Raw genomic sequence first — 128,099 nt, 5'->3', positions numbered from 1 at the left:
AATAGATGGTTGCGGTGGCAGAGGAAGCACCGAGAAAAAAATGCAACAATTATTGAATAACCAACAAAACCACAAATCATAATCCCCAATGGACTAAAGTTTCGTCATAGGCATAAATCGCAAAGAGAACTCATGCTAGTAAAGACTGTGAAAGTAAACAAGAATAAGTAAAGGAAACTTTGCTTATACAATTTCTCAGTGGATACGGTAAAAACAAAACTCGTGCTTGTTGATATATATATATATATATATATATATATATATATATATATATATATATATATATATATATATATATGCGCATGTCGTATACTACGTATGAGAGAGGAGAGAGAGAGAGAGATGAGAGAGGAGAGAGCGAGAGAGAGAGAGAGGAGACTGGAGAGAGAGAGAGAGAGAGACGAGACTGAGAAGAGAGAGAGATAGAGAGAGAGAGAGAGAGAGAGAGAGAGAGAGAGAGGAGAGAGTAGAAAAGATGTAAAAAACATGAAAAGGGAAAATGGGAGAGACAAAGATGCAGCGTAATTAACGTATGAACACACACCAACATGCCCATGTTGTGTATGTGTGAATATTCTTTACTTTTTTGTAGAATAGAAATCGAGACTGACTAAAGGCAGTCTAATTATAGATTGGCACCGTAAGAGAAACGGCGTCAATGGACTTTCCCTCTCGGATGAGTGTAGGCCTGCATCTCGGGCAGAGAAAGTGGAAACAGCTCATGAGACCCGTTGGCAAAATCGTTCGGACAAAAACACCTAACTTCACCACTATCGTTCGGACAAAAACACGCAACTTTACCAATATCGTTCGGACAAAAACACCTAATTTACCAAGGTCGTTCCTGTCAAAATGAAAAAAGAAATCTCCCAGTAATAAATTCAAACTTTTGCCAAAATCCCCACAACTTTTCCCAACACCGCCCTCTTCAAAGATCTGTCCGACTTTTGCCAAATTCGACCAACTATAAAGAAAAAGTTATCCAAATTCTGCTGATATTGATCGCCCCTATCAAAAAAAAAAAAAAAAAAACGCCCTAGCTTTTACCTAAAAAACTGACGTTTATCAGCAGTGGACCTGTCAATAAACCCAGACTTTGCCATACACTCCCCAACTTTACCATCATTGCAACTGTCAAAAGCTACCAAAATCACCATAACTTTTAAAAAAAGAAAGAAAAGGCAGACTGGCACTTTTAGTCCAACAAATAGACTGGTTTTAGTATGGTGTTTTTACGTTGCATGGAACCAGTGGTTATTCAGCAACGGAACCAATGGCTTTATGTGACTTCCGAACCACTTCGAGAGTGAATTTCTATCAGCAGAAATACACATCTCTCACTCCTCAATGGAATGGCAGAGAATCGAACCAGCGACCACCAAGGTGGGACGCAAACACCATACCAACCATGCCACTGAAGCGCTTACAAATAGTGCTAAGCTGTCAAGAAAATGGAATGATGTTGCAAAGAAGCCAGAATTAATAATAAATAGAAGGTGAATTATTCAGGTACACTGATCAGACAGACTTCATTTGATTCAACGCCAAACAGTGGAAAGTAAACATCGTCGGACACTAAATGAACTCTGCAGAGTTGAATTAAAGAAGATTAATACCAAGCCTTGGTACTCCCAAGATTCCCCGCGATTGGTAACATGAATTTTGGGTACTTGTAAGACAATATGGACTAGTCGTGAAAATCAAAACAAAAGAATTTTTTTGGGCCCAGTACCAACAATCAAATAATTAAATTGATGTGAGCGTGCGTTTAAAAGAAACTGAGTTTTTAGTACTACCTATACTCAGCGGAAACTCATATTGTAGAGAAGTGAAAATGTGGCTGCTAGTGTAACTACAACCCGTTAGTTGATAAGAAAGATAGGAAAAATTGGATGAAAAATGGACTAGGATTAAATACATGGAAAATGAAGGAGTAGGTAAACCCGAAGAATTAAGGCAGACTCAGTGGCGGATCTAGAAATCTTTCCTGGGAGCCACTTAGGATTATCAATGTGTGTGAGTGTGTGTGTAACATGTAGACACACACACCACACACACACACACACATACATTATATTTTTATATAGTATATATATATATATATATAAGTATATAAGATACGCACACACACAACAACAACAAATATACATATATATATATATATATATATATATATATATATATCTATATAATATATATATACACACACACACACACACACACACACTATATATATATATATATATATATATATATATATATATATATATATATATACACACACACACACACACACAACAGTAGTTGCTGTACAGTTGTTGTTGCTGAAATAATCATTAAATAGGCAAATTCTTGCTACTAATAATGATATACTGAAAGAAAACTACGTTCCATTATTGACATCCATGGGGTTGGGGGCACGGGGGCACGAGACAATTCCCGCACCCCACTGAAATCTGCCACTGGCTCAAAGACCATAGAGAGCGAAACATTTTTGGTTTTAAGGACTTATAGTGGCATGAGGAAATGAAAAGTTTAGCAGGGACTATAGTGTACAGGAATTTATAGTCTAGAGGAAAGTGATACAGAAAAACAAAGGAAGTAAATTTGGAGAGAACGGTTACAGAGCAACTGGTTCTTTCGCATAAAAGCTACAAAACAGCTGACCTAACTGTCTAAGAGAGTCTCAGCGCAGGCACTCATTATGTTGGTTATTGAAATTACGTCTGGTCATCCAATGGACCTTTCTGTTGTTGTGAAGATGCATATGAACTTGTTGCATGGAAGTAGGAATCCCATTAGGCTGATGTGGAGATGCCTGAACTGTTGTGGGGGAGGGGGCGGTGGCAATTTGCTAAAAGCCTGATCTTGTGGGAGAAGTATTTTACTCTTTTGGCTCTTGATGCCCTGTTTTGTCCATGTTTTAATGTTTCATTTTGCTTCATGCCATAAAAATCTTTGACCGTTGTTCTGCTGAATGGATGGGCTCGTCCACAAATGAGATCAAACACTTTTTTTCTGAAGGGTACCAGCAGTCTGTCCAAGTACTGCAGAAGATAGTCCCATATTATGCTTGTGGTGATGATGCAGTCTCTTGTTCTACGAACTTGTAGTGGGGTATTCGGAGTTCATAACGTATAATTTGTTCCCAGCTGGACCCCTAGATAGCTGCTTGGGAATAGGTCACACGGTATACCCGAATTTGGTGATGGCTGACAATTTCTAACAGGCAGAGGATACATCCTGTTTTTTAGGTGTGGACAAGTGGTGGTTGATGGTCTGACAGGAGGATGAAGATCATACCTTCAAGTTGACACAGGAAATGGCTATTGTGAATTTCCCTGCCAAAGATGCTGTAACTTTTCCCTTCTGATGTTACTTTTTTTTTTATTTTTACTCTAGGAACAGAGGAGTTTAGTTTTACTACTGATGGTACCCATGGTGAGCTTCTTGTTGGATAGGGCACCCCTGAAGAATCACGAAGTTTCTACTGAGGGTGTGATAGAGGGGTGTTATGGTTTGTGGTAGTATGTTACTATTCCCATGAATTTTTGGAGTTCTTTTAATAATTGTCAATTCTTGAGTTAAATACCACTTTAGTTATGAATGTAAAGCCAAACTACCTGCGCTGTGTAACTGTATAGACTATTTTACGATCTGTGTGCTGTTTGGCACAAAACTGCTGTCCTACATAAATTTTTGTATTACAGGGAACAGGTTATAGTTAGGAACCAGTCAGAGACGAAAGAAAAATGTTGAGAACTAGTTATTGAAGTGAACAATTAGGAGTAAGATGCTTGCTTTCACAATGTATCCAGCTACTGTAAAACACTACTCAAGATACCTTGACACTAATAAGCATTAAAGCAAGAGCGGGTGTCAGATTCCATTCCTCAACCTTCTCAGGATGAAAATTCGTCCGTCTTTGACCTCAAGTACCAGTTCCAGCTAAGAATAGGTCTAAGATTATATTGTACACTTTTATTAGCTTAGGCCAAGACCAGAAATGATACATGTTATCTTAATTGTCCTAAAGTGAATGGTAGCCTCCGAATGTAAAGCAGAACAATTGACATAATCAATATAGGTACAGTACAGTACCCACAAGTAATATTATTATATCTCTACACCATGATTTGGCTTTACACGTGGCTACATTTATACATCCTTTTGACTCTATAACAATATAGCAGGAAGACAACTAACTTTGTACGACGTCACTCACAGTTAACGAGTCTTCCATTAATAATATGGCAGAAGTTTTCTGTATTAATATTACATTTTCTATAGTTAATTTATGGTATACTATGGAGTTTCGGGTCTCGACGCATCAGATTTCGTCGAATGCTATGGCTATCTATTCATCTATTCCCAACGGTTGTTACACAAACAGCCTATTGTGTGTGTGTATTAAGTCAGTAATTATTTAGTTCTACCTAATTCGGGAAAATAAAAGAAGATATAGCCTACAGTATGACAAAAAAAGAAAGGAAAAAAAAGCTACAAGAGGGTGCTTGTACTTTACTATGTATTTACAACAGGTAAAAGTTTCCACAGAGGTCTTTCTAATAGTTTACCGAGAAAGTTATTGGATTTAATTAATGGGCCAGTGAAACAATAATGAATATGTTTCCATGCAATAGGACCATGTCCATACTACTTAATCTTTAATGGCTTTTAAAAGCAATGAAAGACATCAATGAAAATTTCACGACACCAAAAACAGAATGTTCAAGAAAACTATAAAAAGTACCTGACTAATACGTGGTGCTCTTCTGATTAACCATATATGCAATAAACAGAGATGATAATGATGAACCCGTGTAAAATCTCACTTACGACGCCGATTCTACTCGGCTAAGAAATTTAATCATCCAAAGGAACGCCCATACTCCCCTTCAGTCCAACTTATCTTCACACAGGACACTCACGGAAAGAAAATCGCAGAGCCCATTCCATACGGATAAGGATAAAAAAATTCCTGTGTGATTCCTTACAAGGCACCTTGTTCATGAATCTGTTGAACTTGACTTCTTCGTACAGCAATTAAAAGTTATTTCATACTATAAGACAACCATTACTGCAATGAGCACCAAAAAATGCAGCAGAAATTCTCTAAAGAGGGAAGTAGTCGATTGGCATGCACTTTTACCTTGGCTACCCAAAGATACTACGTAACCTGCCATACCAACTTGTTTTTAGTCATCATGAGTGTTATCCTAAAACTCACAGATAATTTGCATGTGTCTCCTGGGTGTGATTTTGAATTCCATCAGTCTTTTGAAGGGTTACGGGATGGGACGTTTTCAAAGAAATAAACCCGTCCAGGCTAATCGATATATTTCTACAGTGAAGTTCCATTCTGGAAATAAAAATAAACCTCTTCTGAAATTTAATTATTAAATATATACATGGATGAATTTTAGTGACAGTTTCGTAGCATCAAGTAAATGTGTCAACTATACCACACCAAAAACAATTACGATTCAAAATTCAATTTAATAGTAAATAATATTTTCAGAAAGGGAAAAAGGTTATACTTAACCCATGAGAAATTTCCTTTGACGTTTAACCTAAAATTTACCATTACCTCCACGATGGTATATGCAAAAGAGCTACAAGGAGTTACAAGGATTAGGTCCATATTAGGATGTCTCAAAGACTTGTTAGTCCATCCGAGGAGACATCGTGTGCTCACTTATCTCTTAGAGCAAGTTTTAGTGTTCATTCACAGTGTCATAATGATTTTGTCTAACTTTCTTTTAAACTCTTCCACACTGTTGCTGTTTACAACTTCTGGTGGCAGTCTATTCCATGTATCACATATCTTGTATGTAAAGTTCCCACAATGGAAAGTGTTGTATCTCTTCAGTTCTCTTTCCCTCCATTATTTCTTGTCTGGTTTTCGTTTAACGTAAATAGGTTACTATCTACTTTAGTTATGCCTTTCAGTATTTCGAATGTTTCTATTTGTTGTCATCGCAATCGTTGTGTTTCTAAGTCATACATGGTCAGGCTCTCTAGTCATCTTTGGCAGCCTATTTGCCTGATGGATGGAATTAACTTTGTGGCTCTTGCTTGTACCCCTTCTAATATAATTGTCCTTTCTTAGTGTTGGTGACCAAAACTGTACTGCATATTCATGATGAGGTCTAACTATTGATGTATAGAGCTGCAGCACCGTTTCCTTGTTTCTGTATTTGAACTGTCTCTCTATGTATCCACTAGTTTTTGTGCCTTCTTTTCAGCTTTTATACATTGCTTTGTGGATTTCGTTCTACACCATTCTTCTTGTTCTACACTACTTATGTCATTTCCAAGCAGCATGTAGTTGTCACGAGGGTTGTTCCTATTTGTAACACTTTACTTTTATCAGAGTTAAAAGGCATTTGCCATCTTTTTGACAACTCTCCTATTTTCTTTAGACAATTTCTTAAACTTTCCACTGTATCTGGGTCTGCTGCATTCACACCTTCGTTTGGTGTCATCTGCAAATTTGGCTGGCCTGCTAGTTAATCCTACATCTGTGTCATTAATGTAAATAAAAAACAAGAGAGGGCCAAGGACAGAACCCCGAGGAACCCCGTTTGTCACATCTGCCCATTGTTATCCTTCACCATTTATTACAACTCTCTGTTTTCTGTAAGTTAAACAGTCTTCGATCTAGTCGGCTATTTCTCCAACAATTCCTAAAGCTGTAACTCTTGTCATTAGTTTCTTGTGTGGAACTTTGTCAAAGGCCTTTTGGAAATCTTAGTAGAGTATATCTATTGCTCCACTACTGTCGTAAATACCAAGCATGTTATGAAAAAACTCCAAGCGGTTTGATAGGCAGGATTTGTTTTGTCTGAAACCGTGTTGGCTGTTTAGTTTCTATCAATGTGATCCACAATTTGATCTGAAATTATGGACTCAAAAATCTTACAAACTACCGACGTTAGACCTTTTTTGAAAACTGGAGGCACATTACCTAGTTTCAATCCATTTGGTGCCTTTCGTTGTTCTGCACTTTTTTCTGCAGAGTTTATATAGGTGAGGAACTATCTCATCTTTTAGCTCTTTAATTTCTCTTGGATGGATCCCATCCGGGCCAGGAGATTTGAACTCGTTGAGTTTGTCGATTTTATTTTTAATGTCCTCTTCTGTATATATTATTTTGTCCAAAGGTTCTGCCGATTCATATTTAGTAGCAGGTTTCGGTATTGAGGTTGTGTTTTCAATTGTGGAAAAAGTAGTAAAAAACTTATTTAATAAATCTGTTTTTTCCATTTCTGAGTTCACCAGGTTTCCTCTATTGCCCCTTGGGGACCTATGCTATTTCTTATGGGTTTTCAACTATAAACATGCGGAAAGAATTCCTTTGGGTTTTCTTTACAAACTGATGCAATTCTCTTATCCTCATGAGGCAATGGCATACAGATTATGTTATGTCCAATAGCGTGGAATCATGGCGGAGTTCCTAGAAAATTACTGAGAAAAAACCCTTTCATAAAGCTTGGCGCTAACATCCTCAGGGTGTTTTGAACTGTCAAATAATCTTGGTCACGGTTAAGTTGCAAAGAATATAGTACGGATCAAATTTCATCACGCACCTTCACTTCAACATTATGGGCCTCACGATGAAGGAATCGGAAAAGGATGGTACTCACTTCTTGTACAATAGTAAATACTCATTCAATGGATAAATGGAGTTAGCTTAATAAAAAAAAAACTCAAACTGATTAAATCTTACCGAGCCCCCAAACAGTGTTGATTAATCACTGTAAAAATAATCTAGTGACACATCAGTAGTGATCAAGGAAGGTAACCTCAAATTGTCTTTGCATATTATCTACGAATCGAAGTGAACGAAAGAAAGCGCACTTATTACTGTCGAACTAATTCACTTTCAGCCATATTTTTAAGTGTCTGGTGAAGCGATAAACGGTAACCTGTCCACTCGTCGTGCCCGTGTAAGGTTGGTATTTGCACACCGAACGTACTATACTATCGGCGGGATTTCCAAGAGCCCTCCCTTATACGATTTCCTTTCTTATCTAAGCTTCAACAGGCCATTATAATAACAGTCCAGTGTAACTTGCAAAGTTTCTTTTCACCAAAGTTTAACATCTCATATCCTAAAGGTTGTTAGATAAAATTATTATAATAAGCATACTACTGATACCAACGAAATACAGTGCTACTACTCTTGCTAATAGTAATAGTAAAACACAGATGTTTTAATGACGACTTTGAATCAATACAATTGCTATGGGTCTAGTTATGTTCTGATTATAACTTTCACAATGTATCAAGATATCTTGACACTATTAAGCATTCACGTACCAGTTCCAGCTAAGAATAGGTCTAAGATTATATTGTACACTTTTATTAGCTTAGGCCAAATGCTGGATAATTGTATGCAACACTGGTTGGAACTATCGTTAAGTCACTGACTTATAATCAACCTGTTTGTGATGTGTGTGCCATAAGTTGCTAAACTATTTCTGAAAAGTTTTACTAGTGTGGATGCACCCTCAGATGGCTACCAATTTGGAAAGCAGTGCACAGTCATCAACCATCTCACATTCCTGCATATTTGGAAAAGATGCTAAGAGCTTGGATTCCCTTGTGTACAGGTAGTCTAGAAGATCATAAGGACTGGTCATGTAGTAAAGAAACCATATCTCTTATATAGTTGTAGCCAAGGTCCAGAGAGTATACTCTCTAGATCTTAGTTGTAGCCACACCATGGGACATAAGAGTTCAGGTCAAAGGAAGATGAGATAGAAAAGTACCAAGATAAGGAGAATATGGACAGTTGACGTGAAAGTAGTACCTTGATTCCTGGGGGTACTGGGAATAATCCCAGAGGACATTTGGAGGAACCTGGCAATTAATGGGCTTGCTTCAGCCTAAGAAAACAGGGTAGTGGGGATCAGTTCTCGGGAGTCAGGTTGCAGCCCCGATAAATCTACGAAGTTACCGACATTGCAAGGCTGCAACGAAAAAATAATAATCATAGCTAAAGCCATGACACAAAGTTACAATTAATTTACCATTACGTTAAGTCCCCTGTCTCCTCTATATTCTATATCATTAATCAACAAGTTGCTTGATAATTCCATTATGAAAGGTTTATGGTTTTAAATAAATTGTACAAAACCGCTTAATTTGAGAGAGTAGAACTGACATATGCTGTATATCCACTCATATCATGTCATTATGTGTATGAATGAGGCGGGTTCCGTTCACATTTACCATGGTTCTAAAAATGGGGGACAATCTGTGGAGGAGCTTTAATTAGCATATCTACGTAGTATGATTTTAACTACGTCAGCTACATCACATATGTAATAAATGGCCTAATCTCTCCTATTATTTATTTGGCGCTGTTTGTTATAGAGAGAGATATCAGAAAGAGAGAAAGAGAGAGAGAGACCGGAGGTATTTCTAAAATCTTGTGAGTTCCGGTGGCGCTCTTATCATTCCTTCTTAAAAGTTTCAATTCTCGGCTCTCTCGTCATGTGCCCTAAAGATGTTATTTCAGAATATCTATCAAAAGTTTGATTGTGACAAAGCAGAGTCCGGCGCAGCTGTCGTAGCCATCCGCCCTTATTACGAGACAAATCCTGAAAGAAACAGTACGTTCACCGTAACCCCGAAAAAAAGGACCATCCAGACGACCCTTCCAGTCAGCCCAAACATTTCTCCTTCTTCATCTTCCTCTTTCCTGGACCTCAGTAAAAACTTCAGCAACCATGAGTGGAGTAAGTGATTTTTTTTTTCTTGTTTTCTAGTACTTTCTGAAATAAGGCTCTCTGAATTTTTTCTCAGAGATAACAGTGATCAAACAGTGTTAATGTAATACTATCTGAAGATAACATCAATAATCAAATAAAACCTCGATGACAAACCATTTTTAAGATAGCGAGGAAGATAAGACGGGACTGATTGTAAAGGCTGGGTGATTGTTCTGGTAGCCACGGTCTAGACCGTGCTGGTAGCTACATAGGCGTGGCATATCGTGGGGGCCTTTTAGTTATGGGTCGTACACTTTGCTCCACACTCTGACTACAAGCTGCTCATAAGAACAAGAGCTGTTGACGGCATAAGGCCAGCGTAATTTGATATCACAGTTCCAGACCTTTACGATAGAGCAAGTCACCGAGTCTTAAAAACTGTTCCTCGTCTAAGGTTCAGCCCTTATGGTGGAATGTGGCGAAGACAATTTAGGATTCCAACTCCGTTTCAAAGCAAAGTAACCTTGAAGAAAATCACCCACTTCAAATAAATTACTTTGATAGTAAAGTCATTAAGGACATGCCATAAACGCTTTGCACGTTATTTTAAAATACTGCCAATACATCAATGTATCTTGAAAATATTGATTTAGTCTGAACGACTATACAAGGCTTAAAAATAAAAACTGCAAATTTAAAAAGTTGACCAGTTACATAAAAGAATAAGCGTATACTTAAATGCATCCATTAAAAAATATGTCTGAGACAGTTACCTTTTACTTATAGTACCTTGTACAAATATAATAATTACTTGACGAAATCGAATAAGATGTAACCTTTGGTGGAAAACAGTTCTCCATGGAAAACTGGAAGTAATTTAGTCTATATACTTTTGCTAATTCCCTCAATAATTCCTTAGAAAGGTTTATTAGTATGAATTAATGTTTTGTAATGCAGGGTGTGCATGTATCTATGCATTCACTCTTATTTTCATTATTATTGTGGGAAACTGGTATGGGAATTTTTTTCGATGAACGGATGATGCAAGTGATTTTATGTATTCTATGACACACATTATATATAATGCAATTATGACAGCTATAAATTTTGAATATTAAAAAAAAATATTATTACAATGCTACTGAATTTTTATGAAAAAAATTGCTCCATTAAATTTTAGGCTATACCTAATCAAAACAAATTATAAGTAATATTCACACCATTAAACCAAAGTACGACTTTAGGGTCGTTACGTAATGTCCCAGACACCGGACTAAGGTAACCTCAGTACACCTAGTACTCTTATAGGACCAAAAATTAATGGATATGGATACGCACCGAGTTTCATTGTATAGAAACTAGAGACTAAGAGAAGCAATGATACTGATCATTATGAAAAACCGCATTAAGTCTTAAATAACGGCATTAACGTAGAACTGTACGCTGGAAAATGTGTATTGAGCCATTATAGCCAAGTGAGGATAGTAAATGTGGTTGGTATGGATGATAACACATTAATAATAAGCGAATGCCGATGCATTGTCATTAAGATTAGAAACATATCTCTGCCACGTCATTTTTATCTCCACATGAGGTTAATAGATAGAGCCGTTGGTGATATTGGAATCACAATTGTCGTACATTTGGAGTTAGTTTTCAAAATGAACATCGGTGTGGTGTCAAGGCATTGCTTCGCGAACTTGTCACTGAGCTGAATATCTATCCTTCTGGGCGTGTCTGCCACAATTTCGCAATAGAGCGAGAAAAGTCTGAGGACCTTCCACGCACAATTCTACGAGGGCGACTTTTACAAAATACAGTGTGACCGGAAGAGTTCGTGCTGCCAATTCGCGACTACAGAGGGCGTTATCGCCGTGTTATCGTATCAGCCGGTTGACGAATCTTTTAAAACACCTGCGTTCTCCGTCGGTCTGTTAACCCCTCAATGGGAGTGATGATGTGTCCCGAGAATTGGTACTAGCATGTACAGTGTAACACAGCCAATACTAATATATCAATGTTGGATTTGTACGGTTGTTCGTCTTTCCACAAATTATTATTATTATATTATTATTATATTGGGGAACCAAATTCAGTTGTGTATGTGTATGTATATTTAAAAGATAAATATGTACAGATTTATCTTTAAATATATATACATATAAATAACTGTGGATTTGTCTATCAACTTTATGACTATTTTTTTTAACTATCATTTGTTTCACAACAGCTATTTATTCACTATAAGGGGCAAGTCATATAAGCTGAAACAAGTACTACAGCTCAGAATAAGCAGTTCGTCAGTAATAACAACCATTGACATTTGTAACATATGACTGGCAGACATCGACTTCCTTAACAACACCGCAAATGCTAATGTATCCACGGAATTCTGTGATTTTATTCATTCGCGCAGTCGTTCTAGTAAAGTACGCAACGAGACAAAGAACATGAGCTTCTAAAGGCCAAATAATACAGATAAGGCAGGATGAGATCACTCTCGAGACATCTGAATGAGGGTCACACTTCATGCTCTTTACACTTATCGGGACTGCTAGTTTAGTCTCCTTGTTACTAACAGTACTACAAGGGAAAAATTGATCGCACATTACACACACACACACACACACACACACACACACACACACATATATATATATATATATATATATATATATATATATATATATATATATACGTATAAGCAGGCATACACATAAATACACACACACACACACACACATATATATATATATATATATATGCATGTATGTATGAATGTATGTATGCATATATATACACGTACATATATACTATATATATATAATAAGACGGAGAGAGAGAGAGAGCCTCACATCTCACATTGAAAAGGTTCCAAAAACGTCTGCTGAGAACTGGAAGCATATTCCTTATGGTATACACAGTATATATAATATGAGATATATATATATATATAGATAATATATATAATATATTATATAAAGATAAACAAACACAATTATGGGGCTTATGAAGTAACTGGTAGCATTCTTGCCTGCCATAATGTGGAACTAAGCAGTGCATTGTGTACCTAGTAGTTAAACGGCTGTGGTGGACGCTACTAAGGTTAGAAAAGAATGGGAGACTATAGCAGCTTCATCATAGTTGGGACTGCAGCAGGGGACAGTTACGACCCTGGGCGCCAGGCTTGTGGATGCGTATGTAACCACCAATAATAATTATAATACAGTAAAAATAGTTCCCATACATGTGAATTTTAACCTCCAAATGAACCACACACAAATGCATATTTTTCGAATAAAAAGCGGGGAGGGATTCCCATCAGCCAGTAACCTATCTTATCAACACGAAAGAGAGAGAGAGAGAAAAATGATAAGAGGCAGCATGATTCACCAACAAGTGGGCGAAATGGAATCTCAGTGGGAGCTTCACCAACCTCATAGACAGACCTTCATTTCTCGCTACTACCTCATCGGATTGCCGGACGGGGCGCTGTGTCGTATATTAAGGGCATAAGGACAGGGCTAACACTCGATCAAGGTAAATAAAAAATGTCTTCAGGATAAGTGGTGTGAGTGCGTGTGCTAGAACGAGAGAGAAAGAGAAAGCTTATGTGGCAGAAAGTGGCTGGGGATTCTGGTCAGTGAACGTGGCTTTTATACAGGCGTTTGATGAAACAAGGTAGTATTGTAATAAGAAAAGGACTGGGTGAAAGAACTTCACTATAATGGGGCAGATTGCTTGAACTGGGACAGAAGTTAACGTGACGGGCATTATGTGCGTACATGCCTCCACTATCAGAGGCATGAGCGTATTGAGAAAGCATGTACGTTAACCAAATGATGATATGGTTTTACAGAAAGTGATGGTAACTATGAAACACCATAGCAGCTATTGACGTCATTGACCACAAAATAAGAAAAGCCAGATAAAAGAAACACTAACATTTCAAAAATACACTAATAACTAACTATGAGTGTATTTCGAATTTTGTCAAGTGTATTAACTGTATAAGATAAAGAGACCAAGAAAATGGATATTGGGTGAAGTCGAGAACTTTCAAAGCCTGGAATGTGGAAATAAAGTAGCCTTAAATAATGACCATGAAAGTAAAGGTTAATGTCTTCAACTTTGTCAGTTGAAAAGAAACATTGTAGACGGGAGGATGATAAAAGAGAAAAGTGAAAATGACAAGTGCCCATTGAAAGATGATCAGACTCAAACTGAGGATTTAAGTAGTAAACTGTATGATCCATGTCTATTTGAAATGTGTACGTGGAAAACAAGAAACTAAGGCATTTCATTAAAAATATCCTAATTTGTATCGTGAACTGTTCGCTGCTCAGCAACAAAACGGTGCCAGAGAAATCCATGGTTTTGAAATTTGGTCTATAATGTGTTTGGCTTGATTTCAATGGCCACCTTAAAGCAACCGGTTATTTCTATGAAGACCTAGTTACGAGGCATCGGTAAGGCTAAAACGTATATATCTCTCTCGCGCGCCAGCAAACACACACATTCAACAATTAAGGTGTTGCTCTAAACACCTGTGCTACGGTGAGTCATATATATTTCTAACGAACTAGGTGTATCGTCCGAGTGTATTCAAGAGCGAAATTTACTTTATATTTCCGTTCTATGTTTTTCTAGTCCTAAGGATTACCAAATATCCAGTTGACCCAAGGTTATCTATCAATTACTGTTGTTGGTAACGGAAGAACAGCGAAGTTGGCTTTGTTCAAAAACTTCACAAACTAAAAATATCGAAGTACAACGTACAATTCATTTCCAACCGACTTTTTTAGCAATTTCAGTTGCACACACAAACATCAGGTATAATTCCCCTTGGGTGTAAGTTATTCCAGAGGTATAGTGCATGGATACTGAAAGATATCTTGATTTAATACTCATGAATACCAACAAGTCTCGCACGCCTAAATGACAAATATTCATAATTAGCCCTAAGTTACAAACATACCAAGGAACTATCATTGCGAAGGTGGGCTGATACCTATTTAAGATCAGAACCTGAATTTGAAAGGTATATGTACTGCAGAGTCCATATCAACTCATACCTCTCTTGACGGCTCAGTGTTCAGCCATTGTATATCGTTGTTTCTCAACCAAGCTACGGTTCGAATCCCGCCGATGAAGATGTAGTGTATTGGATATTAAACGATATTTGCAACGTAACATTTCTGAGTATAAAAGAAAAAACTCACGCATGTATATGATGAATACACACACACACACACACACACATATATATATATATATATATATATATATATATATATATATATATATATATGTGTGTGTGTGTGTGTGTGTGTGTGTGTGTAACGTGCCTGCAGAAAGCTGTAGAGTAGCAAACCTACATTCACTCTTAAGAAAATATCAAAGTTACCAATGACTTCACTGTTAGGTATAAAAGTAGCAGGCCTGTCTTTGCTCTTAAGAAAGTATAAAAGTGGCACAGCACGTAAGTTCAATTACACATCCTGTCCTTGCTCTCTCTTGAACAGTCATCAGAGGGAGTAGGAGGGAGAAGGCCCGGGAGGGCTGGGAGTGGCGGGGGATGGTAGGGGGAGGGAGGAGGCGCAAGGCGCCGCCAAGCTTCGTAGCGGGAGACAGGGAGTGACTGAACCGGACACACGCCACCGATAAGACAGATAGGTCGAGCGTCATTCTGACTGACACTGACTCTGTTGGCACGTTCAGATTTAGCCAGCCTTATGCCAGCACCGACACTTGCCTCAAAGCGGCCCCTGGGTGCGCTGAAATGCTGGAAGGGAGAAGAGGCTTGAAGCAGGCTTCTGAACTCTGTCCAACAACAGAGAAAAACACTGACTTCAAACAGGGGCTTATGTAATGATCACAGGTTAGGAGTATACAACCGAACCTTTGAATTTCATGGCTTCAATTCCGTTTTCTCCAAGAAATGGACGATCTATTCTCTGGTGGCTTACACTGTAAGTTATACCCTTCTTGACTTAGGCTTGAAATATTAATTTCCTACCAAAATTTAATCAATTGTCTCCATTGGAGGGGTGGACAAAGTGATATATATCTATATATATATATTATATATATATATATATATATATATATATATATATATATATATATAGTACATACATACATACATATATGCGTGTGAACTGTAATAATAGTAGCCTCTTAACTTCTCGAATTCTTCACACTTTTTGGGTACACTTGTCACTGCAAAGTCTTAGATCTGAAAGCAAGAATATGAAGTACTTCTGATGTCTGTCGCAGGTTACGAACCCGCATCCAGAGTATCAGAATGAGGTCACTTGACAAAGTCCTGTAAGCAGGTTGAGACATACTCGGGACCGGTTATTCCTTTAATGTACAAGAGTTGATTACAGATCAAGGGATGAGCGGGAACTGCTTGCTTGGTCTTTTCCCGAACCCCGTGCAAAGAGATACACATAACAGGGAAACATATCGTACCTCAAATGGAACATTCCTACACCTCCCCTTTAAGATCAAAGCTCCCCATTCAAAGCAAACACTAGTATATTTAAAACATAAGTATAGATTTCTCCTTTCAGTTGCAAAAATAATAAAACTGGTAAAGGTAGTAACATATGAAGCAAAGGGAATTCAGCTATAATAAAGATAGTCCTTCGGACACAGCGCTGGAACATACATAAATGGTAAACATGACAAGAGGAACACTTATTAAACCCAAAATAATCAGGATTAAAGTATATGCACAAAACTTGACATGTTTAGGGGATATTTATAAACACAACTAAAATGAAATTACTCTGTAATATAATCATCGTGCCATTGCGGGGGACGACGTACCCTAGTGCTACTTCTCCCCTGGGTGGGTACTGGGCCAGCCTCCCCCGAGGCGGTGGGAGTAGGTTCTCCCTCAGGTGGTGTGGGTGGTAGGGATCTCAAATGCTTGCGATTTCTTGTCGAAATTCTTCCGCTCCCGTCTAAAACCTAAAATGCGATATTGGCGGTATCTATTCTTTTCAATAACCACCCCGCTTCTATTCCAGGCTCGTGTAGTCCACATCCTGGATAGCTACCCTCTCCCCTATTTGTAGGGGGGAAAGATCCTTGGCTTTCTCATTATACTTGGATGATATTCGTTGCTCAACAACGCTTCTTTCCCTCTCTCTTGCGGACAAGGTTTCCGACCAATGCTCGGTGACGAAATGATAACTTTTTAACATTGGCACCGAATCTCGAAGTTGGCGACCCATGGCCAGCTGTGCAGGAGACTTATCTATACCACGTAATGGTGTATTTCTATACTGCAATATTGCCTGAGCTACCTTGTCATTGTCTAGCCCTCCATCAGGTAGAGTATTGCCCATTAATGTTCGTTTGGCGGTGCGCACAGCAGCTTCTGCCCGCCCGTTGGACTGGGGGTAGTGAGCAGACGATACTCTCATAGATACCCCCCACTTACCAAAGAAATGTCTCATTTCCATGCTCGTTAGATTCGTGCCCTCGTCCACTGATATTTCTTCAGGTGCTCCCCACTGCATAAAATATCTTCTAAAAACTGGGATCCAATCTCTCGCGGATGTAGTTCCGTTAGCGAAGAAATAAATTTCCATCCATCCAGTCAGTCGATCGGCGTAGACCATATACTGCCTCCCTGCTACTTGAAATAAATCTGCAACAGTTCTCTGAAACGGATATTCGGGAGGGGGAGTGTATATAATACTTTCCCTTTGTTGCGAAGGTGCCGCAACGTTGCAATCATGACACTGTGCCCTATAATTTGCCGAAGTCCCACCCTCAATCCCAGGCCAATAAACTGCCTGTCGTGCTCTTCTGATCATGGAGTCAGTTGATTGATGACCTGAATGTAAATTGGTTGCAATGCGTAAACGTAGTGCCTCCGGAACTACCAGACGAACATGCCCCTCGTCATATGCATATGTGACTAATCCTTCAATGACACTCAGTCCTATCACGTACATTGAAAAAAGGTTTTAGGCAGGGCTCCACTTGAGACCTTGACGACGGCCAACCCTCTTCGCTGACACGTCGCTGCAATAGTAAATAATCAGGATCCTTCTCTGCTTCCCCCCTCATGGTAGCCCAGTCCATAGTAATGACGTCATCCGCCAGCGATGACGTCATGGAGGCAATACAAACTTCGTTCATAAGTTCCTCCTCTTCTTCGTCTTTGACGGTAGTTTCACTGCGAATCACTGGGTATCTTGATAACGTATCGGCTGCCGAATTCTTCTTCCCCGGCAAATATCTTATGGTAAAACACTATTGCATAGTTTTCTCCTTCAACCTTAGTAGTCTTGGGTTTGCAATGTCTTTTAGGCTCCTATCCCCAAAGAGTTTACCAAAGGTCTATGGTCCGTGATTAAAATGAAATTCGGGCATCCCAATAAAAACAATCTCGATTTCCTAAGGCACCATACTACTGCAGCCGCTTCCCCCTCAATGACGGCATAGCCGGCCTCCGCCTCCGTCAGGTGCCTGCTGCCACATAATGCCAGTTTCCATCCCCCCTTACAACAAAAAGGGGCATTGAGATCCTCGCAATTGCAATATTGTTGCAATATAACAAATCCCATTCCTTCTCTGCACCAATCGGTAACAACAGCAGTGCGCCTTGTCTTATCATAATATGTCAGTCCGTCGCCCAACATCTTGCAAATGCTGTCCCGGGCTGCAACAAAACTGTTTTGAAGGCGTTGGTCCCAATAAACTTTCCGATGGGGGGATTTCTTGAGAAGATCCCTGAATGGTTCCATTACCGGTGCTACAGCCACGAAAGGTTGCAATTTGGTTCACAAGTCCAAACCAAGATCTTATATCCGTGATAGTTGGGCTTGCAGGCATGGGGAAGTTCTTAATGGCACTCATACGCTCATTAGAAGGTCTATAATTATCCCAATCAAGTTCGTACCCCACAAACTCTACCTGTCTTTGACAAAATCGGAATTTATCCGGATTCAGCGTAATACCATTATCTCCACATAATTGCAAAAAATCATAAGTATGCCAAAAGGCTCCCTCAACGCTGTCGTCATATAACAACACGTCATCTATGCACTTGTACTTTCTGTGTACATCAATAATAACGTCATCGAACCTTTTTCGTGTATGCATCGGGGCCGCGCAATGACCCATAGGTGTTCGACAATACTGGTATCTCCCCCATGGTGTAATAAACGTTGTCAACTGTCGGCTCTCCTCATCTAATGGCACCTGGTGGAATCCGGCATAGGCATCAACTACAGTCTTATATGTACGAAGTGGCACACCCGAGACCATGTCAAAAGGAGCACATGTGTGATGCGTTTCTCGTTTGCAATTCTTATTCAGCTCTTGATAGTCCACGGTCCTCCGTGGTTTACCATTTTTCTTTGCTACCACTACCATCCTCGCACACCAGTCCGTAGCTGTACCAGCAGGACCTCCCTAATTACTCCTAATTTGACATCTTCGTCGAGCTGAGCCTTAACATCGGCCTCCCAATGCTTAGGAACTGGTATAGGTGTATGACACGCATAGGGGATGGCACCTTCCCTCAGGTGAATGTGGTGAGGGGCTCCTTTCATCATCGGCAGAGGGTTTCTTGAAACGTTGAACGTAGTCTTCGCAAAACGTTGCAGTAGCCAGCCCCTAAGCCTAGGGACATTCTCCTCCGTGGCAGCGTATGGCATCTCGCGCTGACGACCACCACCCCCTACCCGTGTGAGAACGTTTTCTTCAGGCGTTTGGCGGGGGTTAGTCGACGCAGAGGGTTTCCGAGTGACGTCATCACGTAGCGACAGTATGATGGGGTGGAAACTTTGTATGCACTAGACCTAGTGATTTACACACTCCTAAAGACATATAAAAACGGGTAGCACCTTGCACAACGATAACACTAGTGCTCACTGATTTATCACCCAATTTCTATTAGCATATCAACAGACCCATATATTCTCAATGACTTCTCCCCTGCGTGATTTACAATGACATTACACCGAGAGAGATTAGGTACCTTCAAACCCAATTTTGGTAACAAATCTACCCCTACTATACACACTTCTGCCCCTGTGTCTGGAACAGCCTCAACAACGACACACTCACATGAAACTCATGCTTAACCTTTATTTTCACCATCGGCAGTTTCCCCACTGCCGCACATAGGCCTACCTGGCGATTGTCCGCAGGTGGATAGGCAACAGTGCATGACGTAACAGACGCGTCCACAATAGGCGCCGTTTTGGCGGGCTGTTGCCCCCCTTGACGACAGAATTTAGCAAAGTGCCCCACAATACCACACTGCAAACAGTTAACATTATCAGCAGGACATTTTCCCTGCCAATGAGAACGACCACCACACTTTTTACACCTGGTATCTGACTTACTGTTACCAGTAGGTTTCGAGCTACTACGGCCACGGCCGTGTCCCTTGTCACTATTATTAGACCTATAGCTAGCAATAATTTTACTTTCACCTTCTAACCCACTTTCAACTAGGCCTAAGCCTATCTCATCCCCTTTTACCAAACTAGCTACGTTTGCCCTTCCACGAGCGATAATACTATCCTTTTCTGCAGATTCATAAATTTCACATTTACGTAACAATTTCTGCACAGTATTGAAAACCTCATGATCCTGTAGGATCTCTTGCTTAAGTCCCACATTGCTTAAACCACTTGTTATCCGCTGAACTAACACAAAATCATTCAGATCAGCTCGACAATGGGGACACTTAAACCCACAATCTAAGGCCAATTGTTGGCACCTATGCACAAAAGATTTCGCGGTTTCTTGATCGCCTTGTTGCGCTGAGAAAAACTTGTCCCATGCCACTGCCTTATTCACAGACTTCGTCGTGATCTCCTCCAGTCTGTCAAATGCCTCAGAGGTCGTTAATGAGTTCCACTGAACCTCTGAGTGCGTTGCATCTATAGTCATCCTTAACTTCTCATCGCAGTTTAACCGGATACTGATAAGTGCATTCTCTCCTGAGATGTTTCCTAAGGCCAGCCAATCACTCATAGAGCGACACCATTCTCGAAAACTGCTTTGTGTCATCTCATAGCTACACTTCTCAGGGCACATCGCCCTAACACCTGCCGAGGCTGAACCATGTGGTCTTCCTTGTGCCATGAGGCCAACCAAAGCCTGTAACAAGTCCTGTCCCTCGTGGTGCCGGCGTGCCGGTGTTGCATTCCTGCTTGCAGTGCCCTGGGGGAACGTCTTGCTGTGCCCCTGGGTGTGTTTGTGATGGCCTCGTCTCAGCATCTTGTAGGTCCTGCTTTGGAACGAGAATCACTGCGCCATGTAAGCAGGTTGAGACATACTCGGGACCGGTTGATTCCTTTAATGTACAAGAGTTGATTACAGATCAAGGGATGAGCGGGAACTGACTTGTCTTTTTCCCGAACCCCCCCGTGCAAAGAGATACACATAACAGGGAAAACATATCGTACCTCAAATGGAACATTCCTACAAGTCCTCATTCTGATACTCTGGATGCGGGTTCTGATCCTGCTGCAGACATCAGAATTACTTCATATTCTTGACAAGTGTACTCAAAAAGTGTGAAGAATTCGAGAAGTTAGAGAGCACTGTGGTTATTACAACTCCATACATATCTGCTAAAAGTTGATCAGTAGATTTCACACACACACACACATAGATATATATTATATATATATATCTATATATATATATATATATATATATATATATATATAATGTGTGTGTAAATTTGACTCCCGGGAGCCTTGAATCCCCGTATATGTTAGGTGTAGTGTAAGAGAGATGTTAAAGGTGAGAAATGTGAAAATGCGACGTGGTTGAAAAAAAAGAGAGAAAGAAAAAAAAGTGACCGTGGGTGAAGAGATGTATCCGAGTGTTATGAGGGGGTTCGTTCATGAGGACGAAAGGCTGGTAAAAAGTGGGTTATTCGAAGGAATGGAGGAAATAGGACAGCCTAAAAAGGAAACGAGTGTGCGCAAAAGACTGAGGTGAATGGCATAGTAGACGGGAGAGCTGATGAGATATCGAGAGGCCTTATTGTGTAGGTGTATGAAATAACTATTACTGTGGAAGACTTTTAGACAAGAGATGTGGACCTTGCCTCAACGTTTAAAGCTGAATGTGGCACTGATTATGATATGCAGGGTTAATAGTACAGGAAATATCCGAAAAGATTGTTTTCTTTCGTATACACACATCCTACTTGGGTATCAACCCGGTATATATGTATCCACCTTTGCCGAAGTCCAGGGTAAAATCGTGCTAAGTGAAGTAGACGGCCGCACGAAGATATAGTTTTTAATATAATTTGTCGACCGCACAATACAGAAATGGATGCATATAATAATTTAATCCCCAAGGAGCTAGTATTGTATATAGCGTCCCACAGAGCTTTCGCCATGTTTAGTACTATCAAGGTCTAGAGAGTAGGTGACAAAGGTGGGTACATACCGGGTTAATGCCTCCTACTTGTATTACGAATAATTCTAATAGCAATTTCCTCTAATTAACGTCCAACGATTTGCTAATGTACCTACGACCATTGAATGGAAAATATAACCGAGTCATGAAAACCGATTGCCTTGCAATAGCAATCACCTGTAGCCAAAACGTGCCGTGGTTCGTAAATCATGCATATAAGGTACTTGCTAAGAAACATCTTTCTGTGAGAGCGTTCATCATGAAAATATTTCTGTCATGCTTCAAATATTTCCCAGGCTATGTTGGTCGCAATGTTTAACTATTTCCATAGAACTGACTAAGTGCCTCAGTGGCGTGGTTGGTTTGGTGTTTGCTTCTGAACACCTCGGTGGTCGCGGGTTCGATTATCGGCCATTCCATTGAGGAGTGAGAGATGTGTATTTCTGGTGATAGAAGTTCACTCTCGACGTGATTCGGAAGTCACGTAAAGCCGTCGGTCCCGTTGCTGAATAACCACTGGTTCCGTGCAACGTAAAAACACCATAAAAAAAACATAGCTTTGACTTGTAATAGTAGTAGTATATTGTGGTTTGCATATTTGAATATTCGGCTATGCCTGGCGTTCTCTTTACACATTCGGTGGTTTCAGTACCACTACTACTGATCGCAGAATGCCCCTGCACGAAACAGTTGTCCTTGCACGTGATGGAGAGCCTGATCAATTAGTCAAAAACATGCATTGGGTATTGACTGATGACAAGCTAGTGATAGTGCACTTCAGTATACTTCTATCCACTTTCCTTTAGCGCAGGGGTTCTTAACAGGGGGTAACCATACCCCTTGTGGGTATGAGAACCACATGCTTGGGGTATGGGACTTGATTTCTGGATATTTGTATATATTTGATTTTAACGTGTCAATGTATACATTGGTACATTTTGTAAATAAATAACTAAATAAACTATTAATACTGCTGATTTTCTTGCATGTTCTATTCCTAGCTATTCATACATAAAGTATTTATTAAACTAAGTATATTGAATTATACTGTAAACAAATAGGACTTAAATAAAGGGGTATGGAACCTATTGGGCAATCCACTGGAGGTCTGGAGTCATCAAAAGGCTAAGAACCGCTGCGTTTAGCGCATTCAATATCTCATTCCCTTCATTCCGTATTATTATTCTGCAATGAATATATGTATATATGCATATATATATGTATATACATGTGTGTGTGTTATGTACGAAAGGAAGGCTTCTTTGAAAAATAAAACACCACTAGGTGCCTCTCTACCGATTTACTCACAGATGAAAACCCAGTATAATGCTGATATGTAAAAGCCTAACCGGCAACTGGAGAGTACCACAATCCAAGACTGCCCTGGCCCCTGTCCTCTCCACGGTCGCAACTTTATCGTCAATTTTGTCTCTCTTTTTTTGTCACTTTCAACTTGATTCTTCCGAAATATTTCTTGTGCTGTTTTCTTTCAAGTTTCCATTCTTCGAACGTACACAGTTCGTGTGAACTCATTTTTAAATATCATACTTAAAATAGCCCTAGTTTTACATTATTTTCTCCTCATTCGACAAGTCCCAATCTTACATTTTCAGGATAAAGTTACAACAATGCTTCATGTCAATAATGAGGATACGAAAAAAATTCATAGGACCCTATAACAACACAATGCGCTTACTTCCTACTTTCTTGATTGAAGAGCTGCATAAAGGCCTAGTCCTATAGTCCATCTTTCATCCACCCCAACCAGTCACTCTCAACATGATTCTTGCACCAAGTAACGGTTCTACCGGACCTTTATAACGTATATTGCATCCATCTGTTATTGTTCTTCTCGGGTCATGTGTAAACTCGTATGTATGTATACTGTACAAAAACTGTCGTAATCGGGGACAGCAAAGATCTTCCCAACTGCACCTTCTGTCACGACTTTTCTCTGACCTCTCATGTAGATCATGGAAGCTTAAGCTCATAATGATATTGCACTTTCCCCAGTCACCGCCGCTTTCCTCGGACGCACACATACACACACACGGTTTGTACACACATTATATATATATATATATATATATATATATATATATATATATATGTGTGTGTGTGTGTGTGTGTGTGTGTGTGTGTGTGTGTATGTGTGTGTGAGTGATAGCGAGAGATGCAGTTAACTCAAATACTGTATTGTATACTAGACACTATTTCATCAGTTTTAAATAATCTTCATAAAAATACCTCGCACGAGTAAATCATCGACCATCGCGTTGGTTAAATGCCTCTTTTACCGCTGATAAACATCACGAGGGATGCTACATCGCATAGGACAAGACTTAATGAGGAAAGTTATACCCCAGAGAAAAAAAGGAAAAAAAAAAAAGATAATCTCTATCGCTTGACACTTATCAGCTAGCCTCGGGTTATACAGCTACTTGGCCATTCGTGAGAGGAATATCACTCAGCTCTTAACATACAAGTTTAATTTACATTAAGTTTTCGTCGTCCAAACATCCTTTTTTTTCCATTCGTGTTCACAAAAGTTTACTCGCAAGTCACCACTGACCTAGAAAAAGAACGCCTGCAAATCTTTTACCATATGTTTTTGTTCCTGATATACTTTATATTCTCGTTACACTTTTCAAGGCAAGTGATGACAGGAACTAGCAACCTAATGTCTCCACCTAGCCCAGGCCCGAGGTAAACCAAAAATGACTAGTTTCAGGGAAGAAGTTGGGATTAATCTCGAATGAGGTGATAGACTCACTTTTGGTAAAGAGGAGAAAGATAATACTCTTTATTACTCTTGCAAGCAAAACTCTTCATCGACCCCCTGGATATTATTAACAGCTTAATCTCAGCTACAGAAGGAGAATATAATACTTATTATTTCTAGCACTCAAAGTACAGGGAACTTTTGCACTTTAATACACCGCAACACTAAAACGTCACACAATTCTTGGTCACATTTTCAAGAATAATAAAATTCAAAATGTCGTTACTGGTCAAGTCGAGGTGCAAGATACACAAAGCAAAAGTCTGAATGGTAAGAGGGGATTTTTTAAGCTTTCTGGTTCTCTCAGTGAAAATAACTAAAGTTTTCTGTGCTAAGATTTTTTGTTGTTGTTGTTACGAATGGTTGTGATGAAAATGGAAATATAACTCAAAACAAAACGCATGTATTTAATAATGTAGCAACGTACATAGATCACTCCTACACTGTTTCTAGTCTCCTCAAGCTTTCCCTGGGATACCGTCATTATTAGTCATATTTTACACAACCTGAAAACACACACTATAATATATATATATATATATATATATATATATATATATATATATATATATATATATATATATATCCTCCCCCTCAGAGATGATGGCTCCTGTGTGTGTGTTAAGGTCTTAGTTTTCTTCAAGGCTTTTGGAACAAGCTTGCTCGTTGTATGCCACTCTCCCTTTTCACTGCAGTCCACTACTACTGAATAATTACCAACAGCTGTAAACAGACACGATATTCAGTGCTGGAATGTCAATTCACCATGGTCTTGCAAAATAAATAAATAAACCAGAAATTATGCATCCCTACTTCTCCCCAACATTTTTACGGCAAAATATGACATGTTCGTCATCTCTTAACTTTAATTTAGCATTTTATATAAATTTCTAACATACTGTACTAAACTATAAATTTCTAACATACTGTACTAAACTAAATGTATTCTACATCAAATCTATACAGCAAAATCAAAATCATAACACGAAAACTGCCTGTACGTACACAGACCAATCACAGAATATCACTATAGCTAACATGGTCAGCAACAGCTGGGTGCAGAGTCCAGTTAAACACGTTTTGGATGCGCATTGCATTCTCTAAATAATTTGGAATATGTTAAAAAAAACCACTGTGATGTTTACATTATGGTCCCACTCTGCAAACATAAACACATAAGAGATGTATCGGATGTCTGAAAATGGGATTTGCGGATGCGGATATCAATTATTTTTACATATGTGGATGCGGATATCAATCTTTTCAATTTGCGGATGTGGATGCAGATGTGGATATTTGTTGACCACGCCCTTGCGGATGCAGATACTGTTTAAATCTAAGTAATTTAGATAATCATTCGTTAAAGACGATTTTCAGCCAAAATAATTAAAAATTATGAGTTACCACATGATATTTGATGTACTCATTGAAAGTAGAAACATAAGTGATACACACGTAGCCTATGTGTGTGTATACTTTCATATGAACGTACGACCAGTAACAGGGATACAAGAACGTTTTAATTGTCTTAGCACAAAGTTTTTCACGCTCACTGCATGATAAGGGTAACAAAACTCAAAGCATATTATATGCTGTACAATGAATGTACTAAGCCACTATAGCGAAGACTCTAACAGAAACCATACAAAATAATCCAGTCATCGCCAGTATTTGCTTACCACTACACATACGAAACAACTTACATTTAATCTACAAACACAAGAGGTGATAGCCAACTGGGGCGTCAAACATAATTATGGATATTTCAATTGTTCCTGATATTACTGAACTAAAACTAGTCTCGGGTAACAATGACTAATGCAAAATAATACACCGTAAATAATCGGTAAGTGGCTCTAGCCTTTTCAGATTCTTTTATCGATTAGTGTTCCACCCTGACAGTTTACTATCGAGAGCGTTATCAGACAAATTTATATATTATATAAACACTCAGCATAACGAAAACCATCTCGTGGTTCCAAAGCAAAACCCATAAAAATGTAACAAGCTGTGATGATTGACAAGGGTTCATTCACACACGCGTATATATATATATATATATATATATATATATATATATATATATATATATATATATATATATATATATATATGGTGTGTGTATGAGTGATAATTATTTTTGTAATTTGTACACACATTACTGCGTGAAATGATGTTTACTAAGTATATATGCACACGGGACTGTTGTCCTCACAAATGAACTACGCGGAATATCATTCTTTATAACTTTGGCTAACTTGCCTTGAAAGCGTTGATTACAAAACAGCTCTAACTACCACAAACATTCTTGATCAAATACTTTTCATATGTCGTCACGAGACGTTAATAAACAAATACATTAATATACAAAACTGACAAACTGATATTTGCAAACTAAAACTTCCATGTGTCACGTTTATGAATTTCGCTGAATTCAACATAGCGGCTTACGCATCAAGTGAATTCAGGACTCGTATTATAGTTATTGGGTCTGTCTAGTTGCCACGCAAATGAATTTCATCATAAACATTACTTTTATCAAGGCATTGACTATATATATATAAATTTATATTGAGTTGCCCTTCAGTGATAACAGATACATATGAAATAGACAATAGAGCACTTATAACAAGGTAAATACCTGGTCAGCAGTCTTCCGGGTGACGTCGAGAGAAAACCAGTGACTCAGATCATTGACGGAGTATAGATTTGCCCCGACAGTTCGAAGAGCGAGACAGTAACCGCTGTGTCCCTGTGACGTGTGGTTGTGCATCGGCAAACGGCTCGAGTACGGAATTGAAACTTATTGCATATAATAATCACTTTATAAGGGTAATTATTCTATTATACGTTTTATGTAAATAGATTGGTAGCTCATCACTTCAATCTTTCCTTTTGTGTACGACCAAACTCGTTATCAGTTGGTTGTAATATTAATTTTTCCTGTTTGTAACTTCAGCGATTTGTCATGTTTTGAAGCTTCATGTTTATCTCTCTTCCGTTTAGATAGCTTTATCGTTTTTTGGTGTTTGTGAACTTATGACCGTCATAACACCGTGGTAAGCCCATCGTAATTCCATGAATGTTTAATACTACTGAGAAATGGCATGCTGCATGTAAGACGCAAATACCGTCTAGTTTTACACTGTCGCTATCATTATTCGTCACACGACGTGCGTAGGACTGATTATCTGATATCATATTAGTGTATATATTAGGATATGGTGGTATGAAGAAACAATCCTCCATGTTCTATTTTCAAATATATCCTGTGTTGGCAATTGGTTAAGCACTTGACTTAACACCTGTTGGTTATCCGACAACAGCTGTTCTGTAAATGATTACCATAACCCTCCAACAGTGTGACCCCTTTACTTCGTGAAGCTAGTTTTAGGTAGACTAGATAAGTTTGGGTCCTGGATCGCCTTAACACCGGTAACTGTTAATTTTGTCTGTGATTAAGAATACTGTTTCAATAGTTTTAATTTGAAGTTATTTTAGCCGTACTACGCTGTTGAACTTGATTTTGTGAGTTGTCATTTGTGGATCTGGTGGCGAGTAGTATTAGCCGATAAAGCTTGCTTAGCCGAAGGTTATAATCCTTTGTATGACGTCAGTCTGCTTTATGGTCTAATAGAGCAGGGTTTGAAACTTTGCTTGGAGGATAGACTAGTTAGGCTCATTTGCTAACTAATTTTGGGATTCGCTACTGTCTAATGCCTAAATACATAAATCTTAAAACTCCTGTGTAATGTATGACTGTCTCGCCGGTTATTGATCACATAATCAATGAACGTTCGTGTCTGTTAACGAATGCTGCTCTAGCCGCTATACTTCTTGCTTATTTATAACTCCGTACTGTGAGGTTTTCTTATTACTCGGATCATTGCCCCTGGGAATTTAACCTTGGTAAATTAAAATGTCTTAATTTCGATATCGTAAACAACTCAAGATTTGGAAAACGTTTTAACACTTAAGTCAAAGGATTACTGTCCAAATCCTCCCACCCCGCCCACGCACTTTGCTCAATACTTTCGTGAATGTCTGAAAGTCCGTACTTGCTATAAAGTACGTATCCTATTAGAATTCCACAGTAGTTAATGTTGACTATAAAACGAGAACACTACCATGAGGACCATGACTAATACCGGCCCCAAAGGAATTACTGTTGAGTCATTAGATAAATCTCTAAATCTGCAGTAGATTTTTGTATGGCTTTTGTATGAACCATTTTAAGATCTTTCGCACAGCATAAATGTTCCATTGTAGTTTTCGTATTAAATTAAAATAGTTATGTATGAAAATTATCTTTATCTACTTGGTACAATATTCTCCCTAAAAGTTGAATAGCCACTTTGACAGCGTTGCATGATTTCCCATACAGAGTCGTCATAATTGTTTAAACCAACAAAAATATTTTTAAATGTTTAAACGTACGTTGCATTTGGCAGCTAAAAACGTAGTTGTTAGCAGACTTCGACGGCGTTAGTTACAAAAAATCTGATAAAAGAATAATATATTAGCACGCACGATTACTGATAAGTTTTGTGAATCTATGGTTTTCCAATCTTTATTGGATTGAACCTTAATGTTTGTACAGAATTAGACTGTGACCACTAAAGATTCATAGTTACCGGCACACCTCTTTCTGTACTGTACGGCAGAGTACAAAACTATAGTTATCCTAAGGGTTAGTAGTAAGTATAGGCGAGGTAGAAATTGTGTAATAGCCTAAGGTTATAAGAGTGCCATCAGCAACCATTAACTTTTTCATGCATGATTTTGGGCCTAAGATTTAAGGTAGTTTAAGGAAAAAAAAATCTGGACAGTTTAGTGATCACAAATGCCAGAATTTAATATATAGTTACTTAAAAAAACTGTAGCTTGATTTATCAGTTTTAACTGCAGTTTTCCCTCTCTACCAATTTGAAGAAAAAAAGTACCTAGTAATATTTGAAGTGCCACTTAATTTCCCAATAGTAATTTTTAAAGAGCTTTGTTGTACAATTTTTTTTTAAAGTAGCCCTAAATAAAACTTACTCCACAGATGTCTTGGAACGACTACATTACCAACCAACTAACAGGAACTGGAAATGTTAGCAGGGGTGCGATTGCCGGTTTGGATGGCTCTGTCTGGGCAATCTCTGATGGCTGGGGTGTCACTCAACAGGAATGCCAGAGTATTGCCACTGGCTTTACTAATAAAGATGGACTTGTGCAGAAAGGTAAGTCTTTGTACTTTATAAAGTCCCAGAGCTGTATAATTCAACTTGAGCACAAAGTTCAGGATTAGTTTTACTCTAAGTGTCAAACTGTCCGGCAAAAGTACACTATAGGATACTATTATTGAAAGGGAAAAATTTTTATAGGGTTCTTTGATAACCAAAATGAAGGGGGCAGAGGATAGCTTACAAGTATTGTAAAGGAAACTATTATTGAAAGATTTTGTATATGGTTCTCTGATAACCAAAATGAAGGTGGGAGGGGAATAGCTTTAAAGTATTTTAAAAGTAAATGTCTAAAAACCAAAGCAAGGGTACCAGTAGTTAATATTGTTATTATTTTGAGAATATTTTTAGTAATTACTTACAGGTATGATGTGTGCAGGAGAGAAGTACTTTTTCCTAAGCGGTGATGATTGTGTGCTGCGAGGTAAAAAGGGAAACAAGGGTATTCATGTTGCAAAAACCAATACTGCGTTGGTCATTGGTCAGTATGAAGATCCAATTCAGCCTGGCCAATGTGCTACTACTGTAGAAGCTCTTGCTGACTACTTGAAGAACTGTAACTACTAAGATAATGGATTTTTAATGTTTTAATCTCCTCTTCATGTTTTTTTGCACTGTGCGCATTACTTTTTAAGATGCAGAAGTAAGTCCTCATTACAATGCTTTTACTATGCAGAGCATACCTTTGAGAATAGTATTGTGATTTTTAATGTAATTTAAACTTCTTGATGAAATAAATCTATTTATATAAAACTGATTTTACTTTTAAGAACAGACATTAAGAGACTGGTGTTTGAACTTGACTTGGTGTTGGTAGAGATGAAAAATGCAGGCAGGTAAAGGTTAATAAAACCGTAATTTACATAGCTTTAGCTATTGGAAAGTTTAAATCTGACACGTACTAATAATGAGTTTCTTTTGCTGTTTACATGACTCTAGTACACTATGTGAAGGGTTCACTAGCAGATTTACTTAAACTTATGGTAATACACAACATACATAACACTTCTCAAACAAGGTAATGCTGAACATACATAACTCCTGTAAAACAAGTAATGCTGAAATAACTTTTAACCTCTGTAAATTATAAGAACTTTGTCTTCTGTAGGACTAATATTGATTGGGCAAGGACAGGACATGGTAGCAAATGAAATTTGTAACAAATTGCCCAAAATGAGTCTTCAAGAGCTAAAAGGATCTGTATGGTAAATCAGCTAATCAGATTGCTTAACTTGGCTTTTGAAGGCCTGATTGATGAGCTGGAGGTTCCACTATTCCAAGTGAAGTATGGGGTTCCCAATCAAATATTGCAGAATAGATGTGGAGAAATTCTTAAAGATCTTTACATATATGCAGATATAATCCTTACATGGAATTAACAACAGAGGTTCAGTGAGTGAGCCTCGGTGCTCAATCTAACGTCAGGATCAGGGTTAATCTGTTCCTCAGCCATCCCACTTGATGTCCTAGAAAAATGAAGGGTCTTTAGAAATACAACCTCGGGTAAATAACACACTGCAAATCACATGCAGTGAGACCAAAGAGAAAAGACCTCAAAATCTGCAGGATGGAATGAAAGCTGCACTATTGACAAAAAGTACTATTTAAGGCTGGGGAAAAATTGTTCCACTATTCTCTTCATTTTGCTGCCACACAACTTTGACAAAAAAAGGAACTGCAGCACAATGAAGAATCCCAGAACCAAGTGTTAGCTAATCAAACCATTGAAGAAATGTTTCTGGTATTGTCAAGGCATTTCCTACACAATGTGGCTGAAATACCAGCACTACTAAGCATTGCAATCGCTTAACTTCAATAACCAAAAACACGACAAGGTACTCATGAATTTCAGCCTAGTCTTGAAGCTCTATTTGAAGCCATTAGATGTAAACTGAAGGCAAATGAAGTAGTCAAGTTGAACACATTCCCGCTCAAATAATGTAGAGAACAAAGCCAAAATGTCGGTCTGCTACCCCTGAAAAGTGAGACATGATGGCTGCTATACTAATGTTCCTGACCCAACAAGCTGCTAGTAGAGATGAAGTTATCAACTCCATAAATAGGAATGAATGTAGCAACTTTCCTAATATCAATATACAATGATAATGGATATGAGAGATCAGCTGGAACAAACTCCATGTTAGTCCAAGATCTGAGGGAGGGAAACAAAGGTGAACACAAGTTTCTCCTCTGATATGGGATCGGCTCAAAACAGCTGTGGTTGTAGTTACCATGTTTGCGATGCACCAGTGGTCTCATTTTAAGCAATTGTAAGGTGGTTGTATAATACTCCTGAAGGGACTGGCAAGATCTACTCTGGTAGCAGCTTGTTGGGTTATCTGTACGTAGTAGTACAGCAGCTATCTTGTCACCTTCTTGGAGTAGCACTGACAATTTGGCTTTGTTCCTTAGGTTTTCTGGGCGTGGAATGTGTAACTTTACTGTTCAGTTTTCTTTTGCTGACACCTAATAGACCATAGAGAGGTTGGAGACCAGTACTCGGGTTGATGAGCGACATGCTGCATGTTTAGTTGTAAAGGTTATAAGGCGTTACAATGCAATGCCCAGTGGTCTCATAGCTCCAGAGCAGCAGCAGCACATGTAGGTAGAGTTATGTAAGCAAAGACAGCAGCTGATCCACAGGAGTTTTCTCCAATTTCTGCTAACAAAGAAACAATTTATGAATTTTTCTTGTGCATAGCATGGGGCCAAAATGAAGAGCTTAAGCTAACGGTAAGTTCAATTTATCCTTATCTAGGTGGTGGTTTCATGGAGGAAACTGTTAGTGTTAAATCATACAGTGAATGATGTTGCAGCACTCCAGTGCACTCAGCATGAAGCAAACACTAGTAATTTTTCAGAGAAAGTGAGTGGAAAGAGTAGCCATCTATGCAAATAAGAATGTGTGTTTAATGCATGCATTATGCTTCTCACTTCTCATGGAGCTTCCTGAAATGTGGATAACAAACCACACCATCCAACTGTAGTATTCCTGTCCATGAGTTGCATTTGCAGAGCACTCCTGTTCATCAACAGCCTAAGTCGGTGCAGTATCACCAGCTTCCTTTTCATTGGTAAAAGACTGAGATGCAGCAGTGGAGGAAATACCAGCAATATGACAAATTTGTAACTAAATTGTATTTGTACCAATACGCAACACAAACCATCGGTCCTTTAACAATAGTAATGTAACTTGCTGCAGCTGGAACCGGTCGTAAGCTTCGAACAAGGGAGTTCGGTAGTTAACTGCTTGTGCAACAGTCAGCGCACCGCGCGACTGGGAGGTGAAGCATCACTGCTTTCGGCCGCGCTGGGTGACAGATGTGTTCTCCACTTCTCTCTGCCCGCCTTTCGTCGTATGCTTTGTTTCTTAAAATCTTGGTTTGCTATTCTAGTGTGATTGTGTAAAATACTGTAAGTACTTGTGCTTTGTATTTTATTATCATATTATGGATCGTGAGCTGGAGAGTTCCCCACGCCCCCCCATCAGCCGCAGACTCTGCCCTGGTGTGGAGGGCCGTAAGTGTGGGGCCTTCCCCTCCTTTATGGAGGTTGACCCCCATGAATTGTGTGCTCGGTGTTGGGGCCACGAATGCTCTCGCACCGAGCCCTGTGATATTAGTATTTTGTGGTTGGAGGAGCAGTGGGCGCGATATGAGGGGAGGAGGAAGCGACGTAAGCCTGCCAGGGAATCATCGGAAAGTTCTCCGGCAACTCCCCTGGTCACGGACACGTCGTCATCTTTCCTCCCTCCATCTCGGCTCCCGCGTATGGCTCCTAACCCCTTGGGGGGGGGGTTTCTCGCTCCTTCTCTTCGCCCGATCCGTCGAGCGTGGAGGAGGGGGCGAGGTACCCCGACATTTGGCTGTACTTGGGGTCTTCCGTTCGCTTGGGGTGGGACTTGTTCCCCCCCGGGTGAGGGGAAACCCCTCCTACTAACCTGACCTTTGCCTCTCAGGTGCGCCTGCTGCGGGTGACGCCTCGGCCAGGTGTGGTGCTCGCTGGGTCTCCAGGGGACACCGAGTATTCGGGGGCTGTTACATCACCTGGCGAGTGGCTCTGCTCCGGTTACGCATCGTCCGGTAACCACCACCACCACCACCGTCTCGACCCCAGGGTATGCCGCCCCTCCTCACCTTGTTTATACGCAGCATATAACAATGGTAATCCCTTCAGCTGAGGTTCAGGCGCCGCTTCCTGGCATTCCGAGGAGGATCGTAACACCGCCGCCAGGGTTCACCGCTCTCGCCTCAGCCCCCGACTTACGGTGCCCCAAGAGCTCGCCACTGGACCTGCCACCAGTACCCAGGATGTTGCTGGCCGCTGCCCCGCCTCCTGCCGTTCCTGCCGTGCCTGCCGTACCTGATGTACCTGCTGTACCTGGACCAGCCCCTGCTGACGTCGTTCCTGCCCGTGGTGTTGCTGCTCCAGTCGCAGGACCTTCCGAACAGGTGCAGCCGGGCCGTGTTACTTCGGCAATTGCCCTGGCTCCGTCCTGGATGGAGGACCTGATGACTGTTCTGAGGAAGCTGACGAAGAAGAAGGGGAAGAGGGGGAAGGTGTCGTTGTCGTCTTCATCGTCTTCGTCTGCTGCCGCCTCTTCCCCTTCGACTTCCAAGGCTTCATGGCCGAGGAAGAAGAAGGCTGCCTCCTCCCCCCCTAAGAAGTCTCCTTTGGGAACTTCTAAGGGCCTGTCTCATTCTGGTGGGACGGGGGGGTCTTCCGCTGGTCCTCCCGCTCCTTTGGGAGCGGGGCCCGTCTCGCCTTCCGCAAGGAAGAAGAAGACGGGGACCAGAGGGGTACCAGCTAACACCGGTACCTCCTCACCTGGTGCTAGGGGCTCTGCTGCTACATCAGGTTCCGTCTCGGCCTCTCGTTCGCGAGAGGTACTGGGCGTGCGGTCACCCGCAGGTGACAGTGCAGCCAAAGTCCAGGCTTCCGAGTTCGCTCGGCGCCAGGACCGAGGCACAGAGCGGAAGACTGGTGAGAGTCGCTCAAGTGACTCCCGCCAGACCAGCGATCGCTCTCGTAGCGATACGCGGGTACCCAGGGTTGACGCGACGGGTAGGTTAGGGAGACCAGCAGCAGCTCCTCTGACGCTCGGGACCCGAGCCGCTGTTCTTGGTCCAGCCGCTCTCCCCTACCTGGGTATGCTGATCGATACGGTAGCAGGGCGAGTCTTCCCCGCAGACTGGCGGATCAGCAGATTCAGGGAGGCAGCCTACCAGTTCCTGTCTCGGCAGGAACAGCCAGCTCAGCAGTGGCAAGTCGTGATCGGCCACCTGTCGTCACTCGAGAAGTTAGTCCCTCACGGGCGTCTTCACCTGCGGTCTCTCCAGTGGAGACTAAAGGAGTGTTGGTCACAGGCAAGAGACCCACCGTACTTCCCCGTGTCCCTCACGGAGGAGGTGAGGCAGGACCTAGTCTGGTGGCTGGACGACAGGAACCTCTACAGCTTACCTTATCTACTTTCTGGAAAAATAGGTTTGGCCACCTGGGTAAAGAGGAATATAGTAATTTAAACCAGTTACCTTGTTTCAGTAATACATTAGTCAAGACAACAGGAAACTGGGAGCACATTTCTTGTGCTGTATAACCAATCTTAGATTTGGCTTGCGGTAAATTCCAGACCAAATACCCATTCGTTAATAAAGAAAAAGCTGCATACTGAACCTGCATTCAGTTTTCAACTATTTATTTTGGTCTCTCTTCACTCAAATGTTCAAATTCTTCGCTTCAACTTTCTATTGCTCTAACTTGAATCCTTTATTTAAAATCAATTCATTTGCCCAACCCTACTACAGTTGAGAAATGAGCCTAGGTAGTCTGGTTAAAATATATAATAAGAATACCAGTACATAGATACATGACACTGCAGAATAGTACAATGCGTAAAGGATATAGTAGTTAATACTTAAACATAGTAAACATGTTTCTCAGCAAAATAAAAATGAAAACAAGGTACCTTTAATGAAAAACCTGTGTAGTTATCACAGTCCTTAGCAAGTCTTTCCACAAATATCTGCAAATGAAAAATAATGTGGTGTCAATATTTCTGTCTATTCAACAATGCTAATGGAGAAATTTCTAACATACCTCACACTATTAGTTGCATAATACAGCATTCCATTTTCTGAGAGCAAACTCTGTTAGTATCCATCTTATATTGGTCATATTAGCTAGAGCCTAGTGAACAGCCAATGTTTTAGAAACAGGATAAGGGAACTATGCAGCAATTACCTGAAACAAAAAGAAAATGCAGGCATTTCTAATTCATAAAATGGGTGACACATACAGCCCTGTCTGGTTCTGTAAGTAATTAGATGAAAACAAAAACAAAAGCACAATAACAATCTTTAGACATAATATATTCCACTGACATGACTTTTTTATTAAGAACTTATTACAAAATTTTTTTTTAAGTACTACAGTAAAGTATCTGAAAACTCTTGAAGTCCAAAAGAGTATTCTTGACTATATTAAAATGTTATTTGGAAATCATATTTATGTATTATTATTCAAAATGTGTCCAGTACACATTTGTATGGGAAGCCTATACTAGTTAGTCCAGAAAGTAGCAAAATACTCATGAAAATAAATCTAAATGTCCACTAACAAATTACAGTTTACAGATATACATACAGCGATTGAGACAGGAACATGAAACTACATTGCATTACATTACAATACTTATTAGGCCAAAGTCTCATGAGAAATATAAACTGCTTTTAAAAATTCTATAAAAACAGGTAAGAAACAATGACTCTCTGTAGTTCTATATTACATGCCTTAATTACGCGCTCACTAACAAATTGTTAAGGGGTTATCAGCTGATAAGCCTTCAAGACTGTCTTATCAGTAAATTCAGTACCCAGACATCAATCAAATTTTGTTAGTTGAATTGAATTTAAAATTTAGGCCAAAGGCCAAGCACTGAGACCTATGATGTCACTTAGCGCTGAAACAGAAATTGACAGTAAAAGTTTAGAAAGGTGTAACAGGAAGAAAACCTCGCAGTTACACTATGAATCAATTGTTAGGAGAGGGTAGACAGGAGATGGAAGAGAATATGGAAGGAAGTACAGTAAAAGGAATGAAAGTTGCAGCTGGGGCCCGTAGAATTTTCTTAGTTGATGTGGTTACAACAACTCTTATCAAAACTTCGATGTAATCTTAACTCATAAATATGAAAAAGGTGTGAATTATTGCCAGCCAGTTTAATGAAAATGTTTCAAAATCACTGGCAATAACATTAGACACTGCCACTTATTCATAAATTTTGAAGATGGTGGTAGCATAAGAGCTCAAATTAATAGGTAAAAACAATGTACCAAGAGTACTTTGTACTTTTAGGGATGTTGTACTGCACAAAATATATATCTGTCACACACATTTACTTATATTAGTTTTTTTTCCCTTTGCTACTGAAAAAAGCACAATCACATCAACTAGTACAGCATCACAAACAGAGTCAAAATCCATTAATTTGTATGAATTGGAAAACATTTTCTAACTTGAATAAGCAGTATTTCTTGACCTTCAATTTTTTTTAATGGTCCCAACCTAAATGCACAAAAGACTTCTTTTCTGTCATGTATTTCTTACACCAAACAGTATGACAATTGAATTTACATTGTTCTAGGCATTTTCAGTAATCTTGAGAAGATTTATGGTCTATGCTGTAAACACAAGGATATGTATACATATACAAATCCTGTACCTTGGTTCAATTTACTGCACCTTTGAAATTAGGGATTTAAACCTATGCAATTTGGTACATATGAAGTTGTGGGGGGGGAATCTGGAACCAGTCCCTTGTGTGATAATTGTATTTGGATTTGTGGATTTAGAAGAATGTTCTCTGTATTTCCTAATACAAAGGTTTGCCTAAAGGGTTTGTATCTAAATGCAGTGCAATCCTAATGTGTTCTATTAGGTTTTAAAAAAATCAATTGTAAGAAAAATACAGAATTTTTATTTGATGCAATATAGTGAAGAAACTGGTTTTATTAAAGTTAATCAAGAGGAACAATCGTACTTTTTACTAGAATGGTACAAAGGGGTAAACAATCAACTTCATTAATTGCAGTCCAAAAACTTACAGACTATCACCTGATCAAAACATGTAACTTCTGCAATTTATAGATTTTAAGGTTTTCATCAATGAACTAGGGTTCCAACTTTGATGATGCATGCCAGCAAATATTAATCATGTCTAACACACTGAACATTCTGCTTCTGACTGAAGGTATTGCAGATGAAATAATTAAAATTCTAAAAAGCTGAAAAAATTAACCACATTTTTGTTTAGAAAGTTCAAAAACGAAAAAATTGACCACATTTTTTTTTAGAAAGTTCTAAAACTAAGATGTTTTACCATCTCAAATGCTATTTGTGTAAAATGAATGGTAACTTTAATTTAGCACATCATAAAAACTACTTTATGCTAAAGTAAACAGCATACCAGGTATAAAACAGGTACCTTTCTTCCACTATGTCCCACCTGAATAGAAGTAATTAGTCTCTTAACTCTTAAAATAAATGTGACATCTAATTTCAAAAGAACTTTACAAAAGGAGAAAAAGTTGCATAACACACTTGAAAACATGGTATATCAGGCTAAACTGGTCCTTTTCCTCCAGTGACTCAACTGTTTCAGAAGGTGTTTTCTCTGCATCTGGTATACTTTTTTATGGCACACATTGTAATCTTCATTGTCATCAAATTTGTGATCATATAATTCTTCTGCTACTATTTCACTCCAGTCAGGTTTGTATGTAACATTATTGAACTTCAACCAAGTAGTATAACGAAATCTGTGAGTTCTCATGGAGTATCCCATTATCCTTGTCTCACTTGTTCGAGGCTGATCACTGTCTGGGGACACCGAGGGGTTTAAGCCTGGTCTTGGGTATTGACTAAAAGATACTTTTTTAATTCCAGTACCACTTTTTCTTGGCTTGATGGTATTTTCAATTGCATTATGAAGTTTGGTACTTAATAATGGTGCTAAACTATTCCCCTTCAGAACATATTTCAATATTTTGTGAATATTCTGGACATGATGGAACAGCTGGGAGTCCAACCAGATCGACTAACGTAGGAAACAAATCCACAAGTTCTACTACACCTTCATAGCTCGAAAAATGAGAATTTTCTCCCTTACTGTGATGCCTCTCTTCATATTTTGCATGAAAATTACTATCATCAGACTCCCAAATAGATGATGAACGGAGAGTTTTGATATGATTTAAACTCTCATTACCATTGCTTACATCTAAGCTCTTTCTTCTAAATTCATGCATTCTGTTTTTACTATGTGCTTCTTCAGATATGCGATCAATACTCGACTTCAGTTTGCTAATAATAAAAGGAACTCTTGTAGCAACTTCATAATTGCTGTACTTAGACCATTCTTGATGTTCACCCAAAGACCAACCTGAAAATAAAAAACTTGTTCAATACACCCTAAATAATTTCAAAAGAAAATACAGATGAACACTCAAAGATCCATTATGAAACTGACTGAAATACATGCCTTGAAATGGGGCATACTTCAAAAGAAGTATAAAGCTGTCAGTCAACCTTTTCTTTTAAATACTGATATTTGTCAATACTATATTGAACATAATTATGTCATAAATTAATTAAATGAAATTACCGAGTCAACATATCTACTCTCACAAGATTCTGCTAAAAGATTTATGCTATAAAATTAGTGGTAAACTTTGGTGCAATGTTAAGATAAAAAAGCTGAACAGTTAATTTTAGAGACTGAAAGGACAGGATGAAAAGTAAAAGGCAATAGTCAATATAGCTAGGAAGAAGAAAGAGTATAGTCACTACCGCACTTACGAACGAGTTACATTCCAGGCAGCTTTTCGTATCTTGTATTGTTCATAAGTTGGTTTTTAATATGTTGACATTACAGAGTTATCTTAGGAGTTACAGATCATATTATTTTCACTGCAGTTTTAAACCATGCAGTAATATAAAGAATTACTTTGGATACTAGAAAGGTAAATAGAAGAAGATAAAATTTAGATTCATGAACATTCAAATTTTGGAATTTTTTCCATGCTTTGAAAGCTATAAACTTGGTGAGAATTTCGCAGGGGCAGTGTCTGACATTGTAAGTTCAGATACTGAACAATGCATATCACCATATATATTGACAAAAATGTATTATAAATCTTTTCTATGGGGAGAAGGAATAAAGACGATGGGAATTCACCCAAGAACAAGTTAAATTGGGAAGATAGAAATAAGTATGAATGTATTACAAGATTGGATGCGTATTCTTGTGATTGTATGAAGATACACGGTAGTTAATCAAAAGAATACTTGGGATAATAAAGGAAGGGTATAAAGAAACAGGTTCTTCTTCTTCCTTGTGTTCTGTTCTTTGCAAAATTTCTTACTATAAGAACAGGTGTGCAGAGCAAAATCTGAACTTGTGACCCTGTCTGTTTGTATCTATGAATGTTTGTAACTAGAATGTTTGTAAGTAGGGTGGTGACTACTGTCAAGAAGATTTTGTTCCAACTACTACAGTGTACCATTCAAGTTGAATAAATATACTATGACCAAAATATAGCAAATTTTAAAAGTAAGTAATTTGTATTTTTCCTAACATGCAAACCTGAAGGTCTTTACGTAGGGATTTAGCTTGTAAACGAGAGCTGGAACAGCTGTTTAACTTTCAGACAAGGCTGTTAACTATTGACAGTAAGGGGGAAGCCCTGTCAACTTGTCAATCTGCACTCAACTTTGCCTTTCAGCTCAGGTTCCAGAATGAAGGGTGGCTGAAGTGGGATGTAAATGTAAAGAACTTCAGGTTTGTATGTGAGGAAAAATTCAAATTACTTTAAAAATTTGCTATTTGTTCCTACACAAAAATGACAAATTTTAACCCAATTTGTATTTTTCATAACTTACAACCCTGAGGTCTTAACATTAGGAGAAATACTCAGCGCCAGCTGGAAACCGGTAAAGTTGAAAATAATTGTGTACGCAAGGGATTATTGGCATCTGTGCTTGGTCACGAGACATGTGGAGCCACCCACATACCCCTCTTTAACTCACTGACTGGTTGGTTCTACCCACCAAGGAATCCTTCCTGGTCTGGAGGAGATGAGGGAGTAATCCCACACCTCTAGATTGTTGGACATATGGGATGTTGTAATTCCTTTTGGGAGTGGATCAAAAAGGACTCCCTCAACAACTCATAAGGGGTACAAGCTAGGTTCCTTAAGATGAAAGTCACATCCAACTCGGGGCCTGTGATCCCTGGCTGGGTGGACTGTTTGAAACTTTTCAGAAGCATAAAGATCTCTGAAATGACGCGAAGCTTCTCTTGGCAATGAAAGGTAATTATATAAGAAAGCCCATTTTCCACAGGTAGGATTCTGCAGGTATCCAGATATCTTTGCCATGTGTCGAGAAAACTCTTCGCGTACAGGAGACGCTGGATAGTCTCTATGAAGTGCCATCGTTTTCACTGCCTGGTGATAACTCCTGATGTGCAACTGGCATAGGAGGCTGAACTATGGGGGAAGCTCTCTTGGAACCTCAGAACAGAGCCAGTAGGTCCTGAAACACTTGGCATGTGGCCACTGGGAGCTACTGGAGTTGATCTATGGGTGCTGAAAAGCATCCTCCTTCACAACCCACAGTCCAGCACAACTGAGCAGAACACCCGTACTTCCTGTTGTACCAGGTTTGAAGAAATCATGGTTTGGACTCCCCATAACTTAAAGAATCTCTCTGCAATGGACTCCATCCCTATCACCAAGCTCTGGCAACTGAGATTGTCTGCTGCCAAACTCAGGGTTGTGGTAAAAACTTGAGAAGCTGATCTCTGTCCCTGCAAACTGCAGCAATGAGCTTGCCAGAACCAGCCAATTGCTCCGGTGCTTCTACAGACATACGGGTGGGAACAAGCTCAAAGTAAACACTTGTGGAGTGGTTGAGACTCTGAAACAAAGTGCCTTGAACTAGAACATTCTACCACCCAGGGGAAGGAGGTGTTACTTGTGGGAGGACTGATGGGTAGGTAATGAAAATACACATCCCTAAAATCCACCAAAAGCATGAAGTAGCCCTCGGATTTTATTATTATAGATCATTGGGAAGGGTAAGGAATGAATTAACACTGATCATTGCCCGTTTACTAAGCTCTTACTCTAAAATAATTTTCATATCTACCTGAAGTTTTCTAAAGGTTTAAATGCATCAAAATATTAAAAATAAACCTCATACATACCATGGTCTCCTAACAAAGCGACTACAGTATCTGGAAAATCACTCTCAACTGTAGCTAGTATGTGCCCTATGAGGGAATCAACATAAGTTGTAGCAGCATAGTACCCTTGCCGTATATATCTGAAAGTAAAAATTAGGTGGCATTTAATAACAAAGTTTCCTAGTCAAGTTAAGATCCTATTTTCCAATAACTAACTGTATGATTGGATTTCAAATAACTGCATGGTACAACTTGCAATTTTTGTGCAATATTAGGGAAATAGCAGCAATTTTCTTATCCAATGCATCCTAAGCAGTGAGGCAAGATCTGCAACTGTGTGGATATTGCCAATCATCATTTAATCTTGTGTATCTAGATTGCATGTACTGCACTGTAGTATGAAGAAAGAATATGACTATTTTAGCTCATGGTTATATCTATTAAAGTTAGATATATTTTACTGCAACCGAAATGATTGTAGATTTTCTTCGCCATCGAAATATTTTGTTTTGCAATAAACTCATTAGTACTTGTAATAAGCCTAATTTCTTGTTAAACTATTTGGTCCTACGTATTTATCCTTCAGTTTGGAAATGGAGTGATAACTGCTGAATATTATAGAACTACCAATTATTTTCCATCAGATACCCCCTCGTTTGAAATTTTCGCATGAGTTTTGTATATATGATGCCTATTGTTTGTTCAAGATGAGAATTGGTGCTATGTTTCAAGTAGCCTTGGAAAGAGCAATTCCTATAATTTTAGTGATTTCTGAATTTGATAAGTCTAGCTAATTAGAAATTGAATTAGCTTTAGCCAAATTCTTTCTTAATTTTGCATATTGACTTTTTTTTAAACATTACCTCTTAGAGTGTGTTTTGAACTGTGCTTCATTGTAATTACATAGTTTCTTATTTACTTTTAGGCCCGATTAATGACTATTTCAAGTGGTAGTTAGTTAACTTCCATATTATGTTTTACCTTGTTCCTTTTACCTTGACCCTTTTGTAGTGGTATATATCCTATAATGGCAAAAGAGGAATAGCAGTGCATATCATATGGTAATCATTATTTCACTCCATAGTACGTATTTGAATGAAGCTTGTGGGGAAACGTTCAGATCACATAAATGGGCCATATATGACTACATGGTAACACTTATGTCAACATTCACATCTTAGCTCAGGATATAAGTTAGGTACTAAGTCCATATCATAAACTAGCGTCATGCAGAGTAGGTAAACATTTTCTCAGAAATGGAATGCACAGGTGGTTAGATTCATCATCAGAAAATCTTATGTTAGCAGTGGGACAGTGAATCCTAAATTCATTTATTTCCCATATTTCTGCAGCTATTTTAGCACCTCAGGGTTCTTCTGCTTCAATAGGCAAAGGTTCTGATCCTCAGATAAATTCAAAAGTGCTTTCAAGCAGATCCTACAGATCCAATCGGCTAATCTTCAAGTGTTTTAGCAGCTTAATCCTTTCGACTTAAACTAAAATTTTGGATAAGTGGGATACGCAATATTTAATAACTTAGTTGTGAAACCAATGCAGTTCAACATAAAATTAATTTTCCATATAAAACCAAACTTATCATGAGCTCATTCTTTCCAATATTCCTGACTTGCCTTGTCTCACAGCTCATGATTCAGATGACACAAAGGCTTACAGTGATTGCTGTGAGGGATGTGAGGATCCTCCCAAGAAGGAGAGCAGTATCAACTGCATCCTTTCTTCACTTCAGAGATTGGGGTAATCAAAAGTAATGGACTAGCAAGAAAAAATTAAAAATCTAAAAAATTTGTTTTAGTCACATTCATCATAAACATGCATCCAAATAGCAGTGATGACTTTGTAACTTCTGTGTTCCTTTACATTTTGTACAGGCACTTTGCAAGGAAAGCTTGCATGTGACCAGCAGATTTCTGTTATTCATTTCTTCTCCGTACTGTGCTTTTTCTATATGAACTTTCCATAATTTCCTGGCTCTCCATACAGGTCTCATCCTTCTGCTTCTACATCTACTGCTTTTCTGACAGTCCTCTTCTTTCCATTCAACTTCTCCAGCTTTTAACCCTTAATGAATGGACATGCTCACATATGAGTAGCAATAACAGGTTCTGGGTAGTGGACGGTGTCACTCATGGTGAGTAACAATAGTACTATTACGCACCAACGATTTGGAGGAATCAAGCAGGAAATAGGTGCCATTACTTGTATAGCCCACAAATTCACTAATGGCAACTTTCAGATTGGTAAAAATCAACTGGGCGGCTCAAGAGAGTTAGTTTGGATCTTGACTTCAAGGGAGCATGCACTGGTTCTCTGTCTCACATGACATCTTTTTATAAATTTGTCTATATAAATAGTATACCAAGGGGTTGCTGTTGGCTTTAGTTTTTTATCTTTCATGATAGAATGTCAGTTATAATTGCAATTTTGCAAATTAAAGTGCAAAGAAATACTAGAAAAGACATGTATAATCCAAAAAAATTACTGCATCTTTGTTCTCAGTAATTTACGTAAATATATTACAGCTCTGAATTTGTTACTGAAGTTATTTCCTATCTGTTTTGATATTGTATGAGCTGCAATTATAATTTTATATTATAAAATAAAATAAACTTTTATTTAGAAAAAACATGTCTAACATGGTAAAATTTACAATTGTGTTGTAAAAGAGGCCCCCCCCCACCAAGGGGTTGTAAATAGTAATTTTTAACTTCTTGTGAAAGATAGGGAAAATTTTTTTTAATTTTTTTTCCTTACACCATATGCATTTATAAATTTTCCTCTTTCCATTGGGTGTTTTTTTTTTTTTTAATTGGCAGACCTCAAAGTTTTGCTGGCCTGGGGTGCTGCATATTGATTTTTTTTATTCTTGCTCCTAATGGTTAAATATTTCTACTAAAAGATTCTGTTGTCAGCAACAGGTCATCTGCGTAAAGCACCTTTCAGGGACTCCCTTTTCTGCATTCCTTTGTAGCTTCTTCATTATGATGATAAACAGCAGATGGTTCAGTGCTGATCCTTGATGGACACCAATATCTACTAATCTCAAATTCTTCTGGTACACCTATTACTGATTCAACTCCATTTCTACCAGATCCAAACATTTTTGTGAGAACCGTATAAAATAAGTGGGGAAATCGCAAAGTTTAGAGGTCAGTCTTTGTTAAGAATTCACTTTCATCTTTTATCACCTATTTTTGATGATAATTTCTTGATTAAAACATATTCTGGTCGTAAGTTTGAGATATTTTTTCCAAAATCTCTGTTCTTAGTCTTAGTAATAGCAAAAATCACCAGCAAACAGTAAGTATGAGCAAGAAAGTTTAGAACAACACAGCTTGCTAAGAGGTGCAGTATGGGAAATTATTAAACAATAATCAATGAGATTACTGAAAAATATCAACATTTACATGGAGTTAATGTAAACAAGTCATTAGTTTCACATACATACAGCATCACAACTCTCAACTTTATAATGCATATCCAGAAGAGGCCTTACAACTTATGAGCACTAAAAGTGAAAAAGGTTCCTTATTTGATTTTAACTAAATGTAGCAACATTCAAGATTTAAGAAGTAAAAAATGTTATATTCATGGAACCAGGGAGATACAGATGATGACTAGAAAGCTTCTACTACTGTAAATCCTTCATAAATGTATATAAAGGGTGAGTTAACTTGAGATTTTAACACCTTAAATATATTCAAATATCAATAAACTTTTAATATTCATACTTTACCTCGCATAAGATTTTGGAATTGGACCATAAGGAAATGATATATTTAGTTCTCTAATATCATCCCTTCTTCTCAAGTCATTCCATGGATTCCAAGCAACACTTGGTAGCCCTTTTGGATAATCTTCATTTGAAGGCATTGGTACCGTATCAATAGGGTAAAAATCTGAAAAAAAGGGAAATGTTTAAAAAATTTCTATCACAGTCATAAAAATCATAAAATACATTAAGCAAACACTGTGCTACTGTATCATACCAAATAGTACTTACCAATAAATTTCACAGGAAATTTCAGTGGAATGTGAGGTTTATGGAAACCAACTGCCATAAAGAATGGCTGGTCACCCTCTAATGATCGATTTTCAAGCCATTTCACTGCAGATATGGTTGTTTCTATGTCAGGCAAGCTTTTGCCTGGCTGTTTCTCAACCTAAAACAGTTACAAAGTACAGCTTAATACTCCATAGAAATATGATATTGTTATGATACAATAAAGTTTGTTCATACTTACCTGGCAGATATATATATATATAGCTGTATTTTCTGAAGTCCGACAGAATTTCAAAAACTTCCGGCACACGCAGTGGTCGGCCAGGTGGTTAGTACCCATTCCCGCCGCTGGGAGGCGGGTATCAGGAACCATTCCCATTTTCTATTCATAATTTTTATTTCCACTGTCCCCTGAGGGGAGGTGGGTGGGTACTTGATTATATATCTGCCAAGTAGTATGAACAAACTTTATTGTATCATAACAATATCATTTTGTTCATGAAACTTACCTGTCAGATATATATATAGCTGAATCCCACCGTTGGAGGTGGGAAGGGACAGAATAGAAGGATTTTGGGAAACAAATGCATGCAGACGATTTACATCTTGGTTCCACCTGTTAGCATAGCTGGCTTCGTGGTTATTGCCACGTAAGTCTGCTTGTGCTACTAGAGTTGCCAGCGAGGTAGAGACCTATATAGCTGGTGCACTCCAGATGATCTGTCAACAGGGGCGAGACCACAACGTGACTAGACCATATTGACCATACCATGAGGGCTCAAGAAGTAAAATACAAAATAAATATATATACTAAATATATATATCACCACCTGACCAACCTAGCCAAAGTTAAGGTGTGTTAACTAAGGTCTTAAGAGTTAAGAAGTCGCCGTTGTCGGCGACTCAACAACTAAATTAAGAGCTCTTCCTAACCATTTTCTACAGGATAGGATGAGTGGTACTTCTTGCCCCCAAGATTGTGTCTGCAGACACGTATGGCCCTAGCGAGCAGCAGATCTCATATGCCATCTTCACATCTTGCAGGGAGTGTGAAGTGAACACAGAGTTGCTTCGCTAAAACATGGTACTCAGGATGTTGCTGAGTGCCATGCTCTGTTGAAATGCTTCCGAGGCCGCGCCCTCACCTCGTGAGCATTCAGATAAAAAGATTTCAAATCTTTGTGCAAACACAATGAAGGAGCATTTTTGAAAGAACTCCTTAACACTAAAGCCAGGGTGTTCTTCGATATGGGCAAGTCTGGTCTTTTTCGGAACTGCAGATTGCCCGAATGACTTCGACTTTCTTGAGTTTTATGTAGATAAAACTTGAGAGACCCGACAGGGCACAGGACTCTCTCTGGCTCCTGCCCACTAACTTGTGCCATCCTTGCTTCCAAGCTCCTGGCCCAAGGACAAAATGGGTTTCCATTCTTAGGCCACAACGGAAGGCTTAGAGAGCACACCGCCTTGTGTTCTCTAAAGCCAAAACTTGTGACGATGGCTTAAAATCTCACTAACCCTCTTTGTCGTATCTAGGGTTAGAAGAAGGCCTTCCTGATCACATGCAAGAAGTTAACAGGTAGGAGAGGTTCGAATGCTTTGACATCAAGAACTTCAGAGTATGTCTAAGTTCCATATTGAAAGCTTCAATCTGGACATGCACAGTCAGTCCGTCTGTACTAAAGTCAGGTGACCGACCAGTTGACCAGTCAGACGAATCAAGGACAGCAAGGCTGTACCCTGAAGACCATAAGGCACTATTCTTCGCTGAAGGATGAGTGTCTGGACTGCCTGGGCGATTCAATCTAAGCAAACCTTGGGGGGTGTATCAACGCAACCCAACGTCGTCAGCGAATCAACTCCTGAGCAACTCCTGACTCGAGCTTCTGATGCCAGGAGAAAGGAGCGAGGAGCAAAAGGGCGATTCAGTCCCGAAGGAAGAATGCCTGACAATCCAACCTGGTCTCATGTTACACGATCATCGGGGGTGTATAAACGCAACCGACTTCGTCAACAAGAAACTCAGGGCTACTATATGTTGCCTGATCTCGCACGAGTGTCTGACTCCGAGAAAACAGTGAGACAAAAGTAGATGGTGAGCGAGTTTCGAGATTCCACAGAACTCAAAGATCGCGAAGGGCTTTGTTGTTTGACAGAAGCAAATCTCTGAGCCCAAAGGCCGTCAACAACATATTTGCGTATTCTTTAATAGTTGTGACTGCCAGCTTATCCCATTCTTCAGACGGAAAGGGAAGACGGTAATCTTATTCCTGTCAACATCTCGATAGTCTGAACGTAGTCAGACTCAGAGCGGAGAGGTTATAGGTACCTTTCGAGTTAGAGTAGACTGACTCTCTCGGAAAAGGTCCTTGGAAAGTGAACTAGGAAGGACGTGACCTCTGTGAATCCAGGATCCTGAAGGCCAACATGGGGCGATCAGCGTCATTGTCGCTCCCTGTGACGTCATAAATCCTCTTATTACATTTCCTAAGCGATTGAAAAAGGGGAAAAGAGACTAAACATCCATCCCCGTTCAATATCATAGGATGGCGTTTAATGGGAGCAGAGAAGAAGAAGCCTCTTCGTCCTCAACATATCGAAGAGAAGAATGAAAGGATGTCCCTAAAGTCTCCACAACTCTCAACATACTTCTAAAGAAAGATTCCACTCGGAAGTCAGTAGTTGCTGCCGTCGATCGAGACGATTCGTACGGACTTTTGCAATCCTGTAACAAACCTCTAGAGGATCGTTACATTCTACGCCTGTTGTTATAATAGGCCTTTCTCGTAAACTCGAACAGGGGCCGAGAGAAGATACTTCTTAAGATATGAGAGAGCTGTGGAATATCAGAGTTGATCTGGACCACTGGTTCCAAAAACTCGTTTCGAGGACTGGAGGGACGACCGAATTGCTTCTACTTCTTTCAGATTAAGATCCAGGACATCTGAAACCCTATCCAGATGTCCGGCACCTTCTTTCTATCACCTCAGGTGATAGACGCACTGAGATATGTTCACAATCATTCCTAGATCTTGAATAATATTTCAGTTTCCCGGTAGGAAAAAACTGTGGAGGTCTGAAGTGCAGTCTATTCAGGGAAACAAACTTCTTCAGGAAGGAAATGGTCCCCAGCAAGCTCATCCATTCCCTCCCCGAGTATGCTTACTTCCCTAATAAGGCTGCGCTTTGCCTAAGCAGGAGAGCATATAATAGTGCAATGTTGCGGTAGACTCGTAGTTCTATACCGTGCGGTAACGAGCACCGAAAGGATTAAGAGATATCTCTGTTGAACATAGTAAGGCAAAACGAATGCAATGTTTATTCATTCATGTAAGAAATCCCCTCAATCTTAGGCTAAAGTCCGTGATTGTAGGACAGAGATACAGTTAGTCAGTCAATCACGCAGGAGAGAGAGACGTAAACTACCGCGCATGACAGCGAACGAGCTGGGACTGGCTCGGTTGGACTGGGGCGGACAGTGACAGCAGCAGCTTACATTCGTCGTCTCTTACCGTTATGCGTGGGTTGCCAGCTACTCTATTCTACGAAGAAATAGGTCCGTTATTTTTGAGCAGAAAGAGACTCTCAAGCTGGTATATTTAAGCGAAACAGAAGGCGCTAAATATAGAAGTGCGTTTGTGTCGTCATAACACTATCATACAACGGTAAAAGAAAAATCGGAAACTCCTGGTAGGCTGCAGGGAGTAACGATTAAATGCCCTTAAAAGAAAAAAAGACAATAGACCTCTCGGTTGTCATCCGAAGAGGTAACTACAGCAAGCGTATATGACTTGAACCAACCAGTAGTAAAATAACGCAAGGCAAAATATGAAATTGTTATGATACAACAAAAGTTTGTTCATACTTACCTGGCAGAGATATCTATAGCTGAATTTGAAACACAGCTACATACATATCTGACAGGCAAGTTTATTTGAACAAATCTTTGAGAATCGAAGCGGATAGCTCAAGCTTCTTATGTTATTGGACATAAGCATTCATTGACGTAGTCTACAAGTCTATTACTTGTACGAGTCTGCGATTGATGAATGAGGGCTCTTACGAATCTTGTCAAAAAGAGCTTATCCGCTTACGCAATATAAAGTTATTGAGATGTTTGTCAATGAGAACTAACCCATTTACGGGACAAAGAGATATTTTGTCAATGAGGGGATACCCACTTACTTGACAAAACGATAGTATATTGTCAATGGGGGAAAGTCACTGAATTGAACAAAACATAATCCAGGAAGTCGAGCATATTATTTTTCCCATTCCCGTATCAATCGAGGAAGGGGCAAGAATCCTGATAAGAGACTGGGCTTTCGGCAGGTAGGACCCCGATGTTCAACTTCGGCAGCGTAGTCCCGAACTTAGGAACTAACAAAATCTATCATCTGAAAAGCCCTTTCAGATGGACTAAAAAGCTTGCAACTTAAATTTATTGGCAGTATGGCAAAGGAAGTCCTGTCTTGCGCTTTTCTGAAGAGCGTCCTCTTGATGAGTGCTTTTGCAAGAATCCTACTGAACGTAGCCGAGCGTCATGACGTGCAGGACGTCAAGCTTTTACATAACCCGTAACTGCCTTATCACAAAGTCTTGACTGCGGTAGAGCAAACGAGATCTTCCCTTGAGCTTTCCTTAACTCCATCCACCTTTGCGAAAAACAATATTAATTGACAGAGACCTCTTGAATTCGCGAAACCCGATGTCTTGCTGGGTTTCGAAGAAGAAGTTGCCTGTTCACTTTAAGCTTGTCCTCCGAAGCACTGCTTACTTCACATTCTTTGCAGGTGAGGTAGAAGGTATCACCGAAGGTAGAGGTAAAAAATTCTTTAGGCCCAAATCTGAAACAAGAGCTTGAAGAGTTCAACAGAAACGTTCAGCCATGCGAACACACCTGGCGTGCGCTGGTGCACGCTCGGCGTCCACTGGCGCGCGTTCGGCGTCCACTGGTGCGCGCTCGGCGTCCACTGGCGCGCGCTTGGCGTCCATCCGAGCGTCCCGCCCAAGCCGAGCGTCCAAAGAAGCGTGCAGAAAAGTGTCACGCTCCTGACAGGCGTCAAAACAAGCGAGAGAAACTGCCTTCAGGGAAGAGCGAGATACATCTTCGGAGAAAAATCCGACTGCACGAAGCAGTCTCAGGAGAAGGGTTGATCGTGTAAGAATACGAGGGGCGAGGGAACACCTTCTTATTCTCACAGAACAAAGCTCGAACGTCAGTGCTCAAAAGCGTCCTGCTACTACGACTTCTTTTTCGTATTTCTCGGTGGAAAGACGTACACATGTTCAGGCGATGTTCGCCTTATTACTTCTCACTGAAATGCATGACGAGAGAGAGAGAGAGAGAGAGAGAGAGAGAGAGAGAGAGAGAGAGATAGAGAGAGAGAAGAGAGAAGAGAGAGAGAAACGTGCCAAGCGTCCTCCTCTATAAAGTCCTTCCGAAAGCTCCACCCCTGCGCAGGGGAGGACGCTTCGGAGGACGAGAAGCAATCCTTCAGGATTCGTGCACGTGCATGCACTTTGGACAGTCTGGGGGATTTTTCATCAGAAACTGCCGAAGGCACGCCAGATCGGTGGGGGTTCCTCGTAACCCTCCTTCGGCTTTCGACATGCTCTCTCCCTGGGTCCTGGGAGTCAAGCAGAGGTCCCGGCCTAGAGGCGAAATAAGGCCGATCTGACGCACCCTCCACTACCTAAGGGGCACTGTCACTGCACTAAGCCACTTCACTATTGCTCTCTAAAGCAAGCACTTTCAATTCTAAGTTACGAATCGAAAGAGTATTAGAGAAAGGGCAATAACCTCTACAGACACTGTTTTAGGGCCCGAAGGCAACATTACAGGGTTAGAGTAACAATAACAGAAGTAGCACTCTACACAACAATGAAGGAGAGCGATCACCTCTCGCAGACATATTCATAACCCGTAGGCCATACTACAGGGTTAGGCAAAATAAAGTCTACAGGAAGGTTAGCAGGTTCACTACCCTGACTTTGTTTACTGATTAATTGCGTACATACGAATCATACGTCTTCCTTATGGAATTAGACATGTTTACTGATTAATTGCGTACATACGAACTCATACGTCTTCCTTACGGAATTAGACAAAGTTCTTCACAACTCCTTACAATGACAAATCTCAACAAAGAAGCAAGACCCATACCCCTCGTGCATACCAAGTGCGGATCTACCGAAGCTTTCGGTAGCCACACCCTATCTTTGCAGACAACACCCTCTGAAACTAGCCTAACTAGATTCAGATATCTTATGCAAAAATGAATCAAATTCAAATCAATTTAAGATAGCGTATGCCTAGCCACAAATCCAAATAAATAAATTAAAAGACAATTAGGATACTTAGCGACAATGAAGTTTCCAAAATCCAAAGACGGAGGTACTGAAAACAGGTGTTTCCAGCACCGGCGACAGAAAAATTATGAATAGAAAATGGGAATGGTTCCTGATACCCGCCTCCCAGCGGCGGGAATGGGTACTAACCACCTGGCCGACCACTGCGTGTGCCGGAAGTTTTTGAAATTCTGTCGGACTTCAGAAAATACAGCTATATATATCTGACAGGTAAGTTTCATGAACAAAATGATATTTTTATAATATAATAGTTTTAAATATACTTACCAAGTAATTACTACATAGCTATATTTTCCACTCAAACGGCAGCTTAGATTCAAAATTTCGTGGGTAGCACTTCAATATAGTTTGTGTAGGTGGCAGCCCATCCCAGTAACAGAATACTGGAACAGCCTAGCAGACATCAGAAAGGAGCCCGGAGGAGGGTGGGCTCCAATTCTGTAATTACTTGGCAAGTATATATAAAACTTCATTTTATTATACAAATGTACTTTTTATCTACGTAACTTACCAAGTAATTACATAGCTGAATCCCACATTGACAGGTGTGATACACAGTCATAGCATACTACTCTTAAATCATTAAGTCATGTACGTACTGAATTTGAAATAGAAAATTTGCTAGAATTGAATACAATACTTGTCATTCCTTATCAGTTAAGAAAGCCTGCATTACGTAAACATGCAACTGGTTATCACTCAACTTAACCTGTAGTGGCATGGCAGTAAAGCCAAGGGTTACCTCTACTTAAGTGGGAGCTTTGTAGTGAAGGAGTATTCTAATGGCTACCAAAGCATCAGTCGACAGTTATGCAGCTATGGAGTTATCTGACAGCTAGGAAAACTTTAAAAGATGCCCTTGCCCTAGGTGCATTACCAACATAAGAAACATCCAGAAACACTGTCACATACATTGAAATAACACCACAACCCATCTGCTGAGAGTGGTGGGTGCTCCAGGTAACTCAGTGCCTCCTGGCTCCTAAAACCTATATACCTCACTAGAAGGTGAAGAGATAGTGGGAGTGAATCCTATGCTTTCTCCTGCCATACCATGCCAGTCACTGTCCTGTGATACTGCAGAATTTTAAATGCTGTTTAGCAGGCACCAGTCAAGCCGTGGAAGCTCACGGATTAGTATAAATATTGCTGGTGCCGGCCTGCGTCCGGCGCCAGGTGAACTGGGCATCAGGCGACTGAGTGCCCGTCAAACTGCTGGGACTTCACGTATGCTGTAAGGCTAAGTTGGAGTCAAACTGTAGCTGGTGCCATGCGAGCTGGGCACCAGGGGAGCACAAAGCTCTGAGCACGGGGAGCTCTACAGCTGGGGCCAGATGAGCTTGGCACCTGGAGAACTAACAACTTGAGGTTCTGGAAGCTCTACTACAGCCAGCATCAGTCTGGAGCTGACGCCAGGCAAGGCATGGGTAGGTCGAGGACAGGTATAAATATTGCTAGTGCCAGACTATAGCTGGCTCCAGGCAAGCTGGGTGGCAGGCGAACTCGGTGCCAGTCGAGCTGCTAGGAGTTTGCGTGTGCTGTAAGCTCTAAAGTTGGCAATAGACTATAGCTGGTCTCAGGCGAGCCCGATGCTCTGGGTGCCTGGAGCTCTATAGCTGGGGCACCAGGAGAGCTAGTAGCTCGAGGTTCTGGAAACTCTATAGCTGGCGACAGACTGTAGCTGGTGCCAGGGGAGCTGGGCGCCAGTAGAGCAAGTAGTTCGATTTTCATTTATGATAGTGAGACACAAAGGACGATGTATGAAAATAAGGGATGTATGTGCCTGAAAGCTACATAAGTAGAGGCTGCTCTGATATTCTTAGCTTTCACTAAAAGAGGGAAAAGTTGATCTCCTGAATCTGAAAGTACTTCAGAAATAAATTCTCTTTAGGATGAAGGACAATGCAATCTTAGATAGCAAGGGAGTTCTTGACTGACCATCAAAGGTTAAGAAGGTCCTTTTGATTATTAAGTCCTGCTCAAGTAAATACCTAAAAACTGCAATTGGCAGAGAGCTCACTCTTTTCCCTGAGTTGGTGAGCGCTCCTAGGTGCTTGGAGCATGCACTGATGCCAGGTTGTAACTGGCGTCAGGCAAGCTGGACACCAAGCAAGTTAGGAATTCGGGAGATGGATGGAGTTATTGGAAAACAATGATGTCCATTAAGCTCCAAGGGAGAAAGAACGGATCCAGGTCTTGGATGGATCCTCGTTCTTGGCTAAAATGACAATTTGTCCAAAATTGCATTTTTCCTAACTATACAAACCTGAGGTCCTTTTACAATAGGAAGGTACTAGCGGCAGCTGGATAGGTCGTAAGCTTTCGAACAAGGGGTTCGGTAGTTAACTGCTTGTCCGACAGGCGCGCGCGACTGGGAGGTAAACAAATCACTTTTGCTTTTGGCCCAAGCAAAAACTGCAGAGTGAGGGGTGGCATGAGGTGGGACTATGCGTAAAAGGACCTCAGGTTTGTATAGTTAGGAAAAATGCAATTTTGGACAAATTGTCATTTGTTCCGACACGGCATACAAACCTTCGGTCCTTTTACAATAGGAAGACTCACTTCTTGGTGGGAGGAATCTGAGTCTTTTGTGAACAGACTGGTGTTCGCCCAACCTTGGAAGCCTCCCTGGTCGTAAGAGCGAGGGAGGGATCCAAGCCTCTGTCCGATTGATCGGGGTGTGCACCGCAGGATCAATGGTCAGGACTCTGGACCGAGGTACTAAGAAGAGAGGCAAGCGTCGAACTCTTCGTACCAGCAATGTAAGAACTTGTTCCTGTACAAAGGAGCAAATATAAAGTAATGGGTTTGTATCTTGTAGGCATCCACTTCCCCCCCCTTGTAGGAAGGAATGGTGGATATTCTGCTCCTATCCCTAGTGAAAGGGATAGGATGGGGCTCTGTCATATAGCTCACCTGCATCTCGTCCTCATCCAGCGTAGTGACGACCGTGGCCTCTGCCCACAGGTAGAGGAGGAAAAGGAGAGGGAAGAGGAAGCCAGTCACTCACTCATTCACACATCCATCCGCACAGTCACACCAGGACTCGATGCTGTTTCAGCCTGCGAGGGTCTTGGGTTAGCTACACAACTTGTTGAGCAGCCACCACGGGTCCCAAGGAAAAAGGTATCCAAGGACCTGTGGGCAATATCCCGAAGGTAGAAGGAGGTGAAGGTAGTCTGGTTAGACCAGACACCTGCCTTCAGACCTGCGCCACGGAGAAGTTCTTACGAAAACGCCAACGAGGGGCCAATACTTCTGACTTCGTGAGCTCTCGGACGGGACGTACGGATGTCGTCACTACCATCAGCCTCATACGCCCTCCTGATGACCTCACGCAGCCAGAATGAAAGAGTGTTCTTGGATACTTCTTTCTTGGTTACCCTGGTGCTAACGAAGAGGCGTCGACACTCAGCCTGAGGTGTCGAGTTTTCTTCAGATAGCGCCGTAGCGCCCTCACAGGACAAAGCAGCATCTCATCCGCATCATTATCGGTGAAGTCCATTAGGGAGGGAATCGTGAAAGACTCGAACCTGTCGTCAGGGACCGACGGTTTCTGAGTCTTTCCGCAAACTGAAGTTCGGGACGAAATCGAGCGTCACAGATCCCCATCCTGGAGTGTCATACATCATAGGAAAGACCATGAAGTTCCCCTACTCTCTTTGCCGATGCCCAGGGCCAGCAAGAAGAGGGTCTTGAGGGTCAGATCCCTGTCTGACGACTCTCGGAGTGGCTCGAAGGGTCTTCGAGTCAAACTCCTAAGGACGAGAGTCACATCCCACGCAGGGGGCCTGAGTTCCCTGGGTGGGCAAGACCTTTCGAAGCTCTCATAAGCAAGGAGATCTCGAACGAGTTCGAGATGTCCAATCCCCTCAGCTTTAGGACAAGTGCCAGGCGGCTCTGTATCCTTTGACTGTGGGGACTGAGAGGAGCTTCTCTCGGCGAAGAAACACGAGGAAATCCGCTACCTGCTGAAGACGGCCTACTTCCCCTGGTACACAGCTGCAGAGGACTGACGGACGTTTTCAGCCATCTCTGTTGCTGCGCTACGAGAAAAGCCTCTCATTCGCAAGAGATGGTGGATAACAGCCAGCCGTGAAGTCGTAGGGACTGGACTGCTTGGTGGTACCGCTCGACGTGTGGCTGGGCGAGAAGGTTGTGCCAAGGGGGAATCTCTCTCGGTTCTCCTGCGAGAAGAGCCAGCAGGTCCGGATTGGCCATTTGGGAGCCACCAGGATCATCCTGAGATTCGGGGTGACCAGTGCTCGACTGATCACCTTGCGAATCAGGCTGAACGGGGGAAAGGCATAGGCGAAGAGGTTGTCCCACGGGTGTTGAAGAGCGTCCTCTGCAGCTGCCCATGGGTCCGGCACGGCTGAGAAGAAAACCTGAAGTTTTCTGTTGTGCCGGGTGGCGAACAGATCCACGACTGGTCGCCCCCACAGCTCGAAGAGCCTTTCCGCCACGTCCTGGTGTAGAGACCACTCGGTCCCTATCACCTGATCCCGACGGCTGAGCGTGTCTGCTACTACATTCCTCTTCCCTGGAATGTAGCTGCCGACAGCTCTATTGAGTGTGCCTCGGCCCACTCGTGCACTGCCGAGTCAACTGGTACAACGGGAGAGACACTAGGCCCCCCTGTTTGTTGACGTAGGCCACTACCGTGGTGTTGTCGCACATCAACACCACTGAGTGTCCCATCAAGCGGTCCTGAAACTCTTGGAGAGCGAGAAACGCTGCCTTGAGTTCCAGTACATTGATGTGAAGGTGCTTGTCGTTCTCGTCCACACTCCTGAAGTCAGCAACTCCTCCAGGTGTGCGCCCCATCCCTCGGTCGATGCGTCTGAGGACAGCTGCATGTTCGGGGGGGGGGAGTGCGCCAGAGGCACTCCTCTTAAGAGGTTCCCTGTCGTCCAGCCACCAAGGCTAGGTCCTGCCTCACCTCCGGTGTCAGTGACACTGGAAAGCTTGGGGGATCCGTCGCCTGTGACCAACTCTCCTTTAGTCTCCACTGGAGAGACCGCAGGTGAAGACGCCCGTGAGGGACTAACTTCTCGAGTGACGACAGGTGTCTGATCACGACTTGCCATCGCTGAGCTACCTGTTCCTGCCGAGACAGGAACTGGTTGGCTGCCTCCCTGAATCTGCTGATCCGCGAGTCTGCGGGGAAGACTCGCCCTGCTACCGTGTCGATCAGCATACCCAGGTACTTGCATCCTCTGCTTGGCTCGAGATCGGACTTCTCGAAGTTCACAACGATCCCCAGATCGCGACAGAACTCGAGTAGTCGATCCCTGTCCTGTAGCAACTGCGAGCGGGAGCTCGCCAGGACTTAACCAATCTTCGAGATACCTCATCAAGACGTATCCCGTGCGAATGGGCCCAACGCAGACACCAGAGTGAACACTCGCGTGAACACCTGTGGGGCGGTTGAGAGACGAAGCAAAGTGCCCTGAATTGGTACACCGTCCCGTCGAGGATGAAGCGGAGGTACTTTCTGGAGGATGATGAATGGGTATTTGGAAATACGCATCCTTCAAGTCCACTGAAAGCATGAAATCGTTCTCCCTGATGGAGTCGAGCACGGAACGTGCCGTCTCCATCGTGAACCAGGTTCTGGCGAACAAACCGATTCAGGGGAGAGAGATCTATCACCGGGCGCCAGCCTCCCGTAGACTTTTCCACCAGAAGAGTCGACTGTAAAAGCCCGGTGACTGATCCGTGACAATTTCTACAGCTCTCTTGCTCAGCATGGTCTTGATCTCCTGTCTCAATGCTACGTCCTTCGATGATCCTGGAACATACGACTGCTGTTGGACCGTGGGCTTGGAGGTGAGGGGTGGCCGAGATTCGAAGGGTAATAGATATCCCTCCCGAAGGACATCTACAATCCAGGTCTCGGCGCCGTAGCGCTGCCAAGTTGCCCAATGGCTGGCCAGGCACCCCCCCAACTCCGGCAGCAGGTGAGGGGGAACGCCGTCCCTAGCGTTTCCCCCCTTTCTTCGACTTCTTCCCAGAGCCTCCTCGGGAGAAGGAGGGCTGGGAGGAGGGCTGCTTACGGCTCCCTTTGCAGAAGTCGAAGAAGACAGGAGTTCTTTCCACGGGGCTTCGACGCGACTACCGTCTTAGCCACCGTGCAAGCGCTAGCCGAGCTCTTTGGCTTGGCCGCAGTTCGAGGCTGCCCAGAAGCCTTCGAAACTGCCTGGTGTACCAGACGGTCACTGTCGTCAGTGCGCTGTCTGTCTCTTCCTGGGAAGAGAGAAGTCCCAATGCCGCGCTTCACGCCCAGCCTGCCCTGGAAACTCGAGTAAGGACAGCGTCCCTACGTCGGAGAACCAGGTTGGCCCACAGGTTTACCGTCTGGTGGGCAAGGAAGGAGATGGCTCATTCCCCCCAGACTGGCAAAGTCTTCCTAAAGGGCCGAGTCATCTTCGGCTGGGAGAAATTCCCCCGGAGTTGGCCGGCTTGACGACCTTAGATACTGTGAGGGACCACAGATCTATCCAGGAGACGGCGTGGAAAGCGCCCCATGGGCAGTGGATTCCAGCCGAGTGCCTCTTGGTGCGAGAACCATAGGTTCTCTGACAGGAGCTGGGCTGCAGAGACACACCCGGCGTTAGCCTGGCTAACTCCGGGTTCACCTGTTTTAGAGGGCGGCATTCGGGTCCTCAGACGAACGCAAAAACGTAAAAACCCGCTGTCGCAGTATAGAGGAGGTGGCAGCAGCTTGCCTCCGAACCTGCCAGTACTTGAGAGAACCGTCTTGCCGGAGACAAGAGATTCTACCTGGTCCTGCACTGAGTCGGCAAGCTCCGACCGCGGCAAACCCACCGTCGGTCTGGGTTCCCTCTTCGGCCCCAGAACGACTCGAGCCGGGACGTGGGCTCGGAAGGTGGGAGCGGCGATCCTTCCCCAAGGTCGTTGTGCTGACGAATCAGCGCAATTACCTCGGCAAAGTTCCTCTGAATCTCAGGAGTGACTGCATCCTGCGGAGCGGGACCATCCAGTCCCTCGAACAGGAGCAGCTCCCGAGATCCTCCCCCCTCGAGGGGGGGAACAGCGACAGACCCCTCTCGGTCTCCTCCAGCCACTTGTGCATACGACCTGGCCGGTCCGAGAACCAGGCCTGGTACGTAGGACGTCGTGGTGGGATCCCCTGAAAAAAGGGCCCCCCGCACCCACCCTCACGATCACTCCTCAATACCTCGCTCCTCCCGGTGTAACCCGAGGAGGTTGAAGGTATGGGAGAGGCAGACCTGATGCTCCCTCCTCGCTCGCTGGCAGAACCAGTGGGCTTGGAGGACTGCAGGCGATCGTCAAACCCGAGGTGGCGATCGAGCTGCAGGCCTGGTCGAGCCGTCTCGCTGTGGAGAACGGCTGGACTGAGCACAGCGGCCCCGGTCTCGCGTGTCAGAAGAGCTGGTGCTGGTGGCCGTACCCGATCGCTCTCTGTGAGAGTGACGGTCAGGCGACCGGCGAGCTCCGCTGTCACGGTGAGACCGGTGCGTATCCTCACGGCGTGTCACGTCGCTGGTTACCAACCAAGGCCGTGGCTGGTGACCGGTCGAACGGGGGGACCTCTTCCCAGCCTCAGCCTGTGGCCGGTCGTGGACCGTCACGTCAGCCCGGGTAGCCAGCTGGTCGCCGCGAGAGCGAGAGCTGGTCTGGTGAGAGTCGCGTGAGCGGCTGTCACCAGTCTTCCGCTCCGTGCCAGTGAACCTGACGCTGAGCTGGCTCAGAGGTCTGGTTCCTAGCTGCCACGGTCGCTGGTGGGCGACCGTACACTCGGTACCCCACTCTCGCGAAACGAGAGGCCGAGACGGATCCTGCTGCCGTGGTCGAACCACTAACAGCAGGCGAGGAAGTGCCGGTGTGTTAGCCGGCACCCCTCTGGTCCCCGTAGTCTTCTTCCTTGCGGAAGAAGAGACGGGTCCTGCTCCCGAAGGAGCAGGGTGACCAGCGGAAGAAACCCCCGTCTCACCGGAGCGAGACGGGCCCTTAGAAGCTCCCGAAGGAGACTTCTTAGGGGGGGAGGAGGCGACCTTCTTCTTCTTAGGCTGTGAAGCCTTAGAAGATGAAGGGGGAGAGGCGGCAGACGACGACGACGACGGACGAACGAAAAGAAGACGATGAAGACGACGACGACACCTTCCTCCTCTTCCTCTTCTTCTTCGTCAGCTTCCTCAGGACCGATGTCAGAATCTGTCATCCAGGGCGGAGCCGGGGCTGCTGTTGCCGAAGCAACAGGGCCCGGGACGTACTGTCCGAACAGATCGGCATCGGGAGCAGCGGCGCCACGAACAGGAACAACGTCAGCAGGTGCAGGCATCACAGGAACAGCAGTGGAGACGGCAGGAACAGATACAGGAACGGCAGCAGTGGTCGGCAACATCACGTCCGTAAACAGCGGTCTGGGCAGGTACGGCAGGTACGGCAGGCTGTACAGGCAGACCAGGTGGAAGGACCGACGGCACAGACATCCTAGGTACTGGTGGGAGGTCCAGGGGTGAGCTCTTCGGGCACACGAAGTCCGGTCGAGGCAGCACGGCAAACCAGGTGGCGGCATCACACTCCCCCGTGGTACGGCGATTGGCCCCTGCACCGATGTAGTTGGTGTAACAGAGACCGCGTGCGGGGTGTACACCAGGTGAGGAGGTGAAGCATAGCCAGGAGTTGACAGGGTCGTGGTAGTGATCGTCACCGTAGCGTGCGTGACAGCCACAGAGCCAGCGAGATGGTAGAGCAGCCCCTGGACACTCGGCACGCCCTGCAGACCCAACGATGCCCACACCTGTCCGAGGTCCGTCCTTCGCGGCAACAGCACCTGAGGAAGCAAAGGTCGGGTGATTAGCAGGATCCTCTACCCGTCCGTGCAATGTAGACGAACGGATAGAGGACCCAGAGTACAACTCAACGTCGGGGTATCTCGCGCCCTCCCTCTACCACACTCGACAGATCGGGTGAGGAGAAGGACCTAGAAACCCCCCCCCCGAAGGGGAAGGCGCCAAACGTGGGAGCTGAGCGGGCGGCAGGAAAGAAGACGAAGTGTCCGTAACCAAAGGAGTCGCGGGAGAGCTCTCCGACGACTCCTTTGCAGGCCTTCGCTTCTTCCTACCTTCGTACAAGCCCCACTGCGCCTCCCGACCATGACATACATACTTCACAGGGCTCGGCTCGGGTACATTCGCAGGCCGGAAACCCCCGACACCGAGCGCACAAAATATGGGGATCAATTTCTGGGAAGGAGCGGAACTTACCGCATTTACGCCCTTCGGTACCCGGGCACAATCTCCGGAGGGTAGCGGGGCGTGGAGACTCCATAATTGATCAGATTAATAATAAAGATGATGAAAAAGGGAATGATTGTACTTACAATGTTCACTCAAACACAAACACAACCATACAACCAAGGGAAAGCAAACGACGAGAAGCGGGCAGAGAGCGTAGAACACACACGTCCACTCGCTGTGAGGCCGAAAGCAAAAGTGATTTGTTTACCTCCCGTAGTCGCGCGCGAAAAGCGCGCCTGTCGGACAAGCAGTTAACTACCGAACCCCTTGTTCGAAAGCTTATGACCTATCCAGCTGCCGCTAGTACCTTCCTATTGTAAAAGGACCGAAGGTTTGTATGCCTTGTCGGAACAATCAAAGCTTCCTAGCTGGGCATGTAAAAGGACTAGAGAGTCCTTAAGATGAAAGATCTAGGTCTCTGTGCTTAACCAGAGATAAGCATAGATTGGTACCTCCCCTCCCCCCCCCCCGCCTCTCTCTCTCCCTTCCTCTCTCTCTCTCTCTCTCTCTCTCGTCTCTCCTCTCTCTCTCTCTCTCCCCATTTCATCAACTGTAAATACTAATGATACTCCTCCATCCTCCACTAAAAAAATCCAATTTTTAGAATTCTGAATGAAGCAATTATTGTAAACATGTATTGACATAAACAACCAAATCGAGAAACAGCTGACTGCTGACATCATTTACCATACCTATCAAGCATTTATTAAGAATTATGTTAAAATTGTCAAGTTGTTGAACCCTGCTGCTTCTCAATGGTGACTTCCATAAGTAAAAATGAAATACATTTTTGTTATCCCCCATGCAATGGAGATCTCAAGAAAGAATACTGGTAAATTAAAGCTGCAGGTTATAGCTAAGGCTAAATAAAACAAATAACGGCCAGGCAGAATGATGTTTGGAACTGGAAAATCATATTTAATATTTATACAATGAAGTAATCTACGCATGTTTTCAACCAAACGTCATTAATTTATGATAAAAGGTATCTTCAAATTATATCTTTTCTAACAAATAATGACAATGAAGATATCGATATTACTCAAATCAGCCAAGATTTTGAGAATGTAAACAATATTAAATACCAATGATCTACATGATGATGTTTATATTCTGTAATACAGTAACAAAATGATAATAGCAATACTGTAATTGGATACAACAAGCAAAACAACCTTTATTTAAGTCATCATTATCATAAATATAGTTGTACCGTTTAATTTTTGCAAATAATAACTTTTTGCTAAAAACCATTTAGGTTTTGTAATTTAGCAGTCATCCTATACTACAAATGAGATAAATTCATGAAAATTTGCCATTATTTTTTACCTGCGAGAGCTAATGCTGATACAATATCTATTATTTCAAAGAATGTCATTGTTCACTACATCTATCTATCAACTATATATAACAAATGCAAATGGCGTTGTTTATCGATGGTTCGTTGATGATTCCGAATCAACGTAAAAAACAAAATAAGAAAAAACTCCTGAAAGATTTCAGCTTGAAGGCTACAATATACACATTCTGATGGTTGATTTAAAGAAGCTACCATCGGAATCCGGTAAAATAACCAGAAAATAATGAATAAAGCTACTCGCCATGCCAGCTGTTGCCACTACAGACAGCACAAAATGAATAAGGATTGTGTGCTAAAACTATATTGAAGCGCTACCCGTGAAATTTTGAATCTCAACTGTCATTCGAGTAGAAACTATAGCTGTCATTACTTGGTAAGTTAGTTATATAAAACTAATGATTAAAACAGTCTTCCATCCATAAATGAAATAATTATTTTACAAAAGATTTTCTTGGTCATTCTCAGAGGATTTATTAATAACAGTTTGAAATGCACTGTCCATCCTAACAGTCAAGAAAGTCTATTTCAATTGAGGTATACACTCAGTCCTCTCCTCTCTCACTAGCATTTTGCTTCTCTTACAAAACTGCTTGTAAACCACAGATATGTAATTACTTGAATTACATTGGATCTCCAAGTTACCACTTCTAGGAGGACCTACTCTAGGTATGTTTACTATTACTGTTCATTCAATATAAATTTGAGGCACTGAGTTTCAACTGCCCAAGTCCATAATAAATACAATCAGCTGACTGAAGTGATTTTTCTTTCTGTTTATGTCATAAATGGTGAAGAGCCAGTGTCATAAAATTCATAAAAGCTTCTAATAAAACCACCACTCAATTTATTTCATAAGTTCAACTTTATCTCTAGCTGGGTCTAGAAGTAAGTTTTAGTATAATTGGTAACTAGAAGGAATTGTCTGTATTTATAATGATGCTAAAAATATTCCAGCAACAATGATGCCAACAATATTTATGGAGCAAGTATGTAGTACCACAAAAAAGCAGGAACAAGTTGGTGCCATGACCAGTGAAATATAAAATCAGGCATACCAATTAGTGCTAAATTAACTATGGAACCAGACTGTAACAGGACTCCTTAAATCTTATATATAAACTGTGGCTGCATGTGGTGGGAATGGCCAAGTACTTTTAAAAACTGCAACTCTTCCATGGTGTTAATTCTAGTCCCAAATGCATTCATAAAGCTTTTGACTGGTTTTTTCTTATTAAGTTTTTATGAATGTTCTGGAATGCTACAATCCTTTAATAAATATATTATTCTTGCTTCTTTTCTTTTGCCTTCATATTTTCTTATTTGCCTGTTTACAACAAAGTCTTTATTAATAATTATGGCAAATAGTTCAATCAGACCATGAAAGTAATTTCTAAAAGAGAAGGAAACTAGAAATCCCCTAAAGCCTCTAACAGAAAATTAGAATAAAACTGGTTGAAAAATATAAATAATGCATTTAAGGGACAAACAGATGCTGAAAAAACTGATAAATACCAACAGCTACATACATATTATATTTATACTAACTGCTACATTCACATTTTATTAAATGACTAATTCCACAGATATTACCAACAAAATATCATAGAGCCACATGTAAAGAAATATAATTTTATTGATAATAAACATAAATTTGTACAAACCTCTACTGGACAGTATATATTTCTCTGTAATGAGCCATCACTACCAAGGCATACTGGGGCATTCTTAAAAGCTTGAGTAGGGGGGTGATATGGATCCTCACTCCAACTATAAGGCTGATCATCAGAATAATTGCTGACTATGCCTATGAGAGAGGAATGAATTGAATAATGAATCACTAATGTGTACCACACATTTTATAACAAATTTATGCCAGTCCTAAAATCCTTTTTGATGTTTAAACTCAAATGAGTCAAAGACCTGGCCAAAAACATAATTATCCACATACTACGTACTAAGCATGAATTGAGAAAGCATAAAGGGTTTTGCAACATATTGAATACAATAGTACAGTACTGTAAATAAAAAAATTACCTGGATGGAATACCTTTCCAAATGAGACTGTATGGTAGCCATGATCTTTAAAATACTGTGGTAGAGTTGTAAAATTTCCTGCATTTGTTCTCCAGTAAGAGTGGACATCATAAAGCTTTGTAGTATCTGGTCGTCGAGAGGTTAGAAATGATGTTCGGCTTGGACCACACAGTGCCTGCTGAGATACAATATTCAAAAATTGGAGCACCATGACAAGGAATGTATACATAAAAATAAAAATTTGAGGAACTAATCAAGCTCAAAAATTTTAAATACAAAAAACTGTTTATAAAAACTCAAATTATAATGCCAAGGGGATTAAACAGTGCAGAACATCAACTGGTAAATCCTTAATTGGTAGATGGTCAGTCACTTTATTCTACTCCAACTTCTGTATCTAAGGTCAATTGCAGCTGGGATGGATAGGGCAACTCCACATAGTAAGTTACTACATATCTGTCAGCTATTCAGTGGAACATGTATAAGAAAAATGGTTGATGTTGGCAAACAGTACAGAGTTATTATTATTACATTATTGAACTACACCACTGAGGAAGCATTGTTTACAGCTAACAGGGACTATGGAGTAGAAGCAAAACTAGAGGAGTTACATGGAAAACTCTATATCCTAGTACTGGATGATGCAGTGAATGAATTATGTCTGTAATTGTGTTAAGCAACTCAAGCGTAATAAATCACCTGTACTTGATAGTATCCCCCAAGGTTTTCAAAATTTTAAAGCTTGTCATGGATACTGTTTTTGACCTTCATGTAGAGGACATTTCATGCGACTTACTCATTGTTAAGGGCTTGAAGAAAATTGTTAACCCATCATAAAGGAGGTGATGCACAGAACATAGGGAATTATCATGGTATTAATATAATGTCTGCTGTATCAAAATTATATAAATTCATTTCAATTAATAATACTTCAGCAGTGGTTTGTTTCTGATGAACAACACACAGGAACAAAGAAAGGTAGGGATATGAAGAAATAATTCTGACAATACATTTACTTACTGATATAGCAAAGAACCAGAAACGGCCAATATATGTTGCGTACATAAACTTTGAAAAAGCCTACAACAGAGTTGAGAGAGAAATGCTTGTAAGACTACTGAAATGAAAGACGTGTGCATCATAACTGTTCTATAAATAAATGCTCTTACAGGGGTATGGCAAGGTAGTCTTGATTTCTGGTTTCTATTTACCTAATACCCTATGATATGCAAGGTTAAGGAATATGGTGAGGATGGATGGCTTGGTCAGCTCCACTGTTGGTACTGGTGGAAAATAATGCTTGTCTCTGCCACAAGAGAGGGGATTAGTAATTGGAAATTTGAGTATGTATACTGCATAATATAGCAGTTAATAAAGAACAAACACAATATGAACTATTTGATGCCTTTAATTTCTAACGAAGCGACTGTTCAATGCTGTGAAAAATATGTTGATTCTGGGAAAAGTATAATGAATGCATTACACTATGTGCAAGCAAATAAAAATGACAATTTGTCGAAAATTGCATTTTTCCTAACTATACAAACCTGAGGTCCTTTAACAATAGGAAGTAGCTAGCGGCAGCTGGAACGGTCGTAAGCTTCGAACAAGGGGAGAACGGTAGTTAACTGCTTGTCCGATCGTCGCGCGCCGCTCGACTGGGAGGTAAACAAATCACTTTTGCTTTTGGCCCATGCAAAATACGCAGAGTGAGGGGTGGCATGAGGAGGGACTATATGTAAAGGACCTCAGATTTGTATAGTTAGGAAAAATGCAATTTTCGACAAATTGTCATTTGTTCCGATACGTAATACAAACCATCGGTCCTTTAACAATAGGAAGACTCACTTCTTGGTGGGAGGAATCTGAGTCTTTAGATGAACAGACTGGTGTTCGTCCATCCCTGGAATGCCTCCCTGGTCGTAAGAGCGAGGGAGGGATCCAAGCCTCTGTCCGATTGATCGGGGTGTGCACCGCAGGATCAATGGTCAGACCTCTGGGCCGAGTACTAAGAGAGAGGCAAGCGTATCTCTTCGTACCAGCATTGTAAGAACTTTTTCCTGTACATGAGCAAATATAAAGTCATGGGTTTGTCTCATGTAGGCATCCACTTCCTCCCCTCCCCCTTGTAGGAGAAAGTGATGGATATACACTCCTATCCCTAGTTAAAGGGATAGGATGGAGCTCGGTCGAGTAGCTTACCTGCATCTGACTCCCTTCCAGCGTGGTAACGACCGTATCCCTCTGCCCACAGGTAGAGGTAGAGAAAGATGGTGAAGAGAAGCCAGTCACACTCTCATTCGCACATTCATTCTCCCAGTCATACCAGGAATCGATGCTGTTCTGCCTGCTCGGGTGCTGGGTAAGCTTACACAACGTGTTGAGCAGCCACCACAGGTCCCAAGGAAAAAGTATCCAAGGACTTGTGGGCAATATCCCGAAGGTAGAAGGACGTGAAGGTGGTCTGGTTGGCCCAGACACCTGCCTTCAGGACCTGCGCCACGGAGAAGTTCTTACGGAACGCTAAGGAGGGTCCGATACCTCTGACTTCGTGGGCTCTCGGTCGGAGCGTACGGATGACGTCGCTACCATCAGCCTCGTACGCTCTCCTGATCACCTCACGTAGCCAGAAAGAAAGCGTGTTCTGGAAAACTTCTTCTTGGTAACCCTGGTGCTAACGAAGAGGCGTCGACACTCAGGCCTGAGGTGTCGAGTTCTCTTCAGATAGCGCCGTAGCGCCCTCACAGGACAAAGCAGCATCTCATCCGCATCGTTATCGGTGAAGTCCAGAAGGGAGGGGATCGAGAAAGACTCGAACCTATCGTCAGGGATCGACGGATTCTGAGTCTTGGCTACGAAGTTCGGGACGAAATCGAGCGTCACAGATCCCCAGCCTCTGGTGTGTTTAACATCATAAGAAAGACCATGTAGTTCCCCTACTCTCTTCGCCGATGCCAGGGCCAGCAAGAAGAGGGTCTTGAGGGTCAGATCCCTGTCTGACGACTCTCGGAGTGGCTCGAAGGGTCTTCGAGTCAAACTCCTAAGGACGAGAGTCACATCCCACTCAGGGGGCCTGAGTTCCCTGGGTGGGCAAGACCTTTCGAAGCTCCTCATTAGCAAGGAGATCTCGAACGAGTTCGAGATGTCCAGTCCCCTCAGTTTTAGGACGAGCGCCAGTGCTGCTCTATATCCTTTAACTGTGGGTACTGAGAGGAGCTTCTCTCGGCGAAGAAACACGAGGAAATCCGCTACCTGCTGAAGAGTGGCTCTGAGAGGAGACAGACCCTGTCTACGACACCAACCACACGAAGACGGCCCACTTCCCCTGGTACACAGCTGCAAGAGGACTGTACGGACGTGGTACCCAGCCATCTATTGTTGCTGCGCTACGAGAAAAGCCTCTCGTTCGCAAGAGATGGTGGATAACAGCCAGCCGTGAAGTTGAAGGGACTGGACTGCTTGGTGGTACCGTTCTACGTGTGGCTGGGCTAGAAGGTTGTGCCAATTGGGTAGCTCTCTCGGTGCGTCCGCAAGAAGAGCCAGCAGGTCCGGATACCAAATGGCTTGAGGCCGTTTGGGAGCCACCAGGATCATTCTGAGATTGGGAGTGACCGAATCAGACAGAAGGGAGGAAAGGCGTAGGCGAAGAGGTTGTCCCAGGGGTGTTGGAGAGCGTCCTCTGCAGCTGCCCATGGGTCCGGCACGGCTGAAAAGAAAACCTGAAGTTTTCTGTTGTGCCGGGTGGCGAACAGGTCTACGACCGGTCGCCCCCACACAGGTTGAAGAGCCTTTCCGCCACGTCTTGGTGTAGAGACCATTCGGTCCCTATCACCTGATCCTGACGGCTGAGCTTGTCCGCTACTACATTCCTCTTGCCTGGAATGTAGCGTGCTGACAGCTCTATCGAGTGAGCCGTGGCCCACTCGTGCACCTGCACCGTCAACTGATGGAGCGGAAGAGACACTAGCCCCCCCTGCTTGTTGACATATGCCACTACTGTGGTGTTGTCGCACATCAACACCACTGAGTGTCCCACCAAGCGATCCTGAAATTCTCGGAGAGCGTTGAACGCCGCCTTGAGTTCCAGGACATTGATGTGAAGGTGCTTTTCGTGATGGTCCCACACACCTGCAGTCAGCAACTCCTCCAGGTGTGCGCCCCATCCCTCGGTCGATGCGTCTGAGAACAGAAGCATCTCCGGGGGGGAGTGCGTATGGGCACTCCTCTTAAGAGGTTCTTGTCGTCGAGCCACCAGGCTAGGTCCTGCCTCACCTTGTCCGTGAGAGCCACGGGAAAGTAAGGAGGATCCTTGGCCTGAGACCAACTCTCCCTTAGCCTCCACTGGAGAGACCGCAGGTGAAGACGCCCGTGAGGGACTAACTTCTCGAGTGACGACAGATGGCCGATCACGACTTGCCATTGCTGTGCTGCCTGTTCCTGCCGAGACAGGAACCGGCCGGCTGCCTCCCTGAATTTGCTGATACGCAAGTCTGCGGGAAAGACCTGCCCTGCTACCGTGTCTATCAGCATACCCAGGTACTTCATCTTCTGCTTGGGTTCGAGATCGGACTTCTCGTAGTTTATCACGATCCCCAGATCGCGACAAAACTTGAGGAGTCGATCTCTGTCCTGCAGCAACTGCGAGCGGGAGCTTGCCAGGACCAGCCAATCGTCGAGATACCTCAGAAGACGTATCCCGTGCGAATGGGCCCAAGCTGACACCAGAGTGAACACTCGCGTGAACACCTGTGGGGCGGTTGAAATACGCGTCCTTCAAGTCCACTGAAAGCATGAAATCGTTCCCCCTGATCGAGTCGAGCACCGAGCGTGCCGACTCCATCGTGAACCGCGTCGTGCGAACGAAGCGGTTCAGGGGAGAGAGGTCTATCACCGGACGCCAGCCCCCGATGCCTTCTCCACTAGGAAGAGGCGGCTGTAAAAGCCCGGTGACTGGTCCTCCACGATTTCTACAGCTCGTTTCGCCAGCATGGTCTTGATCTCCTGTCGAAGAGCGTTGTCCTTTGATGATCCCGGACATAGGTTTGTAGGTGGACCGGTTTGGAGATGAGGGGGGGCCGAGACTCGAAGGGTAGTAGATATCCCTCCCAAAGGACGTCTACTATCCAGTTCTCGGCGCCGTAGCGCTGCCAAGTTGCCCAATGGCTCGCCAGGCACCCCCCCACTTCCGGCAGCAGGTGAGGGGGAACGCCGTCCCTAGCGTTTCCCTCCTCATTTCGACTTCTTCCCACCACCTCCTCGGGGAAAGGAGGGCTGGGAGGAGGGCTGGTTACGGCCTCCTTTAGCAGACGTCGAAACAGCAGGAGTCTTCGCACGGGGTTTGGACGGTGCAACCGTCTTCGCCGCCATGGAAGCGCTAGCTAAGCTCTTTGGCTTAGCCGCAGTCGCTCGAGATTGCCCAGTAACCTTCGAGAATGCCTGGTGAACTAAGCGGTCACTGTCATCAGTGCGCCGCCTTTCCACCGCAGCGTCCACCATCTCTCCGGGAAAGAGAGCTGGGGAACTCCTAATTGGTCCATTGCGAAGCCCGAGTGCCGCCTCACGCCCGGCCCCCTTGGTCACTCGGGTAAGGACTGTGTCCCTACGTCGAAGAACCAAGTTGGCCCACAGGTTAGCAGTCTGATGGGCGAGGTAAGAGATCGCTCTTCCTCCAGACTGGCACAGTCTCCGAAAGAAGCGTCGTCTTCGAGAGCAGAACTCCCAGAGCCGGCCGCTACTTTGGATATTGTGAGGGACCACAAATCCAGCCAAGAGACTGCCTGGAATGCTGCCATAGCGGTAGATTCCAGGGCAAGTGCCTCCTGCTGCGAGAACCAGAGGTTCTCCGACAGGAGCTGCTGCAGGGACACACCTGGAGTCAGCCTCGCTAACTCCGGGTTAACCTGTTTTGGCAGTATCGGGTCTTCCGAAGGCACGTAAAATCGCCTCTGACGCTGTAGAGGAGGAAGAAGCAGCTTAGAAGACCGTCCGGATTTCAGCGAATTCTCCCGTCCTGAGACGAGATTCTCAACTTGATCCAGGACTGAGTCTGCAAGCTCTGATCGCGGTAACCCCACCATCATTTTGGGTTCCTTCTTAGGACCCCACCCCAAAATGACTCGAGCCGGGACGTGGGCTCTGCCGGTGGTAGCGGCAATCCTTCCGCAAGGTCATTATGCTGACGAATCAGCTTAATGACCTCTGCAAAGTTCCTCTGTATCTCGGGAGTAACTGCCGTCTTGCGGAGTAGGACCGTCCTGTCCCTCCAGCAAGAAAACAGATCCCGTGATACTCCTCCTTCAGAAGGAGGAACAGCGGCAGACCCCTGACGGTCACCTCCAACTACTTGCGCGTATGTTCTGGTCGGTCCTAGAACCGTGCCTGAGCCACACGGCGTCATAGCGGGATCGCGAGGCGGGCGCACCTCTCGCGATCACTCCTCGGTACCTCGCTCCTCCCGGTGTAGCCCGAGGAGGTTGAAGGTACGGGAGAGGCAGACCTGATGCTCCCCCCTCGCTCGCTGGCAGGACCAGCGTGCGTGGAGGGCTGCTGCTGATCGTCAACCCGCGGTGGCGATCGAGCAGCAGGATTAGCCTTGCCGCTCGCCTGGGGCGAGCGGCTCGGCTGAGAACGTTGACGCTGATCTCTAGCGTCAGGCGAGCTGTTGCTGGTTACCGTCTCCGCCCGGTCCCTATGGGAGCGGCGGTCAGGTGACCTGCTAGGCTCTCTGTCGCGGCGAGACCGGCCAGCGTCCTCTCGGCGCATCGAGCCGCCGGCACCGGCCGTGGCTGGTACCGACGGCCGCTGGGGAACCCCTTTGCGCCCTTCCTCGCCTCAACCCGTGGCTGGTCAGCGACCGTCACGTCAACCCGAGCAGCCAGTTGGTCGCTGCGAGAGCGTCCACTGGCCTGGCGAGAGTCGTGTGCACGACTCTTGCCAGTCTTCTGCTCCGCGCCGCGGTCTTGACGGCGAGCGAGCTCGGGCGTCAAAACTTTGGCTGGACGGTCTCCCGTGGAAGAGCGTCCACTCGGTACTTCTCGCGAACGAGAAGCGGCCGAGACGGAACCTGATTTAGCGGCAGAACCGCTAACACCAGGTGAGGACGTACCAGCCGAGGCTGGTACACCTCTGGTCCCCGTCGTCTTCTTCTTTGCAGAGGAAGAGACGGGCCCCGTTCCCGAAGGAACAGGAGGACCAGCAGAAGAGCTCCCCGAATCGCCTGAGCGAGACGGGCCCTTAGAAGATCCCGAAGGAGTCTTCTTAGGGGGGGAGGAGGCAGCCTTCTTCTTCTTCGGCTGGTTAGCCTTAGAAGTCGAAGGGGAAGAGGAGGCAGCAGACGACGAAGAAGACGACGAAGACGACGACGACACCTTCTCTTCTTCCTTCTTCTTCTTCGCGCCAGGTTCCGCAGGACAGATGTCAGGTCTTCCATCCAGGAGGGAGCCGGAGCAGTTGCCGAAGCAACAGGGCCCGACTGCACCTGTCCGGAAGAACCTGAGACTGTAGCAGCACCACCAACAGCAGGAGCGACATTAACAGGTCCAGGAACAGCAGGAACAGCAGGTACAGCATCTGAAAAGGAAGGAGCAGCAGGGACAGCAACAGGTACGGCAGGCACGGCAGGAACCACAGGAGAGCCAGGCGTCCTGTCGGCAGCTACCGTCATTCTCGGCACTGGCGGCGCAGGTCTAGGGGGGGGTACTCTTAGGGCAGCGGAAGTCCGGGGTCGGCAACACAAAGAAACCAGGTGGCGGTGGCACCGTCCATCTTTGGTACGGCAGTAATGGGTTTGTGCACCGCAGCCGTAGGCGTCACTGTCATTACATGCGGTGTGTACACGAGATGCGGCGGCATGTCATATGCTGGTGTTGATATGGTGGTAGTAGTAGTGGTTACCACACCATGAGTGACCACTGCTGACCCCGCCAACCGCTGAAGCAACCCCTGAATACTTGGCACTCCCTGCAGTCCCAGCGACTCCCACACCTGTCCAAGGTCGTCCTTCGCTGGTGGCACATCTGCGGAAGCAACAGTCGGGTTCGTAAGAGGGGTTTCCTCGCGCCTGGGGGGGAGAAGAACCCCACCCAGAGCGGACGGAAGACCCCGAATACAACTGGACGTCGGGGGGTAGCGGGCGCCCCCTCCTCCCACACTCGACGGATCGAGTGAGGAGAAGGACTCAGCTACCCCCCCCGCGCAGGGAAGGCGCGAAACGTGGGGGCTGACCGGGAGGCAGGAAGGAAGACGAAGTGTCAGTTACCAAAGGAGTCACTGGAGAGCTTTCCGATGACTTCTTTGGAGGCCTAAGTCTCTTCCTGCCCTCGTACAGAACCCACTGCGCCTCGGACCAATTCATACAAGTTATACATGGCTCGTTCCGGGAGCATTCTCGCCCCCGGCAACGAGTACAAACCTCATGTGGATCCACGTCCACGAATGATCTAAATCCGCCGCATCTACGCCCCTCCAGCCCGGGACACACTCTACGGGCGACTGGGGGGCGCGGCGAAATCTCCATTTCTTGATCACTCATATTGCAGCAATAATGAATAAAGAAATGTACAAGTACTTACAATCATCCACACTCAACTAAACCAGAAAAGAGGGCTGATACTCAAAGCAAACGACAAAAGCGGGCAGAGCGATGACGAACACGTCCTATCTCCACACGGCCGAAAGCAAAAGTGATTTGTTTACCTCCCAGTCGCGCGGCGCGCGATGATCGGACAAGCAGTTAACTACCGTTCTCCCCTTGTTCGAAGCTTACGACCGTTCCAGCTGCCGCTAGCTACTTCCTATTGTTAAAGGACCGATGGTTTGTATTACGTATCGGAACAAATATACAGTCACATGCATACAATGTGAAAATGTGAACTGAGAAGTTCAACAGTGAAGCAAATTACAGCATACCAGTGCTGCTGTTCAAAAACTCTCATTTCTCTTGGCAGGAAAAGAGGATCAAGGATCAATTGTGAAAGCAAAAGTTTTCTGTTAAAATACAACTTATGAAAAATTGACAAATGAGACCAATTATTGATGATCCAAGTCTTAACTGCTAATGTTGGACAACTCTGTGCACTGACTTCATACATGTAGTCTGAAGAACCAAGTGCACACCTGCTTTGATTAAACACAAGCAACTCGAAGTATTATCAAAGAATACAGTCTCAAGAAGATTACAAGAGTATACTTATAAAGTTGTTAAAGCCATCAAAGCTCAGTCTTCCATAGAAGAATGCATTCAACAACTACTTTCGTTGGCTCAACCCCTAGGTGTGGATGAATGAGTCTGCAAAGTGAGTGAAAATTTGTCTTTGTGATGTATGATTTACAAATACAGGCAGTCCCCTGGTTACGATGGGGGTTCCGTTCTTGAGACGTGTTGTAAGCCAGAACTTCATAAAAAATCCTAAGTAAACCTTACTTTTAATGCTTTGGGTGCATTAAAAACTATGTCAACTGCTTCTTGTTGCATTTTTCATAAAAAAAACTTCAAATATTGATTATTTTGCCTTTTTGGAGTCATATTTCTTCTGCCAGATCAGCATTGTAGGTGCTGTAACACTGGAACATGTGTCGTAAACCTGGAAATAATTTCTGATAAATGTAATTTAAAAGCGTTGTAACCCTGGAACGTCATAAGCAGAACCCGTCGTAAGCCAGGGACTAACTGTACATAGTTTAATCCCAACTTACAATCACCAACATTCTACGGCAACTCCTATGTTGTTGCAGAACGTCATCAAGTTGCCTATACTCGACTCAAATTTGATCTGTATTAAATGAAAATTGAAGGAAGATGATGGTCTAGGAAACCAAAGGATATGAGACTTTTTTTCCTGTGGTGATGTGCAGGATGAGCTGCATGTACTTTTAAAATTGTACACCTTAACAAAACCCTATAACCAGGCACACTTTAATATTTGCCAATTAAAAAAACACACCAATGGAAAGAGGAAGATATGGAAATGGTCATGGTATAAAAAAAACCCTCAAAATTTTGTCCCGTCACGGATGTGAGCAAATATTTCCAACCCTGTCTTTTCTGAGACACTAGTAAAATATGCAAATTGTAATGAGTTTTTCATGTTTTATCTAATATTTTCTTGGACTTTATTTTGCAAAATTACAATTTTACAGCTCACATAATACTATTGTACAAGATAAGAATTAAAACTAGCAACAATCCCAATATTTATAGACTGATGTACTTATGAGATATACTAGGATGGGGAATGTATACTTTTCAGCAATTTATAAATGTTCTTTCTAACATATATTTTTAGAATTAATTTTGAACAATTTTATAGCTAGAATATCGTAAAACAAAAGAACTGAAGCCAGCAACAATCCCAGTGTGCATATTTATTGCCAAATATATACAAAATGTACTGGAATGGGGAGATGTAGTACCTTCCCCAGTGAAATCTCGTGGGAGACTATTTTCCCACATATTACTAAGCTGAGGTGTGAGTTTTGCCATATAGTAGCCATTTGTGGACCATTCAATTGATCTGAATATTTTCTCACAAAGTTCATGCAAATATGATGGTGCAAAATACTTAATGATTAATATATGATTTGCCCTGGTAGTCCTCTTATGCCATTATTGTGCATCAAAGGATACATGTGGCTACAAAAGGGTAAATGAAATTAACTTTACTTTCATGAACTCACTGATAAAATATAATGATGACATGAAACTACATTAGTATACATATAAAATGGGTAAATGAATTAGTAAAATGAATTAAAGGTGAATATGGTTGTTTACGTCAATATAGCGGTAGAAAAAAATCACATTTTTGAATAAAATGACAAATTTTCTAAGACAATTTGTATTTTTCATAGCTACAAACCTAAGGTCTTAACAATAGGATCATTTCTAGCGCCTAGCTGGATCCGGTTAAAAAGCAGACGAAAGCAAGGAATCTTGTGATATCTGGCAACAAGTGTAGCTCGGGTGAGGATTGGTCAAGGACCATGCTGCTACGCCAGTCTTTCCCAACTCAGGATGACTTAACACACAGAGGGGCGGCTAGAGGCAGGCAGTATAACATTAAGACCTCAGGTTTGTAGCTATGAAAAATACAAATTGTCTTAGAAAATTTGTCATTTGTTCATATGCGAACAAACCTTCGGTCTTAATAATAGGATAGAATCATACTTGGAGGGAGGTACAAGACAACCTAGACCGGCTGGGGGCCTACCCACCAGTCCAGCTCCCAGAAGTAATGATTTCTGGAGAGGGACTGAAGCCCATTGAGAAGCTAGATAAATTGATATCTAACCACTCAGAACCTGAGTGACGTACAATGATATATGCTATTCCTTAAACCGCCTGAAGGAAGGAAAGGTACAAGAGAAAGGAGACCAGCCAACTCACTCATTCTCTCATCCACACAATCATCTTAGGTAAGATACAAAGGTGCCCTGTTAAGGGTAACTATGAGCTATACAACCTGATGGGCAGCCACCATAGGACCCAGGGAAAATGTGTCCACAGATCTGTAGGCGACAACCTTAAGATAGAAGGAGGTGAACGTGGACTGGCGTAACCAAGTACCAGCGCTCAGCACTCAATGTACAGCCAAGTTCTTTTTGAAAGCCAGAGAGGGACCAATACTTAGGGCCTAATGTCATGTGCTCTAGCCTGCACAGACGTGGTGGGGGAATCATCAAGAGTCAAGTACTATGCCTGTCTGATGGCTTCCCGTATCCAAAAAGATAGTATTCTTAGACACCTCTTTCTTCGTACGGCCTGTGCTAACAAAAAGTCTGAGGCAGCCAGGTCTAAGGTGCTGAGTCCTTTTAAGATAGCAATGCAGGGCCCAGACAGGGCACAACAAAAGCTCTTGAGCATCACCACCCACAAAGTCATTCAGTGATGGAATGGAAAATGAAGTGAACCTGTCATCTTGCACAAAGGGATTTTGGGTCTTGGCCACGAATTTCGGGACAAATTCGAAGGACATCGACCCCCAACCTTTGGTGTGCTTCACCTCATAGCTCAGACCGTGGAGCTCTCCTACCCTCTTGGAAGATGCCAAGGACAGAAGGAAAACTGTCTTGAGCGTCAGGTTCCTGTCAGATGGGCAACGCAAGGGCTAATATGGACTCTTAGTTAAGCTCTTAAGAACCAAGGAAACATCCCATGTCGGAAGCTTGAGCTCTCTAGGAGAACTAGACTGCTCAAACCCCCTAACTAGCAGGGAAAGCTCCCAGGAAGAGGAGATGTCGATACCCTTAAGGTGTAACACCAAACTCAGGGCCGCCCTGTAGCCTCTAATGGCAGAAACGGACAAACGTTTCTCGTCTCTGAGGAACGTTAAAAAGTCTGCTATATGCTGATAGAGGTTGCGAGTGGAGAAAAACCCTGTTACGACACCAATCACAGTAGATCGCCCATTTGCCTTGGTAAACTGTGGAGGTCGACATTCTAAGACTGCTGGACATATGCCCAGCTGTTCTCTGAGAAAGCCTCTCACTCGGAGGTGATACTTGATAGCCTCCAACCGTGAAGAGACAAGGATTCTACTGACTAGTGAAACCTTTCCGCATGGGGCTGACTCAGATGTCACCAAGGGGGAATCTCCCTCGGAACCTCTGACAACAACGACAGCAGATCTGGGAATCATTCCACCTGAGGCCACAGAGGGGCTAGCAATGTCATCCTGAGACCCTGTGAACTTATAAGCCTGTTCAGAACCTGACAGATCAAACAAAACAGAGGGAAGGCATGCACCTCCAGGTTGTCCCAGGGATGTTGGAATGCATCCTCTGCCAATGTTAAAGGATCTGGAACCACTGAACAGAACATCTCCAGTTTCCTGTTGAAGCGAGTCACATAAAGGTCCAGCATGGGTCTCCCCCAAATCTGGAAAGGCTTGTCTGCCAGCACTTGATGAAGGGACCACTCTGTGCCTAGGATCTGATCCCGGCGACTGAGTTTGTCTGCGACCACATTCCATTACCCTGGGATATACCTGGCTGAGAGCTCTACCGAATTGCTGACTGCCCACTGGTGAAGCTCGACAGTCAAGCGTGAAGTTGACGTGAAACCAGGCCTCCCTGTTTGTTCACATAGGCTACCGCCGTGGTGTTGTCCGACGTGAGAACGACAGAATGACCTTCTACCTTCCCCCAAAACTCCTTCAGACCCAGGAAGGCTGCCTTCAGCTCCAAGACGTTGATATGTTGCTGTTTGTCCTCCAAACTCCAAACGCCGTCCGACCACCAACGAAGGTCTTCTCTCACTTCCAGAGACAGAGGAACCATCAGGGGAGAGTCCCCCACCGGAGACCAGAACTCTCCCAGTCTCCATTGCAGAGACCGAAGATGAAGACGCCCATGAGGGACCAGCTTCTCCAGGGAGGACAACACTCCCAGAAGAACCTGCCACTGATAAGCTGACTGATGTGATTCTGACAGGAAGTTGCGCACCACCACCTGCAACTTCTCCAATCTCTGATTCGACGGGAAAACCTTTGCCACTGTCGTATCAATGACCATGCCCAGGTAGAGAATCCTCTGACTGGGTACGAGGTTCAATTTTTCCTGTTTGACTAATATCCCCAGTTCCAGACAGAGCCGAAGTAGACGATCCCTGTCCTGCAGCAGCTTTTCCCTGGAAACTGCCAAGACTAACCAATCGTTGAGGTACCTCAGCAAACGGATCTCCTGAGCATGGGCCCAACTTGACACGAAAGAGAAGACCCTTGTGAACACTTGAGGGGCTGTTATCAGCCCGAAGCACAAGACTTTGAACTTGAAGACCTTGTCCCCAAGAGAGAAACGAAGGAACTTCCTCGACATCGGATGAACAGGGATTTGGAAGTATGTGTCCCTTAAGTCTATCGACAGCATGAAGTCGCCGTCCCTCACGGCTGCCAACAACGAGCGCAGGGTCTCCATCTTGAACCGTGTCTTCCTGATGAAGTGATTCAAGGTGGATAAGTCGATCACAGGTCTCCATCCTCCCGACACCTTGGGCACCAAGAAGATGGGACTGTAAAACCCTGGGGACAGACGCACCACTTCCTCTATCACATCCTTGTCCAAGAACTTCAGAGAATCTGGAGGATATGCCTTCCTGAGCTGTGGCTTGTCCGACAGAGGAGGAGAGAAGTCGAATGGCAGTACATATACCACCCAAAGGACATCTACTACCCACTTCTCCGCCCCATAACTCTGCCACTTGGCCCAATGGCCTGCCAGGCACCCACCCACCCGTGGCGCAAGAGAAGGAGAGGTGCCTAACCTACCAACAGCCCCCTTTACTTCTGCTCCTTGGGCCCCTTCTTGGCTTAAAGGAGCGAGAGCATAAGGGGCGTTGAATTTCCGACTTAGGCTGTGTCGAACGGGAAGGCCCTGCCGATGTGTGGACACATCTATCCCAAAACATTAGGAATGGTAAGTAAATTGAGAATAGGAAAATTGTCAACATTGATACAATGTTTGTTGTTTCCTTACGTGATAAGAAAGCTGTTGCAGGTAGATACTTTCTCTGGTTGGCGCTCTCCTTATTGCATAGAGGCGTGGCTGTATAGCTGTGAACCACCTATTACTTTAGTGGGTACTTTGCAGCAAAGACAATTCCAGTGGCTAGCAAAGAATACAAGTTGACCCTGCCCAGGGCGCAGTAACACAAAATACAACCAGTACAATGACACAGTCACCTATTCCACAAAAATAATAAAAACCACCAGCCAACCATAAAAAACTGGAGGGTACTCCAGGAACTCAGTACCTCCAGGCTCCCCTAAGACTCAACGCCCTATGCAAGGCAAAGAGATAATAAGAAGGAAGGTTTGATTCCTACATTTCCTTAGCCATCACCTAGCCAGCCATGGAAAAAGGGCCAAATTGCGTTTGAATGCCAAAGAAGTGGCAACATTGTCCTTATTTCATGAGGGAAGAACCTCATCTCCAACTAAGGAATAGGCTTCCAAGATAAGGTTTTTGAGGATGAATGCCAAGGCATTCTTAGACAGAGAGCGAGAGGGGTTCTTAACCAAACACCAAAGACTGTTTGAAGATCCACAAATTCCCTGTTCTGTGAAGGTAATACTTAAGTGCTCTCGCTGCACATAAAGCTCTCTCCTCTTCATCCGGACACAACATAAGTCAGACTTTTAATTATAAAAGAACGAGGCAAGGGCTCAGATGGTGTCTCATTCTTGGCCAAGATTCCCAGGGAAAAGGATTAAACTGCATTCCCTTGGGAGAAGACGACTCTCTCAAGCTACTGATGTGTGGATAGAAGCTGGGCAGAATACTACAAAGTAATGCATGGGCACTAGCATCACCTGATGCTTTGTTTTGATCATAGTTTTACTTGTTTTCTATGGTAGGTGCAATTTTAATTTATTTAAAAGTTTTCTGCCCCCCCAATTGCAAATAAGTGGACTGGCAGATAATGGGGTCTGACTGTATATAAGGTATTATTATTGGGGTAAAGAGGAAATTTATTTGACAGTTGACATCAATAAGGGTTTCTCAGAAAGGAACCCACTATTGTCAAGTGTGTGACTAGCAAGTTAATGCAATAATAAAATTCACACACTGTAAAAATCTATGTACGTACATATAACATATTCTCTACAATCATGTCACTGAAGCCACTTGAAACTACTAAACCTACCTGTGCATATGCTTTTGTGAAAACTGTTCCATGGCGAGCCAGTGCATCAATATTAGGTGTCACTGCATAAGTATCACCATAGCATCCTAAAGTTGGGCGAAGATCATCCACAATTATCAGCAATATATTTGGATGATGAGCAGAAGTAGGTGCCTCATAGGTCCCTGAAAAAATGATTATACATTAACAGAAAGATCACCAGTCTTAATTATGCAATCATCAGAGCAAACTGTCCTCCCTAAAATTTGAGACTCCTACTTCAAGTCCTAATTTAAAAGTTTACTGCACTGCAACATGTATTCCACTATCAATGACTCAGAATCTAAAAGTAGTACCTACTTCATTAAGTCACAGATTTACTATGATTGAGCTTGCTTACAAATGAATAACTTATAAATGTATGTCTTTGTTTTAGCAGAAGGTATTAATTGAGAAATTTAACTTTTATACCAATGTTAATTGCCTATACGTACGACTAACATGACTGATTATGGTATACAGGCAGTTCCTGGTGATTAGGGGACTCGGTTAATGGCTATCCGGTTTTTTTGTCTAGCGCCATAAAATTGGTGATTTATTGCACAGAGTTTCAGTTATCGGTGCCATACGATTCTGATAATAGAGTTATGGTGCCATAAGGTGCTGTTAATAGAGTTATGGCACCATAACATACTTAACAGAGGCACCATTAATTGAATCTCGGTGCCATAAGCTCCATAAATCAGCGAGTTTCGGTTAATGGCGGGGTTTGGTTCTCAGCACCCCGCCAAGAACGGAACCCCTGTCAATAACCGGGGATTGCCTGTACTATAGGGAAAAATAGTAAATATCATCATGATATTGTTATGATACAATAAAGTTTCATACATACTTACCTGACAGATATATACATAGCTATCGACTCCGTCGTCCCCGACAGAAATTCGAATTTCGCGGCACACGCTACAGGTAGGTCAGGTGATCTACCGGCCTGCCGCTGGGTGGCAGGACTAGGAACCATTCCCGTTTTCTAATCAGATTCTCTCTTCCACCTGTCTACTGCGGGGAGGCTGGGTGGGTCTTCAATCGTATATATCTGCCAGGTAAGTATGTATGAAACTTTATTGTATCATAACAATATCATTTTCATACATTCAACTTACCTGTCAGATATATACATAGCTGATTGACACCCTTTGGTGGAGGGCAAGAGACAGCTAACTCCTGACTAGACAGGTAAACAACATGTGTTGTAGGTATTTATAGACCTTGGTTCCTCTGTGTTTCTAGTGACGAAGGGTCGACTTTCCTAGCCTATTGCATAGGAGTTTGCTTCGTCTCAAGAGCCAAGAGTTCTTGTGGGTCTACCGATGGGGTCTTATCCACTTACTCGGTCGAGCCTAATTGGCATTTGTCAATGGGTGCTAATCCACTTATATGACAATATGCCTATGCCTATTGGCATAACTAAGGAGCGCAACACCGATCCCGATCACCTGTTCCTAACATGAGGGTTCGCGCTAAAATTGAAAGAGAGTTTTCCCCCAAACTCTTTCAAACCTCCCAAAAAAAACAAAAAAAAATCACTAAGTTAAAATAAATTCAACTCATTATTAAAGGATCAGTGTCGGCTCCTTATCCCAGCAACGTATCCGCTGATACGTATAAACCAAGAGAGAAGGATCTCTCGTAGGTTAACTTGAAGTCCTTCGTGTAATGAGCAGTCAACACATAGTTGCATCTCTCATATGTTAAAGCTAATATGTCTTCCTGACATATTGTTACGAAAAGAACAAGAATTTGCAAAAGCTCGCACTTCATGAGCTTTTAAATTCTCAGCTGTTTGAAGGTATCATCAAGTCACTTATGAAGTGCTTTAGAGATCACCATTGTTTCAAAGAAGACTAGGACTTTCTTTGAACTGGATCTCATCTGGATGAAGCCTAGCGCCTGGCTTGCGCGAGGAGTATCCTGTTTGGAATACTCCTGGCGCCTGACAGTCGTAACACTCTTCGAATACTCCTGCCGTCTGGAAGGCGCATCTCGCTCCAAATACTCCTGGCGCCTGTTAGGAGTATTAAGCTCAGAATACTCCTGGCGCTTGGTAGGCACATCGTGCTTCGAATACTCCTGGCGCCTGGTAGGAGTAAAAAGTCAGAATACTCCTGGCTCCTGGGAGGAGTATCGAGGTCAGAGTAACTCAAGGCGCCTGGCAGGAGTATCTCTTCCCGAATACTCCTGACTATGGAAGGCGCATCTAGTTCCGAATACTCCTGTGGCTTGGTAGGAGTATCGCTCATGGAATGCGCCTTTCGAATGGCAAGTATATTGCGCTTAGCGGGCGCTATACTCCTATCAGGAGTTCTCTCTTCTCCAGTTGGCTCTTGTTGCTTGGATGAAGATCTGGGCCGTAGAACGATCTACAGTAAAGTCAGGCTCTTTGCGCCTACTTGGCGCCTGGCTCCTAGTTGGCGCCAGACGCTTGGAAGGAGTTACTTCCTTTCCCACGTCTCGCCTGCCTAACGCACCGCTCCCCCCAGAGATGGCCGCTTGTGCGACAACTCCCCTGTAGGGTTCGTCCCGCGCCCCCGGAAGAAAAAACAGGAGATCGGTATTTGGATCTCTTAATCGGAAGCCTGTCATCCTTTTACGAGTAGGCTCTTTAGAAAGTACTCCTACCAAAGACGCTAATTGCTCCTGCACATTCATCAAAATTTAGTCAGCTACATCCAGTAGACGATAGGAATCTAAAAAGTCCGAGAGACAAAGTCTTCCTCCGAGGAGGATCCTTATTGAAATACTTCCGTTCCTAACGAGTTCTCCTCCTACATGTTGTTGAGTTTTCTCGTTGCAGAAGCTTCCCTATCCTTGCCCGAAGGAAGGGAAGGAGCCTGGAAGTTTAAAGAGATTCTGAGCTGAAATTGGTAGGACTCCTGATTTCTAGCTCTTGAATGTATCTCTCTGAACCTTTTGGGAAGTAGTTTGAGCCCTCATCGCGTTCCAAAAGACTCTGCAGTAAACGTTTTAAACCTGTCTTCTTCTGTAGATGACAATGTCACTACATTACCCGGACAACGAAACCTCTATCTGAAAGCGTTGATCCCAGGCAATACAAAAGGCTTTAGTTCTTTTGCCAAACATACTATGCTGGCCAGAACCCATTGCCGAGTCTCATAGAATTTGATTCCAGATTCTAAAGCCCAAAATTTCACTTGTCCTTTTGATCGTTTAGGGACAAGAGAAACATTTGATTAGGAGCAGTTCCATCTTGTCGGAACACGGAATCTGAGGCCCAAATTAGGATCCCATTCTAGTATAAGATCTATTTACTCTTATCGTATAGAGGTATTGTATAAGATCCCGAAGATCTTAATTCTCTACGATCTCTAATATTCTTTGTCGAGACAGAGTATATCTTTTTACTGTGTTCATTGATAGCATAAAATTACCAAGGTGATTCTTCCCTCTGAAAGGGAAGAAAACGAATTATGTGGTTCACAGAGGTATCGGAAGAGGACAGTTTCCCCTTTCCATCTAGCACGATCTGCAGCAACTCTATGTCTTTAAACATATTTAAAGGAATTATCCAAGCTTCCCTTTTGAAAAATCCTCTCATTCATATTACTTCTGGTCAGTCTGCACGCAGACAGACTCAGAGTGGAATAGGTTTTTCAGGTCCAATATTTATAATAGATTCCGATAAAATCTCTACTCTCTTAGAAAAACCTTCCGACACAGCTGAAAGAAGAACGTGACCTCTGTGAATCCAACCTTTTTATTGCCAAAATGATGCATTCATCTTCTTCCTTTGACGCCCATTTATTTTAATATCTGTTAAGAATATATATAACTAGGAGAAAAAAGACATAAAGTTTATTCCCCTATTTAAATTAAAGATGGCGTATCTTGCTACCTCTCTTGTTTCGAGGAAAAGGAAGCAATCTATAAGAAGCTCGTTCATCTTCTGCCTTGCGAAGAGATCTGTGAATACTTTCCGCAGGGTCTGACAACTCTTTCCAATAAATGTTTAAACATAACGTTAACAGTTATTTATCGGTCGATCAAAACTGTTCTCACGGACGTGCAAACTCCCGCATCGAACCTGGTAGGGATCGTTACGTTCCGTGTCTGTTTCCAAATAGGTTAAATCGTGCTCTGCCGAATTAAAATCCTTTATAATACCGTAATCATTGTGGTAAACAGCATTCATCTAGGAAACTCTTGTAAGGATAGTAGGAACTCTGTAATTAAAACCACGGTGTGTGCATAAGGCTTAACCGTAACCGTTATCTTAAGGTGAATTTTCTACTACATTCTTTCCTCGCCGAGGCAGAGAGAGATCCTTAGCAAAACGAATACGATGTTATTCATGTTTGCCTAAAAATCCCTCAATTCGTGGTTAAGTCCCTGATTGTAGGGGGAAGGGGAAATACGGTGAAGCATTCGATCCCTTAGGAGAGAGAGATGTAACCAACCGTTCACGACCGAGAACCGGATGGTACTGGATTGGCTTACAATTACAGCCGTCTCGTTCACTGCCTGGCTGCATTCATTCTGAGTTGCCAGTTACTCCCTTCAATGAATGATATAATAAAATTATTCTCGAGTCTAAGAAAGCTCTCAATAATGCATATTTAAGCCAAACAAACCTTTGTTAAATACCGAAGCTGAGTAGGTATTGTCGTAACAAACCTTTTAAGCGAAGTCCTTACTAGGAAAATCCTGTAAGGATATAGATAATTCCGTAGCGAACCAGAAAGGCAACTATGGTATGCGTATATGACTTGTCATTCAGTAGTCGTATACACCAAGCCTTCTACGACACTCTTTCCTTTCCGACATGCAGAGAAAGAATGGAAATCTTACTCTCTTCGTTCTTTTCCTCAATAATCCCGAATGAGTTATTAGTCGAAAGAGATCGCAAATGACAACCGGAGGATCGAAGAGAATCTCTCCAGCTTTTATTATCTTGGAGATAAGTCCGTATTTTACGCCTTTCTTATCTGGAAGAGCCTCTAATCAATGAATGAGAGCTCGTACAAATCTCGTTCAACTTCCAAACGATTGCCCCTCTTTCTGTAAATGGTTGGTTGCATTTTATTTTTTAGAAGGAGGATGATTTTAATATCCTCTTACTAATACTGAACTAATTCTCACAATTCTGCTCTATCTCCTTCCTCAAGTTGGGAGAAGATTGAGCAACCGGAGGAGAGCGATTCTTTTCGAAAGGTGAAGGGCTTTTAGCAAGTACCGACTCTAACCTAACAAGGGCTACGGCAGCCTGTGCTACATCTTGAGTCCCTGCCTGGAAAAAGCCGAACTTGCTCTTGCCTTTATTGCATTAAGACTATCCTGACAAGGCGACGGCCGCCTGTGCGATAACTCCCGCCCTATCAGGAGAAGCCTCGAATGTCTTTCACCTTCGCCTGGAGGACTCTGGCGGTTGTCAGGCTCTTCTTGTAGGAGAAAGTGCCTGGCGCTAAGCAGGAGTATCTTGCCTAGAATTACTCCGGCGCCTGGGAGGAGTATCGCGATCGGAATACCTCGTCCTCGGAATTAACCCTGGAGCCTGGCAGGAGTATCGCGCTCCCGAATACTCCTGGTGCCGGGAGGAGTATCGTGCTCGGAATACTCCTGGCGCCTGGCAGAAGTATCGCCTTTTCCTAGGAGGTGGAGTATCGTGATCGGAATACTCCTGGCGCCTGGTAGGAGATCACATTCGAATATTTTTTTTTTTTACTCCTGGCGCCTGAGAGGAGTATCATGCTCGGAATATTCCTGGCGCCTGGAAAGTTTTCTTGTGCGGAAGGTTCCGCGCCCCTGGAAAGTTCCGCTTATCCGGAAAAAGATTCCCGCTTGGAAAGTTCCGAGCATCTGAAAGGCGATCCTCGCCTGGAAAGTTCTGTACGTCTGGAACGTCTTGGAAGGTTATTTGAATCTGGAATCTTCCGCCTTCTGGAAGGTTCCGCTTGTGCGGAAGGTTCTGTGTGCGAAAGGTTCCGATCTCTTGTACATTTGTTCTTGCTTAGAATTTGACAATACTTCCATTTTCGACATAGCCCTCCCTTTCTTCTGAATGAGACGGACATTCCATTTTTTTTCCCTTTCCGATGAAGAGCCTGGTTCATAGTGCTTCAGGCGCTTTGCGCCTATATTCAGGCCCTTCAGGTGCTCTGCGCCTCGTTTCAGGCGCTTTGCGCCTTGTTTCAGACGCTTTAGGCGCATGAGCCTCGTTACGGAGCTTCATGCCCAAGGAGCTAGAAGCTAAAAGTTATATATATATGTGTAATCACTAAACGAGATCCATATAATTCATTCGATCAACAAATATTCTTTAATATCTAATTCGTTCTTCTCAGAATAGATATATTTTCATATACATGTACCGATGAGGAATTTATTGAAATAACTATTTCAAACCCCCATGGGATAGAGCCGCCCCGTCCAGCTGTACGGGGGACGAACCCGGATAGGGCAATGCCTCTACCGCAACTGTTATCGAATGATGTCTTCCTTTCTCCGTCTCTTCTGAGGTTCCGATAGCCAGACGAGATTATCTTGCATCTTCATTTAATCTACGCCGTTGAATGTTTCTTCTCCTTATTCGTCAAGACGATAATAATAAGGGGAACACATTGAATTAGGATGCCTTTCCAATGGCTATCCCTGGCAGTCTGGGACGTCCTACAGAACCTGCCGAGGGGACGCCTGATCGGTGGGGATTCTCTGTAACCTCCGTAAGGCTTTCGACATTCCTTCTCCCTCTGGGCCTGAGCTTGGAAGAGGTCTAGGCCTGGTAGCGAGACAAGAGCCGATCAGACGCACCCTCTATTGCAATGGGGAACACTATAATCACTCTTACCTTATAATAGTCGTATCTGAGCTACATTCCTTTATCTTCAAATTGCAAATGAATTTGTAGTTTCTGTGAAGTAAGAAGGTGATGAGAGGAAACTGCACCTACTAGTACTGTTAATATTCTAACTGCTCGTCAGAACGAGAGCTATTAAAGCTTCTAAAAAAAAACATATCTAGTTCTATGTTTTTCTGACTTCCTCAAATAGGAAGTTACCTTATTTTCCTCAATCAAATTCTAACATTTATTACACTTTATCAATGAATAAATATTTATATTTCCCTTTCTTGCAAACTATGTAATTGTCTACCAAAAACTTCGGTAGTTACACATCCTCTATTCTTCGAAAACTTCGAAGTTAATTCATTAAAAGTTATTAAAAAGTTATTAAAAGCGTATGCCGAACCACCGATCCAGTACTTCCCTGTAAAAGTTGGCCCAGAAGATCGATGGCGATGACAACCACGAAAATCAAATCAGGAGTGGGAAAGTAAACCATATGTTTAAGCAATTCCCAAGCGACAGAGAGAATCTGATTAGAAAACGGGAATGGTTCCTAGTCCTGCCACCCAGCGGCAGGCCGGTAGATCACCTGACCTACCTGTAGCGTGTGCCGCGAAATTCGAATTTCTGTCGGGGACGATGGAGTCGATAGCTATGTATATATCTGACAGGTAAGTTGAATGTATGAAAATATATTTTACTGAGTATACAAGTCACCAAGTTCTACATTTTGGCAGCACAGCATTAATAGTCCACTTAATATATATCCTTTGTAGGTGACAATCTAGAAGAGGCTTATATTTCATACAGTAAAGACAAGATGGATCATTTTCACCTTGCAAAAATCCCTGTCCTTTAGGATACAAATTGTCTTTGTTGAGGTGGGAACTGTAATAAAAAGCTATGGTTTGTATACCTGGGAAAAATACCAAATTTGTAACTAATTTGTATTTTTCATAACTAACAAACCTGAGGTCTTAACATTAGGATTTACTAGCGCCAAGCTGGAAACCGGTAGAATTAAAAATTACACTTGTGAGATCCAGGGACTATTGGCATCTATACCAGGTCACGGGGCATGTATACCCACCCAGAATGCCCACGGCTACCTGTGACCCACCAGTTATATTTCTAACCCAGTTTAGACTGCTAGAGGGGTGGTTCGAGGTGGGCCTTTACCTGTTAAGACCTCGGGTTTGTTAGTTATGAAAAATACAAATTAGTTACAAATTTGGTATTGTTCATATACGGAAACAAACCTTCGGTCTTAACATTAGGATAGACTTACTATTGGAGGCGGGAGGTAAGTCTCTACAACTGACTGGGAGTTTGCCACCTTATCCATTTCCGAATATATAGGGAAATTCTAAGAGAATGGACAATGAACCTAGAACCAAAGATATAAGCGGATCTATTGGTTTTCCCCCACTGGGTGTAGATACCATTCTACTGTTTACTCTTGTCCCTTGCAACTGGATCCAACCTTTTCACCCCATCTTTGCCCTATTTATCCAGAGGGGTGTTGTTGCTACTGAAAAGATATATCATCACCTAAGATAGCTTCACAGTATGGCTGACCACCTCACCTGCATCTAGTCCGTTCAGCACATGACGGTACTCTCCTTCATATTGCCCGTAGTTAAAGGAGTAGGAAGAAAGTAGTAAAGAAAAAAGACCAGTCATCCCATTCATTCTACTTTCATACCTTCATCTTAGACTAGACGCAAACTGACCCACCCCCCGGGGCACTGGATGAGCAATATCACTTGTGGGCCGCCACCACTGGACCCAAGGAAAAAGTGTCCAAGGATCTATGGGCAATGTCTTTGGAAATAAAATGAGGTGAAAGTTGTTTGGCGTTTCCCACCACACCACCTTTCAGAATTCTTTAACCACAGACATGTTTCTTCTTAAAATGCCAGAGAAGCACTCACACCCTGATGTCATGAGCTCTAGCTCCAACCTGGCTATCTGACCCTCTGTCTTCTGCCATATAAGCATCTCTGATCGTCTCCCTTAGCCAAAACGATATTGTATTCCTGGACACTTTCTTCTTGTTCCGTCCTGTACTAACGAACAACCTCCGGCACCCCGCCCTGAGGTGCCTTGTTCTCTTTAAGTACTCCCTTAGTGCCCTGACGGGGCACAGGAGCATCTCATCTTTGTCATTGTCTACAAAGTCTGCCAAGGAAGGTATGTAAAGGAGTCGAATCTGCCGTCTACTATTGTTGGATTTTGGGTCTTGGCCAAACGAATTCTGGGACAAACTCAAATACCATGATCTCCAACCTCTGATGCTTTATGAGATATGACAGGCCATGTAGCTCCCCCACCCTTTTGGTGAAGCCAGGGCCAATAAGAAGACTGTCTTCAGGGTCAGGCTCCTATCCGTGGACTGCCTTAGTGGTTCGTAGGGGGGGTTTTGGGGGGTTTTTCAAGACTACTCAGTAACCTGGTCAGATCCCAATCTGGGGGCTTTTAGCTCCTTTGGTGGGCATGACTGTTCAAAGCTCCTCATCAGCATGGCCAACTCCCATGAAGACGATATGTCCACTCCTTTCATTCGTAAGACTGAGGCTAGAGCTGCCCTGTACCCCTTTACTGCAGATACAGACATATGCTTTTCTGTTCTGAGATATATCAGGAAGTCTGCTAACTGCTGAATAGTGGTACCGAGTGGAGACAAGTTCCCTCTACGACACCAATCACAGTATGCTGACCACTTTCTTTGGTATACTGTCGCAGATGATTTTCTGATATTTCCTGCCATCTGAGTTGCTGCTTTCTGCGAAAAACCCTCTCGCTCGGAGGAGATACTTGACAGTCTCCATTCGTGAAGCGATAGGGACTTCACCGACTGGTGGTACCTCTCCATGTGCGGCTGACACAGTAGGTTGTTCCATGGGGGTAACTCTCTCGGCACATCTACTAGGAGTTCCAGTAGGTCTGGAAACCACTCTGCTTTCGGCCATAACAGGGCTACCAGGGTCATCTTGAGGTTGACCGCATTACCCTGTTCAGAACCTGACAGATTAAACAAAACGGAGGAAATGCGTACACGTCCAGATTGTCCCAGGGGTGTTGTAGCGCATCTTCTGCTACTGCCTCTGCGACTGGGACTACTGAACAATACACTTCCAACTTTTTGGTTTTTGTGACCTGGTGCGAATAGGTCTATGATCGGTCCTTCCCACAACAGAGCATCCTGTCCACTACCTGTTGGTGCAGGGACCACTCCGTTCCCAGAATCTGAATCTCTGCGACTCAACTTGTCGGCACTATGTTTCTTTTTCCCGGAATATACCTGGCCTGATGTCTACCAGGTTCTCTATAGCCCACTGGTGAAGTTGAACTGTCATCACATGTAACTGCCGAGAAACTAGGCCTCCTTGCTTGTTTTTTATAAGTACTACTGTGGTGTTGTCTGACATCAATACCACTGAGTGTCCCTTTACTCTCTCCCTGATTCCTGTAGAGTTAGAAACGCGCTTTTAACTCCAGCACGTTTATATGGAGTTCTCTGTCCTTGCAACTCCATTTTGCTGACACCATAACTCCTCCATATGGGGCTCCACCCCAGCCTTCTAGTGACGCATCCGAGAACAGCAAGAGGTCTGGAGAGGATTGTTGAAAGGGGACACCCACTGTCAGATTGTCGTCGTTCATCCACCACAGCAAGTCTTTCCTCATTCTGCCGAACAAGGGAATTGCTGTACGGGTGATCTACTATTGGTGACAAAACTCCCTTCATCCTCCATTGTAGGGACCGAAGGTGTTAGCCTTCCTTGTGGTACTAGCTCCCAGGGAGGTTAGGATTTCCCAGTACCACATGCACTGTCTTGCTGCTGTGTCTGTTTTCCCAGAAAGGCATTCACCACCTTGTTTGCATTTCTCTATTCTTTGGTCTGTCGGGAATACTTTGGCTTTGTGTTGTGTCTATAACCATTCCCAGATATTCCAAACGTTGACTTGGATCCAACTGCGACTTTCCTGATTTACCACAATACCTAGGCTGTGAAAAAGCTGCAGGAGGGTCGCCCTGTCCCTGAGTAATTTCTCCCTGGACTTTGCTATCACCAGCCAATCGTCCAGATATCTTATTAGCCTGATCCCCATGAGCATGGCGCCCACATCGACACGAGGGTAAACACTCTTGTAAAAACTTGAGGAGACGTTGTCAATCCGAAGCACAGGACCTTGAATTCGAAAGCTTTCCCTGCAAGGACTGAAGCGGAGAAATTTCCTTGAAGACTGATGGACTGGTAATCTGAAAGTATGCGTCCTTTAGATCGACTGTCCAGCATAGTCTCCGATCCTGACTGCTTGTAGAAACCGAGTTTTTTGGAGTTTCCATCTTGAAACTGGTTTTCCTTATAAACAGATTCAGCGTTGACAGGTCTATTACTGTCCTCCACTCCCCGTGGCTTTGGGTACCAGGAAAATCCTGCTGTAGAAGCCTTTTGACGGACTGCATACTTGTTCCACAGCTCCTTTTTCCATCATCTTCTTCACTTCGTCCTGAAGAATAGTGGCCTTCTGAGATTTGTGGCATAAGCGACGTGGGGTAATGGCTGATCTGTCAGGGGCGGGGTTACCTCGAACGGGATCAAAATACCCGACCTCCTGAGAACATCCACCACCCACTGCTCTGCCCCTCAGTTCCTGCCACACCTTCCTAGTGATTTGCCAGGCAATACCCCCCACTGGTGTGGTCGAGTGATGGGAGGCGCCCATCCTATCTTCTTGAGCCTCTCCCCTCTTCCCCTATTTACCCCTTCCTCTGTTGTTCTATTGTGAAAGGGCCGATGAGTTAGCCTCTTGGGGAAAGAGGGTCTTGTGACTCTATTAGGGATGTTATGTCTCACTGTCTTCTTTCGAGACAATTGCTGTGTCTTCCCTCCAAAGGAGTAGTTTGACTGTTAGACGTTTTCTAACTGCCTGTTGCCACCAACCTATCGTTAGTGTCCACCTCCTTCTATCTATCGCCTCTTCTAGTATGACCTCTGGCAACAGCAGTTGCGATTCCAAGATATCCCCATTCCTCATTGCTAACAGGGAATCCAAATCCACATTGCGGCTTAGTCTAGCCAACGCTGCATCTCTCCTCATTAGCAGGATATTTGCCCAAACATAGGCATTTACGTTTGTCAGGTACGCAATCGCCTTGGAACATGACTGTAGTAATCTAATGAACAATGGTTCATCCACTACTTTTCTTGTTGCTTCCGAGGATGCAATCTTCGCCACTGCTGTTGACCAAAGGTCTAACCAAGAAGCAGCCTGAAAGACAGAAGAAGCTGTTGCTTCTAACGTAGCAGCTCTTGGTACGTCATCGAAGGGCACTCCATTTTAACCTGATCCAAGGTTAATCCAGGCCTTAATCTTACAACATTAGGGTTCATTTGTCTAGACAGCAAAGGGACCTTCGGTGTCGTATAATATTTCCTTTGCTTTATCATTGGAGGGGGAATAAATTTAAATGATCTATTAGATCTTACGGAATTATCCAATTCATACAACACCTTGGTATCCCTTTTTAATCCAAATGCCATGTCAATTCCAGGCGGAAGCATACTGGCCGGTGTTTCTGTCTTCTCCGAAAGGTTATTGAATTGACGAATCAAATCAATCACCTCTGCATACGAGGCCAGAAAAAACTCTTGCTTTTCTCCTTCCTCCGGCTCTAGTGTACCATTCTCCGTCACAAGGGATGTTGTCTCGCCCCTATCTTCTGACAGACGGCCCGGAATTCCATGGCCGCCTGCCCCTACGGCCGCGGTCTCTTTGATCTTTGCTGGCTGCTGTTGGCTCGATCCCGGATAGTCAGCAGGGGAATGAGAACGCCTCACTCTTTCTCTGCTCACGGATCTAGAGTGAGAATCTCGTCTAGATCTCCAAGATGAAGGCTCCCTTAAGACAGATATAACTTCGTCTCTATTAGTTTTGGCATCGTTTATGAGCGTCGGAGAGCTCGGCCTCGACCTTTCATCCAGACGGACACTGCCTTCCACGAACGTATCCGCCGAGGTTGCCAACTCCCTATTTTTCGTACTTTTAATAGGAGCCTTATCGTCCTTTGTACGTATTTTGAACAGCCTTACGGGCGAAACTGGGACCTGCATTCTATCCTCTGCTGCACCTTTCGCCGCCAACGTCGATTTTACCAGCGGTATCGTAGTTTTTGCGATCCGAACTGGCATCACCCATCGGCCGCTAGTCCGTCGGCCGTCGCCTCTCTCACTTGTTCGGATTCTTGCGAACGGCTTCGTCTGCTAACCTTGTGCTTAATAGCCACTGACTTCCCGACCTTCCTGCTGACTTGGATATGGCAGTCTTGGTCCGAAGATGAGGAAGAATTGATTCTTCTCCTCTTCGCCCCGAGGATACCGCCGGAACTCCCGAATCCTCCTCCAACGCTTGACTGGCGCTCGCCGTGACGTTATCGGACTTAGCGATGACGCTGAACTAGAGGAAGAAGACGAAGAAGGCGAATCACACTTTTTCTTTTGTCTCTCTTTATTCATTCTCTCCTCTATATCCTGTAATTTCTACAATACAGTTTGTATTGACGGGTCACAGAAGGCGTAATTACGCATCTGGGCGCACGCGAAAATAGGCCGAGAACAGCACACAGTCTGTGACGTCATCACGCCTGCCACAATCGGTGTGTGACGTAGTATGTTTTGACGTCATCCCTCTCGTAGGGAGAGGACTGAGAGGTTTCTGCTGGCAACCGCACGTTTGCTGCCAAACTACCTCCCACGTTCTGCATCGCTGTAAACACTGAGTTTGATGGCGAAGCCGCGGCATTTAATTCCCATAAATGCAACCCGGGGGATGAGGAACATCCACGCTGCCGGACCCTGCTGGAAACCGTGACGTCATATAATGCGCAAGCAGACCATCCAAGGTTGGTAACGCCTGGTAGGCCTAGCGCTGACCACGTACCATCTAACCTATGCGCTTGAGGAGCAGGAGCCTGGAACAAAGATGGCGGATCTCCCCCCTCTACTTTTGTGGGAACAAAGGAGAGTGCATATTATTCATAAAATTACCCAAGGCCCCTCCTGACGTTTCGATACTGAACCGCTAGGAGAAACCGAAGGGGTATGAGACAAATCAAAAGAGGTTAGGTGGAGAAACATATGGAGCAGCCTGGTTTATTGCCGAATACAAAAGAAGCCGGTAAGGTTTGGTCATCCAAAGATGGCGTCACCACCTTCCTTTTGTATTGGCTTTTCCCATAGAACTTCTTCCACTGTTCCACCGACCAACCGCAACAAACAGAACATGGATTAGTAATCGTACATACGTTTTCCCTGCACCTACTACACGTTGGATGAGGATCCGTCGACACCGAAGTTAGGAACCTAGAACATGGAAAGCCACTGACTCTGGGCATGCTTTTCCTTTGTTTCCTCTTCGAAACGGTAGACGATCCTGATGTTGAGGCAAAATTCTCCATCATACCACTTATACACTCTTTCCTCACACTGAGCACACTCGGAGAAAGAAAAGATAATAAGAAATGAAAAATGAAATGGATAAAGAACGGGCAAACTGAAAAACCGGCTTTAAATCAGATAGACAGTAACACGTCTTATCTTAAAGGCGGTAGGGAAATAACTGGTGGGTCACAGGTAGCCGTGGGCATTCTGGGTATACATGCCCCGTGACCTGGTATAGATGCCAATAGTCCCTGGATCTCACAAGTGTAATTTTAATTCTACCGGTTTCCAGCTTGGCGCTAGTAAATCCTAATGTTAAGACCGAAGGTTTGTTCCGTATATGAACAAATACAAATTACATAAAAAATTTGATTTGTTTCTACATATACAAAGCACTGCATTTTATACTGGAAACTCATTCCTTAAATATGTCATCTCTGTCAGCTGACTGGAAGCTGAACAACACATCTGGCAATGCTGCAATCCTGGTCACAATTGTGAGCAAGGGATGCCATGACTTCTGTAACCTACTACAGTACTCAGTTTAGCATAGGAATAACAGAGCAGGTAGGCACTGGGTATCAGTGAAGTTTGAGAACCTCACTCAAGTAAGGAAAGGTTAAAGGAACCATGTAATCCCTATAAACGATTGCATGTTGGGATTCAGTTATACATAATTGTTAATACATTCTGGGTTCAGAAATAGCTCTACTCTGTGCCCCTCTCCCATCAAAGGGAAGAGCACACCGAGATGCATCTTAAGACAGAGGTCTATGGCTGGATGTTTGAAGATTAGTTACCTGTACCTAGTTTCATCGGAGAGTCCAATCACTACATTCACATCCCGAGACTCACACAAAGCAAAGTACTGGGTGTGATACATGTGTCTGAAAGAAACTGGGATCCACACAAATTGTTCAGTAAGCACAAAGGGACTTGTGGACTGCATTCCTCAGGTAAAATAAAAAGGGTGTCTGTTATTACCAGACACCTGCCCTCATTACTCAGCAAACCAGAAAGTTCTAAACAGCTATGGACAGGCCATGTTCCTTACTTCCTGGGCTCTCACATGAGTAGAGTGGGTGACACCCTCCCTTGAGTAATCATGCTCATTTGAGAACCTCACAAAACCAGAAAGTGTTTTCATGGACACCTTATTATGCTTGCCTGTACTAAGGTATCTCACCTGGGTCACCACCAAAGAATCTCAGAGGAGGGAACCGGGATTTTCAAATCTCTTGTTAAGAACTGACAGGTTTTGAAACTTTGCAACAAACTCAGGAATGAAGGAGAAAGGGAAGGATTCCATTCCTTCCCAGTGCTGGACTAGATGAGAAAGGCCAAGTAAATCCCCAAAAAGCTTTGCAAATAAAGATGGTCTTGAGAGTGAGATCTCAGTCCAAAGGGGTTAAAAGGTGCTCAGGTTAGGCTTCAGAGGATAAGTCACCTCAGCTGAGAGGGAGGACGTAACTCATGAGGAATATAATGATTGAAATTCCTCAAGCATGAAATACTCAACTCAAGAAGACAGATCCAGCCCCTTAGCTTCATGTCTCGGTGGGCATGGCTGTAGTCATATTTTTAATCATCTAGGTTGATGGAGAAACCATGCTGGATCTACTGAGACAACCTTGGTCACGGTTAGTTGCTTTATACCTTGGTAGGCATGGCTGTATCATTAAGCCACTAATTGCCAGGGTGGATGCAAGATATCAGAAGACAATCTCATGCCCATGAGAGAGTGAGTCACAGCTGAAGTGCTGTAGTCAAACTGTTAGGAGACCTTTGGTTGGTAGGCAGGACTATATTTAGTCTGTTAGTTGCCAAGGGGTTATGCAAGAATTATGCTTGTCTATCAGGTTGCTCTGAGAGGTCACCAGAAACAGGTAAAAGTACACACAGGATTCAAGCATCAGCTGATTTTTTCCTGGGATCTGGCCCATTTTTGAAGAGCAAAGATGTGGTTACAGATAAGTCAAACAGGTGTTTGACCAAGGTCTAATGTCAGGTGATGCTTATGACATACAAGCACTCAGCTGGAGGATGCTCCTTGGTTGGCTGTCAAACCTGGCAATTAAAACTGAGTTTGTAGTGAAGCTCAGTGCTTACAATCCAAGTATATATAGTAGCTCATTTCCTGGCAGCTTTAATTGTTTTTGTTTGGTACCAACCTAATTCTCAGGTAAAATCAGGAAGCAAGGCATAACACTAAAGTTTGTCCTTACATATGAACATAGCCTAGTTTCTTGGCCATCAAATTTTATAAACATGGTGAGATTACTACAAAATGACAATTTGTCCAAAATTGCATTTTTCCTAACTATACAAACTGAGGTCCTTTTACAATAGGAGGTACTAGCGGCAGCTGGATAGGTCGTAAGCTTTCGAACAAGGGGTTCGGTAGTTAAACTGCTTGTCGACAGGCGCGCGCGCGCGACTGGTAGGTAAACAAATCACTTTTGCTTTTGGCCCAAGCAAAAACTGCAGAGTGAGGGGTGGCATGAGGTGGGGCTATGTGTAAAAAGGACCTCAGGTTTGTATAGTTAGGAAAAATGCAATTTTGGACAAATTGTCATTTGTTCCGACACGGCATACAAACCTTCGGTTCCTTTTACAATAGGAAGACTCACTTCTTGGTGGGTGGAATCTGAGTCTTTGTGAACAGACTGGTGTTCGCCCAACCTTGGAAGCCTCCCTGGTCGTAAGAGCGAGGGAGGGATCCAAGCCTCTGTCCGATTGATCAGGGGGTGTGCACCGCAGGATCAATGGTCAAGACCTCTGGACCAAAAGTACTAAGAGAGAGGCAAGCGTTATCTCTTCGTACCAGCAAACAAGAACAACGTTTTCCTTATTTGCAAGAGGCAACAACGTTATGGTTTGTCTCTTGTTGGCATCCACTTCCCCCCCCCTTGTATGGAGGGAAGTGGTGGATATTCGCTCCCATCCCTAGTGAAAGGGATTAGGATGGGGCTCTGTCGAGTAGCTCACCGGCATCTCGTCCTTAATCAGCAAGGTGATGACCGTGTCTCTACCCACAGGTAGAGAGGGGGGTAGAAAAAAGATAGGAAGAGAAGCCAGTCACTCTCTCATTCACTTATCTATTCTTACAGTCACACCAGGACTCGATGCTGTTCAGCCTGCTAGGGTCTGGGTTAGCTAGACAACGTTGTTGAGCAGCCACCACGGGTCCTAAGGAAAACGATCCAAGGACCTGTGGGCAATATCCAAAAGGTAGAAGGATCCTTTTTTGGTGCCAGTGGTCTGGTTGTACAGACCCCTGCCTTCAGCCTGCGCCACGGAGAAGTTCTTGTGTAACTCGAGGGGAGTGTACTTCTAGGTCATCTTGGTGCTGACGAAGAGTCTTCAACACTCCGCCTGGGATGTCGAGTTTCTTCAGAAAGCGCGGTCGGGGTAGCGCTTTCACAGGACAAAGCAGCATCTCACTTCGCATCGAAGGCGTTGAAGCCCATTAGGGAGGGGATTGTGAAGGACTCTAACCGATCGTCAGGAACCGAAGGGTTCAGAGTCTTCGCTACGAATTCGGTACGAAATCGAGCGTCACGAATCCCCATCCCCTGGATGCTTGACTTCGCAGGCAAAGTCATGCAATTACCTCAGAGGAAAAGAAGGGAATTGTCGTATGACCTATCCCTCTTCTCGACTTCGGTGATGTCCTGTACCCATACTGGTCTATCCGTCTGCAGCGAAGTTGTTGTTCTCGGTAGTGGATAGGACACCGACACTCAATGGTGGGTGTCGATGGTATGGGTACTGTGACAAGCCGTTAGGACGAAGAAAAGATTGTTATGGAACAACCGAACTAAGTCCACAGCGAAGTTCGTAACAGACTTTGGGCGCTCTGACAGCTGCCTACTGACTGCGTTCGGTAGGAGGCAAGTTGTCCAAGCACCCGAGCAAAGTCACGTGACCTTCGCCTTAACAGGGTTATGCCAAGAGACTAAACAAATAATTTGTTCGTCACCCGATGCCAGAAGGCAAGGGTGATGACTCTCTTAAGGCATGTGCCAAACAGGCGAAAGTCAATTGCCTTCTAGAGACCGAGGTCCTTGATGCAAGATATCTCATAGTATAGTTGATTCTCGGGTAAGAGAAACAACACTATGTGACGTTGAAGACGAAGGTGTACAGAAAATGCAACCTACGTCTTCACAGCTGAACGAGAGAAGGATTCTCAAGATTCTGAACCTGTGCTACAAAGACTGAGAACGCTAACCGCTATTGATGCTGTCCGGCGAGGATCGTAGTTGCAATAAAAGCGGAGCGCTTCCAGTAATGAAGACAGGGAACTACTGCCTGAAGAACTGCTTCTCATGGGCTGAACATTTGGAAGTAGAGCTGTCAGGTCGGAGAGTAGGCGATGTCTTCTGACATATATCTGTTAATTCGGGAGCGAGCAATGAAATTGCACACCTACGAATACGAGATATTTTGAAGACAAACTCAGATGTCTGCAAAAATCATTCGCAATTATCGCAGTGCGATGCAGCGGTTGACTAGTACAGACTTCTGTTACCGTGCGGTAAACAGAAAGATGACAGAGTCCAAGAGATATCTCTGTTGAAAATTCTCGCAATGTCGAAGGCGATGAAATCGAGCGTCACAGCAGTAGATGGTCCTTCATTATTGCGAGAATCCCCGTTAATCAGAGACCTAAGTCCATGATTGTTGGGCAGAGATACGGTTCGGTAGTCAATCCAACCAGGGGAGAGAGAGACGTAACCGACCGTGCATCTCCGAGACCTAGCTGATACTGAGAACCGCTATCAGGCAGTTCAATACGCAGTAGCTCTCGGTGACTCGTCATCCTGAGTTGCCAGGTAATCCATTATTCCACGAAGGAATACGTTCGGCTAGAACCATCGAGCATAAAGAATACGCTCGAGCAATTATATTTAACCGAAACGGATTCGGTAAATACAAAAGCGATTTGTTGTCATGACAATACCAAGTATCTAAAATCGAAACTGATAACTGCTGGGAGGTTGCAGGCAACCCCGAGTTGCAGTTCAATTAAGATACAATTCGTCTCGGTCACAACCGTAGAGTTAACTACGGTATGCGCCTACCCCACGGACAATTCAACCGTTAAAGAATCATGTCCGCGAGGGTAATATACGTAGTATATTTGTAGGTTCTGTACCACGACCTCCATCCTAAATTCTTTTCCCCTCGAGGAATGAGAATAAGGATTGGAGATCGACCGCCTTCGTTCTCTTATTCAAGAGAGTGAAGGAGAAGTCTTTCCAAAGGAAAGCTTCAATGGTGAACAGAATACCGAAGACGATAGTTCAAGCCAAACTGGAAGTTCCCGTCCGTTCTTCTCTATTCCAGGTTAAGCGCCTACTGTGAGATACTCTCTTTCAGCAGCGGTCTCTTCCAAATGCTAGAAATTACAGGAATTCGAGCATAAGCGAGGTTCCCGATTATCGTGTAACAATTATCGGGGATTACTCGCTCACTTTGGACCGTGTCTCGCCTGAGTGTTTGGAGATCGTAAAAAAACTCGAACACTCTGAGTGCGCTAGAGGAAATTCCGTAGAATTCTAAGCACTCTGCGAAACCCCCCACCGAATTCGTCAGACGATATCGGCTGGTGGTCCTCTCGATTACCGTAGAAACTCGAGAAAGGGGCAGGATCCCTCCTCAATGACCGGGGCTTACGTCAGGTAGGACCCGAAGGTCCCCCCGGTGTAGCGCAGCCCCTAACGTGGGATCTTACAGAGAAATCTCTGTAGGATCCCTCCCCTTTACCCTCGTAGCCGTAAGGAGAGAGGGAATGGGGGAGGAATTGGATACTGGCTCGCCTTCCCAGCGGATCTAGCAGTTGGAGAAGAAAAGGAGCAGCCATCGCCTTACGGCGATGGCCTCTCAGAGCCTGGGAAACGTATCGTCAGGAGAGAAAAACGTTTTCCCGAGGAGGGTTACGAACTCATACTGTAGGTAGGTAGTGTCTGCCGCCACTGTGAACGTCGTCTGGGTGGGGCTGATCGACACCTGACAGTAGAGAGCCGATACCGCTCCGACTCATTCCAGTCCTCGTCGAGGTCGAAACCTCAGGAGGACCGAAGGGGTATTTAAATACGGCTGTCCGAAGACACGTATAAACGCCTCTGTCGCAGTAGAGGAGGTGAAGTAGCTTGTTCGACCGTCCAGAACTGAGAGAGCCTTCTTGTCCGGAGACGAGAGACTACCTGGTTCAACACAGTCGGCAAGCTCCGATCGCGGCCGACCCACCGTCGATTTGGGTTCCCTCTCGGGCCCCAAAACGACTCGAGCCGAGACGTGGCTCTGCTGGTGGGAGCGGCGATCCTTCCCCGAGGTCATTGTGCTGACGAATCAGCGCCGTAACCTCGGCAAAGTTCCTCTGGATCTCGGAAGTCACAGCATCTTGCAGAGTGGGACCGTTAAGCCCTTCGAAAAAGAGCATATTCCGAGAACCTTCCATCCTAAGAAGGGGGAACAGCGACAGCCCTCTCGGTCTTGTTCCCCATCCACTTGCGCATACGCCCTGGCCGTCCAAGAACCGTGCCTGGCACGTAGGGCGTTGTGGTGGGATCATGAGGGGCGCACCCCTCAACGATCACTCCTCAATACCTCGCTCCTCCCGGTGTCAACCCGAGGTGGTTGAAGGTACGGGAGAGGCAGACCTGACGCTCCCACCTCGTTGCTCGCTGGCAGAACCAGCAGGCTTGGAGGGCTGCAGGCGATCGTCAACCCGCGGTGGCGATCGAGCTGCAGGCCTGGTCGAACCGTCTCGCTGTGGAGAACGGCTGGACTGAGCACAGCGGCCCCGATCTCGAGTGTCAGAAGAGCTGGTGCTGGTTGCCGTACCCGGTCGCTTTCTGTCGAGAGCGACGGTTAGGCGACCTGCAGGCTCCACTGTCACAGTGAGACCGGTGCTTGTCCTCACGGCACGTCACGTCGCTGGTTCCAGCCGTGGCTGGCACCGGCGAACGGGAGGACCTCTTCCCAGCCTCAGCCCGTGGTCGGTCGTGGACCGTCACGTCCCCGGGTAGCCAGCTGTTCGCCGCGAGAGTGAGAGCTGGTCTGGTGAGAGTCGCATGAGCGGCTGTCACCAGTCTTCCGCCCCGTGCCGTGAACCATGACGCTGAGCGGACTCAGAGGTCTGGTTCCTGGCTGCACGGTCGCTGGTAAGGCGACCGTACACTCGGTACCTCCCGCGAACGAGAGGCCGAGACGGACCCTGATGCAGTGGCAGAACCACTGACACCAGGCGAGGGAGTACCGTTGTTAGCCGGTACCCCTCTGGTCCCCGTAGTCTTCTTCCTTGCGGAAGAAGAGACGGGCCCCGCTCCCGAAGGAGCAGGAGGACCAGCGGAAGGAACCCTCCCGTCCCACCGAGGTTGAGACGGGGTCCCGAGAAGCTCCGAGGGAGACTTCTTAGGAGGGAGGGAGGCAACCTTCTTCTTCCTCGGCTGTGAAGCCTTAGAAGTCGAAGGGGAAGAGGCGGCAGCCGACGACGATGAAGAAGATGAAGACGACGACGACGACACCTTCCTCCTCTTCTTCGTCAGCTTCCTCAGGACAGACGTAAGATCTGCTATCCAGGGCGGAGCCGGGGTCTGCTGGTAGCGAAGCCACAGGGCCCGGACGCACCTGTACAGACAGACCAAAGTCTGGGGTAGTACCCACACGAACAGGACGACATCAGCAGGTATGGGCATCTCAGGAACAGCAGGCACAGCCAGCACAGCATCGGTAGGGACAGCCAACGCAGCAACGGCAGGGACAGCCAGCGCAGCAACGGCAGGGAACATGCCAGCGTAAGCGAAAGCTGGCATTGGACAGTCAGCCCAGAATCGGCAGGTACGGCAGGCAGCACCGGAAACACAGGAAGTGGAGCAGCAGCCAGCAACATCCTGGTACCGGCGGCAGGTCCAGGGGCCGAGCTCTAGGGCAGCGGAAGTGTGGTCGCTGCAGCGCGGCAACCACGAGCGGCGGCGGCACGCCCCCCTCTCGGTACGGCGAACGGCACTTCACAGCGGCTGTAGGCAAGATGTTACCACGTGAGGCGAGTACACCAGGTGAGGAGGGACGTCGTCACCTGGTTGCGTGGTCACCACTCCATGGGTGACCGCAGTAGGCCCAGACATAGAACCGCAGCCCCTGGACACTAGCACGCCCTGCAAATGGAAGGACGCCCATACCTCACCAAGGTCCACCCTCGTGGCAGTAGCACCTGCGGAAATAACAGTAGTAGCGATTATTAGTGGGGGGGAAGTCCCCTCGCGCGGGGGGGTGAGCCCTCTCCGAACGAGTGGAAGACCCCTAATACAATTGTACATCGGGCACCGAGCGCCCTCCCCCGCGCGGGGGGCGACGGATCGGGCGAGGAGAAGAACGCCGATAACCTCCCCCCCCCCACCCCCCCCCCCAAGGGGAAGGGCCATCTGTGGGAGCTGAGCGGGGGGGGGGGGGTTCTCGTTCCCCACCCCCGCACAGTACCATGTACCCAACAACAATATAAGAGCCCGAGAGCAATCGTGCCATCGGCCCGAATGCAAGGGCATAAGGATCAATTCCCTGACTGAGCGGAACTTGAACCAAATAAATATTGATGCAATCAAAAATAAGGAATAAAATGAAAATGCATCTTGCATTACGATTCACTTCACAATGAATAAGGGCTCGGATCGAGCGCATTTGCGCCCTCGGTACCGAGCGCAAGGGTGAAAGGATCCATTCCTTACCTTTATGGATCAAGGTTTCTGGAAACCTTGATCCATAATGAATTGATGCAATCAAAAAATATATGAAAATGAAAAGACTACTGCGCTTTGCGATTTCACTTCATACAAATAAAAAGGAAAAATGGGAAGGATCAATTCCCGGGAATAGCGGAAACATTGATCCCAGTAAACAATGCAATCTCAATAAAAAATGAAAATGAAAAAGAACTGCACTTGCGATTTCACTTCATTCAAAAATAAAAAGGGGGAAGGATCAATTTCCGGGTAAGCTCGGACACTGATCCAAAATGAGTATTGCTACAATCAAAATAATATATGAAAATGAAAAGAATACTGTGCTTGCGATTCCACTTCCATACTGAATAAGTTTCCGTGCCGAGCGCATTCGTTCGGCAACGGGCATACAGGTCAAAAAAATATAAATGAAAAGAGCACTTACTTACGATTTTCATCTACACATTTCCAACCCAATCTACGCTCGGAGCGAGCGCTCCCGCCCTCGGCACCGAGCATACACAATACGAGGATCATTTCTGGGAAAATGAATTCCCGCACTTACGCCCTTCAGTCCCGGCACTCGGGTAATCGGAGGGCGTGGTGAAACAAGATCCTTTAATTCACAATTGAATTCAATGAAATGATGTACTTACAATTCAGTTTCACTAGATAAAAATAGAAAAACGAAAACACAATCATGCGAAAGCAAACGACGATGATCGAAGCGGGCAGAGAGCGATGATACACGTCCACACGCCAGCAGGCCGAAAGCAAAAGTGATTTGTTTACCTACCAGTCGCGCGCGCGCGCCTGTCGGACAAGCAGTTAACTACCGAACCCCTTGTTCGAAAGCTTACGACCTATCCAGCTGCCGCTAGTACCTTCCTATTGTAAAAGGACCGAAGGTTTGTATGCCGTGTCGGAACAAATATACCATACCTTAAATTAGCTCTTCCACAAATGAAGAACAATAAATTATTCAATCTTTATCAATAAAATTGAAAGTCTACCAACAAATGCACCTATACTAATACTTACATACCTCCCAGAAGTAGCAGAAAGTATAAGATAAAAAGTGTGGTCATCCTTCTGTCTTTACATCAGTTTAAATGACTACAAGTTACACATCCAGCTTGTGCTTTTACAATCTCCATTCTGTAAAAAAGAGAAAAAGAGAACTAATTTAAAAACTGCCAATTCATTTTCTAGTAAAATTTGTCTTCAGGTGCTAAAGTTTTTTTTCTTTTTTAAACAATGGCATAACTATAAAATCAGCTGTATAATTAAAAAAAAAACACCAAAGAAAAACCTTTCATATGACATACACTAAGCATGCACAAATACTTAAGCACAATTCTATGCATATGGCTTGTGTAGATTATGCCAGTTCCTGTTCTATGTTGTACAGTGCTAGTGCTATAGTTCATGGTATTAGTATACATGGTAGTTTTCAATGTCTCACATGCTTAAAATGATACAGACGTGTAAATAATAACTGTATTACATATTTTACTAATCTCTTGACAACATTTTATGACAATAATCCTACAAATTAAAAAATTTAAAGTACTGTACTTTTAAACAGTCTTTGGTATACAAACCAGGGCCTTTTTGTAGAAATACAGTCAACCATCGCTATTCACAGTCTCGCAATTCGTGGTCACCTATTCGGGGATTTCTCCGGGGACCATAGACCAAGCACATTATTCACAGAAAATTTGCCTATTTGGGGTATTTTTAATCAAGAAATATTCACTAATTACTGTACTTTAATATAATTTTCATGACTAAATGCACTTTCTGTGATAGGGCTATATAATACTCAGGTATAATAATTTTTAGAGGGTTTTTTGTGTATTTGAACTATCAAAATAGGCAATTCTAAGCATTTTTCAAGGGGTTTAAAGTATTCACAGATTTTAGCTATTCACGGACCCCAAAGTCTGAAGAAGTGGAAGAACCCCAAGAAAGACAGCCACTAACATTTAGTTATGCCTGCACAGTCGCGACATGCAAAAATGAATGTTAATGTGAACAACCTACACAGTTTTCCTTGCCTGCACAGGTAGCCTGAGCAAATAGCTCATCTCAATCGATGAGCCTCAGGTCAAAGCTTCTGCTCATGCTCACTTCAACGTCAATGTGGGGAGGCAAATTTTTTGGCTCAGTTTGCTTCCCGTCCCTGGACAGATATATGTGCCAGTCAGAAACAGTGTTAATGTGATTAAATTTAAAAGTGTTACCTAAATTAATGATGTATCAGATTTCAATGTTGTTTAATAATTGATACTGTTGTTTTGAAATTTTTCCACCGGAAAAATATTGTGTATAATGTAGGCTGAATGTGGCATCCTCATTTCTGAATGTCTTGTAAGTTTCATTGAAATCTATATGAACAAGACTTTGCTTGGGCAAGTAAAATTCAATGGCTACTGTAGGAGATTAAGCCTATGTATATTTTTTGTGGTTATAAACTAAGGTATAGTATACGTTTGCAAATAAGTTAAGTGAGAAGAGGTATTCAATATGGGGAAATAATGTAAAACAAGCAAAGCCCTATGATGCACCTATACAACATATATGTAATCCAGTTTTTAAATGAGAACAATATAGTATTCTACTTTCTGATAAAAAAAACTATATTTGACTACCTATGTATGGTAATTCACTGCTCACATCCCATGTAAGACAGTTTTGAAAAGAACTCAGACTAATCAACACATGAATAAAACAATGGAACAGTATAGTAAACTAAGGATGTTCACCTGTAACACATAAGAAAGTCATTCTCTAAATGAAAATAAATCAGTATTAAGCAAGGTTAACCTGCACAGACCGACTGTGCAGGCATAACAGTGCAGGTTTAACTGAATGACAGTGGTGGCCTTTAGAAGCCATACTTCAGGATCAGGTTAGATAAGGCAAGATCTAGCTAGCATCCAAAGCGCGGTTAGGTTAGTACAACCATGAAACTATTTATACCCAAGGTTTTTAATTTATAAAGTCACTCCTATCCAAAATAAACCTGGTTGCACTATGGGAAAAAAAAGATCGAAGTCATTGGAATCACATAGGGTAGGCTAAATGACTAAGCAGCAACACAGCAGCCACCAATCCTGGAACGCAGCCACCTTCCTGAAAAAGTACTTGAATCTGAGCCTCGAGCATCAGTCAAGTGCTTTCTCCTATATTATGAAATAACGGCACTGGTAATTCATGTACTTATTCGGGAAGCGGCCGCGTTCTCAGAGAGGTGGCCGCTATGGCCGCCGTTCGGTCATTTGCCCTAGGTGGGTAGGGCCTAGCTAGTAAAAAATTTAAATAAAATATTTTACATTGTTGAAAAAAGTAGCCTATTTACCACCTAGGCTAAGCGATAGAATAGTTTGTCCGGAGCTTTTGAAGAATAGCGGTCCCATACGATCCTGGGACCTTTATCCTTCAAAAGGATAAAACTGGGGTCCGTATTGTTAAAAAGGTATTTAGTGAAGAACAACCGCCGAGGAAAACAAGTAACATGATAGGTTGTCAGTGGTGAACAAACCTAAAGATAAGCAAACAGTACCAATGTTATATTCATAGGGGAGCGACTATACATATCCGCGGACGATCGATTTGTGTGTGCTGTCAGTAAGGCCATGGCGGAATGGCGCTTCGCTCCTTATCCACATATTTAAAGATTCTTGGCAAGCACGGCATGTTCCGGCAAGCGGTAATGTTGCGCTGCACGCGCTAGCCACAGGGGTTACAGTAAGGACGTGGCGGAACTACGGGAGCTCCGACCGACGTGTCCGTGGATCTGTATTCTTCAAAAGGCCCAAACTGGGACCCCTATTCTTCAAAAGGCCCACTGGGACCCCTATTCTTCAAAAGGGTTTTATGGGACCGCTATTCTTCAAAAGCTCCGTTTGTCCCAATTAGGTATTTAAAGTCAGGTTTACAACTACCTAACTTGATAGGTTTAGCCCATGTGCCTGAGATACCTACGTCAAAGGTAGAGGGATCTTGGATAGGCTACACCAATTTCAATGGTTTAGCTTGATCTTGGGTCCTTACCTAGTAAACCACAAGCTCATTTGGACATAAAGACAATGAGCTGGAGTTGATAATAAGGACCCGAAGAGCACAAATTACCCCATCAAAATGACCAACCTTCTATCAACATGAAGCAAGATAGCGAGCGATAACTTAAAAATTGAAAGATGTTTATGTATTAGTATTATTGTGTGTACATTCTGTAACGGCTCTCTGACGCGTCCTAACTTTTGTGACTAGGAGTTTTTGCAATCGTTTGCTTTTGATCTGCAGTTTTACGTTATATATATATATATATATATATATATCTATATATATTATATAATATATATATATATATATATATATATATATTATATATATAAACTACTATTTTTTTTAATTTCCAGTCTCTTCCTTGCACAGTTTTAGTTACAACAATGTTAGTTATGTTAATTATGTTCTGAGTTTTCATGATAAGACTGTCGAAAATATTGCATTTATCTTTATTGCAACGAAAGATGGAAGGTGTAAGACTGTGTGCCGAGTGTGTGCTAGATCTTAATTTTCTTTGCCATATAAATGAATTTTTATATCTTATGAAGATATTATATTATCGTTGAGCTGTGGAGTATTTTAAGTATATATTGCCCAGTTTTTTTCTAGTGACCGCCATAGATATCTATGGCTTCCACCAAGGGCTTTCGGGGGTAATTTGACTTATACTTATGTTCAGGCGTTCGGTTCCTATTTACTGAACAAACTGTAGTGCACATGACATTATCTGAAGTAAAGGAACATGTACAAGTTGTGCCGCTGAAAGAGACTTGTTTCTCTGAAATCACCAGTAAGTTGTTTCTAAGTGACAAACTGAGACACGAGCATTCGTAAGCTGTAGGATATATTATTAAAAGAAAATACCAACAGCAAGAACCGAAGTGTGTTTATTTTTCCAAGTAAGATTAGCTCCAACAGATGAACATCCAAACGTTTTCAACTAATTTCTAAAGCTTAGCTGTCGTTATACAAACATTATCTAATTAGCTCTTCATAACATCATCTACTGCATTAACTCGAATACTTGTGGCAGAAAATTCTGTTTATCAGATTTATCATCATGGCAGCTTAAACTAGGAAATGTAAATCCATCTACAAAGATCCTAATGGTTTTTTTTTTTCATTTACCCTTTTAAAGAGTAAGTCTACTAAGGTCCTTTTCGGTAAGATGTTACTGTCAACCATTATTGTATTTTGGACTTGAGAATGTAATTTCACTATGCTTTAAGTGTGAATTGAACATTTTTTACGTTCGTTTAGCAAATTATCTACCAATCATGCCTAACCTAACCTAGGGTACCTAGTAGTTACCTAAGTGCATGATATCAGTTGAAGGCATTCCATAAACTTAGCTTAAATTGAATGAGAAGTGTCGATGGGATTAAGGTCCTTGTATATTAAGTCGTGCTGCATCCCCTCCCCACAACGCAACCTAAAAACTCCAATTTCCCAATATCTTTCTCAAATGTAGGATGTAAGGGTGCCGTCACTACCTATAAAATTACACATTTAGTAAGGAAATAATGTCAGAAACATTCAAAGCTCATATTAACAGATAGGGAAATTATATTTCCAAGTCCAAAATGCAATAATGTTCCGAAGTAAAATAATGCCTCATTTTCTCCCAAACTCGATATATTTTGTTTTTAACGGCCATAATTTCCCGATAAGCGTAATCCTACTATATAAAACGCAAAGAGCATCCTTAATCGCCCACCACATCTGCGTATTAACTGTCTACTGGGACTCCTTTATCGTTGGCCTCTCCTGTAACGAGCTTTGAAGAATACTTTATTAGTATGTTACGTCCATATATTAGGGACGTGCCATTTTGACCTTCCCTATATTACCATAACGTCAATGAGTGTACGTACTTCTAAAGTTGGCGAAAAACTGACCTCGACACTTAGTTTCTGATTACCTCTATGCTAAAGGAGAGCAATTGGTTACTTGCAGCCACGCGTCAGAAATGGATGTCCCAAGCATTTATTTTGGTACAAAAGTGGAGACTTGCTTATACCAGTCTACGCGCAAATTGGGCACTCTTTATTACCAGCCCCAGGGGGATGAACGTAATTATATGATTAAACGACGGCAAATAAAAACTTGATTAAAAGACGGTAAATATCATAAACAGAATCCAAACACAAAATCATAAATAAATGGCGGTAAAAATTTTGGTTGGCGACTAGACAGAACCAGGCCGTGGTTGAGGTCTTCAGTATTTTACCTTCATTGTACCCACAATGCATCAGTCGATATCCGCTTCCGCTGTAGGCTGTGGTATTTATAAACCTAATTCATTAGGGTCTCACATTATTTTCTTAAATTGCTATTTGCTTTTACTGCGCAGGATAGAAAAAGTTATTCCTTGAACAGTGACACATGCCACAGCGAGCTGTGTAAGTTGCAGATGTTGTATGAAAGGTTAATACGTAAGACAAGTAAAAGTGGGCCAATGGCTGTCGTCAGATAAAATAGCTATGAAAATGCAATGCAAGTTTGTATTTGTCACTTCATGGCGACAGATTATACATATAGTAATATTCAGGGAGAGCTCTTCAACAATTCCCAAGAGAGACAACGATTACAAATAAAAGTGCTCATCCTGCCATGCACTACTAACTAACTACTGGTAAGTGATCCACTGTCATTCAGGTTGGTAGCCCATAGACTAGGCCTAATGAATTCTTTTACAGCAGTCAAGAATTTTGCCATTTCCGCTATTTCAACAATTTAAACAAAAATGGTCACACCAACCGGATATTGTATCTAGTGTGGAGCACTAATGTTAGAACTATTTTTCAAAACAGTGTAGGTCCCTACCCCCTATGCAGGTCGGTTGCCAGTTAGTCATGTTGTTCAAATCTCACTGGAAACTGTTTTTACTTTTTATTCAACATTCAAAATAAAGACTTTACTGGCACATTTAAGAGCCATTAAATTGTGATACAATATACATAAATTTTTCAGTCAAGGTAGGAAATAATTTCGTTACGTTCCGTTACTCTTTTTATGGTGTTGCAGGCAAGGAATCGTAGGCTACTGAAAAAGATTTGCTTCATAGGGGGGACAACTACTAATGTCGAGCGGACTCCTTGTGACTTTCGACCCCCCACATCTCATAAATGGAACATAATTTCGAAGATTATCGGTTCTTGTACTTCTTACTTCACCATCAGTCGAGAACTAGGCTATAAATTAATCAGAAATCGACAGATTTAAGCACGTATAAGAGAGTCCGAAATATTTTTTCTTCTTCTTTTTCGTGGTCAGGTAATTTTCGTTACCTGGTCGTGTTGTGGATCCGAGATCGAGTCCAGGATTAATCCTGATCGAGTCTTGGCTGAGCATCAGATTGCACTTTATTTGTTTATTTAGATCTAGGCTTAGTGGTGACAAGCTTTTCCTAAATGTGAAGAAATGGAGAATTTAAAAGGGGGATTGTGGCTGATAAATACTGCTTAAGGCAACACGTTTCACAGTGACACTTCTAACCGCGTACTTTACAGTGAGAGTGAATTATGAAGTTTCCTGAACCAATTTTTCTTGGATTTTACCACATCTTTGTCAGACCGAATTTCTATTCAAGACTGTTAGTTTTTCACCGATCACCAAATGACCTTCAGTACATTTTTTTTCTTAAAATAATTTTTTTTCTTAAAATCATTTATTTTCTCTGTAGGATGATAAAACTCACAGAGAATATGCGTTATTATAGTGCTAATAAAGCCTGATAAATTCATTAGCCTGTCTTGATTAGTGTATTTTTGGCAAATATTTTTACGATCGGCACCCCTCCAAAGTGGAGCCTACCCTTAAAATACATTTCCTGATCCTGCCACTGAACTACATATTGCTCAAAACGCCTCCTGCCTATATCTAGGGATGAAAACATTAGCACGCTAGATGATCGAGGAATTACGTTCTATTTTTGCTGGATCCGTGGTCTCCCGAACGGAAGTCTGCAGCCTTCCTGGATATTAAGATTTTAGAAAAATCTCTTCATGATGGCTTCAGTTTCTCTCATGGCTCGGGCCGTAGTTTGAAGATAAATAAATTCTTCTTTAATCTCTTTGCTATGCGCACCTTTAACTTAAACCTCTAGAACGAGTGCGTGGCTGCGTGCAATTTATTGTGCTGAGTATCAGCATCCTCATTCTGGTGAGGTGTCACGATATCACAGTGACCATTACAAGAGGTCTATTATTTTTTGTGCCCCAAGAACTGGAACAGACGTCCTACATTGTTAAGCATGATTATAATCAAGTTTGTTGCAAGTTTTCATTATAGAAGTTTCAATATGAAAAAAATGGTATAACAACAACTATTTTTTCAGGCACAGGAGGAGGAGTAATCTACATTTGCTGGATGGGTCTATTGCTTCATTGAATTTGAGTCCGACCATTTTTTTCCTTCTTTCATTCGTCACAAAATAGTGCCACTCAATATCATTTGCTAAGGCTGCTAAATTGGCAGAGTCCCCCTCTGCCTGGGATCCGTGGCAGGCCAACCTGCCTCCCCGCTGACCTGGGGCCCCTGGTAGGCCAAACCGCCTCCCCACCATCCCAGGATCCCTGACGGGCCAACCTGCCACCCCGGCATCCCAGGAATCCTGGCAGGGGAACCCGTCTCCCTGCTGTCCCGGGACCCCTGGTGGGCCAACTTGCTTTACTGGGACCCCTCGTTGGCCAACCCACCTCCCTGCTGTTCCAGGAGCCCTGAAAGGCCAACCTGCCATTCAGGGACCCTAGCGGGCCAACCTGCCATCCAGGGATCCCTAGCGGGCAAACCCCGCTATCCTGGAACCCCTGGTGGGTCTCCCCACCATCCTGGTACCCTTGGTGAGCCCCTCTCATCCTGGTACTCCTGGCAGGCATCCTGGCCATCCTGGACCCATGGTGGGCCTGACCCACTGTCCCCAGGACACTTGGCAGGCCTGCCCCACTGTCCCCAGAACCTGTGGAGGGCCTGCCCTGCCATAAACGGGACCCCTGGTGGGCTTGCCCTGTTGTGCCCGGGACCCCTGGCGGACCTGCCCCGCCATGCCTGGGACCCCTGGTGAGCCTGCCCTTCTGTGCCCAGGACCCCTGGCGGGCCTGCCCCGCCGTCCCAGGGACCTGTAGCGACCCTGCCCCTCTGTCCCCGGGACTAGTGGCGGGCCTGCCCCGCCGTTACAGGGACCTGTGGTGGGCCTGCCCCTCTGTGCCTGGGGCCCCTGGCATGCCTGCCACGCCATCCCCGGGGCCCATGGGGGCCTGCCCAGCCGTCCCTGGGACCACTGGGGGCCTACCCTGCTGTCCCTGGACAGTGGCGCGCCTGCAGCGCCATCCCTGGGACCCCTGGCAGGCCTACCCCGCTGTCCCCAGGACCCCTGGGGGGCCTGCCCCGCCGTCCCTGGACCATAGAGGGCCTGCCCTGCCATAAACGGGACCCCTGGTGGGTCTGCCCTGCTGTGCCCCAGGACCCCTGGTGAGCCTACCTTGCCGTCCCAGGGACCTGTGACGGGCGCCTGCCCCTCCGTCCCTGGGACCCCTGGCGGGCCTGCCCCTCCGTCCCTGAGACCCCTGGCGGGCCTTGTCCCAGGCATGGGCATGTGCCTGGGACCCTTGGCGGGCCTGCCCCACCATGCCGAGAACCCCTGGCGAGCATGCCCCGCCGTCCCAGGGACCCCTGGCGGGCCTGCCCCTCCGCGTCCGGGACCCCTGGCGAGCCTGCCCCGCCATCCCGGGGACACCTTGTGGGGGGCTTGCCCTGCTGTCCCTGGGACCACTGGGAAGGGCCAGTCCCGCCGTCCCTGGGACCCGTGGCAGGCCTACCCCACTGTCTCCGGGTCCCCTGGCATGCCTTCCCCGGAACCCATGGGGGCCTGCCCCACCATCCCTGGGACCCCTGGGGGTTGCCTCGCTGTCCCTGGCACCCCCGGGGAGAGCCTGCCCCACCGTCCATAGGACCCCTGAGGTGGGCTTGCCCCACTGTCCCTGGGACCCCTGGGGAGGGCCTGCCCCACCGTCCCCGGTACCCGTGGTGGGCCTACCCCACTGTCCTGGGGGCCCTGGCATGCCTGCCCCTCCATCCCCGTGACCTGTGGGGGCCTGCTTCGCCATCTTTGGAACCCCTGGGGGACCTGCCCGGCTGTCCACGGGCTGGGGCTGCCCCCCCTGTCCCTAGATAGTGACGGGCCTGCCCTGCCGTCCCTTGACCATGACGGGCCTGTCCTGCTGTGCCCAGGACCCGTGGTGGGCCTGCCCCACCATCCCCGGGGCCCATGGGGCTTGTCCCGCCGTCCCTGGGACCGGTGGCGGGCCTGCCCCACCTTCCCCAGGACCCATGGCAGGCCTGCCCTGCCATCCTTGGGAGCCCTTGGGGTTCCTGCCCACCCCTGTCCCTGGGGTGCCTTCCCTGCGACCTTTGGTGGGCCTTCCTTTCATACTCGCGACCTGTAGCAAGGCCTTCGCCGCCGTCCCCGGGACTCTTGGGGTCCTGCCCCGCTGTCCCCAAAACCCTGGGGGCGCCTGCCCCTCCGTCCCCGGGGTCCCCAGGCGCACCTACCCTTCCATCCTCCGGACCCCTGGGGGGGCCGGCTTCGCCATCCCTGGGACCCCTGGGGGGCCTGCCCTGCCATCTCTGGCCCTTGGCGGGCCTGCCTTGCCGTCCCCGGGACCTGTGGCAGGCCTGTCCTGTCTTCCCCGGTGCCACTGTCGGGCCTGCTCTGCCGTGCCTGGGACCCGTAGGTGGCCTGCCCCACCATCCCCAGGACCCCTTGTGGGCCTGTCCCACCGTCCCTGAGACCCCGGTGGGCCCTGCCCTGCCATCCCTGGGACCCCTGGAAAGAGAGAGAGAGAGAGAGAGAGAGCGCATCTTTTGGCGATGCTTCTATTCACTCAACAGCTCACCTTAGCTTTAGGTCGGGAATATGCCACTGATTTCCCAGATTGTTCCGGGTGGTCCCACAAATCCTTTGGTTGTCCTGGGCTTCTGGATTCTCGTGATTTTCCAAGGATTTTCTGGAGTTCTGCCTCTTTTGGGGGGCTTCCAGGAATGAATAAAACGATTAGAAAATATTTTACCATATTTATTCCCCTACTTGCTTAATATGTACAATAATTAACAAAGAGGTTCTTCAGGTCCAAGACCAATTTATCCCCGCTCCTCGCAGCTTTAAATCCTCGTCTTCCAGCTGGTCGTTCCTTTCACTCTGGGCACCGACCTTCTTTTCCAGTGACTTGTGGTGACGATTTCGTTCCTCCAGCAGGGAAGTCTTGAGTTCCGCCATGGTAAGTTCACACTGGAGTTGACACTTTTCCTTCCAGAGCTCTTCCACTTCCTTCTGCAGGAGCTGGAACCTGAGCTCAACCTCTTTCAATTGGGATTGGCGCTGCTTGGTCGCGTCGTTTCATTCCTGCATGAGCCTCGCCATCCGTGATGCTTCTTCAGTCTTGAACTGTAGGTTCTTTCTTCTTCTGTCGTAGGAGTTTCTTATGCCTCTGAACCTGCCAGTTTGCCTTCTCATATAGTGCATCGTTTCTCTGCCCAATTTTTTTTGCATTGTCCTTCAGTTGCTGATTTTCTTTTGTGAACTTGAGGGTCCTGTCTTCCAGCTGTTCTTTCTCCCTCTTCTTCTTAATCTTTCTCCTTCTTCAGAAACAACATTTCAGCTTCGAGTGAGTGAGCCCTGTCTTGCCAGGCCTGCTGTTAGTTGACCTCATGAGTGATGTGTTCTTCCCTCTCCCCCGCCTTATGCATCTCTCCATAGAAGTCGAGCCTCTGCTGCAACTGAAGCTTTATCTTGTCTAAGTTCATCCCCTGTTTTCTCTGGAACTGGATTATGTCTCGCATGGCCACAATTCTCTCCTTCAGTTCCTTTTCGTTGCTTGGTTCTGCCGCCATACCATAACACATTTTCGGCTTCACCAGTGACTATACCCCTATAACAAACAAGGTGACAATTCCTGCGGTAGATTTCTCTCCGTATTTCGTAGATCTGGACCACAACGTCCCAACAACAGCTGCTGCCAAGGCCAGGTAAGGCCACATTTTCTTCAAACTGGAATCCATATCTGAAGTATGTTACATGCAGAGGGAATACAGGAATACCCAGTTCTTATTTAAATGCCTCTCTCTCGATTTTTCATTGATGTTCTATATTTCACGAGAGATATTTCGATTTGTCAAAATATATCGGGAAAGATTTTGAAAGAATTGATAATTGCCGAAATTCTCTCTTTCCCTCAGGTCTTAAATTCTTTATTTTTTCCTTCATTTGCGTTTAAGGCTTTGTAGTGATAAGCGTATTCTTAGTGTGTTAAGGGATATAAGTTTAAAAAGAGAGAAAGAATGTGAGATTGTATTTTAGTGTTTATTGGTATATTTATGTATATGAAATTACTCCGTTTGGAATAGGAAATCTTATGTGTGTTCCAGAACCTTTTTCCGCGTGTAATGCCTTCAATTGAGGCTTTTTGTAATATAATTCTGTCCATCTACACACACGCGCGCACACATGCACACACACACACACACACACACACACACACATATATATATATATATATATATATATATATATATATATATATATATATATATATATATATATATAAAGATATATGCCATGAGGGAAAATAAACAACATAGTATCCGCGAGACCTTTCGATGTTCAAACGTCCTTTACTGCTAAGTAAAGGACGTTTGAACGTCGAAAAGGTCTCGCGAATGCTCCGTTGTTTATTTTCCCTCGTGGCATTTATCTTTATTTATGGATTTATCGCGTTCCTAACGTTCGTGATTCAGTTATACATACCTATATATATATATATATATATAATTTATATATATATATATATATATATATATATATATATATATATATATATATACACATCATCATCACCATCATCATCAGCCGTTGCTAGTCCAATGAAGGACAAAGGCCTCAGACATCACGTCTGTTTATGGTCTTTCTATGCCAGGGATGCCCAACCTTCGGCCCTTAGTGATGCTCAGTGCAGCCCTCAGAGCAATATAAGAATAGTGCTGTCTTTTCAAAAGTGAAGCTAGTAAAATGGAAACTTAGATCTAGGCTTACTGATGAACACCTTCACCAAATTTTGAGGCTTTACGTTACAAATATTGAAATAGACATTGCTAAGCTTGCAAATAAGATGCAGCATCAAGTTTTTCATTCAAGATGAAATAAACAGAATTTTCAATAACTCATTATTATTTATAAGAATAATACCTATTTAGCAATAGCTGGCATATGAGCCTAAGCCTTAACCAAACTCTAAAGCTAAATTATATACAAATAAATCTGAACTTTCTCCGACAGTAAGGATAATTCTAATATGAGCCCCTCATCTGTATTTGGAATGACAATGTGGCCCTTTCAAGGAAAAAGGTTTGGGACCCCTGTTGTATGCCATTCTATACCCGCAAATTTTCTTAGCTCGTCAATCCATCGTCTTCTCTTCCTTCCCCTGCTTCGTTTGCAATCGCTAGGGACCCATTCTGTTATTCTTTTCGTTTATCTATTATCTGGCATTCTCATTATATGTCCTGCCCACGCCTATTTCTTTTTCTTGTTTGTTATTAGAATAACTTCTACTTTAGTTTGCTTTCGTATCCATGTTGCTCTTTTTCTGTCACTCAAGTGTTATTCCCATAGCTCTTTGAGTTGTAACTAGCTTATGTTCTAAAGCTTTAGTAAGGCTCCATGTTTCTGATGCATAAGTTAATACTGGTACGATCATCCGATTAAATACTTTTCTGTTTAGAGAAAGTGGGATTTTACTTTTCATTCCATGCTTATCCTTCTTTTAATTTTGGTCTCATGGGCTTGGGAAACACTGGCGTTACTAAATACGTATATTCATTAACAGTATCTAGAGCTTCGTCCATAAACCCTATTTGTTGTTTCTCTGCATTTTCATTTGGACATTATCTTACTTTTATTCATATTCATTTTCAGTCCTACATTTCTGCTTTCTCTATTCAAATCTTCTATCATTTGTAATTCCTCCCCTGACTGATATCTGCAAATCTTAAGTTGATATATTATATATACATACATACATACATATATATATATATATATATATGATATATATATATCTATATATATATTATATAGTTATATATATATTATATATAATATATTATATATGATATATTATATATATATATATGACTGGTAAAAGTGTTCTGTAACAACAGAATTCCATCTAATAAAAGGAGCCCATAAAAACACCACAATGTAGAGAGAAAAGTACTATATTTCAGAGACTGCTGTCTCTCTCTTCAGGTATATGAATGAGAAAAGTTTACAGAAAAGATGGTATTTATACTTGTGGACGAATCTCTTGGTATAAATACCACCTTTTCTGTAAACTTTTCTCATTCATATACCTGAAGAGAGAGAACAGCAGTCTCTGAAATATAGTACTTTTCTCTCTACATTGTGGTGTTTTATGGGCTCCTTTTATTATATATTATATATCTAATATAATATATATATATATATATATATATATATTATTTTTATATGTATATATAAAACTATATATATATATATAATATATATATATATATATATATATATATATATATCCACTTGCAGAATACCTGAATCAAAGTTTATCTGCACCATAGAGCAAGCATACTCATAATATATATACGTATAATGTTCTCATTTGATACATTATATATATATATATATATATATATATATATATATATATATATATATATATATATATATATATATATATAGTGCACACACACACACACAATGTCCACTGACTGGTCACCTTTTAGAATCAAAAGGACAGAAACAGGACTACGCACACCTGAAAGGGAGTATTGAGACGCACCACTCGTATATAATTATAACAATAATAGCCCTTACGAAAGCATACTGCGCATGCGCGCGCGCGCGTTCGTGTGAGTGTAACATACGTGATGTTGCAAAAGTACAAAGAAAAAAAATGGCTACTGTTGTTAATAATAATGTATTTAAGAATCATCAACCGTGGTCAGGAAGTTTTTTTTAACATCGCGTATCCAGGAACTTACCATTTTTCCCGTTAAAGGAGATAGTTGTGCCCACTATGAGTACAAATAGATCAACGTGAAATGAGTGGTAAAAATGCGTATTTTATAAATTCCTTATATGTTTATCTGTTTATTCATTTATTTTATCTGTTCTAATGACCGATCGCATCTTTCTGTGTTATCTGTCACCTTTTGTAGCTTCTTTCGAATGAACACCATGTTCTTTGGAGGTTTGAATTCCATAATAATGATAATAGCAAGCGAATGTCCGGCACTTGCGCAGAACCAGTGCAAAAAGAGGTATGATTCAGTAGCAAAAGCCCTCCACGGTAGCCTGTGCAAGAAACACCAGCTAGCTTGCAGTAATAAGTAGTACGAACACCAGCCTGAGGGAGTGATAGAAAATGATCAGGCAAAGATCCTCTAGGACCATGGGTTCAGAACAGATTGGGTAACACGTGCCAATAGACCAGATGTGACGTTGATTGACAAAATCAAGAAGAAAGTATCACTCATTATTGTCGCAATACCATGGGACACCAGAGTAGTAGATGTGAAAGAAAAAGAAAAATTGATAAGTATCAAGACTTTAGTTAAAAACAGTAATTAGGATATGGGATATGCCATTGGAAATTGTACCCATAATCATAAGGACACTAGGCACGATCCCAAGATCCCTGAAAAGGAACCTTGAAAAACTAGATGCCGAAATAGCTCCAGGACTCGCGCAGAAGATTGTGCTACTACCAACAAAGAACATAGTGAGAATAATGGACTCCTAAGGAGACAGGATACAACGCGGAACCCCACACTATGAAAACCACCCAGTTGAATTGGATGACTGTGATAGACTAAAATTAATAAGTAAAAGCAAATAATAATGCTTCTTGGAATATGAATTCCATAAGAATAGGGTTCATCTTCTGAATCATTCATAATAATAATAATGTCATAAAAAATCCACAATTATAGAGTAGAGTATATTACTATGTAAAACAACTTTCGAACATCGTTCAGTGTTGATGTTAGAATGTTAAGTGAGTGGGCAGTTTCCTTCTGAAGAGCATCTAAAAAGGTGGGCGGGGCGAGAAGATGACAGCCCATCATCGAAGTGCTGATTCAAGTGGTGTTACGTTATTCCAAATTCAACAGGCAGTTGCGCAAACCTCATTGATCTCCGAACTTGCGATGTTTCTCCTGCTTGCGCTGCATGGGTGCCATAGTCGGAAACATCCTCAGGGACGTTGGCCATCTGGAGGGAGAGAGAGAGAGAGAGAGGGTTGGGGCGGGGGAGGAGGAAGCAGAGCATCGGCGCTCACACGGTTACCGTCAGATTTAAAATTAAAATGTTTTAGGCAGTGCTTGGGCCGTTCAAGCACAACCCATTTTCTGCCTTGAAAATTTTCTCGAATTTCTTCGGGGCTGGGCAAGAAAGGGCGGTAGGTTAGCTGATCGGTTGCCACTGGTCTTTGCACCTGAAAAAAAAAGTATTGGAAACATATTTGAAGAAAAGAGCAGAATTACTTCCGAAATATAATAATTCAGTTAAAGAATCTCTTGCGTCTTCACTTATTCTTATATCTTGCCGGCAAGATGTTTTCGGGAAAATATGTAGTTTTCTATTTAAAGTAAACAATTGTTTTTATTCGTTCTGGTTCGGGAACTTCATTTAAAATGGAGAAAATGAGCAAACATTATTTATTATAATTCCCATATTCCTCAACCTAAGGATTCCCCAAACCGAGGGTTTTGGTAAAAGATAACTCCCAGATTATTTTGTGGTTTGCACAAGCGTATCTTCTTCAGGAATGTCAAGGAGGATATTATAATCTCCTATTGGGTAAATTAACGGCCGTGCAATCCACCCAGGCAACCTCTTCTCCAGGAGCTTAACTCTTCTTGCAATCACATACACGAATCCTGATGAACATACAGATCCTATGATATTACCTGGCACGTCCCACTTGTCCTACGGGGGACTGATGGCAGTCAGACTCTGTAGGAGGAGGAGAAAGACGGAGACCATCGGCTCATCTCGATCTAAGAGAGGACAGGTATGGAAATTTCGTCACTCGGATGCATACCTTTATAGGTCCGGCGTTATCGGCATCTGATCGCGACTTGTGCGTTTAAATCATGCCGATCTCGAGTGGTATTTATACTGCGGCGGTGGCGATAGAGCGTGCAATATTTCTTTTCTTAATAACCCCGAAGTTCCTGTGTGGTATTCCTATCTTGATAAAGCTTAGAAGTATCCCGAAGTAAACAAACGCTGTCTCCTGGGGTAAAATAAGTGAGCCTTGACCATACCATAAATTCCCTAACTAAATCCGCTGTTGCTCCCCTCCTCCTCCTCCTCCTTCCTCCTTACGCGAGAACCCCCCCATCCCCCCATCCCCCACCCTTACACCTTGTGGGGTGCTTGTGGTGCAAATGTCCCTGGCTGGCGACCCCCTCTGGTGATTGGCCAATTTATTGATACTTTGATCACTAGTTTCCATTGTCTCGCCCTGGAGATTAGCACAGGATATGTCAATGATGCCGGGCCCCTTGCCAGACGCAAGTGCAGCAGGAGCGGGAGCATCTACAGTGTAGACCAACGCACGCACGCACACACTCGCATACAAAACATTTACCCTTCTCTCCTAGATAACATTTTGTGCATATATATATATATATATATATATATATATATATATATATATATATATATATATAATGTTGTATATACACACGCAAGAAAGAATTTTGATGGATAATCAGACTGCATTGATAAATATGTAGTCTTTTGGAGACGCAATGCCAGATACAAGAATATCTAAACGTGAATGAAGAATAGTATTATTTTAAATGACGAAAGTTTCCCGTTTCATTTGGTGACCGAAGATCCGTAGCGTAACGTTCTGATAATGCTTGAGAGAGCGATGGTGTATGTTGGTCCCCAAATAAACACGGAGTATCAAGTGTTTCTTCTTGGTGATGCTAATTAGGAACCTAGTTACCCAAAGTAAACGTTCGACTTTTCATGCAACGCCGAGTTCCTCGAGAGGACAATGTACGATGGGCATTAAATATCAAATTGAATGAATAACTTTGGAGATCTTGTAGGACTCTGTCTTTTGTTATTCTATTTTTTCCCTTTGCCGAGATATCGGAAGAATCTCGTGCCCACATGATATGGCTCGGTATTTTCGTTTGGTTCCTTATGGTAACTTTGAAATTAAAAATAGAACGAGGGGTATCGCCACTCGAAGAACTTGTTATATGAAGCTACTCTTAAGCTATTTTTACTGTTTGCTTAGCGGAAAAAGTGAAATAACAAAAGAGGCGAATGACGAAAGGGCTCAGGAGGTCATGCATGTCTGAGCAGTGTCAGGGTTGGTGATAAGTTGCTGCAGGCCGCCATATCAGGAACTCGCCAGGGACCAAGGACAGCACTGATGGAAAATGCAGTCAGGGCACTGATCAAAATCTGAATAGATTTTCTGGACTGCCGAGGTCCGCCTGCAGCCTTCTTAATCCTTGCCAACAGCCATCCGCATCTATTTATTGACCAGACAAGCACCATCTGGACAATGTTGACGTCGACGCATTATTTCATGGATCTAATGACGTTGGAGGTAGCCTATCGAGATGGTCCCAGCGCTAGCCTTGCATGACCCCTTATTTAAATCACTGATTACGAAGCGGGCAATTATTCAGCCCAAGAGACTTAATGAATTAGGTGACAACTTGCCAGACTTTTAATGAAGCGTAATCCCTCATGGAGTTTTCGAAACAATAATTTCACTGATTCACTTCACCTCCTACGTGACCGTGACAAGAAGTTCTTTGTAGCTAGGAAAGGTTCCTGTTGTCATGTTTAAGTGTTGGGCTGGATGTACTTATTTTCCCCGAATTAACTCTGATATCCCCCTAAAAAGGAGAAAACTTATTATCATTGATGAAATGATAATATCAATGAAGGTGATTATTATATCATCTGCCTTATCACTTTTAATATAATTTTTATTGCAGACGAATTTGGTGGCAAGACGTCTATAATCATCGAGGAGAGAATGTGTGTATGCATGCATGCACATGTCATATGCGCTTCATTCTTGGAAACTGCATTCTCGAATATTAGAAATATTATCATAGTGAGAGGTATGTGGATAAACTGGGAATCAGGAAGGGGGTACCTATGAATACTTGACTGCTAGTCGTTCCTATAGATGGAACAGAATGTGTTCAAATCCATATATTAAAAAAGGTTTAATATGTCTGTATGTTCTGATTAACCAAGCAGAGGTATTCGAGAAAGTTTCACGACTGAACCGTATGACTGACATTAAGCTATGTTTTTGTAAGGATGACTGTTATATTGCGATGGATTTTCCTCTTGATTTATTTAAGAGTTTTCATTTGCCAGATAGACAATTTATTTAAGAGTTTTCATCTGCCAGATAGACAATTTATTTAAGAGTTTTCATCTGCCAGATAGACAGTTTATTGAAGAGTTTTCATCTGCCAGATAGACAATTTATTTAAGTGTTTTCATCTGCCAGATAGATAATTTATTTAAGAGTTTTCATCTGCTGGATAGACAATTTATTTAAGAGTTTTCATCTGCTGGATAGACAATTTATTTAAGTGTTTTCATCTGCCAGATAGACAATTTATTTAAGAGTTTTCATCTGCTGGATAGACAATTTATTTAAGAGTTTTCATCTGCCAGATAGACATTTGCGTGACGTCTTGGAGTTCCATGAATGAATCATCATGCTCGTTTGTTGCGTTGCCATGAGGATGGAAACAACTGAATACATGTTTGGAGTACTGGTGTTCACATTTGAAGTGTTATCTGGCGAAGTGCTTTTGTTATTTTATTGAATTTCTTGCCGGAGATACACCACCCACCTGCCTCCTTCCCGTCCAGTCTCCTTCTCCCAATCCAGCTGTCGAGCAGCGCTGCTTCCTGTAGCTTCTCCTGCTATGTCCCTGTTTCTGTCTGCGCATCGATGGGATTGATTGTATATTTATTCTGACATTAATGCTTTTCCAGCTTCACCTTCCAAAGATTGATACCATATGGTTCCAGGTAGGTCTCTTGTCTACTGTATATTGCTGCTACTGTTTCGTCAGTTATTGTTTTAATGATCGCGTCCATTTTTGCTGTCGCGAATGCCTTGCACAGGCATAATCTGAAATCTTGCATTATTTTAAAAAGGTAGACTAACTGTTCCAGGCGATTTATTCTAGGTGAGAACATCCTGGACCTTACATGGCATCAGTTTCGCGGTTTTGTGATTGATCATTATAAAACCTCCTCTATATGTAGCATTTTCATAGTGCAAATGCGAGGTTTTTTCTTTATACATTTATAAAGCATTTTCACTTAAGTACCCTTTCTTCGCCGAATGACATCATAGGTCTCAGCTGTTGGTCGTTGGCCTAAATTCTATATGCCATTTCCATAAGGAAAAAAGTGTATACGTTGAGAGGTCATTGTTCATGTTAAAAATACACGTCTCTTATTTTCTGAAAATTGGGGGAAATGGATAAGTATTGGTTTAGGGGAAACAAAATGTAGTTGTTGTAGCTCGCAGATCTCGACCATCAAATGTAGTCACATACAGCCCCCTGAAAATTTTTTCTTGTACACAGTCTACAGGTTACGTCTCAATGCATATACAACGATATATATATATATATATATATATATATATATATATATATATATATATATAGATATATATTTATATATATATATATATATATATATATATATATATATATATATATATATATATATATATATACTATATATATACTTTGCATATGTAGTAACGCAAGAACTATTTATTTTGAGTCTTACGTGTCTCCTTTTCTCACATTTAAGAGAGAGAGTTAACTCCCTCATTATCTCCACCTATGAAAACGATTACTGTCACATTCTATTACAACTTCCATACTCGTCTGTCTAAGACAGATGGGTTACGTAATGTGTACGTCTTGCAGTTGGCTGGGTAAGTTCTGAACGTGATTTTTGGTTACAAACAATCTGAGGCTGATCAGTTCACAGTTGAACATTTCCTGCAAGGCATAATGGTCTGGATTCTTTTCACAGAAACTAAGAAGAGGAGAAATGCGCACGATAGAATTAGGAAGGTGAAACAAACAAACATGCGTCTGGCAGAACTACGTTTCCTTTATCTTCAAGACAAATAACGCAGATGGCACAGATATTGGAGATGTATAACCCTTTTAAAATCCCTTTAATTTATTTGATGGCGATTTTACAAATGATACGAATATTTTCCCACGTTGGCTGCTTCACTTGGTTTATGTTGTCCATTAATTGGCCGTAATGGAGTAAATTGTTTCGGTGGTATCGCAACTGAATTACGTCTGGAATATTTTTTTCTTTCGGCCATTATTGCAATGACCTACGCCATATCGCAGCCAATTCTAATAGGGCAGAGCCCTTTCGCTACCCTTTCTCCCCCCAAGCAATCAGACTTTTACTTATTTCTTTTTAACTTGTCGAAAATATAGTCTATGAAACTAAAACCAATATTTTTGTCGTATGTCAATCCTGATGTCCCACAGTAATGAGACATTTAAGCCCCTGTTTAGCCTCCAACTAATTGACACGAAAGAATATTAAGAAGAAAACGTTTGGAGACAACAAAACGGCAATGAAGTTGTACGTAGTGTTGTTTACAGTAGCTTTGGAGGCGACAGTTGAAGTGACTCTTGCCACAGACGTCATACCCCGAAGGACGCTTAGGAGACAATGGCAAGGAATCAAGGATGACAGACTGTCGGACAGCGCCTATTGGACTGGGTGTCGCGCGGCGGTAGACCCCCTCTGTGATTGGTGAATTTATGGCCCACTGTTCGCCTGATCTGCCAATGATACGCGTCCGCAGGCTACATGCTCGGTGATACAGGGCCTATCAGCGCAGGGTTTCAGGTTTTGCCTTTATGGACAGACAGCACTGAAAAATCTCTAGATTTGTTTTTCCTTTTTTTGGTGCGTGCCTTTAAAAGATAAGTGCTTCGATTAATGATTACCCGGTTAGCCGGACTTTGAAAACAAACTTGGAAGCTCGATATTACCACAACAGCAATTCAAAGTGCAACAAATCAAGGTCAATGATGCAAGGTTGATTGATCCCTTTTAATGCAAGGCAGCGGTTGATTTGCATTTATTATATGGGTCCCTTTTCTTAGGGCAATCAGCCACTGATTGCCGCGTTTGGCAGAGTTGATGATCTCTTTATTCAGCATTGAAATCTCCAGGTGGGGAGAGACCAACAATGCTGGATTGTTAGTCCTCGCCGGGCAAGTAGGGGTGTGTGGGATGTGTACTCGTGGAGATAATTACGACATTTGTAAAGATTCAGATAAGGAGGATAATGAAGCCAAGTAAGGAGAGAGAGAGAGAGAGAGAGAGAGAGAGAGAGAGAGAGAGAGAGAGAGAGAGAGAGAGAGGTCGGACAGGGGCCGGGGAGAGAAAAGATAATTAGAATATGTTATAAGAATGTAACCTACGCCGTGAATATACTAAAGAAAAATGGAATAAAAACTAACGCGTGACATGCATTTAAAAAGCACAGCCCGTCGACAACGGGTAAGTAGTCACTGATGGGAAATTTCACGATGTTTAGGAAAGATTTGTACCGTTCAAATCCGATGGCAATGGAGCGAATAACTGACACTTCGTGGTCTGTTAGCGGAACCGAATAGCTCCGAATTGCTTCCTATACGTAACTCTTTAAAATGTATCGAGAATTGCGGAGGTAAATGAACCATGTGGGGTCTGGAACTAGTTTTGCCGATTGAATGGTTTGCCTGTGTGTATGTTTTATTTGTTCGGACTTCCTCGGGAAATATATATGATTGCAGGGTTGCTTGCAGGGGCTGCGGGGGAAGATCTTGTTCAACCGGACATCCGGGTGAACGATCGTTTGTTATTTCTGTGTATGTGGACTCGTTATTGTTCAGATATTGAAAACGTGCATTTCATCTTGGTCAATGTCCAGGGATAGGGTTTCCCGCTAAAAGATCTGAAACGAGTTATATACTTAATATGGTATTAGTATTGTCCCCTTTCGAATGAGTCGCACAGAATTATTATTATTATTATTATTATTATTATTATTATTATTATTATTTGTATTTATAGCAGGCAAGGTCGTGTACAATCGGTGGGCGGGTCGGTAAGCAGGGATTTTAATTGGACCAATTAAAATCCCTGCTTACCGCCCCGCCCACCGATTGTATTATTATTATTATTATTATTATTATTACTTATATTATTATTATTATTATTATTATTATTATTATTATTATTATTATTATTATTATTAAGAACAAACAAGTGCTTTTAAAATGAATATAAAGTAGGACCCTTTTCATGTGTGTTAAATCATGGTATTATTGTTGGTAGACTTATTACCGGTTTTCGAATGTTTCTTCTGAATCGTCAATCACCGTTATAAAATCTGAAAACGCCGGTCACTCTACACTCCGAAAAACGCCCCTTCATTTTTTTTTAATGCTGCATTTGCATTTCCTGTCCTCGTTGATTTCTCCCGCAGTTTTTACTTATTGCTCTTAAACTTTCCGCAGTGTGTTTTATTAACAACCTGTACTCATAGTCCACTCATCCTCTTCCTTGCCATAGTGAAATGTCTCTCGTATTTGTCTTCAGTTATGTAGTAATAGTTTTCTTTTTCAGTCATAACCTGACATACACATTTTAGGCAGAGTAATTATTTTTAGGGCTATATATTTCTTACAATTACATTTATCACCCTTCCTTTTATGCAGCTGAATATATTCATCTTCCGTTTCT

The 128,099-nt window shown here is 43.3% G+C and overlaps 2 protein-coding genes across 4 annotated transcripts; one reads left to right on the top strand and one right to left on the bottom strand.

Moving 5' to 3' along the window:
• Window positions 1-9,589: 9,589 nt before the first annotated feature.
• On the top strand, window positions 9,590-30,908 carry LOC135200762 (profilin-like). 3 transcript variants are annotated; one of them, XM_064229377.1, is made up of 3 exons: window positions 9,590-9,749; window positions 29,975-30,152; window positions 30,520-30,908. In XM_064229377.1, the coding sequence occupies exons 1-3, from the start codon at window positions 9,741-9,743 to the stop codon at window positions 30,720-30,722; spliced, it is 390 nt and encodes a 129-aa protein (XP_064085447.1). In that variant the 5' UTR covers window positions 9,590-9,740; the 3' UTR covers window positions 30,723-30,908. The 3 variants fall into 3 exon arrangements, with proteins under 3 accessions (XP_064085447.1, XP_064085448.1, XP_064085449.1); XM_064229378.1 differs by lacking the exon at window positions 9,590-9,749 and adding an exon at window positions 13,107-13,262; XM_064229379.1 differs by lacking the exon at window positions 9,590-9,749 and adding an exon at window positions 27,602-27,759.
• A 7,199-nt stretch (window positions 30,909-38,107) lies between these two features.
• On the bottom strand, window positions 38,108-108,209 carry LOC135200760 (iduronate 2-sulfatase-like). Its single transcript, XM_064229376.1, is given in 11 exon segments — window positions 38,108-39,171; window positions 39,173-39,594; window positions 42,421-42,539; window positions 46,154-46,316; window positions 46,421-46,580; window positions 65,104-65,246; window positions 65,477-65,654; window positions 81,117-81,280; window positions 105,174-105,286; window positions 106,175-106,313; window positions 108,188-108,209. Coding segments are annotated over 9 exon segments (1,794 nt in total). The 5' UTR covers window positions 105,217-105,286; window positions 106,175-106,313; window positions 108,188-108,209; the 3' UTR covers window positions 38,108-38,769.
• Window positions 108,210-128,099: the final 19,890 nt, after the last annotated feature.

The sequence above is a fragment of the Macrobrachium nipponense genome, chromosome 27, assembly GCF_015104395.2.
Source record: "Macrobrachium nipponense isolate FS-2020 chromosome 27, ASM1510439v2, whole genome shotgun sequence".
Taxonomy (NCBI): domain Eukaryota; kingdom Metazoa; phylum Arthropoda; class Malacostraca; order Decapoda; family Palaemonidae; genus Macrobrachium; species Macrobrachium nipponense.
This window is presented reverse-complemented; position numbering and strand designations above follow the sequence as displayed.

Coding starts and splice junctions, on each gene's coding strand:
- LOC135200762 (XM_064229377.1), top strand. Junction 30,153..30,519: donor AGATGGACTTGTGCAGAAAG/GTAAGTCTTTGT, acceptor AATTACTTACAG/GTATGATGTGTGCAGGAGAG.